The sequence below is a fragment of the Muntiacus reevesi genome, chromosome 9, assembly GCF_963930625.1.
Source record: "Muntiacus reevesi chromosome 9, mMunRee1.1, whole genome shotgun sequence".
NCBI lineage: Eukaryota > Metazoa > Chordata > Mammalia > Artiodactyla > Cervidae > Muntiacus > Muntiacus reevesi.
Window position 1 is genome coordinate 26,223,023 of NC_089257.1, and position 144,179 is coordinate 26,367,201.

The 144,179-nt window shown below is 38.9% G+C and overlaps 2 protein-coding genes across 3 annotated transcripts; one reads left to right on the plus strand and one right to left on the minus strand.

Moving 5' to 3' along the window:
- Positions 1–11,833: 11,833 nt before the first annotated feature.
- On the minus strand, positions 11,834–83,521 carry PDHX (pyruvate dehydrogenase complex component X). 2 transcript variants are annotated; one of them, XM_065943957.1, is made up of 11 exons: positions 83,321–83,520; positions 63,449–63,529; positions 47,925–48,025; positions 37,291–37,490; positions 35,698–35,796; positions 27,972–28,146; positions 26,280–26,427; positions 21,814–21,872; positions 20,339–20,497; positions 15,331–15,395; positions 11,834–12,723 (listed from the first exon to the last, which is right to left on the minus strand). In XM_065943957.1, the coding sequence occupies exons 1-11, from the start codon at positions 83,478–83,480 to the stop codon at positions 12,465–12,467; spliced, it is 1,506 nt and encodes a 501-aa protein (XP_065800029.1). In that variant the 5' UTR covers positions 83,481–83,520; the 3' UTR covers positions 11,834–12,464. The 2 variants fall into 2 exon arrangements, with proteins under 2 accessions (XP_065800029.1, XP_065800030.1); XM_065943958.1 differs by having other exon boundaries at positions 12,466–12,643; positions 83,321–83,521.
- Positions 83,522–83,529: 8 nt separating this feature from the next.
- On the plus strand, positions 83,530–109,424 carry APIP (APAF1 interacting protein). Its single transcript, XM_065943959.1, has 7 exons — positions 83,530–83,880; positions 96,318–96,418; positions 101,995–102,043; positions 103,163–103,280; positions 104,950–105,085; positions 108,182–108,349; positions 108,905–109,424. The coding sequence occupies exons 1-7, from the start codon at positions 83,545–83,547 to the stop codon at positions 109,002–109,004; spliced, it is 1,008 nt and encodes a 335-aa protein (XP_065800031.1). The 5' UTR covers positions 83,530–83,544; the 3' UTR covers positions 109,005–109,424.
- The last annotated feature ends 34,755 nt before the right edge of the window (positions 109,425–144,179 follow it).

Below are 144,179 nucleotides of genomic sequence, written 5' to 3' on the forward strand. Positions count from 1 at the left end.
GTCCAACAGCAGCCTGCCTGTCATATCAAGTTAGACATTCTCCCTTTGAAATTATACATTCATACAGCTTAAGGAAGCTTTTAGATAGCAATGTCATTACTTTAAAAAGATAAAAAAAAAAACTCAAGTAATGCCCTAATCATCTCCTATTTTTGCTTCTATCTGTAGCATAGCTCATATGCACTAATGTACTTAATGCTTGTCAGAAGACTTGGAAATTGCTCAGGAAAATGATCTGACTTCTAATGAACCCTGAAAGATCCCCACCTCCATCCCCAGGCACTGGCTTTTTAAATTCTCCATGAGAAATTCTGGGTAAAATGATTAAATAAACAATAGAATTTTATGAGTCTATGCAATTTTAGGTTTATCTGATTTCATGCATTGGCCTCTCTGCTCCACAACCCATAAATTTTTCCCCTATATATATGCTTTATGATGGATATTTCAAGAATTTAAAACTTTCACTCAAGCTAAGGTTCCTTAATTCTCATGAGTAATTTCATTGGCCAGGATGTGTTATAGGGACAAAAAAGCAGTTTCAAAATTGCTGGCTCACTCCTGTTGCCTGCAAATTAGTCTCAGTCTAGCAAAGAAAAAGGTTATAGTGTTTTGACTGTTGCCAAAGACACTTAGGATAGTATGTAATTCCCAATTCTCTCCCCAACTCTGTCCCAATTGGCCCATATTCTCTATTGCACAGTTATGAGAAGATAGGGGCTTCCCAGGCGGTGCTAATGGTGAAAGAACCCACCTGCCAGTGTAGAGAGACATGAGAGGCAGGTTCAATTCCTGGGTTGAGAAGATCCCCTGGAGCAGGAAATGGCAACCCACTCCAGTATTCTTATCTGGAAAATCTCATGGACAGAGGAGCCCAGAGGGCTACAACTCACGGGATTGCAAAGAGTCGTACATGACTGAACGTGCACACACACACAAGAAGACAGGTTCTGGGTACTGCGCAATGAATATAGGTTTAGTCTGTTTAATGCAATAGGAGTATTTCTACTAATACAATATATCAGTGAGGATTTTGCAAGCACCATTTAAAACTATCTGAAGGGTATTTTTTAGGTGACTTTCTGTTTTTCATAAAGCAAAAGACCTGTTGAAAAGATGACATCATTCCCCACCTCCTATGTTCTAATTTCAGGTTTTCATGAATTAATTTCAAAAAAAGGATGGAGGCTACTGTTCTCTTACATTTGTTGAACAGCCTACACACCAACACAAGAGCCAATTGAGCTTTGCTGCTAAGGTTTACTAAACAAAGACATGAAAACATGGGCTACAGGCGATAGAACTTACCCATGAGTCAGTAGCCAGCCAAAGATCTTAGTTCCAACTAACTAGCCCACGGCCTTTCATATCTGGTTCTGCTTTTGCAGTATTTTCCAAGAGTCTGATTTCTAGTCAGGAACTGAGAAAGTGGGGTAGAGTCTACTTCTGTAGGATCCACAGGGTGCTAGCCAAGATTCCCTGTGTTAACAGTGGTAGGAAAAGTGGCTGGGCCCCAGGATCCTAAACACAAGAACTCATTCTCCTCAGCCTCCATGCTTTCTCCTCTCTCCACCAGAAGATTCTAAAGGGACATAATACACGAGCAGAGAACAAGGCAAGGCAAAGGTAGACACGACTATTAATGGGACTCCTGCTGCAAACCCTGACCTGATGGATCCTGTAAGCACTGTAAGCACTCTTGCCAGAAAAATGGTTCTTAAATGTGGTCACACATCATAATCACCCAGGGAGGCATGGCTTCATTCTATAGTTTCAAGTCTCATCTCAGACTTATCTCCAGGGGTGGGGCCCTGGACTCTGTACTTTAAAAAGCATGGTGTACCGGCATGTCTTCTCCTGTTCCCAGCATTCTTAGTATTAGGGAACCACTGATTTGAGTTGTAAAGTGTAAGGTCAGTGGTGTGTCGAAGATGGCTTGTACCAGCTCGCCAAAGCCGACTGTTTATAATTTTTAGGCACTGTTGCAAATACTTATCAAAAGTTAGATTATGTAAGCTTACTATTAAATGTGTGTGTGCTCAGTCGTATCTGACTCTTTGCGACCCCATGGATACCATGGGACTTCTCAGACAAAAATACTGGAGTGAGTTGCCATTTCATACACCAGGGGATCTTCCCGACCCAGAGAGTGAACCCGTGTCTCTTGGGTCTCCTGCACTGGCAAGTGGACGTTTTTTTTAAACACTGAGCCACCAGCAAATTATATCAAAACCAAAGTTAATATGCAAAGTTCATTATGCCCTAGTCACTTACTACATTTAACTGTTCTCTATGTTCTTGAGGTTTTTATTTTTACATCTGTTGTCTATATACTGGTGGGAAATGCCATCAAACAGCGCAGAGCCATGCATCTCTTCCCAATGCCACAGTCAGTGACAACACATCGGTGGCTGGAGATTAGAACATTTTATCGTGGAGATCAGCAAATGCTAGAAAACTGGAAACTGATATAAAAGCTGTCTCTAGACTTAAGAAAGTGATAGAAAAATGCAAATAATTCAGATTAAACTTAAAAATGTCATGCTTGTAGCTGGTACATTGTGAAAAGCACAAAATTTGAGGAAATGTTAATAAGTATTTAACTTTCTGATTTTAGAAAACATGTTACTCTCTTTATTGACAAATTCCAAAATATGACATCTTTGTTGTTTTAACTATCATCTTAACTCTTTTTTTTTTTTTTTGGCCATGCCATGTGGCAAGTGAGATCACACACACCCCCTACAGTGGAAGCATGGAGTTTTATCCACTGGACCACCAGGGAAGTCCTTTACCTTACTCTTCCATGTTAAGAAAAACATCAATTAACATTCATGTTGGGAACCACTTACTCATCAACTGCATTCAACGAAACCATTCTTTGAGAATCAGTGAGCTATATAAAATTCACAATAAAGAGTACTGTATGTTCTGTGTGTAAACTGTATACTTTTATTGAATTCTTACTGTATTTATACATGTACTGTATTTGAAGCACAAGCTGGAATCAAGGGGAGAAAAATCAATAACCTCAGATATGCAGATGACACCACCCTTACGTCAGAAAGTGAAGAGGAACTAAAGAGCGTCTTGATGAAAGTGAAAGAGGAGAGTGAGAAAGTTGGATTAAAACTCAACATTCAAAAAATGAAGATCGCGGCATCCAGTCCCACCCATCACTTCATGGCAAATAGATGGGGAAACAATGCAAACAGTGACAGACTTTATTTTCGTGGGCTCCAAAATCACTACAGATGGTGACTGCAGCCATGATATTAAAAGACACTTGCTCCTTGGAATAAAAGCTATGACTCACCTAGACAGCACATTAAAAAGCAGAGACATTACTTTGCCGACAAAGGTCTGTCTAGTCAAAGCTATGGTTTTTCCAGTAGTCATGTATGGATGTGAGTTGGACCATAAAGAAAGTTGAGTGATAAAGAATTGATGCTTGTGAACTATGGTGTTGAGGACCCTTGAGATTCTCTTGGACTGCAAGGAGATCAAACCAGTCAATTCTAAAGGAAATCAGGCCTGAATGTTCATTGGAAGGACTGATGCTGAAGCTGAAACTCCAATACTTTGGCCACCTGATGTGAAAAACTGACTCATTAGAAAAGACCCTGATGCTGGGAAAGATTGAAGGCAGGAGAAAGGGACAACAGAGAATGAGATAGTTGGATGGCATCACTGACACGATGGACATGAATTTGAGCAAGCTCCAGGAGTTGGTGATGGACAGGGAGGCCTGGCCTGCATTCCATGGGGCTGCAAAGAGTCGGATACAACTGAGTGACTGAACTGAACTGCATTTGTATTTAATGGCATTGTATATTCTATTAAATTTGCAAATTGTATATATTATCTTTTGTGTATCAATAACATTTCTAATAGACTCACTTTTGATTATATATGTATATACATCTGTTTTCCAGAGAGCTGGCTGTTCAAACATATACCAGCGCACTGTGGCCTAGGTCAAGAGCAAAAGCAGGTTGAACGGCTTCTGTGCCTTCTCTCCTACAGGCCCACACCCTTATCTCAGCCCTTCAGTTTACCATTCCCCAGTCAAGAAGTACACAGTGAATTGTCCAAGAACACAAGTCAAAAGCAAATGAGATTCTCCCGAAGATGCAAAGCAGATAACTGAATCTGCCTAACTCAGCCCTTCCTAAGGAGGCTGTCTTCCAAGTAGAGACAGCTTTAGGCTGACCTGACCACACCTGCCATGTGGAAAAATAAGGGAGAATTCTAACTGATGGCAGGCAGTCTGAACACCATGGCCTAACAAACGTCCTTCCCCTTGAGCCCACATCAATGTCTCACTGGGAGCAGAGGACAGGTGGGTAGAGGCGTTGAAGTAGTAAATCAGGAATTTGATCTTTTTGTCAACACATTTGGTACACAGGGTCAGTGAGCATCTCCACCTTTCACCAAGCAAAGTGTACATGAACATCATGACTTCTTACACCTTTTGTCACTGCTTATGGTTTAAACATATCTTTCTAAAGGTGAAATAAAATGCAATTATCAAACCAAGCCGGCGCTAGTGGTAAAGAACCTGCCTGCCAATGCAGGAGACCTAAGAGACGTGGGGTTTCATCCCTGGGTTGGAAAGATCCTCTCGAGTAGGGAGTGGCAACCCACTCTAGTATTCTTGCTTGGAGAATCCCCATGGACAGATGACTGCAACTGGAGGGTTACAGTCCATGGGGTCACAAAGAGTTGTACACGACTAAAGCGACTTAGCATGTAGCACTCATGCATCAAAAAGATGTATAGAAATTTTAAAAATTCTGTTGCTTGGTAATCTGATTGTTTTGAAACTTCAGGCCAATGCCAACAGCCAACACTCACCACTAAGGAGTTTCCTTCAGTGCTGAGGGGAAACTGCAATGAAACGTTAAAGTTTTCTTTTAACAAAATTTGTTCCTAATCAAATCAGATTTCTGACTATACATGTTACTTGTGTCCTAGTCCATGAATCTATTCAATACACGAGTACTTTTCCATTTGTCACAATCTTATCCTCCCTCTAACTTCTTAATTTTTCTTTAAATACAAAGAAGCAAAAGTCCACCAAATATCTGTTATTTTTATGAGTACCAGGTGGCAGAAACTTCTGCTAAAGAGTCATTCAATTAAAGTGTAATTTTTTAATTATTAAAAAAACACAACTGATGCAGATAAGAGGTCTTCAGGTAAACTGCTTTTGAAAGTCTTGCGATATTGAAAATATAAAAGCACAAAAAGACCTTTCTGACCTCCTAATTAAAGATGAGTCAATGCTACCATCACAAAAATGTTCACATATTTACCTACCATAAAAGGGAAACTGGCCTCAGAACATCTTAGAGAAAACACAATGTTATGGGCTAGTCCTGACAAATGGTAATATTTTTACTTAATCGGTATGTTCTTGAAACCCAGGTACAGAACTGCTCCAACAAGATTCCCCAGGTCCTTAACAGAGGAATGTGTTTGGTAGGTAAAGGTCAGACTGACACGCTGAGGGATGGCGAGGGATGAAGAGTGGGAGAAACTCAACCAGTCTGACACCCTACAAGATATGAGCCTCATGCTATATTTTACAAATTAATAACTGCATTGGGGACGGTTAGGATGAAAGGTGGAGAGGTGATACACGTCAAGGAAAAACACATTCAAGATACACCTGCTAAACAAGCTGGGGAAAATGAAGGAGCTATTTCTACATACCAAGTTCTGGTATCTGCACAGAAAGAACATGTACTTTCAACCACAAAGACATTTATTAAGCTAAAAAAATTATTAGACATTTCTTTTTCCATAGCTTGTTATCTCATAGCAAAACTAAAGAATTTTTTTTGGTCCTCAGCTAATAACTTGCCCTCTAACTAAGAACCTGAGGTGTTTTCTGGTGGACCCTTAATTATTAATCCACATCATCTACCACCACTCATGAAACAGAACGTTAAAGGAATAGATCATTCATTACTGTTCAAACCCAGAGGATAGTAAGATTGCTGTGGCTTTGGCTACAGACTTATTTCTGTAATATTCTTACTTCTATAGTCCTGCAGCAGGTGCTACCTGGAAGTTCAACCAGTCGTTTTCACTACGTTAACAGGCGTTTTCCAAACTCATAAGTCTTTAATGTGCTAACCTCCAGGATTTACTGCTAAGTTGATATTTTTTGAGACAGGAATCTCTTAAGAGGCTCTGGGACCAAGCTGCCTGTCTTGAATCCTGTCACTGAAGTTACTCAACATGTCTTTAGTGAAATGCTGATAATATGAATATTGACCTTACGAGATTGTGATGAAACCTGAGTTAACAATATTTACATTTAAAAACTGAGAACAATGACTGAAACACAATAAGCTAGCTATTAAATAGCTCAGGGTGAGCATATGTATGGTTTGAAGAAAAGGTCTGTATCTTAACGGGAATGAAATTAACTAGGTAATTAGAAAACTATATTGAAGTATCTACTTAGAAAATGGGCTTCCCCTGTGGCTCCGCTGGTAAAGAATCTGCCTGCAATGCGGGAGGCCTGGGTTCAATCCCTGAGTTGGGAAGATCCCCTGGAGAAGGGAATGGCTATGCACTCCAGTATTCTAGCCTGGAGAATTCCACGGACTGTATTGTCCACGGAGTCACAAAGAGTCGGACACCACTGAAAGTCTTTCAGTTCACTTCGCCTAGAAAATAAGAGTCCTGTAGAGAATTTCTCAAATGATACTTTTAAAACATGGTTTATTTTTACCAGTTTTTCCATTTTTAAGGCTTTTTAGGAAGCCATTCCTCCTAATACTTTCCAAAGTTGTCATGACTCATTCCGGAAACAAGAAAATACACAAAAGACCTGTACGCACTGAATACTAAGTTTCCAGTTTTGCCCCATTCATAGGCTCATATACTCTCAGCTGAAAGGAATAATGACTCTAAGTTTTCTCTAAAAAAATGACTAAAATTGAAAAAATTTAAAAGACAAGAGTTTGCTCTCAAGAGCAGCTACATTTATAAATCCTAGCATCCATTTCCATTCTAAAGTTGCATGAAAGCATAGTATAAAGAGAATACCTTGGAACTCTTATTTTGCTTAGTATTTATTTAACAGTTGAGATAAAGTATATTCTTGCTAATTCAACAATAGATAATAATTTAATTTTGGTGTCAAAATGATATACCCACAAATAGTATGTTATTTAATAAGTGATGAAACCTAGTTAACTGTGAGAGCTGTGTAACATGGGAAGAGCTACATGGTGTTGGAAGATGAAGAGAGTTGGCCTCAGCTTTGCTAACATTCATTTTGAACTAATACATTGAAAGGACAAACTAACTTGATATTTGGCATTAGAAATACCAAACTGTAAAAGTAAAACTTGATTTTTACCTGCTCCTGTAGTTTTGCTGTCTGCTGGAGAACAACTTTTGCAAACGTAAAATGGTTATCTGAATACAGAACTATCCCAGCTGCAATAACACACCTAGAAAGTTATATACTGCAGTGTGGGGAGCTTGAATTTTGGCACTGCAAAGACCTAGGTTCAAATTCCAGCTGTGGCACTTCTGAGCTGCGTGCCACAAACAACATAATTCCCGAGTTTGTTCCCCTGGTCTGCCTTGCGATGATGGTTGTAAAGTAGCATACACCTACCTCATAAAACTGAGATTAAGCAAGATAAATAACCGTAAATGTGATTCATTTTCCCTCTTATTTCTTCATTTTATAGGTAAAGAGAATATTGAGGCACAGAAATAAGGTTTTTTTTTTAACCAAAAGCACAGTAATTTACAGATAAAGTTGAAACTAGGCTTAAAATATTCTTGATTTAAGGATGCAAATGTGGGAAATGATGTACTAAAGACCAGTAGCTCCGCTGAGAAGGATGGTAATTTAATAAGTACCACCTTCCCTGGTGGCTTAAACGGTAAAGAATCCGCCTGCAATGCAGGAGACCTGGGTTGGATCCCTGGGTTGGGAAGATCCCCTGGAGAAGGAAATGGCAACCCACTGCATTATTCTTGCCTGGAGAATCCCATGGACAGAGGAGCCTGGCAGGCTGGAGACCACAGGGTCGCAAAGCGTCCAACACGACTGAGCGACTAAGCACACACACCTTATATCTAAAATGCCATTAGAAGTGTAGAACAAGTATAATTCATGTGGCTAAAAATTTAACATGTTTATATAATACTTTATGCTTTATAAAGTGCTATGACTGATATAACTTAATCTGACCACAACAGCCTTGTCTTTTAAAGATCCATTTTTTTTTTTTTTTTAGTTATAGGAGTAGTAATTTCATAAACTAAGAAATCTCATAAAAAATAAATTACTCTAGGTGTGAATAAAGAAAAATCAGGAATAAGCAATGATTTTGCTAATAGTTTCTCAACTTTTAATAAAAACCCAAGTTTTTCTTAACTGTATATACCATACATGTGTTAAATTAGAGGTTTAAAAAGTAGCTATTGACACTTTGCTAGGAAGGAAAAGGCTGCTTGGATTCGTTGCAAAAAATATAGATAAGGAACTTCCCTGGTTGTCCAGTGGCTAAAAGTCCAAGCTCCCAGTGCAGGGTTCAAACCCTGGTCAGGGAACTAGATCCTACATGCCGCAATTAAGAGTTTGCATGCTGCGACTACAGATACTGCCTGCTGCAATGAAGATCAAAGATCCCATGCGCTGCAGCTAACACTGGCACTGACCAAAAAAAAAAAAATTGGTAAGTGATAAAATGTCAAAGTAAATTTTATATGATCAAAGAAATAAAAGATTGCTACTAATAGAGGCTAATGGTTCACACCTTAGATTTCAATTAAACAGTGTCTTCAATATTACAAGTAGCCAAACCATGCTTTCCTTAAAACCCAGCTGTTCCCTTCTCTTGAAATCAATACAGATGCTAGAAAACAAATTTTAAAAATCCACAAAGTATTTTAAATGATTTTAATAGAAGATTGCTGCACTTCCCATTTATAAAAAGTCAACATGTCTCCTGAAACATAGCATATGCTGTACGTAACTTATCAGAATCTTAACCATTTGTACACTGGTGATGATGGTCATGGAAGATTCTGTTTTGGACTGGGAAACTGTATCCTGGTTACTGCATTACTTGACAGCACACACCTACCCCACCTGTTCATAATGCTGTTACTGTTTAGTCACTAAGTCATGTCCGACTTTGCAACCCCATGGACTGCAGCACACCAGGCTTCCCTGTCTCCTAGAGCTTGCTCAAACTCACGTCCATTGAGTCAGTGATGCCATCCAACTATCTCATCCTCTGTCAGTCCCTTCTCCTCTTGCCCTCAATTCTTCCCAGCATCAGGGTCTTTCCCAATGAGTTGGCTCGTGCATCAGGTGGCCAAAGTATTGGAGCTTTAGCATCAGCTCTTACAACAAATATTCAGGGTTGATTTCCTTTAGGAAATATTCGTAACATCCCACCGCAAATGAACATGACGAATATTCTTAAGTTCTCCGTTCGTTAAAGCCCCTGACCTGGCAGAAAATCTAATCAATGGATCTTATATATTGTGGCCAAATTACCTTGAAAGTGATTCTGCACTGTTACTTCCTTTTCCAAAAGTTAACAAGTTTCCTATTAATAGCGTCACATTTAAAATAATGGCTAATTCTTACCTGCAACACACTTCATTCTTTTATTTCATCACTTCACTTGATCATGATGCAATGTGTAATGAGGACAAATTTTCCTTGAAAACTAAGAATGGTTATTTTTCTTTTTCTCCCACACTCTCAGTATAATATATTAACTCACAGCACCACCTATCTTTGAATAAAGGTTAGGAAACTAGTTTTACTTTTAGCATAATGCCCAAATATGTGGACTTTACAATTTAGTGTGAAATTAAGTCCAAAATGCCAAAAGAAAAAAAAAATCTAAAAACAGAAGCTCCATTTGACATGTACACTCAGACCAGTACATATCAATTTCTTAGCGATGTTTCAAAGGAGTCTGGCCAGCAGCATACTAAATTAGATTTCAATCTGCTACAAAATAGTCAGTGAGCAAACTGTGCCTGAAAATGTTAAGTACAAGTTGAAGTCAGGGAGAAGCAGGGCCATTTTTGACTTATCAATTCTAATATTTACTGACATTTTCATGCCCAAGTGTTAACTAGAATTTGTGTTGCCTTGTCCTTAGCAGTTTTCTCAACATTTTGGTCATTTCCCTTATTTAAATTAGAAAGGAAAAAAAAAAACCAATTCAGGTATAGTTTCATTTTCACATCCTGTAAGTACTATAAATAAACTTAAAATGTGAAAGATAGCCTGCTCTTATAGCACACAGTTCATTCTCTGTAACCATCCCAATCAAGGACACCAGACCTCTTTCTCAAATTAGTGTTATTCTCTGACCCTTCAATAAACCTAGGCAGTATAGATATATTAAGAGAAAACACTGTTAGTCAGAATGAATGAGCATCTATACCAACAGCCGAGAACTCAAGCCGTGAGAAGCAATGATTATAGGAAAAGCTTGGCTGTGATGTCCATGAAGAATTAAAATGTCTTGAATTTATGGAGCATCTCTTCTGTGGAAGGCAGGACAGCTCTGAAAGGCAGGCAGGGCCAAGTATCATCACCTACTTCACCTACCAGGAAACAGACATGACTATAGATCAGTGTAGTGACCACTTGATCAGACGTGACTACAGAAGAGCGTCAGTCCACTGGCAAAGCAGAACTCCAGGCCAAGGGTGACTTATGGCTGCTTCATGTGCCATTCCTCAGATATAAAAATTAGAAGAAAAAAAAAATTCAGTTAAAATGAACTGAAAATAATGTGACTTATGAAAGTTATTTTGAAAATAGCATTTGGTTACAATTTTTAGTATAACTGTTAATATGACAAAAGTTTTGAAGACCATTTTTAAAGAATGGCTGAGTAACTGAATTAAGCATCTTAGCAATTGATACAATGGGGCTCTAATTATTTTAGAAAGCTCTTTTGTTACAGCATAAGTAGTTCATCATGTCATAGCATACAACTTATACCACAGGTAACTGGTAGTCACTGGTAAATTAAATCCATCCAAATCCAGTTACAGTTAGTTTGTCAACTGTAGCAGAGCTGTTAAAAGAAGTTCTTCTAATCTTTACAAGAAGTAGTCAAACTTTCATATTATCAATGGAATAAAAAGGACAGTTCTCACTTGCTTGACAGGTCTTCTCTTCTACTCTTTCTGAAGTTTTACATCCACATCCATTATTTTCCTAATGTCGTATCACAGGTGACCCCAGAACAACATGAGTTTGAACTGTGCACGTCCACTTAACATATGGAATTTTTTCAGTAAGTACCTACTATAGTACTACCCAATCCCCATTTGGTTGAACCAGGGATATGAAGATCGACTGTAAACTTAAACACCGATTTTCAACTGCATGGGTCACAATTACCTACCTTGGCTTGTTCAAGGGTTAACTGTAATTTTAAATTCCTTCTCTCCTTCTGTAGGATCTTGTTGAAGCCATTCCAGGGAAATTACTAATCTATTTCAAGGTACTAAACTTCTGTGCCCTAAGTTTTAAAATACAATAGAAATTTTTATATTTTCTTATATTTTATTGCATAATATAAACTTGATTAAAATGTATTAACAACACATTGTGTTCAAATCAACACTAAATTAAAATGTTTGGCAGGAAATCACATGATTTATTTTAATATATTCCAACTCAGTACGAAGGTGAGCGAGCAGTTTATTTCTGAAGTTTTAGATATTTTAACTATAATTCATTATCAAAACAAATATTTTGGTCTCTTTCTTCATCTTTAATTTTTTAAAAAATTCTTCTTAAGTTCACAGTGTCATGGAAGTGTAAAATAAGATGGATAAAAACCACTTTAAAACATATGGCTTTATATACATAAAAAATTCAATAATGTTGCCACAACCCCTAATGCAGTGCGATTCTTATTTATTTACTAGTATCCAGAATAAACTTCTGTACATATTAAATTGTTCAAGTATATCTAGAGCAGTGCTTGTAAAAATGAGGTCCCACTGCTACAATAATGGGTATCTCTTTGAAGACCACTTCTAATTCCAACACAGTTAAGGTAGAGTTCTAAAATTTTTTGATTTTACAGTTTATCATACACCCTCAAATATCCTAAAATGCCCCACTGAGCCAAACACTAATTTAATTTACATCTCGTTTAACATCACTTTAGTACAGCACCAGTGGTTAAACTAAAAATGCATGTGACCAACCAAATGTTTTCATTCTTCTGTTAGTTACAGTTTGTTATTTACTTCCATAACATCAAACCCAAATGAAAATGAAGACAACTCAGGTCAAACTCCTTCACCTTAAATAAATACACATTTCATCCACTTCACACTTAAATACCTAATTGTTTTCCTATAGTGTATGTTTCTCAGTAACAGCAATACAATTAACTAAGCCCAAGACCAACTTCTTATCTTTGAGATCAGGCAAGTCGGAGAGGATTCTCCAGGTTCGCTTTAAAACTTTCCAGAAACCTGGTGGCCAGTTCGTCGTCTACCACCCGGCTGTCACTGGACATGGTGACCGTTATGAGCTGACGCTGCTGCAGCTGGGCATTCCCCTCTTCATCCTGAGTGAGCTTCAGCACAGGTCGGAATCTCCCTACAGCCAAAATGCAGGCCTGAGGAGGGTTGATCACGGCAGTAAATTCATCGATGCCAAACATCCCCAAGTTGGAAATACTAGGGGAAAACAAAAAGCTCTGAAGGCGGTATGTCTTTAACCAAAGAACCCTTTCCCTGAGTCATACATTTTTACTTTGCTGAAAAACTGTACCCAGTTACTCAAAGACCAAAGACAAAGAATACCATTTACCATAGTATCAAAAAGAAACCAGGTAACAACACACAAATACTGTATCTAATATAAACATATATTCAGCACTGAACTGTAAACCCCAGGCAGAGAAATATGGCAAGAAAAAGAAATAGAAAAAAAAGAAAAAGGAAATAGAAGAGTATAAGGGTTAGAAAAAAGAAATAAAACTTTGTTGGCAGATGAACTGACTGTGTACAAAGAAAATCTAAGCATCTACAGATAAACGAGTAAGATAAGTGAATTTAGCTAAACCACTAGATAAGTCAATGTAAAAATCTGTATCTATATACAAGTTGCTTTCATTAGAAAAAACTAAAATAATACCATTTATAATAGTACAAAAAAATCTAAATCTAATAAAACATATATATGATCCCTAAACAAAAAATTACAAAACAGAGCTGAAAGAAATCAAAGAACTAAGTGAACAATGGTTTACACCATGTCCATTCACTGGAAGACTCAATGCTATAAGGATGTCAATTCTCCCTAAACTTAAATCGATCAAACAATTCAGTGCTACCCCAACAAAATCCCAGCAAAATCACTGCCATGTGTGTATGAAAAAAGACAAGCTGAATTAAAAATTTATTTGGAAATATAAAGCCAGGAAAGACAATCTTGATGGTGAACAAAACTGGAAGACTTTCCGCTGTCATAGATCAAAAATTATAGTTAGCTTGTATTAAGCAAGCAAAGGACAAACAGATCAACTGAAAAGGAGATAGAATACAGAAAAGAACCAAACATGGTTACCTTCTCAATGCTATAGAGTAGTAATGGTATTAATAACTGACATTTAGTCAATTAATTATCCAGATGGGGGAAAAAAGGAGAACTTTGACCTTTACCTCCATATCACAAACAAAATCTGATTTCAGATAGATAGCAATCTACATGAGAGAAATTATAAAGCTCTGAAGATAACACAGAAGAATAAAACTTCATGACTCTAGGATAGACAATAATTTCTAGTAGGAAAAAAAAGAAAGTACTAACAACAAAGAAAAATACTGATAAATAGGATTTTATTAACTCAGAACTTCTGTTCATTAAAAAATACCATCAGAAAAGTTTCAAAGGCAAGGTAAAAAGTGGGGAAAGTATTTGAAACAATATATATCCTGAAAAGCCTGTATATCCGGAAAAAGAAACTCCTATAAAACATTTTAAAAAACAGTCAAACTTCAGCAGGTGTTTTACCTGATAAGTAACCAGATACCAAAATAGCTGACAGATAAATGAGGACAGTATTCAACATCATTAATTTTCATTTCCCTTGGGCTTCCCAGGTGGTGTCAGTGGTAAAGAACCTGCCTGCCAAAGCAGAAGATGTATGAGACACAGGTTCAATCCCTGGGTCGGGAAGATTCCCTGGAGGAGGGCATGGCAACCCACTTCAGTATTCTTGCCTGGAGAATCCCTTGGACAGAGGAGCCTGGTGGGCTACAACCCCAAGACTCACTAAAACCTAATAATACCAAGAGTTAACAAGAATACGAAGCAACAAAAATTCTCATACACTGTTGATGGAAGCAAAAAATGGTAGAACCATTTTAAAAAGCTATCTGGTAGAATCTAGTAAAGATATAAACCCAGCAATTCTACTTTCAGGTTTATAAAAAAAAATACATATATAACCACAATAAGACACTGATAAGAATGTTCATGGCATCAGCACCAGCATTTCTAAGAGCACTAAACTGTAAACAACACAAATGCCCACCAATAGTGAAATGGACACTAGCGTATTTATACAGAATACTACAAAATGCTACAGTGCAATAATAAGTAAATGACTTTCACACAACATAGTTCATCTCACAGACATTAATGCTGAATGAAAGAAGTCAGACACTGAAGAATATGTATTTATATAAAGATCAAAGTTGGCAAAACAAAAACATTGGTAATAACTTTCAGAATTGTGGTTACCCTCTAGGGGATCAGAATTAGGAGGGATAAAGGGAGGCTTATGACATGGAGGTAATGTTCATAGTCTTGCTTTGGTCAGTTACACAGATTTCTTCACTTTGTAAAACATTCCAGCTACATTCAGTGTACTTTACTGTATGTACGTTACACTTAAGCAAGAATAGAGTTGATGATAACTCAAGAGTCACAGTGTTAATATTTTACCCCGAGGGACCTAACCCCAAGGGACCTTAAAATAAATCACAAGTAGAAAAAAAAATAGTTGAGGTTTATAAACCTACTTACTATATGTCAGAACCTGAATGTCATTCTATGAACATCTGAATGGGCTAACCAGCTAACCCTAATGGCTTTCTACTAGCTTTGATACGAAAACTTAACTAGTCTGAAGAACATTTTCACATATTCTCTTGTCTAAAGTACAATATTTAGCTTAAACTTTAAAAAAAAGTTTCAGAAAATAAAACAGGTTGACAAGTACTTTATAAATCTTATGTCTGTTTCATGCTGCCAATAATTAAGAGTTTAAATTTTACCTAAAAGATCCTCCTTGATATTCTTCAGGTAACAATTTTCCATCTCTGGCTTTCTTTGATAGAGTCTGAGAAAAATATAAACAGAGCATGATAACCAATACTACATTATATAGCTAATTTTGTCACTTTAAATATTTTTATAGGGTACACTCTCATCTTTGATAGGCCTTGACTTTATAAGAGAGTATACGTACATATGCATGTACATATACATTTTAAAATTATATATGTATAATTTTCTCTAACACACTTAAAAGTGAGTAAGTTAGAGCACAGTTAATCCAAGAAGCTACAAATCTGTGAATCAAAACTCTAGAAAAATCATCTCCCTTTAAAAACTGTTCACATATTGGAATTATCTTGTATGCTATGCAGAAATGTTTCACTGTTCTTTATACATACAATGCAACTTTCTGCTTTGCCTATAAACTTTTTTCTTGTAAGACAAAGTATTAGAAGAGCCCTTTTTGTTAATCTAGTACCTTTTAAATAAAGTATTCAATGGCAACAATCTCAAAACCAGCACATCAGTTTTCATCTTTCAGCATTTGCTTCTCTTTTACCCATAACAGAATAATTTCAAATAGTTGTTAAAAAAAACAGAATTTTATATTTACTTCACAATATTATAAGCAGCTTCAGTGTTGTTACTCCTTATAACTGATTTTTTAAATGTCTGTTTAACATTATAAAGATTGCATCTGCCACAATTCAGTCATTTTCCTAGTCAGATAATTTGGTTAATTTGTTTCTTTTGAATTATTTCATATGATTTCTCAGAAGTGGAATGACAAAGCCCTAGAAAATGGACTTTTTGTTGTTGTTTTTGATCCTATAGCTAAAGCATTTCTGGAATGAGCTAGTCTATTCTACGCTGCTACAATGGATGTAAAAATGTAGTCATTTCATATCACCCTAAAGCTGATGTCTAAAAACTTACAGAGGGAAAGACAGATAATACTCTGAGAGCGAAAAGCAGTTGAATTTTCCTCTACTTGTACTTGCAATTAATCACACTTCTCTTAATTTTTATTTTTCAATGCTTCAAAAGCAAGGGGACATAGACTGAATCATTGCATGTGAATAATAAAGAATTATTTTAGAGAGTAGGGATAAATGAAGCTATTGCCATTGGGTAGATGATACAATCTAGGGCTTATTCAATATGATGTATTATATAGATAACAAAGGTATATTTACAATTACCACTGATAACTATTTAATTTTAAATCATAGATGGTTCAATTTTTGAAAAATAAAACATTCTTTAAAAATCTAAAAATGATCTCATTGTGACTTACTGCCAAATGCTTCAATTGCAGATTTGTATTATTAGCATACAGTTATTTACAAAACTATATAGATCTGGAATGAAAAATTAAGAGATGAAAATTTAGACTTGTACTTGGAATACCAAAAATAGAACAATCTTTTTTCCTGCCTTAAGCAATGTAACTTCACATGATCTGAACAACAAGCACACATCATATGAACTTTAAAAGCTTTTCTCTAAAGGCATATGATCACAGCACATCCTGATGAGCTATCAGGCTAAAAGAAACAAAAACATTTATTATTAAAAAAAAAAAAAGACTGCAGCATACATAATATACTTTAAAAAAATCTCTATAAACCCAAAACATATCAGTAGGATACTCATGTCAAGGAACTCAAGAAACAGCACGGAGTAAGGATAGATTCTGATGAGGATCACTGGTTCTAAAAGTAACTAATTCTCAATGGGATTTCCTGGTAATGTGAACTTAAAAATCAAAGCACGTGTTCCTTGAACCATCAAGTTGACGGGACATAATACAAGCTAACTAGCAACTATTTCTAAAATCACCTCCTGCGTGCATGCTAATTTGCTTCAGTCATGTCTGACTCTTTGTGACCCTATGGATTGTAGCCCACCAGGCTCTTCTGTCCAAGCGGATTCTCCTGGCAAGAACACTGGAGTGGGTTGCCATGCCCTTCTTCAGGGGATCTTCCCAACTCAGGGATCGAACCCGTGTCTGCTGCATTGCAGAAGGATTCTTTACTGCTAAGCCACCAGGGAAGCCCAAAATATATCACATGCCTTACTAATTCATTCAAAAATTTTACTGGCTACTAATGAGGTAAACTTTGCTTCTGTCTCTTAAAACTATTGTAATTAATGAAGAATAGCATGGAATTTAAGCCTTGTTACTCTATTACTTTATTTAGGAAATATAAACCTGAACTTTGCTGAGGCAGACCTTCAGTCCCACACACTGACAACCTTGCGATTCTTAAGCATCAAGAAGTACTTAGAGCAGGCATGCTTAACTTGGAATCCATGGGTAGATAGTCACAGTCTAACAAATTCCTTGAAAAACTACTTCCAACAGAATAGTTTTTATTGAAAACTCTTTTTTAAATAAATTCACTGAGCAACTAGTATCTTCTAAGCACCATCCAGAATTAGATATACGGCAATGAACAAGACAGTCAACATCAGAGTGTCCGGAACATACAGGGGTTGACAAATAAATAAACAAGGTAAATTCAAAGACTTATAAACCATACGAAGACAATAAACAGGGTAATTGTTTATTTAGGAACCTACTTTAGCTATGGAAGCCACAGAAGGCCTAAGAAAGTGGCATCTGAACTGAGAAATGCCTGGGTTTAAACAAACAACTTCTAGTGCTTTCTAGATGCAACACTGTGGGCAAATTTCTTAAAGTTTGTGCTAAATCTCAGTTTCTTCAATTTGAAGTTAAGGTTCCAACTATGATATAAAGCTATTAAGATTGAGTGAAGTGCTTAGCCTACTGTCTGGTACATTATAAGATAAGACAAGGAAGTGACAAGTCTCAGTCGTGTCCAACTCTTAGAGACCCCATGGACTATAGAGTCCATGAAATTCTCCAGGCCAGAATACCAGAGTGGGTAGCCTATTCCTTCTCCAGGGGATATTCCTGACCCAGGAATCAAACCAGGGTCTCCTGCACTGCAGGCAGATTCTTTACCAGCTGAGCTATGAGGGAAGCCCTAGTGGAGTGTTAATCACCGAACATGAAGTGGGAGAGAGGCAGGCAGAATGGGAAGCTCAGACAAGTAGCCAGAGCAAACAGACCCAGGAGCTGCTGGGAGTTACAGGAAATGCTCAAGGATCACCAGAAGCCCTGGGATATTCCCGAGGGCTGGGAGGGCCCTTCCCACTGCTGGGAGGCGTGTGACACTGCTTCCTCACCACCTCAACTTAGTTTCTTTTAGGATGCAAGGAACGGCGAATGCTAACATAGCTGCTTTAAGAATCATATTATAGGACTAAAATTGATAAACTGGTTAGAATCAAAGAAACTTCCCTGTAACAGTTAATTTTTAACTCTATAAGTGGAAGTGGAGTCGCTCAGTCGTGTCCGACTCTTTGCGACCCCATGGACTGTAGCCTACTAGGCTCCTCCGTCCATAGGATTTTCCAGGCAAGAGTACTGGAGTGGGTTGCCATTTCCTTCTCCAGGGGATCTTCCCGACCCAGGGATCGAACCCAGGTCTCCTGCATTGTAGACAGATGCTTTACCATCTGAGCCACCTATAGTTAAAGGAAATTCTAACTCTTTAATCTAATCTCATATGAACATCACAAAAACACTAAAAATTATATGTATTTCACTGCTGCTGAAAACTGTTCACGAAAAAAAGGTGTGCAGCATCTAAGTAATCTAACCTTTATTACTTTAACTTTTGAATACCACCCTTCAATTTTAAAAAGTTCCTTTTTATATATAAAAACACTCTGCAAATCTTTCCAAAGAGGAGGGAAAAAGATCAAAGTATGTAAATTCCACTAAAATCACCTTTAACTATATTTAACTCAAGATCCAAGACTATGCATTTTAAATTAGATTACCTTCCATTCATTGGGGCTTCACTGGTAGCTCAGCTGGTAAAGAATCTGCCTGCAATGCAGGAGACCCTCGTTCAAGCCCTGGGTTGGGAAGATCTGCTGGAGAAGGGATAGGCTGCCCGCTCTAGTATTCTTGGGCTTCCCTGGTGGCTCAGCTGGTAAAGAATCTGTTTGCAATGCAGGAGACCTGGGTTCCATCCCTGGGTTGGGAAGATCCCCTGGAGAAGGGAAAGGCTACCCACTCTAGTATTCTGGCCTGGAGAATTCCATGGGTTGCAAAGAGCTGGGCATGACTGAGCAACTTTCACTTTCCATTCATTTATTTATCTGGGACAAGTAGGTCTACATACAGCTCCATAAAGAAGTCTTATATTCTACTTTTTAATCCCCCTTATAACTTGTTTTACATATATATATATATAATTTATTTATTTATTCATCCGTTTATCCTTGATAAACAGAAAAAGAATCACTTATCTAAATGAATCTGAAATTTTCAAAGGTAACACCCTCAAGTCCTGGGATACTTCTGCCAAAAATTACCCTTGGAAATTAATTGAGGCTGTCAAAGCTGACCTATTGTGTATGTTCCTGCCTATTCAATGCAGTAATTTTGGTGAGAGCTGATTCTTACATATTAGAGCCCAGGGGGAAAAAAATGAAAATTTTGCTTCTGGAATACTAAGTACTTTCAGTGATCTCAACCCTAGAGAGGAAATGAATAAACTTTTAAGAATAAAGTGCTGTGAAAAGTGAGCACTTTAATAAAAATACAGTTTCAGCTTTAACTTTAAAATCTATCTAAAATGTCATATTTAGGGTCAAATTACGGACTTTGGGAAATAAAGCAGTAATCTGTAGCTTGAATGCAGCTGGCCCTAAATATGCATGTTATTTCTGAATGTTTGAATACAAAATAATCTTAAAATGGGTTGTATCTGGATCAAAACTTAAAAACATATATGCATAATTGATAATCACTTCAAAATACCAAAAATCTCTCTAGCTTTCTCTCTCTCTCACACACATACACACACACATATCTATCTCACAATGTGACCAGATCATGTCAAGTCTTTTCCAGAAAGTAAATTCCAACATTTTGCGAGTCTAGTATCGCTTAAGACCTACCTTTACAGAGTCAGCAATCTCCTGTAGACCCTTAGCAGCAGCATCTTTTATGACTGGTGTAATTAGACCTCTATCTGTTGCCACAGCCACTGAAATGTCAATACAGGGCAGTTGCTTTGGACCCTCTCCATCCCAGCTTGCATTAACACTAGGCATTTGCTAGAAGGCACAAGTAGAAAAAACATGTTATTCAAGAAGGAGCTTTAGACTAAGGTTATTAGAGAAAAATAACTAATGTTATGCATTTTTTAAAGTGAATATAGCTAGACTGAAGGAAAGAAAGAAAAATTTGATTTGAAAAAAGTGGTTTGGACTTCTATATTAAATAACTCCTATGTTTGAGAAGAATAACACTATCTTTTTTGAAGCAAGCGTAAGGAAATTCTGATGATTTATACATGTTTTGATCTCTTTATATCATGGTTAAGAAAAACCTAATTTCTAGGGAGTATTTAATATCTGTGAGCCTTCCTGCCTCATATGATGACTGACATGACTTGGAGGAGAAGAGAAGAGGGTAGAGGGGTAGTGACATTCAACTGTATTATTCCTGTGGCATAAAGAAACCTGACTTCTTAGTGGAGCCCTGGGAGATATTAGCAGACCCTTAATAAATGACTTCCTATTTAAGAGAGATTTCCTAGGATTCATTAACATACGCTACATACTATATATGGGGTTTTGCTGGTGGCTCAGGGTAAAGAATCTGCCTGCTAATGAAGGAGACATGGGTTTGATCTGTGGGTCGGGAAGATCCCCTGGAGAAGGAAATGGTAATGTAGCAACCCACTCCAGTATTCTTGCCTGGGAAATCCCATGGACAGAGGAGTCTGGCAGGCTACAGTCCATTGGGTCGCAAAGAGCCAGACATGACTTAGCAACTAAAACAGCAACATATACTATATATGAGCATGTACATATTTAATATACACACAACTACACTGAGGATGAAAAAAAACAGAAGAAATTACCAAATGCCTGGAAATAGTGTGTATTGATAATGTTGTCAACTATCACAAGAGAAAATGATGCTAAAAATGGATATCAACAACTAATTTCTTTTCAAAAATTCATTGCTTTCTGCCAAGTTTGAGCCAAGCCTCCCAGCATGTCATTTAAGGACAGCAATCCATAATTTGATTCCACCCAATCTCTCTAATTTTATTCCTGCCCACTCTCCTAAGATGAGTTTTCACTTAGGTTTCTCACAGTTATGCTACACTGATTTCCATTTCATCACTGTTCAACTACTCATTTCACTTCTCCATCTTTCAAGGCTCAACTCTTTTATTCAACAATGCCACTATGTCCAAATAATAAAGTCTCAACCCCCAGAGGATTTTAAATTCTTCAGAGATAATAATGAAATGAAAGAAGAAAATAAATCAAAACAAATCCTCACAAATGAAGAATGTCTGACCCCAAAAATTAGAAACTACTTTAGAAACCAAAATTATCTGGGCTTTACTACTTACTTTAAGTGTAACAGCTGCTGCCTTGATAATAAAATCATTTACTGATACTTTAATGTCATCTGAAAGAAAAATAAGCATATGATAGTTAATATTCAAAATAAAACTTTAAAATGAACAATTATGATTTCAAACTTAAATTATGAACTGTACTGACAAACAATGGCAAAAAAAATACTACAGGTCTTTGTTTGCTTAGTCATAAGGTTTCCTTGAGTAGAAAAATTTGTGTTATATGAGGTCTGGGATAAATAATATTAACCATGAATGTAAATGTTTACTCCTAGTCCTGATTACAATTCTTTTAAATTGCTCAGATATCATACACAAGTACTTGAAAGATACATGACAACCATAATCAGAGAAAAAAAGAATCAAGTCCTGTGTCTCTAAAAAGACAAATCGTCTGTCCACAGCGTGTACAGTCAGGAAGTTTACAAGACAATTCATTTTCTTCCAAATCCTTTTCAAATGTCTGTATCCTGTGTACTCTTTATAATATACTGATTATATTGAACAATCACCTTAAAAAAACAAGTATATATATAAACAAACACACACACACACACACACACACACACACACACACACACACACACATGGGCAGGGGGGTGGAGTTTTCAGAAATTTCTTTTTACTAACAAGGCATGCAATGAAAAAAATTTAAATTACTACATTAAATAAGAGCTGATTTTTAATTTAACCAAACAGGATATAGTAAATGCCAAAGATGAAGCAATGCTGGCATGGATCCTAATGCAATGAATGATATGAGGTCTCTCACTAGTTTTATGGTGAATTCAATTAAATCAATGTTCTTCCAGTATACATAATGATTTTAAGATAAAGCTGGGGTCCCCTCCCTTCCCAAAGGGCTGATCATAACAAAAGCATTGGGTTTATACCTCTGCTTTACCAGTGCGTATGAAAGTGTTGGAAAATGGAAACTATATTTGATTCTTTATTGCATGGGCTTCTAGAAAAAGACTTTAAGATCAATATCTAGTCATGGTATGTGGAGGATACACAAATCCAGTTACTATAGTATCATGGAATTTTACATGAACAACAGTTCATTCCAAAGGCATGCTAAGATTTCAGAAAGGGATTAGATGTATTACCATAAACTGAAGTACTGCCAAACTGTCACAGTAACTGTCAGCTGCTTTTCTAATACACAGCTCTTATAATTCAGATTTCCAGAAATACAGACATCTTTGTTTAAAACTCCTTTAGGAGCAGAAAAATAAATGGATTTCCAGTGCTGAGAGACTTTTATCAACTCACTGTGCTTATCTCTCATGTATCTCAGCATCCTTCCCACTTTACCTACTATTCATAGGTGTCCCCAGTGAAGACTTCCCAAATCACCTACCAGCTGATGATTTCCAAATCTAGGGCCCTAGTGGGCAGTCTTCACATGATTCCCCACCCTCATCACACTCCTATATTTCACCACTTTCTTCATCTTGAAACACGTTCTCTTTCTGGTATCTGTGTTACAGACTCTCCTGGTTTTATTCCACAATCTGCTCACTCTCTTTCAGTCAGATACCATTTATATGACAATGAGTCCTTCAAATTCTATCGTAAATCCTTCCGTATCTGGAGTTTCAGTCTCAAACACACACTTTCTCACATGACATTTTCACTTATATTTCTGATAGGCATCCCCAACTTAGTATGTGGAAAAGATGTTTTCCCCAAATTCCTTTCAAACATATAGAAAGGATACCATTGCTAACATTTTATTAAGAACAGAGTAGGACATAACTGAAAAATTCTTAAAGAGATGGGAATACCACACCACCTGACCTGCCTCTTGAGAAATCTATATGCAGGTCAAGAAATAACAGTTAGAACTGGACATAGAACAACAGACTGGTTCCAAATTGGGAAAGAAGTATGTCAAGGCTGTATACTGTCACCCTGCTTATTTAACTTATTTGCAGAGTACATCATGTGAAATGCCAGACTGTTTGAAACAAAATGGAATCAAGACTGCCAGGAGATGGAGGAGGAAATGGCAACCCACTCCAGTATTCTTGCCTGGAAAAGTCCATAGACAGAGGAGCCTGGCAGGCTGCAGTCCATGGGGTTACATGACTGAGCATGTATGCATGTGGGTGGAGGGAGATGGGTTGGTAGCAATAAAGTGGTAGAACTAAAAAAAAAAAAAAAAGAAAAAAAGATTGCTAGGAGAAATATCAATAACCTCAGATATGCAGATGACACCACCCTTAGAGCAGAAAGTGAAGAACTAAAGAGCCTCTTGATGAAAGTGAAAGAGGAGAGCAAAAAAGTTGGCTTAAGACTCAACATTCAGAAAACTAAGATCATGGCATCTGGTCCCATCACTTCATGGCAAATAGGTGGGGAAAAAATGGAAACAGTGAGAGACTTCATGTTTTTGGGCTCCAAAATCACTGCAAACGGTGACTGCAGCCATGAAATTAAGACGTTTGCTCCCTGGAAGAAAAGCTATGATCAACCTAATCAGCATATTAAAAAGAGACATCACTTTGCCAATAAACGTCCATCTAGTCAAAGCTATGGTTTTTCCAGTGGTCATGTATGGATGTGAGAGTTGGACTATAAAGAAAGCTGAGTGCCAAAGAATTGATGCTTCTGAACTGTGGTGATGGAGAAGACTCTTGAGAGTCCCTTGGACTGCAAGGAGATCAAACCAGTCCATCCTAAAGGAAATCAGTCCTGAATATTCATTCGAAGGACTGATGCTGAAACTGAAACTCCAATACTTTGGCCACCTGATGTGAAGAACTGATGCAATGGAAAAAGACCCTGATGCTGGGAAAGACTGAAGGCAGGAGGAGAAGAGGAAGACAGAGGATGAGATGGTTGGATGGCATCACCGACTCAATGAACATGAGTTTGAGTAAACTCCAGGAGCTGGTGATGGACAGGGAGGCCTGATGTGCTGTAGTCCATGAGGTCTCAAAGAGTCGGACCCTACTGAGCAACTGAACTGAACTGAGTCGGACATACACTGTGAGGGGATATCAAATACTCTCATTTGCATATTGTTACAAAACAAAGTGTGAAACATGTTTATAGAATGTTATAGATTGTAACTTCATATAAGAAAGAGGAGTGGAGATGCATGGATAATGTGGGCTCTTTGAAGACTCAACAGAAAATCCCTAATTGAAAGGACAAACCACATCTGGGCAATGCAGATACTATATGAATCCATACCTCCACTGAAATAGTACTGCTTCCTATCTCATGAGAGGAAGGAACTAGGAAAATTATTTCCACAAAAACCTCTACGTCATACAAAACTAAGAAAGTTTGATTTGAGACCAAGGGGAGCATCCAGGGTTAACTTTCTGACTATTGATCACTGTGTCTAAAATAGCTTTCCATTTGGTTCCTTGGACTGTTAGAATCTGTCAGGTTTGAAAGTCCACACCTAAACTGATTTACCAGTCCTGCTTTCATTTAGGATGTAGAAAGCCATAAGAGAAAGCTGTGCCCATCTGAATAGGGTGAGAGGAAAAGCAAGATAAACTACAAAATCATAACTTTCTTGAGCCCATTAGGGAACTGAGGTTATATCTAAGCTTTAGAATTATGTCTATAATTATATGTCTATAATTGTTTATATATATGTTTATAATTAGAGCTCAAAGGAGAAAAAAATATGAAGCAGAAGATACAGTTATAAATAACTGTATCTAGAAGTTTTCAAAATTAATTAAAGACACAAACCACAAAACAGATAAGCTAAGAGAAACCCAGACAGGATAAATGCAATAGGTCAAAAAAAAAAAAAAGGGAAATAAAAATCTTTAAGCATGTAACAGTCATACTGCTAAAACATCACATATATAGGATAACAAAGAAAAAGAATGGCAGCCAATATTCTGTAAGTCAGAAGATAATAGAATATCTTTAAAATTACTGAAAAAACAAAAACAAAATTTAAAAAACCATACCCGTTTATTTAAAATTCTACACCCAGCAAAAATATCTTTCAAAAATGGAGATACACCCATGAGAATGACTACTATCAAAAACACAGAAAATAACATTAGTTTATATTAAAAAGTTTATGTCTCTCAGCAACCTTAGTTTTAGTTGATTTGGGAGAGAAACAATACAAATTTAATACCATGAAAGTACATTTTAAATATGAACTAAAAATTAAAACATATAAAGAAGAGTGATATCTTAAGATATCTTTCAAATATTCTTAAATCAGTTTTGGATATTTTTATGTTCTAAAATGTTAAGAATTGCTTCTTCAGATATTCCAAAAAGTATGATGTATTCAAGACTATGGAATCAATTTATTTCTTATAGGAAAAGAGAATTCTTTTCTAATACTAAAATATGCCCAGATGATGAAACTGAAGTAAGAAGATACACAATGTACATTTTATAAACAAAGGATATCATACTAGTTTAGCACGTTTATGACATTAAATAAACTCAGTTTTACTAACCTTTGACCAGATTTTGTCTAGCTCTCAGGACAGCTCCAAGGTCACAGTCAGTAGTGGCATATGCGTGAGGTATAGTACTTTTAGATTCAGTTAATCTCTTGGCGATAACCCTTCTAATATTGCTAGCTGGGACTTCAGTGAACGTGCCCTGCAAAGAATGATAGCACGTCCATTAAATCATAAACAGAACTGAAAACAACAAGCAAATAAACTGTATAACTGAAATCCGATCTCAACGACCTAACTTAGGAAAATAAAGTGTCATACAGGAAAGCCTGTGTGCCACAACAGAGAGCCCTTGAGCTGCAATGAAGACACAGCACAGCCAAAAGTGGCTGTCAGGAATAAAGACCACACTTTCTTACAAAAGAAACATACCAAATCATAAATAATCCCCTAATGGGTGTGCTTACTGAGATATTACCTATAAGCTTGTAAGCAGCTTTTGTTAACAAACATCACTTCTTAAAGCTCAAAGCAATCAATATATCAACAAAACAACTACAGGGAATTCTTACTTATTAAAATGGCATATATGAGAAAAAGATAATCCAAAATACTAGATAATCTCCCAAATTATTTTTATTTTGGTTTGTAATTAAGAATAAAACAAATCACATGAGATCTTATTTTCAATAAACTCATAAAGTATGAATGAGATAAGAAGGTCTTCCTATAACTTTACTGTTGCTTTTCAATTCTGTTCCTTGAACCTCTAACAAAAACATGATGGGCCTTAAATTATGGCTAATTCCTTTTTTGTCCATCATTCTGGGGCAGGATTACAATCACTTAGGATAATTAAAATAAGTCAAAAGTACAGCTGATTTTTTTTTACAAATGCTTTCTAAGAGAATCAAACATTTTATGCTAGCAAAACACTTGATCAAATAAAATAAATAATGTTTATATACTGAAAGAATTTTAAAGTTTATCTGCCAAATTTGAATAACTTATTTTTTAAAGAAATAAGATCTGATTACTCATAAACTGTTGTGTATGTAGACATGAATCATTAACATACATTTCAAAAATCTGTTTCTCATGAAACTTGTACTGTTTCTAATTCTTTGACAATATTACATATGAATATATTTCTCCATCAGAAAAGGCACTGTAGGTTTATTTTTTTCAGTGCCCATTCAACTTTAAACAAACATGATTATCCTGCATTTCTTCTGATGGGAAGCAAATGACATAAAAGGTACTAACAAAGGGAGACAGAGAGGTAAAACGGAGTAATTTGAAAACAGAAAAGGGCATGTGTCCAAGAGGGAGACAACAATTAGCTATACAATTTCTACAGGTTTTCACTGTAAGACTATCAACACTGTTAGTCAAAAATAAAACATATCCACAGAAGGGAGCTGGTGTCAGCTATTGGTAACTAGTAGCACACCCAAGGAAAAAAGACATGGAAAGTATTATTATAGGGCAGATACATGGCACGTACACTGTGGAACTTGTGGCAAATTTAAACTGAATCATAATTCTATTTGGAAGTTAGCACTGTATAAACAAATTTTGTTTACTGAAATGTGCAAAACAGAGTGTTTCTGTCTTTATCACTTTGAGCTACTACTAGTAGCTCATAACAGACTAGTAAAAGAACCCATAAAACCTAAGAGTAATGGTTCTTATTTTTTCTCTCAGTTAAATCTGAAAGATAAAAATCTATTCAGATGACATTACCTCTACATTAGGTTGTCCGGGAGTGGATACAGGAGGGATCATTGGCCGGGGATAAGATGGAGTGGCTGCAGCCTGTGGGGGCAAAGGCGCTGTGGGAGTGGTTGGCAGGGGTGGGGTGGGTCTGGGTTCAGTGATCTTGCCCGTCTGTTTCAACTGGACCAGTTTGAGAGCATCCCTGGAGATAAGAAGGGAGTTAGATAACCATGATTAGCAACCAGGACTATAAGAATGTTTAGAACATGGAGGCTACATGTGAAGGGAAGATAGAGGAAATGAGTATTTTTTTCGGGAGGGAGGTGTCTTTTGGCAGATGAGCAATTGATAAAGTAAGCCATACCCTCATTCTTGGTACTTGTGAAATAATTTTCACATAGCATTCAGAGAGTGTTAAGCTTATTGTACTTATGACTTTCATTAGGATATTTACTAAAGTATTGGTGCAAATTTGACTGTTTATGGCCATGAAATCATACCACTTAAAATTATGCTCAAATGCTATCAGCACAATCTAATAAATCTAACCCATAAAAGCATTTAGAATGAAAAATAACTAAACGAGTAACAGATTTGCCTTTGTATTATTCTGCAAAACAAAGGTGTCTTTGTTTATTAAAAGGATATAATTAGACTACCATGTCAAGCTCTCAATCCATTCTAAGTTATAGTGGCATAAAGTCATGTATTTCCTTATATAAAACAGCTTTTTTGAAAATTTTAATCTGACAATTCAAAAGTACTTAAAAATGTCTTACATTAAAAATGTTTTAAACCTAATTTTTAATAAAAAAGATTTTACATAATCTAAAAATGACTTGAGGGTGATACAAATCCAAAGGCAAATTATATTTCTGAAATTTCTTAAATGCAGTTGTGTGATCTGGTATTATCACATGGTAGGAAGAGTGTTAACTCTGAGACAGCCCAATGTTGCTGTTCCTGGTGTACACATCCCACATCATCTCTCTTGAGTGTAGCTGGGCCTGTGAACATGATGGATGTCACTCCCATGATTAGGTTGCCTTTGAGGACAAAGTGATGGATTTTGTAGACATATTCATTAAGGTCCTAAATCAGTGACACTGAGTTAATCAAAAGGCAACCTATCCAAGGTTCAGACATATCAGGTAAATTCTTTAAAAGGAAGAGAAAATTCCTAAAAGAAATCTGAATGGAGAAAAATTCTTTTATTTGCCTTGGAGAAACAAACAGGCATTTAGGAACCGTCTATGGAGATGACCACATAGAAAAGATCTGAAGGAGGCCTCCAAGAGGTGAGAGCAATCCCTGGATGAGAGCTAGCAAATAAACAAGGGTAAGAGTTCTACTACCCAAGGACCTGAATTCTGCTAACAACCATGTGAGCCTGGAAGAGGGCTCCAAACTGCAGATGAGACCCTACTCCTGGCTGACACCTTGATTTCAGTCTTGTAAGACCATGGTTCAGAACCCCAGCCATGCTGGGTCAGGATTTCTGATCCACAGCACTGTCAGACAGTAAGTAGGTGTTGTTTTAAACAGCTACTAAGTTTGTTGCAATTTGTCATGCAGCAATAGAAAAGTGACACAGATAGGAATGTTCCAGCCTGGGGGACATCACAGGAGGGATCTCCCGAAGTGTACATGCACATTTTTAAGGAAGGAGAGTTCATTCTTTTTATATTAGGTCCAGAAAGGGATACATGAACTTAACATTAAGTGCAAGTAACTTACTTGCTTCAAAGTTAAAGAGTTGACATTTAAGATAAGCAGTCAGACTGATAAAGAAATTTCAAATCATCCTCGACCTTTAGGTTAGGAAAGAAGGAATAAAAGTGGAAAAATGAGCCTCCTGTGTAGGTAGTGTGGTTATGTTAATTACGTAACCCTACACCACCCATGTGAGAGGATATTACTCCCAATCTATAAATAAGTAAGTAGGTTCAAAGAGGTTATAGCACAGGGAACTCTACTGTAGCGGACTATGTGGGAGAGGAGCCTAAAAAAAACTAGATAAGTGTGTATGTCTAACTGACTGACCTTGGTGTACACTGAGACTAACACAGTACTGTAAATCCACTATGCTCCAATAAAAACTAAAACAAACAGCTTCCATTCCATTTCTAAGTCAGGACTTGTCAAGCACCTACTATTATCCTAGGTGTTGAAAATACATGGACGCGTCACACCAAGGAGCGTTATTCTATAGGAGAGTCACACATTAATCAAGTAAACAAATGAATAGATAGTAAGTGAAGAAAATAAAGCAGAGTAATGAGGTTGAAAGTCATGGGTGAGAGGAGGTGTTATTTTAAAACAGGGTGGTCAGGGAAGGCCTGAGGACATATTATTTCTGTGAAGGACATGAAGGAACAAGTCTCAAGAATAGCTGGGAAAAAGCATGTTTCAAGGCAGAGAACAGCCAAGTGCAAAGGCAGGGAAATTAGGGCTTCTCAGAACAGACAAAGCCCAGTGTAGAAGGAGTGCAACGAACACAGTAGAGAAGCTTTACAGAAGAAGCTGAAGAGGCAGGCAGCTAGGAGCTGCCAGGGCTGGGACCAAACCTTGGTATGACCAACTCCAAAGCCTCTGTATTTTCCACTACTTTTCTAGTATCTATGCAGAGTATACCAACTAAACTAAAGCAGAGTCAGAACAAATTTTTCTCATAAGAAAAGACTAGACTAGAATGAAATAAGCCTACCTCAGACTGACAGCAATTCTGGGACTAAGGAGCCTGTGGGCTACAGACCATAGGGTTGTAAAGAGTCAGACACGACTAGTGACTGAGCATGCATGTGTGCTGGAACTGAATGAAGAAATGTTTCTTATCCACCTCGTCTATATATGGAGCTAAAAGTAGGACCTCCTGACAAAGGCCCTCCATCCACCACATGAAATTAACAGGAACATAATGCTGGAGGCAATGCTGGTGCTCCCAGGTTAAGCCACACCATGGTGGTGATGACAGAAAGACTGAGTGTCCCAGGGAATGAGCTTATGTACTCTTAAGGCTTTTGACCACAAGCTTACTCCTTGTGTTTAGAAGTTAACTTTTAATTTCCCCTGAAGGTCAGTTGGTAAAGAATCTGCCTGCAATGTAGGAAACCCTGGTTCAATTCCTGGGTCAGGAAGATCCCCTGGAGAAGGGAAAGGCTACCCACTCCAGTATTCTGTCCTAGAGAATTCCAGACTGTATGGTCCATGGGGTCGCAAAGAATCAGACACGACTAAATGACTTTCACTCACTTTAACTTACTTATGATATTTATAACCAGAAGTGCCATTTTCCCAGTTAATTGTGACAGTTTATATGTGAAATAAATGACTGCCCTATATTTGCTAGGGATATATGTCATGAACCAAAACTTTGGCCACATAGATAAAAGTGTGAGCACCGATATAAAAGAAGACCTTTTACTGATTTAAAAAAAATGTCTTTAACAAAAGATATTTTGCTTTTAAGAGTTCTTACAAGTTACAGTCTAACATTACTAGTCCCTTTTCATCACCTAAGGTAATTAAATATGTCTCTCTAACAAAATCTATTATTAATCTGGGTTTTAAAGTTCAGCATCAGAATAGCATATACAAAACACACTGATTTTCTCATTCAGGGATCATTAATGCACTCTCAGGAATCAGTTAAAAACAAACAAAGCAAAAATAACTACAAAAAAACATAAATACTTGAGGAAACTAAAAAAATCTAAAATAATGCCTAAATACATCTACTTAAAAAAAAGGTTGGTCAGACTAGATAGATACACTTTTATTTCACTATCAGCATAACTATTACTACTATTTTTTCAAGAAAAGGCAGTTTAGGTTCATCTATAAGAGTCATTAATCATAAACAAGTAGCAGAAAATCAATTCTGGCCACAGGCTCCCAGTAAACTTTTGTTGCTAATTTTATACTTATAAACCTGATAAAGTATGAATGGTAATCATTGGTTAATAACAGCCAATAATTAAGTTTCTGTCATGCTGAGAATTACTTTAATGATTTCTATCCATTAAATAATCAGCCTAAGCTTGAAGAATTAGGTGGACATTAAAAAAATTAAGAGAAAAACTGATACATCACCCACTTCTGCAGAAAGGCAGAGGAAGCTTTGGACATTCACTTAGGATAGAACCTTCTCTGCTTCTCTACCAGATCCCTTAATTCTTCTGGGTGTGCTAAGAATTAGTTCTAAAAAGAAATATAACTGAAAACATACAACATGACTGTCATGCCTACTATACTGTATCTGTGACACTGACATGAATATAAGCATTAGCTGCCACTATGATTTAAGACACAGATGCACCAAAGAAGCTAGGCTGCAGGCCAAGACTAAGTGTGTTCTGCCTCCAACAGCGTCCTTGGCACTTGTTTTCTTAAAATTATGTTACATGTGTAGGCAAAGTCAAGTCTATGTGCTTTTGCACAATATATATTCTGAGCAATATGTTTGCTTAATGCAACATTAAAACAGCAACCATGACACTTTAATTTTCTTCATAAACACAACGGATCAGAAGTAACTCCTTCTTTTCTCCTCTACTTGAATTTTTAGTTGACAAAATAAGGAGAAAGGATGCCCCTCACTATTTCAACAATGTGTAATAAGATATCTGGGGGGCAGCTTATGCCAAAGCCTGCAATTTCTCAGTCTTACCAGAAGATACCCTTTCTGAAGATGACATGAAGACAAAATTTTTTCCAAAGCTCACCTCAGCGTTTAACTCAAAACACAGGCATTTTTAGTGGTATACAAGCATGCTTTAAGGATCCATTTTTCTCATAAAATCCTTTGTAATATGTCACAGTTTGAAGACTGAAGGCTTTGAGTTTCTTAGGTAGAGAGTTAAAGAATAAGGGCAAGGAAAGGATCAGGTAACAAGACAAAGATGGCAAAGATATAAAAAACGTAACTCTGCAACAGTGCTTCCTTTAGGGTACCCAATAAGATAACGCCCTTCTATCCTCCTTAGGAAATGTCAGACCTACCATGATGACTTTCAACTTGGGTTTAAAAAAGATCTTTATTCACCATTTATATATTAGGCACACACGGAGAGAAGGGAAAGAGGAAGAAAACTCTACTTCTTTATCCCACTGCTCTCACACCACTGATCTGCCCTCTAAAAGTTCACTCATCACCAACTTCAAGAGCCTTTTCTCCCTTCCTCCTTGACTTACATCCATCTCCTAGATGCCCTCCAACACAGAAATTTGTGCCTTTTAAAATGTTTCCCAGTTGATTATCTCAGTCATAACTTTATCACTTTATTATCAAACCTACATCTCTAGTCCTGAACTGTCTCTCAAGACGCATCTTCACCTCAACAACCCTGCTATCTGCAATCTGGCTTGTCAGCACTGACAATAAACTTCAAACCAAACACATTATTCATCAGTTACTCCATCAAGACAAGTGGTTCCACCAATCCCTTATTTCTATTTATGGGGCCAAGACATCGCCTGGCCCAGGATCCTAAGCACACTCCTTGAGTCGTTGCTCTCCCGCTCCATTCTCTACAGACTTCTGGATTTTCTCCTTGTAATGCTGTCTCCATCATTGACATTCTCATCTGTGTTCAGGGACTCATTCTCTCCTACCTGGACCACTTTATGAGCCTATTAACTTATCTCCTTACCTCAAGTCTTCTTCTGCTCCAGTTTATCTTTCACAAATTTGCAAAATTGATATTTCTATGGTACACCTATTATTACTTGGCATTTCATCAAGTCTTCAACATTTAATGAATTAATATAGACTCTTTATCTTCTTCAGATATACAGGTAAGTGTATCATGTTATAAAGAAAGCTGTTTTGACCCATTTTTACAGAGACTTTTTACTAAGGTATAGGTTGGTAGAAGATTAACAAAATTAACATACAAGTAGCAGATATTAAATAAGGATTGATGTGGGGAAAGACCTAGGCTTAACTACCTATCAGGATTCTTTAATTTTTAATGGTTAAGTGAAACTTGTTAGTTGTTCAACTAACGATTTACTGTTGCCTTTCAGCCAGGGGTCAGAACAGCTGATTTCCAACTCATGTATGAGTATGGCACAGACTTCACATTATGTGCTTAAGAAACCAATCAGTAAGGCTGAAGTACAGATAACAGGATATCTGAGAATTAAAGCCATACAGCTTCCATTAAAAGAAATATCCATCAATAAACCGCTTCAATGAAGAGTAAAATAATCCAATGAAAAGAAAGAAAAGTCACCTGATCAGGCAATGCCACTTAATAATTTAATAACTTTGCTCTATCCCAACTTGTAAAAATTTTAGCCAACATTACTGATCATTTCTTATCAAATATAAGATAAACTGAGAAGAGTTTATTGCTTCAAAATGCTAACTCAATTTGAAAATTTAATATTACTCTAATAGAAATGTGGCATACACTACTACAGCAATTTCACATTAGTTCATATGCCTATTTGATTAATCCTTGTCTTTCCCACTAGACTAATTTTCAATACAGCAGGTGCCGTCTAGTTCAATATATTCTTGACAGACACAAAACTTAAAATTAATCTAAAATATGATATAGTCCCAATAAAAATATCATAGTCTTCCTGCCCAACCCCGCCAGTGGGGCTAGATAAATTATTTAAAAACCATTTGGAAGAACATAAAGAAAAAAAACAAGAAAACTGGTTTATTGAAAAATAAGAGAAAGGATAGCGCTATCAGATTTTGTTTTTTTGGGTTCCAAAATCACTGCAGATGGTGATTGCAGCCATGAAATTAAAAGACGCTTACTCCTTGGAAGGAAAGTTATGACCAACCTAGACAGCATATTAAAAAGCAGAGATATTACTTTGTCAACAAAGGTCTGTCTAGTCAAGGCTATGGTTTTTCCAGTTGTCATGTATGGAAGTGAGAGTTGGACATAAAGAAAGCTGAGCACAGAAGAATTGATGTTTTTGAACTGTGGTGTTAGAGAAGAGTCCTGAGAGTCCCTTGGACAGCAAGGAGACCCAACCAGTCCATCCTAAAGGAAATCAGTCCTGGGTGTTCATTGGAAGGACTGATGTTGAAGCTGAAACTGCAATACTTTGGCCACCTGATGTGAAGAACTGACTCAATGGAAAAGATCCCGATGCTGGGAAAGATTGAAGGAGGAGGATGAGATGGTTGGATGGCATCACCGACTCAATGGACATAAGTTTGAGCAAGCTCCGGGAGTTGATGGACAGGGAAGCCTGGTGTGCTGCAGTCCTTGGGGTCACAAAGATTCAGACACAACTGAGCAACTGAACTGAACTGATCAGATTTTAAAGCTTACTGTAAAATATTTCTAATTAAGAGTGTGGTTCAAAAAAAAAAAATGGGGTACTAATTCATGGATAGACTGATCAATGGAATAGAAAAGAAAATCTAAAATGAGACGGAAATTGCTTTGATCATACACATGTGATTGCATCATTAGCTCACATGAACTTAAAACAATGCAAAGATTCACCATCCTGCTCACTAATTTTCTCAATTTATCATCATTTCTAAGGTTTTGGCTTAGCTATCAAATTAGAACTGTTCTTCAGTAATGCTGCAATTATTCAAAAAAGCAACCCTTGCATAAAATACAATTTTATGCTGACAAAAGCAATTAAAAGTACAAAAGAGTAGTGAATTTCCTTTTAAATCTTACACTGAATAAGTCCTTCTTTAAACACTTTCAAAAATAGATGATCATATAAATACTGGAACTGGGTATTACAAAAAGCACACACATACTCTTTAGTGAATATCCCTCGAGGGCCAGTGGCTGTGCCCTGGTTAGCATCCAGCGCGTGCTTTTCCAGAATATTGCGGGCAGCTGGACTTAAACGGAACCTAAGAAGAAAATACAAAATCAAAGGAACCAATTAACACTTACATTTGATTCTAAATGTCAACATCTTTGCTGATAATTAGAAAAATAAAAATGTATAATGAAGCTAAAACAACTCCTACAGACAGTGACAGTCAAATAAGCTAATATGTACTAACCTGGTTTATTTTACTAATAAGATATTTTCACACAATTTAATTACTATTCTAAAATATAAGAAACCATATTGTTCCTTCATGTACTTTTTATTATAGTAAGATATCATTTGAAGCATTTTTAGGTGTTTTTATTGAGTGGATTAAGTACAGTAACAACAGTCTGCAGCCATCACCACCATCCAGCTCCAGAACTTTATCATCCTCCCAAAATGAAACTGCACACCAATTAATAACTCCCCATTCGTTCCTCCCACCAGCCCCTGGCAACCATCACGGTACTCTCTGTCTTTACTGATTTGACTACTCTGGGTAACTTGTAAGTGAAATCATTCATTATTTGTCTTTTTGTGATTGGTTTATTTTACCTACACATCTTCAAGATTCATCCATATTATGTGTCAGCATTTCTTCCCTTGTTAATACCAACATTCCATTGTATGTATATATATGTGTGTACAATACACATATATATTGTATATCAAGCTCTAATACCTGTCAGAAACTCAAATGCAGGGTAGGTAGAAATGTGTGTTAAAATTCTAATTCCATTTTATATCAGTTATACATTTGAAATTGGAATTCACATTACAGTAATTAGGATTCCATAAATAGGAACACAATATGAAGTTTGGTACACTGAATTCCATTCTGGAATCTTAAAACCTAACTCAGGAATTCAATGCAGACAGCAAATATTTGCTTTGCTCTCCACAAGACGTATAGGGCCTTCACAGTACTTGGAATATTTGGGTATTCAGTGCTATTTGTCTGTGGAATAAACAATGATGGTAAAATAATCATTCCTAGATCTCAGTTTCCTAAGAGAAGAACGGGAAGATCAGCAACTTCTTACTTAATCTACGAAGATGTTTTAAATAGGATAATGATTAAAATATTCCAAAAGTTGCATAATCTTTAAAAAAAAATTATTCAAATAAGTGTCCCTTGTGGCTCAGATGGTAAAGAATCTGCCTGCAATGTAGGAGACCTGGGTTCAATCCCTGAGTTAAGAAGATTCCCTGGAAAAGGAAATGGCTACCCACTCTAGTATTCTTTCCTGGAGAATCCCATGGACAGAGTAGCCTGGCGGGCCACAGTCCATGGTGTCATAGAGTCGGACACAACTGGGCAACTAATACTTACCATGTTCACATTTAGATCAGAAAACAGATTTAAGAAAGTACCATTTTGGAGAAGGGAATGGCAACCCAGTCCAGTATTTTTGCCTGGAGAGTTCCATGGACAGAGGAGCATGGCAGGCTATAGTCCATGGAGTCTCTAAGAGTTGGACATGACTGAGTGAATTTCACTGTCATTTATTCAAATAAACATACTCACTGCAGTTTTCCTGGTGCGTGTTCCTTCTTGACAGGGGTAGAAATCTGTGGTTCCGGTGAGGGGGGAGGCACTGATGGTTTTGCAGCTGGTGGTGGAGGACCTATATCTTTAGGAATTTCAACATGTTTCCAATCTTCTCCTTCTTCAACTAGCAAACCAATCAGTGAACCCAACCGTATATTTTTAGATCCTTCTGCCACCTATATTTAAAAAAGAAAATAATTGCAGAGAAAGATTCATGATTTCGTGAAGTAGTTTATTATTCGGATAATTCTGTACCTGTTAGAAATCTCTCTCAAAATAAGCTAAAAGCGCTATCTGAGCTAGCCTACCTCCTCCCTTCCACTTACCATGTTCCTTGCCTATGTTCCCTCACTTACCCCTTCCTTCCCCACTCTCCTCCTTCGTTACTAATGCTAACTCCTGAAATTAAAAACAAACAAACAAACAAAAAACAGAAAATCTCTCCTCTTTCTGACAGGCTTCAACTACGTAAGAGCTACCATTACTATCTTCCTTTTGATGTCATTCAGTACAAATCTGAAATAAGAGTTATAGTTACATGTCTTAACTATTTGTCTTTCCCAATAGTTTCCACAATGGCTTAGGAATTCCGACACCTCATAAGGGATTAACTCCTTTAAATAAGTTATATGCACTAAAGTTAAAGTAAAATCTTTGCAGTAAACTTAGTCTCTGAAAAAAAGTGTCCCATTGTATGGATGGAACTGGTCATGTACTTTGGTTAACAATAAGTGTGTGTGCGCGTGTGTGTGCACGTGTGCGTGTGTGTGCGCGCGTGTGTGTGCACGTGTGCGTGTGCGCACGTATGTGTGTGTGCGTGTGTGTGCACGTGTGCGTGTGCGTGTGTACGTGTGTGTGCATGCGCACGTGTGTGTGTGTGTGCGTGCGTGCACGTGTGCGCTGAGTCTCTCAGCTGAGCCCAACTCTCCGTGACCCCAAGGACTGTAGCCCATCACGCTTCTCTGCCCATGGAATTCTCCAGGCCAGACTACTGGAGTGGGTTGCCATTCCCTTCTCCAGTGGATCTTCCCAACCCAGGGATCAAACCCAGGTCTCCTGCATTACAGGCAGATTCTTTATCATCTGAGCCACCAGGGAAGTCCATAATAAGTGTCCTTTCCACATTTCTCTTTCCCTTGTATGTATAATTACAAAAGCTAAGACATAAAAAGTAAAACCTCATGGATTTTCTGTAAGTGTATGAGAAACACAGTAATGTCTTAGCTAACCATTCTTTCATAGATAATGTCAATTAAATGCATAAATAAAGACAAGATGATTTTTTAATGCAAATATATTTTAAGCATTGTGGCAGGATTAATTTATAAAGAAAAGGTTGCTTCTTATTTAATTATTAAAAGAAGTCCAGAATAACCTTCAGATGATATTATATATTCAGTACTGGAAGAAAATGTCATTCCTTTAAAATGTTCTATTATTCTCTTTCAATTACTTTAAATAAGGTTCATTAGAGACATACTTAAACGAATAATATACTGTAGGATGTTCACTAATATAGTAATTATAAATAAAAGTGTAACAGAATGAGGTTGACATTTCTAAGTAACACTAATTTTCATGCTTATTAGTATGTGCACTATTAAAATAATAAGTTTTGAGAGTTAGGAAGCTTCCTAAACTTACTAATTACTGATGGAGCAAAATACATATAAAAAACTGGTATATAAAACTAAATAAAGATGTTTAATGAATAGCAGCTGAGGAAAAATGATAAACAATCTAAGAACAATTTGTTTGTCACGTACTAAAAAGTTTTACTTCTTTGGACTGCTCATTTTTTTAAACTATGTCAAAAAGATGAGTTAAGATTATTAATAGGTTAACATTTTTTCTTATTTTAAAAATGTCTATTTGTTTGCTTATGAACTGCTAACTCAAAATCACAAAGTAAAATGACCAATTTTCTTAAAAAATTGATAGAAGAAAGTATTAAGTGATATGAAGTCCATCTGATGTTCATTCCTATCAAAACTGAACAAGAAACAGGATCAATATCCAAGTTCAAAGAACACCACTCAAATAAAAAGCATGTTTAAAAAAAGGGAAGGTTTATCCTAGAGATATCAACAGGTTTCTGAAATCAGATATTATACTGAATCTGAAACTGACACCTCATCTTTTGCTTCATTTATTGCAATAAATCATAAAAATAATTCTGTACATACCCTACCAATTTATATCTTCAGAAGTAGGCAATAATGAGCATTTAGTATCATTTTTCTTTTCACCATATCTAAGTATTAAGTAAATTTTATTTTTAACTACTCATATTTTTCCATTAAAAAATGACATGATGGAACATGAAACACTAAATGCAATGAACAATGGTATACTACTACACAACTTGAATATATTAATAGAAGGTCAAATAAAACAATGTCTATTATAGTTCCACTTAAAGCCACACTAAAGTCATTACACAAACTTAAAGATCACTTCTCTTTTTCTATTCCCTTAGTGCAGTAAGAGATCTTTTAGAGGTGTGCTAGTTTCCTGTAGATATTTGCTGACATTGTAGTCAGCAAATGTTTAAAATTGATGAAGACTCAGTAACAAAAAAATAAATTATGCTCTTTTCAAAGCTGTGTTGAGAAACCAAATGAGTCTTTGTTACTGCTCCCTGAGTTAGGACTGTGGATGTGCTTTGCTCTATGACAGAATATGGAGCTTAATGACACCTCAGAGGCCCAGGTCTTTCCCCAGGCACTTGACTTACTTGATTAAAACTCTCTCCTACTCTTGTGTCACTGATTTCTTAATACTAAAAGAAAGAGTTTTACACTTAGTTCTGCTAAAACAGCTCAATAATGCTCAAATATTGGATCTAGAGTCTGTCATTTAAATTAATAGGCTCCCCTAATAATTTTTTACAGGTTCCTTGGGTTTCAATGCTGGCTCTGCTACTGATTAGTTATGTGACCTTGGTGAGGTTTATCTCACCCTGCCTGCTTCTTCATCTGTAAAATGGAAATAATAATAGTAACTACTTCACAAAGTTATTATATGAAGTAAATGAGTTATATATAAGACACTTAGAATAGTACTAGACATCTAGGAAATGCTACGTAGATGGGAAAGATGCTATTATTATGATTACAGTGATGTCTTTCTCCAAGTTTTTTTTTTTTTTTGTATAACATATATATATGTATTTAAATTCATACCTTATGTACATATAGATGGACATATTTATTTCTCTCCATTTTTTTTCCAACTTATTGCCCTCAAGGTCTATCTGTGTTGTTACAAATGGCAAGATTTCATTCTTTTTTAATGGCCAAATAGTATTCCATTGTGTATTTATATTCCAGTTTCTTTATCCATTCACTCATTGATGGACACTTAGGTAGTTTCTGTAACTTAGCTGCTGTAAATAATCCTGGAGGAAACATGGGAGTGCAGATATCTTTTTGAGTTAGTGTTTTCTTTTTCTTTGGGTAAATATCAGAAGTGGAATTGCTGGATCACATGATAGTTCTATTTTAAAATTTTAGGAACCTCCATACTGCTTCCCATAGTGGCTGCACCACCAACAGTTTACATTCCCACCAACAGTATACAGGAGTCTCCTTTTATCCACATCCTCACCAATACTCGTTTCTTATCCTTTTGATAACAGCTGTTCTAACAGTTGTGAGGTAATACCTCATTGTGGTTAGGTTTGCATTTCTCTGATGATTAATGATGTTGAACATCTTTTCATGTAACTGCTGGCTGTCTTCTTTGAAAAAATGTCTATTCAGATCTTCTGCCCATTTTTAAATTGGATTGCTTGCTTTTTTTTTTTTCCTATTGAGTTGTATGACTTCTTTATGTATTTTGGATATCAGCCCCTTTTCAGATACATGCCTTACATATATTCTCTCCCATTTTGTGGGCTGCCTTTGCATTTTGCTGCTGGTTTTCTTTGCTGTAGAGAGCTTTCTGTTTGATGTACCCTACTTGTTCATTTTTACTTTTGTCGCTTTCACTTTTTTGTGTCAAAAAATCATAGCTGAGACCTATGTTAAGGACCTTACCAAGTTAGGGTTAGGGTTATTTTAAAACAAAAAAAATACTCAACATGGATCAAGCAGGAACTACAGGGAAGTACCCCGCATTGCTAAAGGCTGGAAATTCATACAAAAAGGCCCAACCACGAGGCTGGCTGCACCAGAGTGTAAACAGCAGCATGTGAGACACCGAGGTGGTGTTATGTATTTCTTGATAAACATACACATACACAGAGTCTGAATTCCATCCCTAGGCCCAGACCCCTAGTATGAGTTCTCTTTATCAGAGACATCCCCACAAGCTGAAATGTATTATCTGCAAAAGTGTTAAAAGACAGCCCCTCTGGTAAGCTCACCAGTATACCCAAGGATATGGGATAATGAAGACACAAAATATCTACAGCAGTACTTGCCAGGAGAGAAATTGTCTGAGGGGGTTCATGCCATTAAAGGTGCTCATAAGTACTGCCTGTTTTGATTCTGACATTAAGAAATAATCAGTAAGTTAAGAAATTATTTAAATAGTTTTCTTCTTTAAAACAGAACAGCTTGAGAGTTGCTAAGTGAGGACTGAAGGAGCACACACAATGGTTAGTAGAAATGAGCTGAGTCACATGACTGACTTAAAAGCTGGTTTTAAACCAGTCCAGATTTTCCCATCATAGTCTGAACCATTTACAGTTTGAAATTTTTGTTCTTTAATATATATATTTAACTTATATGCATAATGAAGAGTGGTTTAAAAGGAAGATACGTAAGAAACAGTGAAGCAGAAAACAAATCAACGACAATCTAAAATGCAGAGTGGAGAAGAAACACTTAAGTCCTTGAATACCAGTTTGCCTGGCACTCAAGCTGGGCACTGTTCTTGCACAGTATTAACTCATTTAATGCTCTTAAAAACCTTTGAAGTGCTATTATTATTCCCACATATAGATAAGTAAACTGAGGCTGAGAAGGAAAGGCTAAATAACTTGCTCAAGATCCCAGGGCTAGTAAGGCAGGAGTCAGATGCAGTGTGCCAATAGAGACAACATTCAATATGATCAATGCCGTGTCTGTAAATTATATTCACATGATCAAAACGATCACATAGCACCTCAAGACAGTGCTATTTTTACAAGGAAGCTTAAAAAAGAAGAGTAGATGATAAATGATTTAGTTTTTAGCTCATGGGAAACACAGACTCATTTACTACTTTAATGTCATTTATCCATTTCAATATTAAAAAATTTAGAACTGAGACTATTTCCCATTTAGTAGACTTTGCTCTGAGCTTTGAGAGGGTATTTTCTCAATTAAAAATACAGTCAATGAAGAAGAATCAACTGAAAGGTTTCACAACTTCAAATTTCAACAGATAATTTTCAAACTACAAAAGGTAATTTTGAAGAAGATTGCAAGCAACTTAATAAAAAATAAGGGAGGGTAGGAGGGAACCTAACAGTAAAATAAAACCATGGTGAAAAATCCATTCTTTAGAAAACACCAGTGACACAGTACTGGAGGGAGATATATTGAAGACATTGACTGAATTAGAGGAACAGTACCAAAAATAATTACGATCTGTTGTTGTTTTTCTAATAGGTTTCCCAGGTGGTACGAGTGTAAAGAATCCACCTGCCAATGCAGGAGATGCAAGAGACACAGGTTCAGTCTCTGGGTGGGGAAGACCCCCTGCAGTAGGAAATGGCAACCCACTCCAGTACTCTTGCCTGGGAAATGCCAAGGACAAGAGAAGCCTGGCAGGCCACACAGTCCATGGGGCCACAGAGAGTCGGACACGACTGAGCACTACTTTTTGCAATATTCAGATAATCAATAAAGGAATTTAAAAAATCGGTTTTAATATATATAGATGTTAAAATTTAGAAAGAATTCTATTTTTGAAAATTGTTTTGAAGAGTAACAGCCTACTCCAAAATAAAAATCAATGACTGTATTGCCAGTCAATAAACTAAAATTTTAAAAAATTATGTTTAAATATATCCTAACATCTTACATCTTCTTCACCCCAAAAGCATCCTGACTTGTATGACAAATTATATAGTAACCCTAAATATATTTGGAGCCAATCTTAAACTCTTCAAAAAAAGTCATCTTAATATTCTATTTTATTGTTTTTTAATCACTAAGTCATGTTCAACTCTTCGTGACCCCATAGACTGTAGCCCTCCAGGCTCCTCTGTCCACAGGATTTCCTAGGCAAGAATACTGGAGTGGGTTGCCATTTCCTTCTCCAGGGAACCTTTCCAACCCAGGGATCGAACCTGTGTCTCCTGCATTAGCAAGCAGATTCTTTACCAATGAGCCACCAGGGAATCCCCTCATTTTATTACTTTACCATTTAAAACATCTGCTATCTAATTTGCTGAATAATAAATTTAAGACTAAACTTATGAACTGATACATGTGTAACAGTTTAAGGTTTTTACATGACAATTTACCAGTGTGATTAAATGAGAATTTAATAACTCTCCCATTAACTTAATTGGAAATAAATCATAAAATTATCTATACTGGCAGCAGTTATTCTTTATTAATATTATTGAGAGTGTCTAAGCTTTTTTCCTGGCTCTAAATGAGCCACCAGGACTTCCCTGGTGGCTCAGATGGTAAAGCATCCGCTTACAATGCGGGAAACCTGGGTTCAATCCCTGGGTTGGGAAGATCTCCTGGAGAAGGAAACGGCAACCCGTTTCCCATCAAGAATAAGAATACAGTATTCTTGCCTGAAAATCCCATGGACCAAGGAGCCTAGTAGGCTACAGTCCACGGGGTCGCAAAGAGTCGGACATGACTGAGCGACTCCACTTTTCAAGCTTTTTTCCTGGCTCTAAATGAAATATAATAATTAATATTTTATATTTAAAATGGAACTCATGTGTAACTATATGGCTGATTCATGTCAATGTATGACAAAACCCACTGAAATGTTGTGAAGTGATTGGCCTCCAACTAATAAAATAATATTTAAAAAAATAAATAAATAAATAAAATGGAACTCAGATGTAAAAATTATGAGTACTAAGAAAAGAATAAAATCGGGGTTGGGGAGAAAATAAAAAACTCTCGAAGATTATGGAAATAAATCCCTATGAAGAGCAAAACAGGTTATAATTCCTAATCTTTCAAACATGTGGGCAAACTAAAAACTGGAGTTTTATATCATCAGTTCAGTTCAGTTCAGTCGCTCGGTCATGTCTGACTCTTCACAACCCCATGAACCACAGCACGCCAGGCCTCCCTGTCCATCACCAACTCCCGGAGTCCACCCAAACCCATGTCCATTGAGTCAATGATGCCATCCAACCATCTCGTCCTCTGTTGTCCCATTCTCCTCCTGCCCCAATCTTTCCCAGCATCAGGGTCTTTTCCAATGAGTCAGCTCTTCGCATCAGGTGGCCAAAGGATTGGAGTTTTAGCTTCAACATCAGTTCCTATGCAATATTGCTCTTTACAGCATCAAATCTTGCTTTTATCACCAGTCCTATTCACAACTGGGTGTTGTTTTTGCTTTGGCTCCATCCATCCTTTTATATCATCACCTGCCTTTTAATAAGCTCAATTAACCAATTCCTTGATTCTGAAAGTAAGATTCTCTTACATGTATTCTTATAAAAATCATCTTATTATGGGTGCTAATATGAGAATTATTCCAGAATGAAAGACAAAGTTCTAACTTGCGAATGAAAGGTTAAGAATGGAGGGAGGTAAAAGGCTTTAAAAATATCAGTAATACCACCTTAACTTCCCTCCATTTGTCCCCCTATAAAATTGCACACTGTGATATGAATATACTCCCACTCCTATTATCCAAAATGCATGTGGAATAATAATAAAGCCACAGAGCTCTAAAGCACACACATACAGCCTTTGGCAAGGAAATAGCTATTTGTACAACTAAAGCTATTATCAATCATACTACCTCACACCACCTTTTCAGAGCTTTGGGGCCCAGATGAATAGGTACTCCTGACCTAAGACATCATTATTAATCTGAAATGTATTACGAAGCACCTGAGTGAAAAATGTTATCAATTCTGGAAGACTTTCATAGCCAAACAATCCAGAACTGAGCCCAAAGACATAGCTTGCCAAAAGTACACACAGCTGGGCTTATTACATGTGCTAATTTAAACAACGTTCTTCCTTTTCAAAATGCAGCGTAAATTAGTGAAAGAAACTATTTTTGGTAAGAACATTTACTTTTTTCTAGTTAAAAAGGTACAGAACTTTTAGTCTTGCATTCATATTTCCTCCTAGGAAGTATTTTCAACAATGTGTTTTAACATGGCTATCAGTAGGGAAGACGACAATTGAAAGGAATTTTGACAAATTAGAATGCAAAAAATAAAATATTAAGTATGACATCCCAAAGTACAGTCTCTGGATACAATGTACCAAAGAAGGCATTATATCCATGGTCAAAGTGGAGGTGAGCTGGTGGCTCAGAAGTGAGACCACATAAAGGGACTACTAAGAGATGTGCAGCGTGTCTGTATAAATCACGCTACAGAGGCATGAATGGATGCTTAATGTCCAGTCACAAAAACCAACACAAACTATGAGATAAATACACAGGCTGAAATGGGGTTATGGTCACCAAGACTGAACGAATAAGTGTAATAATAATGGGAACGGTGATGTTTACCAACACTTAGTGGGTGATAGGCCTTGTAATGGGAGATGGAAATGGCAACCCACTCCAGCGTTCCTGCCTGGAGAATCCCAGGGACAGAGGAGCCTAGTGGGCTGCTGTCTATGGGGTCGCATAGAGTTGGACACGACTGAAGCGACTTAGCAGCAGCAGCAGCAGCAGCAGGCCTTGTAATGAGCATATATGCATTATCTCAATCTCTACTATTACCCCATAACCTACGGTATTACAGCTACCTCCACTTTACTAGAATGCTAAAGAATTTGCCAATCATGACATAACTAACTGGCAGAATTGATCATCTATATGAATCGGGTAACAGTGTGATTCCAGAGCCTGTAATCTTAGCTTCTATATCACACTATCCATTTACTGTCCTAGAAGGTAAGAAACAAACATGCCCTATCAGTGAGTATACCATGTAACCACAGACAGGCTTTATGCATTTTATTTCACTTACTTTTCATATAAACTCTAACATTCCATTATTTTAAAAAAATGCCTGTTATAGAAAATTGACAAAAAGAATAGAGAGAAAAACAGAAAAAGAGCAGGAGAATCATTTAGTTCTACTACCCAAAGACAAACCTCAAATTTTTATAACACTTCATTCCAATCTTGTTTATATTTGTATTTTTATTTAAAGTTCTGTAAGACTGTAATCACCATCTATATATAATTATAAAAGCATTTTTCCAAAATTTTTTGAATTTTTGTTAACTTATAATGAAATCACATTTTTTCCTAGGAATTATTTTTGAATGGCTACATGGTATTTCCTTCTGTTAATTAAGTAACCTCTCTTGTATTGCTACACATTTTTGTTGAAGGGCTATACTAACTTCAGCATTTAATAAACAACTAAAGTTTTCCAAGTAACAGCTTCATATTTTTAATTAGTTATAAAGCAAAGACTGTTCAGAGAAGTTTTCAAAATTACTACAGTATATTAAAACTTAGATCTAAAAGGAAATGACTATGGACCCATAGCATATTTTCTTTTGCTCATATAACAGAAAATATGCTATCAAAAGATATGACTGTCAACAACATGCAGTGAAATATTCCACATACATATCTTTTTAGGGCTTCCCAGGTAGTTCAGTGGTAAAGAATCTACCTGCCCATGCAGGAGAGACAGGTTTGATCCCTACGTCGGGAAAAGCCCCTGGAAGAGGAAATGGCAACTCACTTCAGCATTCTTGCCTGGGAAATCCCATGGACAGAGGAACCTGGTGGATTACAGGCCATGGGGTCACAAAGAGTCAGACAAGACTTAGCACATAACCACAGATACATTTTTATGCAATTACATTTTAAACAATTGTAAAAATATATAAAGAATGAATAAAACTGTAAGGATGAGGAAGTATCAGGGAACTTATGTGTGGCTATGAAACCCACACAAAAGACTCTGCACAGGACAACTTCAAACAATCTTGTCTAGCGGAAGGAGATGAGCTGACTTTATACACTTTCCAGGCCTGGAAGTCCTGAGGATAGACGAAGATAAGATTTCTCGTTTTCATGAGACTGCAGTACAACATTTCTTAAAAAAAAAAATTTACCAATTACAAACTTGGAAACTGCAAGCTCAAGCTTTAACTATTGTTCTCTTTGTCTTTAAATTTCACCTCGAGCACTTCTCTCATCCCTCAGGTCAGAATGCTTCTCACTTTCCACTAGAGAACCCAAAATACTAAGCATCTTTATCATAGTTGAAATAGTTCTATGTTGTCTGATCATCACTGATTATTATTAGACATCACACTGAAATATTTTAAACATCTGGATTTAAAATGTATATGTAGATATAATACAACACACAACCATAACAACATAAACAAAGAGGTACAAATAAATACTAACTCAATTTCAAAGAACTTGACAGTTAAGAAACCTTCACCCTGCTGAAGACAATGAAAATAAAAACTTACCACTATTCTGGCCAAGATGCCATCGTCGCTTGCATCTAAGGTAACCACAGCTTTGTCAGTCTCTATCTCACATAAGGCATCTCCAGCACTCACGGCTTCCCCTACAAAACAAGACTGGGTTGGTTTTGTTTTTTAAATGTGAGTACTAGTTATGGGAGTTGGTGGGTGTACAGTGTTTAAAACATGATAATAAGTATCAAAATACTCAACAGCTATTTCTGGGCTGTGGACTGACAAGTAATTCTCATACTATGTGTATGTTTCTGTGTGTTTCTGTTTATGTGTATATATAGTATGATTTGTCACATTTTCCAAAAGCCCAATAATGACATAAGTTATATCTCTTATAATAAAAAAGTGATTACAGAGATTATTGAGCAAATATTAAATCACATTTTATGGAGAATAGTAGGGGATGCATATCCTCCTCTGAACAAATCAATTCCAGACCCCACAGTCCTTCCTTTTGAATATATTTTGACTATTATTCCTTAAGAAAACAGTTTTACAATTAACTGCACCTCTTTAACATCTTAAGTGAATTCAGAAACCCTGCTGGCACAAAGCAAAAATGAATAAAAACATATGAAGCATGATGAGAGAAAATCAAAGCCACAGCTAAGGTCATATAAGAAACGTTTCTGTGCCACAGAAACGGTATGGATATTCAAACATGCTGAGCAGAAACTGACCTGCTGGCTTCTGGATCTAGAAGCAGGTGGTAGAGAGGAAGGGTGATGTACAGTGGTTTTCTCTGGTGCAAAGGGAACTAAAAGCAGGGATCGATTCTCTCCTTAAGGCTAGGGCTGGATCATGGCTCTATTTGCAATAGGAGACGGATAAAACAAGGAACCCAAACTCTGACTGGAACTATGGCTTTAAATCAGAAGTGTGGGTCTGATAAGGTACTAACAAGGGAACGAAAACTACCTAAAAACCAGGAACAGAGCCAAGCCACCCTCTGGTTCCATTAGTGCATCTGCCAGTATACCGAATAACAGCAAAATCTAGCAAAATCCCTAGATTGAGGGTGGGAAGGGGAGACTCAGGGAACAGGTGGGAAGACACTGAAACTAAAACAAAAACATTCTCGTCAAAAGTAAACGGCAAAACAAAATTCCAAACCATGAAGAAATTTAATGCCAAGAAGGAAAACCACAGAAATCAGGAATCAACTCAGACATTCATTTCAGATGCAATCCGTTTAGTGCAACCCACCAAAGATTTTAAAATAAGTATCTTAAGGATGTTCAGAAACAGAAACGAAGGTATAAGATCCATCACATGAAAAAGAGATTAAAAAAGAAAATTAATGTACAGAAACAAAACATTATCAGGTTGAAAGGGAAAAAAAAAACTGAACTGGAAATTTTAGGTATGAAAAATAGAGTGAATGAAACCTTATTAAAAAAAAACAACAGTTAATGGATATATTCTACAGGTGAGGTAGTGAAAGAATGATTTAGTAAATTAAAGATAGCTTCAATAAACTACCTGGAACTTAATATGAGCAGACAAAAAGTTAAGTAGAAAAGAGCAGTTGCGGACATAAATTGAGGCTGCAATGTTTGTCCAAAGGACTTCCAAGGGAAGAGATGGAAGAGAATAGTGGAGAAACAGTAACTGAAGAGATAATTGCTGAGAATTTCCTAGAACTGAAAAGAAACATGTATCTTCAAAATGAAAGAGTACTGAATGAGTTTACAGTGTGATGATCTATGATGTATTGACTAGGAGGGGACACAGGGAGTCTTGGAACTTGCTGGAAATATTCTGCATTGTGACTAGGTGTTGGTAACCTGGATACACGTGCATATAAAAATTAACTGAGTTTACACTTTGTGCAGGTAATACCTTGATAAAGAGAATTACTGCATACACATGACTCCACATTGTAGATACACTGGATCGAAGTTGCATATAGTCAACAATAGAAACAATCTTAAACAGCTATCAGAGGGAAAAAAAAGAGATTACCTCAAGGGATGGCAGACTGAGAGCACACTTCTCAGCAGCTGCAATAGAGGTCGGAACACATTGGAGTAATATCTTCAAAAAGCTGAGGAAAAACAACTGTCTAGAATTTTATATGCAGCCAAACCACCATTCAAGAATGAAGGGAAAGTATTCTTTAGATACACAGAGTCTAAGAAAATTTACCACTTATTGATGAGCTACTACAAAATGCAGTTTATCAAAAAGAAAAGTAGACAGAGGGGATTCATGGTCTATGCAAAACAAGTTAGCACAGGAGAGGATAAAGTGTTAACTACTAATCATTTACAAGGTGATTTCTGAGGGGTTAAAAAAGTTTACAATTCAAACAGTAAAAAAATAATAAGATGGATAAGGTTATTTTTGGCTTGATAAAACATACAGAACTTTGATATAGACAGAACTTTGATATAGACAGGAGAAAAAAATACTGGATAACTACATTCCACTGGCAAAATATAATTAAATATGTATCCTAAAAACTTAATGTGTATGCCAAAAAATAAAAAAATGGAAATACAACCTACAGCATTCATAAAAGCAGGAAATATAGAAAATAACAAAATGTATTATCTAATTAAAGGCAGATGAAAAGAAAAAAGCAAAGAATAAAAACAGAAAACACAAAAATGGCAGAAGTTCAAATGTACCAGTAATTGCAATTAATATAAATGGATTAAAGCCACCTACTGAAAGTAAGAGATTATCACACAAATTAAAAAAATAAAATCTGTGTAAATGTTGCTTATAAGAAACAGACCTAAAACAAAAAATAGAATAAAAGGAGAAAGAAAAATATAAAACACAGAAACACACCCCCTTGCACACACACCAAAAATAGCTGGCATAGCAATATGAATAGGCATTCTGAATAAAAGAACATGAAGGAAAATCTAAAACGCTGAAATAACAAATATGCTCTAGAAGTTCACTGTACTAAAACTCCTTCACTGTATACCAAGATTTTCACATAGATGGTTATAATATACCTCAGTTAAAATAGTTTAGAACAAATACAAACTATTTTAATGAAATAAACTATCTGTTAGGTATTTACTGAACACCTAAATGGTGCTCTCTCTCTAACCCCAGAGAGATTTTCCTACTTAACCAATATTTATTGAAAATACATTATGGCACTGAGGATTCAACAGTGAGGGGAAAATAAAAAACAAAATGGTTAAGATTTCTGACCTCACGAAGCTTCCTTACTATCTTGTGACAAATTAAGTGGAAATTACAGTGGGATTAGGGGAAGTCAGGATGCTATGGCAACAGTCAAGAGGGGCATCTAATTCAGTTTTTGGTAGATGAGAGAAAGTTTTCTTTAAAAAAAAAAAAAAAAAAATCTGAGCCTGAAAAGATGAGGAGGCAATCCAGCAGTGGGGCAAGTGATCCCGGCAGAAGGCACAGCATACCCAAAGCCTCTGAGGCAAAAGAGAACAGGGACCTTCTAAGGATCTGGCTAACAGTACCTGAGCGAAGCAACAAGAGGTTAGGCTGGTGAAGGAAGCAGGAATCAGACCCAAAAAACAATCTTTTGTCTGTCACTCAGAGAAAGCTACTGTGCCAGATTATACAATCTCACATTATTTCTTTATCTGACACATTTCAGGGTAGTTAGGACAGGTTACATTGCAAAAGGAAAGGAATCACATCCTAATACATTTCTGTTGTAACCACGGAAAAAATAATTAAAAGAGCAACCTGCAGTTAAATCCTTCTTTGAGACACCTAGGAAAGAAATTCTTCCCATAGGAAAACTATAAAATAGTGTTTAGTCATTTCAGCTTGCCTGTTTCAAATTCCAAACACCCTTTGAAAATCGTTCACAAATTGTATCTCAGCCATAGATCAACCTAGATCATTTTTTTCCTATTCCTGAATCCCTAGAGTAGTTGTAATTAATCACAAGTTGCACTATGAAATGTTGTTCCTGCTATTAATTATTTTTTAAAAATGGGTTTTCCTCTATTTATCAAACTATGAACTTCACAATAGGAATAGGACGCACCTCAGGTGTTTCATACTCTGCCTCATTCCCTGGACTCCAGGTAGTGCCTCATACATAATGAGTGTGAGATTAAAACATTTCAGGAAAAAATTGAAGTATTATCACAATTCCTCATTTCCTTATAAGGTATACATCAATCTGTCCTTTAAACAAAGCTGAACAGTTTCTTTCAGTTCTACATTTGATTTGTAGCATGTTTCTGACATTTAAAAACTTAAGTATCCTGTCTTTTTATTTTAATTAAATGTACACCCATTCACAAAAAACAGACATACATATTAGCTCTATGAGAGTCCTAAGAGGGAGATAAAATGTAAAGAAACACAGAGAGAAGCATCTAATTATGTGGTGAACTTTCCCTAGGAACCACAGCAAAGTTTAAAACATTGTATTATTATGTAAGGCACACTACCCCTAATATCACACAACTAAGGTTCGACATACACATCAATAATCAAAGATAAAGTGAATGCCAAAGAAAAATTTTGAGCCATGAGGATTCCAAATACATTCAGTTTCAGCCTTGGTCAACAATTTAGTGCTATAACTGGGAGAGCCGGCAAGGCACAGGAGTGACACAGAGCTCTTCCAACACAGACACAGGTTTATTCCAAGCTCTGACACTTACTGGTAATTTTGACCGAGTTACTTATTAATGTCTCTCTGACTCTAAGGAAGATTTTGAATGTACAGCCATTAGGAAAAAAAAAAGTCGTGAAACTGCCAATGTTAACTCTTCACATAACCTCTTCAAAAGGCACTTCACAACATCTTTAGATTAAGAAGTTAGATACGTTATGAATGACCACTGGAACCAAGATTCATTCCAGCTCCCTACTGTGTGCGTACTGTTATCACCTCAGACAGATCGTCCAACACACAGCTAGTACATAAGGCATTCATCAGTAAGCGAGGGGTGTAAACACAACAGCGAGATGTGGCTCGTCCACCCCGAGGTCAGGTCTAGCGAGAGGCCGGTACAGAGCATCACGGCCGGCGCCAGGCGCCAGAGGCCCCTCAGCTGCCGCGAGGAGGGCTGACTGCAGAAGGAGCCGCGGCCTGGCCGTGTTCCTGCGAGTCCCTGCGCCATCGCCTCGCCGTGCGGGTCAGCAGCCGAGGTGGAGCGGGCCCGGAGCGAGAGTGCGGGCCCCAGGAGGGGCCGGAGCGGAGGCCCGCCCGGGGGCCGCTCCCCAGCACCGAAGCCAGCACGGTCATCACGCTGAGCCTGGGTCCGGTGGGCGGCTGGGGGCCGGAGCGCGCGCAGCGTCCCTCTCTCTCAGACTCGGGTGTGTGCAGACCGGCACCGGAGATCTGTATAACTAAGCACATTCCGTGACTCTGGTAAGGTAATTCTGGTCGACGAATGTCAAGAAAAGGTGTGTGCGGTGGAAGCGGGGGAGCCCGCGTGAGCCACATCTACATGAACGATAAAGAAGGCACCGCGCCTCAGTGTTAAATGGAGCCACGATGGCAGCGATGATGAGAGACAAAAATCACTGCTATCAACACAAATATTTACCAGCTGCCCCTATGGGAATGGCACTGCGCAAGTGTCATAATAAATAATAATAAACAGACCTGCTCTAAGAAGCTTCTAGTCTGACTGAGGAAGACTAGCAAGCAGGCCAGGAAGCCCCACCCAGTCAGAGCCAGGCAGCGCAGGAGGACGGAGAGGGGCCCCTCCCAGGGTGTGCCAACTCTGTCCATCACACGTGAAGAGACACCATCTGTAGGCCCCGGGACCCCGGCCATCAGCTCCCAGGCCATCCCCCGGGACCCCGGCCATCAGCTCCCAGGCCACCTGGAGTCCCACTCTGGGGCCCTGCAGGCACACGTGCTGTTTGAGAAGGCAACTGCTCGCAGCGCTAACCGCCCCTGCATCCCCGGGCTCCCGTTGTACTGCAGTGCCCGCCACACAGGTGGCCTTACACTGGACACTGCAGACACACACTTCCATCACCGCAGAAAGCCCTGCTGAATAACATCATCTGTAATTCAACTCTACAAGTCTGACATAACAGAAATATTAACAATAAATGTGAAATGCTATGCATAATGATGAAATGTGATTCAGCAATAAAAGGAATGAATTGTTCACACATGCTACAACATGGATGAACTGCAAATGCACGCTAAATCGAAGAAGCCAGTCATAAAAAAGCTTCATAAAACATGATTCTATTTACATTAAATGCCCAGAGAAGGCAAATTTTTAGAGACAAAAGCAGATCAAGATAGTGATAAGAGAAAGAAGTGACTACAATCAAGCATTAGGGAATTTTTTGGGGTGATAGAAATGTTCTAAAACTGGATTTTGATGACGGTTTCAGAACTCTATATATTCACTAAAAATCACTGAATTATGCATTTAAAGTAGCTGAAGACTACAATGTGTATATTATACCTCAAAAGCTGTTAAAATAGTAGTATATTGAAACAACAGTTATTTGTGAAACACATATTTTAAAAATTTTCCATTTTAGCATCCAAACATGTATACAAATCCCCAGAAAAAAACAGAAACCAAAGCCATCTACAATAAAAGCCAGAGACCCATTTAACTTTCCAGTAGCACCTGGTAATAACAATTCAGTGATCAACTCATCCAAGACAGTTTTATTTCTGAATTCTATACACTATATTAGTTAGGTACAGTCTAAGTTCTGCTCAAAAATTGTTTGAAATATTCAGGATTCCCAGTCACATGACAGAAGGAAAGCTCACATAAAATGACAGTTTCTGACAGATAACAAGCACCAAGGGCAGCAGCAGTACCATTGCTGATGAAGCAAGTTCTACGTGGGTTCCAGATGTGGCCAAGTATCTCACAAAAGTGTTAGTATCTCAGCCTAGTTTTGTTCCAGTGTTTCAGGATATGCTCTTAAATATCTCAAGAAAGAAAACAATGCTTTTCATACCCTTAAATATGCTCTCAAAAGAGGAGGGAACAAGATTTTCTTCCTTTGTTGTTTTAACAGATTTGACCTTCCAGTTTAGTTCTATTCAGTCGCTCAGTCATGTCCAACTCTTTGCAACCCCATGATTTGACCTTTAAATTGATGAAAAAATAATCTATATACACTTTAAATAAAAATATCTGATGCACACTTCCCCCATCAAATAACAAGCTTGTAATAAAAATGTGGAATTGGAAAAAAAAAAAAAAAATGTGGAATTGCAGTACAATTCACCTTTCAGCAGGTTTTGAAACTATACATGTTACCTAGCACTTTTGAACTGTTTTCTCTACTAAATGATGCATATTCTTTACTTAATCCTCAGACTGAAATTAAGTATTGTAATATTCATTATGAAACTACTTTTCTAACACTCAATAGACTAACAAAGATGGGAATAATTTATATGAGGTATTATTGCATGTTTCCGTGTGATGATAGTGGTTATCAGGAGGCTGTGACCACTTGGCTGTACAAGAGTGAACAGAAGTCCCTCACCCACTCCCTGTCCATGAAATGTGCACTCGGCTTGCCTTCCCAGCCCTAGAAGTGCCCACAGACACAGCCATGAAATAGAATTCTGGTGCTGAGATCACCTGGACAGTGTATGTGACTGAGCCCAGTCAAGGCCTCTGTATACTTTTAAGATTCTTGCTGGTGGTGTGGGATTCAACCCAGCCTGTGGCCTCTCATGAAAGTCCCCTTGCTTATTAAACTTGCCACGTTATCAAACTGGAGCCTCTTTCTTCCATTTCTTCTTACCCTCCATGTATGAAGCTGATTTCAGATGACACCCAGGAAACTCCTGAGGAGGTTATGAAACACTATGACTTCAAAAAAGAAAAGGAAACTAAGTTATCACAGAACTCTGAAGTCAAGGATTTATCTTAGATATCATCTAGTTCAACTCACTCCCAGATATTTCATGGCAGAGTGGGAACCCCAAAGGACAAAAGGACAAATCCAGGCCAGAGTTTTTTTTCATTGCACCCTTATTGCCTTGGTTTACCACACACACACACACACACACACACACACACACCCCAGTTCCACACACACACACACACACCCCAGTTCCACACACACACACACACACACACACACACACCCCCCCCAGTTGTGAATGACAGAGTCTCCGATTTTCAAGAAATGCCAGTTTATAATACCCAACTGCCATCCACAAAAGGTTATCAGATCATTAGCCTTAGCTTAAAAATAAACTAGATTCAAAATTAAATACATTATTCTTTTTCATGAAAAAAAAATTCAATCCTCTTAAATGTCTGAAAGTTTAAATGTGTTTTAATTAACAGTAGCCATACAATAAAGATCTCAAGATAAAAATTTTTTAAATGTAGCTAGTAAGAAAAAAGTATATAAAAAGTTTTCTTACAGAATATAAATGCTTTTAATACATAATGATAGAACCAAGTTGTGTATCAAGCACTAAACACTACATATAGTGTTATATAATCCATATATAATCCTACCCATGTGTACAATACATATGTATAATGTAAAAGCCATATATAATCCTACCCATGTGTACAATACATAAAGAACTAAATTATGCTCACACACACCAAAAAAAATTCACAAAGGTGATGAACTTAAAAAGAAGCCAGTGAATTACAGAGAACCAAGGATTTAGACTTCTATTACTTATGTGTACTGGTAAACATTTTTCCTCAGTTGGCAGAACACAGAATTTTAAAAGCAACCATCAAGGAAACAGCCTCCAAGGGCTTCAAGTACATCCTGGCTTGTCCCATATGAAAATAGCACGTGTAACCAAAATTAAAAAAGAACAGAATGATGAAACCATTGTCTCCTGGCTCTTCATCATACTCGCCATATTCTAATGGCTGTGAATAACTTATCAGCTGAAAGACCAAGAGATAAATGTGGTCCAAAGAACCCTCTTATCTATTAATACTTGCCCCTCAGATCTCAAAGTGTGAAGAAATTTAATCTTTTTATAATAATCTTAAAAGGCTGGTCTGTGTCTGAATCATTATTTAATGACACCAACACTCTGTCATGCTGAATATGGAAATAGACAAAGCTCCGTAATTCATCAGGAAAAAAGAAAGTTAAAAATAGATTCCAACTGACTGCATTATTAATAAAGGTGGAACTTTCTTAGATACTGATAATTATTTTAAAAGGTGGCAGCAACCCTGCAGAGCCAATGGCTCAAAATACTTCCTAATGAAGCACTGGTTCTTTCATTTACATGACATTTGTCTTTCTCAAATTCCAGAAAAGTCTCTCAGTTTTTTTTTGGTTATTACCTCTTCCTCATTCTCTTTTTGTCCTTGTGGAATTCTTCCTATTGGGTTAGAAGAGGATTCTCATTCTATTCTTCATGTCTCAGCTTCTCTTTTATATTTTCTACTGCTTTATCTCACTGCTGCACGCAGAATAATTTCATCAGGTTGGACTTCATGAAACCTTTGGTCAATCACATCTACACTTTAACCAAAACCTGAGTTTTACATTTCTAATTTTGGAGACAATATTTTTCATTCCTAGAAGTTCTACTTGTCCTCTTCAAATCTGTCTGAGTTGTGCTTGTCTTTTTTCATAGTTTCAATTTCTTCTCTTACATAAGTTTCATCATTTCAAACATATGTTTTGATATATGCAGTAATTCCAATTAACTGAAGTTCTTGGAGGTCTAATTCTGCTGCTTGTTATGTCTAATAACTTTTGCTCCTAAAAGGCAGCTTCCATGTCAATTACTAAACTTGGAATTGTGAATTTGTGGTTAAAGTGGGACTTTATCTGGGAATCTTGTGTGAACTGGCTTAGAGACTGTTTTCCAGAATAATGGCATCTGCTAAGTAACCCAGTAAGATTATCACCCAGGATTGCTTCACCTCTACTTGTGTGTGCCCAGAAAATGCAAATACTACAAATCTGAACCCCCAAAGCCTCATAAGAGGCCTATGAGAGAACATTTTCAACAGACTAGGCATTTTAATTCCAAGTCAAACAAATATATTTGTCTGTTAGCACATGGCTCTAAAGGGCTTCCCAGGTGGCTCGGTGGTAAGGAATTTGCCTGCAATGCGGGAGACCTGGGTTTTCTCGCTGGGTTGGGAAGATGCCCTGGAGAAGGAACTGGCACTCCAGTAGGCTTGCATGGGATATCTCACGGACAGTGGAGCCTAGTGGGCTACAGTCCATGAGGTCACAAAAGAGCCTCCTCGTGTCATACCTCCCATCTCCTATACTGGCCCAATCCACAGATCCAAACTCCTGCTGCAAGGCCCTTTCTATCATTTGTCTTATTGCCTTTCTAGCACCCCAGTCCTGCCCCTTACCCACAAAAACTGGGTACTTTTCTCTCGTACTTCCAAGCTTGCACTTCCACTTGCAGCCTTCTTCCCAACCCCAACACTTGCCATCACTGCCATGAATGGCTCATTTCCTAGAATCACAGCACAGCCCTGTCATACTCTGAACTCCTGCCCACTGCCTAAACTCTCTCTATACCACTTCATAAGCACTAGGCTGGACCATTCAATACCAGCATTTGTCTGGGTGACATCTGTGCCCACCGAATCACACAGGGACCCCAGAAGTCCTTTCAGGGCTATTCTCTGGGGTCAGTCCTCCCAGACCATGTCCTTCATTCTCAGCTCACTCTTTCCTCTTCTCTTTCCATGTTTAATGCTTGGTTTATCATTTCTCAACCTGAGGCATAATAATGGCCACAAGGAACTCATTTGGTCAATATCTCTATACATCTGTTCAACACACCCTAGTGGAAATTCAACTCCCCCAAAGTTTACTATGTTGTAGGAGTCAAGCACAGGGAGATGGCTAAAAGAAGCCATCCCTCAGTCAGTGCCTGGTACATGGCAATGACAGCAGAAAGGAAAAAGGAAAGAAACCAGCTGCCAGAAAAATAGTCTCCTTCTCCGACTTCCTCCACAGTAATTGCTCCTCTGTTCTTCTATACCATGAGCACTGCAGCATCCTCATCTCTTTGGCCTCCATATAGTCTTATTTTTTTAAGCACCATACTAAGTATTTAAAATCTGGCAAAATAATTATTTACAATAATTATTGTAATACTTAAGTTGTATGAAAACAACCTACGTGATCATCAACAGATAAATGGATAAAGATGTGAGATATATACTTCAATACATTATTTAACGGAATATTACTCAGTCATAAAAAAGATGAAATTTTGCTATTTGCAACAGCATGGATGGACCTTGAGGGTATTATGCTAAATGAAATAATTCAAAGAAAAATAAATACTGTATGAGTTCACTCATACACAGAATATAACAAACAAAACAAATAAATCAACAAATCAAAACAAACACACAGCCACAGACAACAGAATAGTGGTTACCTAGTAATCAGGGGGAAGGGGAGGGGAAGGAGGAGAGGGCAAAACGGGTAAAGAGGATCAACCACATGGTGACAGATGGAAACTTAAGTTTTCGGTGGTGAGCACACTGCAGTATATAGAGAAGAAATGCGAGTTTGTAGGCATGAAATATACAATGTTATAAATCAATGCTACTTCAGTAAACAAATTTTAAAAATTCTGGTAAAATGGCAGCTGTAAGTAAGAGATTAATACAGCTTAGGTAGTATTGTAACAAATATTCTCTTACTAACAAGATCTGAAATTCACACTGAGCTTATAAAAAGCTGAGGCAAGAGTAGTTTCTCACTCCAAGTTATATCCCAAAGGCTACAGATTGTACAACTTTAGAAAAGATTAGCACAAAAATCTCAGAAGTGATGTAGAGAGTTAATAAACCAACTTAGAAACTTTTATAACATTCAACTGACTCATGAACAACTTTACTCATCCTCCCACCAGAGGTATTTTGAAGTTAATGCCAGACATACTGTCATTTCATACATAAATATTTCAACTCGTATCTCTTAGACATAAAATTTTTTAAATGATTATTACAATATCATTAAACCTCTAAAATGATTAATGCCTTAATCTCATTAAACATGTAATTTTCAAATGTCCCCAAATGTTTTAAGTTACTTTAATCATAAATAAAATAAGGTCCCTACATTGGAACTGGATTATGTTGATATACTCCTCATGGTGCCACTGAATACATCCTCTATTATCTCCTGGAAATTGGTATTAGAACTATGAGCTTGATCACATTTGGCTCAAGTTTTTTGCAAGACAATCTTAGAGCTGGTGGGGTGTACTAGCTGGTTTTCACTCTTTTTGTGATAATAGCACACCATTGATGATCACTGACAATATCCCTTAATTCATTAGTTTGCAAAACTGTGATACAGTGGCATTCTATCATTCCTCCATCTTTTAAGAATTGGGAAATATGCCACTAATTAGAAATTTCTTTGCACCAAGTACATGGTTACTCTGAGCTACAATTCGTAGAAGAAAGGCAAGGACAATACTTGAGTCTTTCCACTTATCATCACTTTTCAAAATGAGTTACTTTACTGGCATTCCCTACAGGAGATCAACTACTAGTGTTTTTCTTTAGTATTATTGAAAGCTTTGAATTCAAATATATTTAATGTGTTTCAAAATACACCATAGACACTATTCTTACTGATCCTCAAATTGGCCCATTTTTGAGTCCTGAGTCCATTAAGATGCCCTCAGGAGTTTTTGGGGAACTTAGTTTGAAAGGTTTCCCCAGTGGCTCAGACAGTAAAGAGTCTGTCTGCAGTGTAGGAGAACCAAGTTCAATCCCTGGGTCGGGAAGATCCCCTGATGAAGGAAATAGCAACCCACTCCAGTATTCTTCCCTGGAAAATTCCATGGACAGAGGAGCCTGGTTGGCTACAGTCCATGGGGTCACAAAGAGTCAGAGACGATTGACTGACTTCACTTTCAGGAGTTTTTGATAACTGCTTTGTCTTCTAAATTGACAGTAAGTTTAAGCAGGAGACCCCAGTTCGATTCCTGGGTAGGGAAGATCCACTGGGGTGGGATAGGCTACCTACTCCAGCATTCTCGGGCTTCCCTGGTGGCTCAGCTGGTAAAGAATCTGCCTGCCATGTGGGAGACCTGGGTTCAATCCCTGGGTTGGGTAGATCCCCTGGAGAAGAGAACTCTAGTATTCTGGTCTGGAGAATTCCATGGACTGTAGAGTTCATGGGGTCGCGAAGAGTTGGACATGACTGAGCGACTTTCACTTTCATGTTCCATCTTGTACGCTGCCTGCCACAGACCTGGAAGCAGCTGTTTTCCAAGAAGATCTGGTTAACTTTAGTAGGAAATGGCATTTAGAGACTATAGTCTCACTGTTAGGGGTGCTCATTGCTAGCAGGTTTGTCGTTTTTCCAGGCCCTGACACGGAAAAGAGCTAGAAAATTAGTCATCACAGGATCTTTCCTTAACCCTACCTATCTTTCATATGTTTTCCTTTAAAACGCACCCAAAGGCTGAGTTCCCAATAGTATCAGCTTAATCACTCAACTGCTTTATCCCATAAAACACATTTAAAAAAATCTTAGAGTAGCAAAGACAACCAACATGACCACTATAATACAATTACTCTAAACAGTTTATATTTTTAGAGATGTCATTGTCTTTCAATTACAATTCAGTAGGTATATATAGTCATGTTTACTGACATTTGAAATAGCCCCTCTCTGCACGGTTATTCTATCAGTTAGTCAGTATATAATTAGGCCCTTCTGCTTCATCTGGTTTCCATGGTTAGGAGTCTTTTAAAATTATATTGTGTTAAAATTATGCAAAATATGTGTATATTCTAAAGTTAAGGAGACAAACAAGATACATTCAGAGAAATCTAGCTTCTACTTTCTCTTTCCACTCACTACACTGTTTCCTCAACTGCACTACAGATAACCACTTTTTTTGTTAATTATTTTTTTGTTTTAAAATTTCCAAATATTAGTACTCCTATCTCTGTTTTTAGTGAATGATACATATTATATCTACCAGTTTCCACCTTGCTTTTCTGCCCTGAAGATCACGCTACAATAGTAGAGAGAGATACTCTTCATTCCTTTTATAGCTATGGATATAATATATGTTATTCATCAAACTCTGTGTTGACCACAGCTGGACTGTTTCTACCTTTTGCTATTGCAAACACTGCTATAATAAATAGTCTCACATGTGTGTCTTGTCTTAGTTTTGCCTTGAGATAGGCTCCCTAGAAATAGAACTGCCTGGCCAAAGGGTAAATATAAATGAGATTTTTCTAGGTATTGACAAATTTTCTTCCCTGGCATCATCGACTTAATGGACATGAGTTTGAGCAAACTCCAGGAGCCAGAGAAGGACAGGGAAGCCTGGTGTGCCGCAGTCCATGGGGGTCGCAAAGAGTCAGACATGACTGAGCAACTGAACAAGGACTTATACCGTTTTGCATTTCCTCCAGCAGTGTTTGAGAGTGCCTGCTTCCTCCCATTCCCTTTAGTCTCATCAACAGGATAACTTATCAAACTTTTAAATTTCTATTAAAAAAAGTGATTGGTAAGAAATAATAAATCAGTGTAGTATTAGTTTGTGTATTTATTAACACAAAATATTAAGTAGCTTTTCACGTGTTTAAAGGCAATTTATAACTCTTTTTTTGAAAATCATCTACTCCTGTATCTTGTCCATTTTCTTGCTGAGCTGATAGTTTTCTTACTCTGTACTTTTTAGAATATTAATCCTCTGTGGTTAAAAACTGCAACACCCTTCTCCGATTTGTCACTTTTTTACTCTATTTATTATGTTTTCAGCTATACTAAAGTTATTATTTTCACTATCAAATTATCTGTAGCTCCTTTACTACATCTGGAGTTTGAGTTGTAGTTAGGGTAATTATCTACTTCCAGAGGAATTCACCAGCTTTTTTCCCCTAGTACTTATCTGGTTTCATTTTTGTAGATTAAGTGACTGAGTCATTCGTAATTTATCACTGACACAGCACAAGGACTAAATCTAGTATCATCTTCCTTCACTATTTAAACATTAAATAATGGTGTGCATCTGTGTCTATTTCCTCATTTTCTATTCAGTTCTAGTAGTATGTCTTTTTATGTACCAATACTACAGTTTTAATTACAAAGGCTTAATGATGTGTTTCAAAATCTAGTAGGTCTACAACTCTCCTCTGCTGCTTTTAAGTTTTTTTTAGTCATTTTACTTATGTGTTCCTTCCAATGAAGTTTATAATCAGATTGCCTAGCTACAGGAAAACACACATACACAGAGCTGTTATAAAGTAACAAACTACACAGAGCTGTTATAAAGTAACAAACTAACTTTAGGGAATTGACAATTTTATGATGCTGAAACTAAAGGAAGTGTTAGGAACTAAAACGTGCAAAAAAGCCTTAAAATAGCTGATCATTCTCTGCTTGCTTGTGAAAAGATACAGGCTAACCCCTTAAAACCTTTGCTACATTAGCACAAGAAATTTTTATTTAAATAGTAAAGGTTAACAAGCATAAGAACCGATCATTTTATGTATATCATGTACTGTGTAAACCAGAAGATTTTAGGGAAAAACAAAAATGATCAAATAACACAGGTATTAGTAATGCACACTACTCACCCTCCTTTTTCAGCCACTTCACAATGTTCCCTTCTTCCATTGTAGGAGACAGTGACGGCATTAGTATCTTAATAGGATCAGCTGAAATTGAAAAAAGGAAAGATTAAACACAAAAAGTAATACACCTCATGAGGCAACAAAACGTTCAAGTAAATTAGTATGAAATTCAATCTGAGGACAAAAATACCCCAGTCTGAAAGACACCCAACTGGTCCAACCAAGTGCTCAGTCATCTCTTCCAGAATATTTTCAATTCCTTTTTCATCGTTCCCCGAAGTCCTCTATGCACATTTTCAAGCCACGTGCTTACAAGATTAAAAAAGAAAAAAGTTGACTTATGTTTCATCTTTTTCTCCTTCCCCTTTTGTCACTACAAAAAAATATTTACAGGTAAAACAACCAAAGGAAAAGACAAATAAAAAGAAAATAAACTGGTTTCTGATAACCTAAAACACAATAATTAAGATTAGATTTACAAGAGAATAATCAAGATTAAACTTTAAGAAACTGGTTGTGTTTTTACTTTCATCTAACATTATATAATGGAAAAGGCAATGGCACCCCACTCCAGTACTCTTGCCTGGGAAATCTCATGGATGGAGGAGCCTGGTACCCCACTCCAGTACTCTTGCCTGGGAAATCCCATGGACGGAGGAGCCTGGTAAGCCATGGGGTCGCTAAGAGTCGGATTGAGCGACTTCACTTTCACGCGCTGGAGAAGGAAATGGCAACCCACTCCAGTATTCTTGCCTGGAGAATCCCAGGGACGGGAGCCTGGTGGGCTGCCGTCTATGGGGTCGCACACAGTCGGACACGACTGACGTGACTCAGCAGCAGCAGTAGCAGCAACATTATAAACTATTCAAGAATCAAGGGTTCTTGCTGCTAAGTGTGAAAAGGAGAGGTTTGCCTTGTTGCGGATGATCTGGCAAGAGAACTTATGTAGTTAAATTAGTCTGAGATTGTGTTCTATACCAGAATTCGATTAAGGATCCAAAAAGATAGACACAAGCCAGGGGGACCTCTCAATAAAGCAGAGCTACTTTTCCCTCAGGTATCAAAAAAGAAGACACTTCATATATTTGCCAGATGTGGTTCCCAAGAGTTCCACTTTCCAGGACCAGAGCACACAGTTGTTACATTACAATTTACAGGAAGTTTATATTAATAAACAGTTACCCACTCCAGTGCTTATTTAGCAGCAGCCACAGTCACAAACTACATTCCCTGAAATCTTCCACAAAACTTATTCTCTTCTTAAGATTATTCAACTCTCTGACACTCTGACATAAAGAAGCAAATCATATCACATCTAGCATATTTCAAATGTGGAAAAGAGTAGAACAGGACTTTTTCTCCCCATTGATGTTTTGGGGTTTAATACTAAATGTTAAATGAAGTTAAACATTTTCTTTGGGAAACAAATAATTTTAATGTAATTTCAAATGGGGAGTTCCTATGGCTTCACGGTAAAGGAGTTCCATCTCTGAAATATTTGAAAGGAAGTTTCTGTCCTCCCTCCAGTTTTCATTCACTCCCCTCTAAAGGACAGGGAAAAGGATCTGAACAAAGACACCTGCCTCAGTCTTTTCCTCATTATAAGACCTGCCTGCCTATTGGGAGCCTTTATTTTCCCTTCAGTTCTTCTATGCACTAGGCATAAATGGACCTGCCCTTCAAAGCAGAGAGAAAGTCCAACTCTCTCTGTCCCTGCCAGCAGACCCAGTGGGTGCTAGGAAGTTACTCAGGATGTGTAGTTTATATACACAAACTCTCTCTCTCAAACAAAAGCCCGAAGTCTACACAGGGGCTGTACTGAGGAGTCCAACAGACTTAAGTCACATTTTCCAATTGAACAAACTCATCAGCATTAAAACTGTTACTCTGATCTCCATCCGTCTGACTTTTTGCCTCTTTCTCAACTGGTACTAAACTATAAGGAAACAAATGTAGAATCATCACTCTTAATACCCCGACAATGACAGAGCCCAAACCAAATTCTAAGTCAACACACCCATTTCATCAATGAGAAAAATATAGCCCCTGGTCGAGGGATCTGAATTCTGCCTAACTCTCAAGGCTGTACTCTCCTACACTCTATTACCACTCATCAATAATTGATGATCCTTACCAATATGGACCATCAATTAATTAATCATCAGTTATTTATAGCCTATTCACTCAGAAATTCAAACATGAGTATTCTTCATGTGTCTAATCAAATAGCCTAACAATCCCTCTCTATTAAAAGTTCAAGCCTGACATTATGAGATGGAATACTTCACAATCACATACATAGCAAATTTATACATCAAATAAGAGTTTCAATACAAGGGGGCAAACTAAATGAACTGCAATGATTCTATGTCCAGATTCTGATGTATGACAAACACGAACTCGATTTTCTCAAAACAAAGTCTCTCTTCAATATTTTTATACCTTGGTTCTAGGTGCCATGACACAACTAATATTTATTTTATGATTCTCTCCTATTATAATCTCTCACCTATGAGACTATCACATTTTCCATTATTTCTGACATTAAGTACTTTATTATGAAAATTTCACATTATTTTATGAATTCCCACATCAAGAACCACAAAATTTTTCATATTTTAAAAGTAAAACATCATTCCTCATACAGCCACCCTTCATGGGTGAACTGGAATTGCTTCTCTGAATAATGACAATAAAACATAAAAATTTTGTAATAGATCATGATCCTTCTCTGAAATGAAGGTGACAAAAAAACAAAGAAATTCTGGACATTTCCATTATTCAGTACTATCTCCTGATTGATTATACCGACTTATGGAGAGTAAAATGTGCAACGTGTTTTCTGATTAATCTGACCAATCTATCCTCAGACTCTCATGCTAGAAAATCATTTTAAAAAGGAAGTATTATTAATGAAAAGGAATATTTCATTCTAGTATATCCTCATTCTCCCTGAATATTACACACATCTTTTCCAAATATATTTTTTTCAGTGGGAAGGTAATTATATAATCATAATACCAGTTTTGAATGAAGGGCTGCACATAACTAATATCTGATGGCTGCCATCAATTCTTTTGAAGATAGTATGGGCTCTTCTAGACTCCTTGAATTTTAACCTATACATAACATTGCTTAACTCCATTAGAAGCTATATATCACTTCCCTTCTCATATAAGCAGTATATTCTATCTTTCTCCTAGCAAACCGAGGAGGCCTTGAAAAGGGCACCAACCACAGTTCCTATTTATAAACGGGCACAACTACAGCAATAATAAAGGAAATGTGGTTTTTTATTCCCCTGGTCATACAGGTTATTTCAATTAGTACTCAAAAAACGCCCCATATTTTGTTAACTTTAACCCTCTTGTAGTCATTTTAGTGTTGTTTTTTATCAAGCTGAAAACTATATCTATTGGCTGATATGTCTGCCCTTCTGTAGCAGTTAAAGACAATATTTAAAATATTTTAAGGTAACTAGAGTAATGCACATTTCCAGGTTATATTTAAATATACTGATTTTAGAGTCTCATCAAGCCATCACAATTGTTTTAATCTCTTTCTGACTCAATAGAACGGCACTGTCATTTCTTAGTATATTTCACATTTTTAGAGCACATTTCTTCTTAGTATATTGCTGCTTTACCCTCTTCATCAGGCATTCGAGCCTACGAGCAATCGATCACTCACTGACACGATAGCAGTTTTTCTAAACAATTCCTAATTTCTTCAAACCTGATCTTCCAATCTTTCTAAAGCATAATTCAGTTTTCAACTTCAAATATAGTGTACTAATCTGATTTCTTATTCTCTAAAGCATGTCTTTAATTTTAAAACACTCATAGATCAGCAAAACCTATTAAAAAAAGTTTTAAATTGAAGATCTACACATCAATTCTAAAAGGTCTCTAGATTAAAAAAAAAAAGATTAATATAAGTAAACTCTTAAAATACAAAGGCAGAACAAATAGCTTGGCGGCTAATATGAAGCAGATCTAAGCTCCATTACTCTAACAATTAAGGAAATTCCACAATTTACATATGGTACTGCTTGAGGGTCATGCTCTGTTCCATTAATACAACTATAATCCAAACACAAAAATCATGAAGTGAAGATAGACAAATCGAAGAAATAAATTACCCAACACTTTATTAGCACAGCTCTCTATTCTTTACCTTAATTTGCTTATTTCCTAATAGAAAGCTTTTCATTTAATCACTTCTCTTTCTAACGCAAGAACTCATTAAATAAAATTGACCTTTAAAATTTCTGCTTAAATAAAGCAATTCTGCCACCTGCAGGCTGGATGAAAAAAGGCCATATGAAGTACAAATAATTTCAAAATCAGTACCAGGGCACAAAGTAATCTTAACACTGCAGTTTTGAATAAAGAAAGGTAAAGATGTCACATGGGTCTTTGTTCAAATGAAAAAAGGCCATATGAAGTACAAATAATTTCAAAATCAGTACCAGGGCACAAAGTAATATTAACACTGCAGTTTTGAATAAAGAAAGGTAAAGATGTCACATGGGTCTTTGTTCAAATACTTATTTTGATATAAGAATAGGTTGAAAATGTCAATGAGCAACAACAGAAAACATATGCATAATAGTTTGTGTGAATATTAGTATTTAAAGTAACAAACATACTGAAAGATGTCCCTCAAACAGTACACTTACACATGGCATAGTAAAGGGCAGGGAAGCAGTGCTGCAGGCCGTGGGGTTGCAGAGTCAGATACAACTTAGCAACTGCACGCGCGCGCGCGCACACACACACACACACACACACACACACGGCATAATCCAAGTTCTACCTGTTTAGCTTGTATGTACACAAAGACTGAAAGGACTGACTCACTCCAAAATGACGACAGTACCTGTCTTTAGTTGATGGCTTTTTTATACATGCGTTTTGTTTCTTTGTTTCTTGTTATTTTCAGACATAAACCCACAAGAACAGAGAGAAAAGAAAGAATACCAGAACACACTCTGGAAGCAGAAAAGTGAATAATGTAGATAGGAAGACAAATGATTGACTAAGAGAGTCTAAGAAAGTTGAAAGCTAAACCAGAAGTGGAAAAAACTGAGATAATCAACCTGGTTTATAAGAGAATTTCCCAAAGGTCCAAGAACTGGCAGTACTGAGGACCTTTGGAAATATTGGCCCTTTGAAGACTTCGGTGAATGCTATTTAAGTTCTGAGTAACACCACCATCCTTCACCAGAAGATTGGAGGTTGTTTCCTCTGTAGAGGTAAAAGAGAGGACCTTTGGGAGACAGGTTGAACCTACACACCTAGAGAAATACAGAAACTACAAAAGAATATTAACTGAAAAAACAGCTGATGTGCCTGACAATACCAGAAACTGTGTCAGGTAGGTATAGGATGGTGTGGGACAAACAGGCAAGTTAAAGAAAAAAGAATAGAGGCAAAGATTTGAAAAAATGCAGAAAAAGGTCAGTTCAGCTCAGTTCAGTTCAGTTGCTCAGTAGTGTCAGACTCTTTGCAACTCCATGGAATGCCGCACGCCAGGCCTCCCTGTCTATCACCAGCTCCCAGAGCTCACACAAACTCATGTCCATCAAGTCGGTGATGCCATCCAACCATCTCATCCTCTGTTGTCCCCTTCTCTTCCTGCCTTCAATCTTTTACCAGCATGAATGTCTTTTCAAATGAGTCAGTTCTTCCAATCAGGTGGCCAAAGTATTGGAGTTTCAGCTTCAGCATCAGTCCTTCCAATGAATATTTAGGCCTGACTTCCTTTAGGATTGACTGGTTGGATCTCCTTGCAGTTCAAGGGACTCTCAAGAGTCTTCTCCAACACCACAGTTCAAAAGCACCAATTCTTCAGTCTTTAGCTTTCTTTATAGTCCAACTCTCACATTCATACATGACTACTGGAAAAATCACAGCTTTAACTCGACAGACCTTTGTTGGCAAAGTAATGTCTCTGCTTTTTAATATGCTGTCTAGGTTGGTCATAGCTTTTCTTCCAAGGAAGAGGCATCTTTTAATTTCAGGGCTGCAGTCACCATCTGCAGTGATTTGGGAGCCAAAGAAACTAAAGTCTCTCACTATTTCCAATGTTTCCCCATCTATTTGTCTTGAAGTTATGGGACTGTAAGCCATGATCTTAGTTTTCTGAATATTTGGTTTTAAGCCAACTTTTTCACTCTCCTCTTTCACTTTCAAGAGGCTCTTTAGTTCCTCTTCATTTTCTGCCATAAGGGTGGTGTCATCTACATATCTGAGGTTATTGATAGTTCTCCCAGCAATCTTGATTCCAGCTTGTGCTTTATCCAGCCTGGCATTTTGCATGATGTACTCTGCATATAAGTTAAATAAGCAGGGTGACAATATACAGCCTTGATGTACTCCTTACCCGACTTGAAACCAGTCTGTTCTTCCATGTCCAGTTCTAGTTGTTGCTTCTTGACCTGCATACAGATTTCTCAGGAGGCAGGTCAGGTGGTCTAGTATTCTCATCTCTTTAAGAATTTTCCAGTTTGTTGTGATCCACTCAGTCAAAGGCTTTGGCATATCAATAAAGCAGAAGTAGATGTTTTTCTGGAACTCTTGCTTTTTCGATGACCCAACGGATGTTGGCAATTTGATCTCTAGTTCCTCTGCCTTTTCTAAATCCAGCTTGAACATCTCGAAGTTCACGATTCACGTACTGCTGAAGCCTAGTTTGGAGAATTGTGAGCATTACTTTGTTAGCATTGAAACAGCTCAATAGCTATTGAATAGCATTGCAATAACACCGACCAGGAATGCAAGAAGCTGACGTTGAACAGTTCTATGAAGATCTACAAGACCTTCTAGAATGAACACCCAAAAAAGATGTCCTTTTCATTATAGGGGACTTGAATGCAAAAGTAGGAAGTCAAGATATACCTGGAGTAACAGGCATATTTGGCCTTTGAGTACAAAATGAAGCAGCTCAAAGGCTAAGAGTTTTGCCAAGAGAACACACTGGTCATAGCAAACACCCTCTTCCAACAACACAAGAGAAGACTCTACACATGGACATCACCAGATGGTCAATACTGAAATCAGACTGATTATATTCTTTGCAGCCAAAGATGGAGAAGCTCTATATAGCTAGCAAAAACAAGACTGGGAGCTGACTGTGGCTCAGATCATGAACTCCTTATTGCCAAATTCAGACTTATATTGAAGAAAGTAGGGAAAACCACTAGACCATTCAGGCACGACCTAAATCAAATCCCTTTGATTATACAGTGGAAATGACAAATAGATTCAAGGGATTAGATCTGATAGACAGAATGCGTGAAGAACTATGGATGGAAGAATTTCATGACATTGTACAAGAGGCAGTGATCAAGACCATCCCCAAGAAAAAGAAATGCAAAAAGGCTAAATGGTTGTCTGATGAGGCCTTACAAATAGCTGAGAAAAGAAGAGAAGCTAAAGGCAAGGAGAAAAGGAAAGATAAACCCATTTAAAAGGAGAGCTCCAAAGAATAGCAAGGAGAGATAAGAAAGCCTTCCTCAGTGATCAATGCAAAGAAATAGGGAAAATAATAGAAAGGGAAAGACTAGAGATCTCTTCAAGAAAATTAGAGATACCAAGGGAAAATTTCATGCAAAGAGGGGCACAATAAAGGACAGAAATGGTATGGACTGAACAAAAGCAAAAGATATTAAGAGGTGGCAAGAATACACAGAAGAACTATACAAAAAAAGCTCTTCATGACCCAGATAACCATGATGGTGTGATCACTCACCTAGAGCCAGACATCCTGGAATGCGAAGTCAAGTGGGCCTTAGGAAGCATTACTATGAACAAAGCTAATGGAGATGATGGAATTCCAGTTGAGCTATTTCAAATCTTAAAAGATGATGCTGTGAAAGTGCTGCACTCAATATGGAAGCAAATTTGGATCACAGGGCTGGAAAAGGTCAGCTTTCATTCCAATCCCAAAGAAAGGCAATGCCAAAGAATGTTCAAACTGCAGCATGATTGCACTCATCTCACACGCTAGCTAAGTTAGAAAGGTAACAGTCATAATATGGTATGATACACAACAATTCTCAGTTAAGCATACTTGGTTGGTGTAAACACTAAATATAGATTTAATTAAGAATTGAAAAATAACTACATTGGGAGAATGGGGGAGAAAACAGGGGGATGACTGATCAGAAGTCATCCATAGATAATATATAATATAGAGAGATGAGCAAATGCCACAGGACAGTGTTGCTTCTAAGGAGGAAGATGACTAGGGAAGTAGGAAAAGATGGGTCAGAGATCCACTGTGTTGCCATAAGCTTCTTAGTACCATTTGCCTATTTAAACTATACACACGCACTATTGTATTAAAATAAGCTATTATTTAATAAAAGAGGTCTAAATGAGGTTACACATGTCAAGTCGTTACAATGGGGCCTGGCAAAAAGTTAAGTTTCAAAAAATGTTAGCCGTTAATAGGCAGCACAGTGAGGGTTAAGAGGATGACATGCAGGTGGCTAGATACATGATGATGTCCTGGGCTTCATAGGTGGTTAGTGGTAAAGAATCTGCCTGCCAATGCAGAGGCAGGAGAGCCACAGGTTCGATCTCTGGGTTGGGAGGAGGACATGGCTACCCACTCCAGTATTCTTGCCTGGAGAGTCCCATGGACAGAGGAGCCTGATGGTCTATAGTCCATAGAGTTGCAAAGAGTTGGACATGACTGAAGCGACCCCCCCCCCCCCAACATCTTACTTCACGATTCATTCAGGTAAGGAGAGACAGATTCACAGGTTCCCCTCACCTTCCCAACCTACACTTAAAGGTTTCCTTCCTACTCTTTACCTTATCCAGCCTTGTCCTCATTGCTAAAGTACATTAACTCTTGAACTCTTTAACTCTACTGCACATTTGAAACCCTAATTCTCATTAACGTCACTGGCAAATGTTGTACCTCCTGTGGGGCTGTCATAATACTGCCTACTAAAGCGAAAGGCAAATGAGGCATTCGGCAAATGCTTACAGAGCTCCTGCTGTCCTAGCCCTCAACCCATGGAAGACCAGAATCCTGACCTCAAAGGATTATAGTTTAAATGGGAAGTCAGGACAAACACACAAGTGCTAGAGGGTAGCAGATAACCGTGCTGTCGGAACGCCAAGGGGCTGAGAGACGAGACTCTAGCTGCTCAGGAAAGGAAATCTTGATTTGCGTGCTAGCACCGCTTCATCCTCGTTAGAATGGCTGTTATCAAAACACAGAAAACAAGTGTTGGCAAGATGTGGAGAAATTAAGAGCCTTTGTGCACTACCGGAGGGAAAGTAAAACAATGCAGCTTGTGTGGAAAAACAACCCAATGGTTCCTCAAAACATTAAACACTGAATGATCATTTATTAGATGAGGCAATCTCACTTCTGGCTATATACCCAAAAGAAATGAAAGCAGGAACAGGAATAGGTGTTTGCACAACCATGTTCATAGCTGCACTATTCACAGCGGCCAAAAAGTGCAAACCACCCAAGCGTCCATTGATACATGAATGGATAAACAAAATGTGGTATATACAGCCAATAAGATGTGATTTGGCCTCCAAACAGATGAAATTCAGATAGCTGCAATGACATGGATGAAACCTGAAAACATACTAAGTGAAATAAACCAGACACAAAAAGACAAATATTTTATGATTCCATTTTTAATGAGATACCTACCTAAATAGGCAAATTCAGAGAGGAGGTAGAACAGTGGTTACCAAGGGCTGGGTAGAGTGGGAATGGGGAGTTACTGTTTAATGGGTACAGAGTTTCAGTTTGAGATGATGAAAAAGTTTTGGAGACCACAGTAATGGCCATTCAACAGTGTGAATACTCTCAATGCCCTGGAAATATACATTTAAAAATAGTGAAAATAGTAAATTTTATATATATTTTTTACAATTAAAAAATAACATTTAATTTTAAAAAATCTGCCAGGCAAAGAAAACATGGTGAGGGACCAACAGAGATATTCCAGGTTAGGGAAACATCATATGCAAACCAAGAGGAAGAAAACATAGCTTAGTTTGGCTAAAGAGTAGGACATAATGAAAATGAAAAGTGAGTCAAGTTATAAGTTCAAAAAAGTATGCTGGGACTAGTACCTAATAGTACATAGCCATAGTACCTTCCAGTACACTTTAATACATGGTTAATGGGTTTGACATTATATAAATAACAATGAAAAGGCATGAAAATAAAAATTTTAAGTGAGTAAAATAAACAAACACAATAAAAAACTGAACTTGTTTGCAGTGCCATAGGCATAGCTATGTTCACAAGGATATAATGACAAAAAGGAAAAGAAAAACTGCACATGCTTTGAGATGGTCTCAACTATAAAGCTAAAATAATGGGATTTTAAATACAAAGTGAAGATACCCATGAACGTGTTACCTGTTCTCCTTTACTGAGTTAGAATACTTGTCCTGAGACTGAAAAGGCATGTAAAGGACCAGATCCTTCCGAGAAAAGTAAGGAAGGTAAGGGGAACCAGTTGCAGGGGAGGAACTATTTTCCTGGTTCATCAGAGAAGCCTTCCTCTGACAAAGTGAGCAGAACTGAATGGAAGAAGCCAAGCAAATCTCTGACGGAAGGGCCTTCTAGACAGAGGAGAGCGCAAGCGCAAGAATGAGCCGAGAGCATACTTGGTATGTTCAGAATTCACCGAGGGAGCCGTGTGCCAGCGTGAGGAGAGGCACGGCTAGAGCTGAAGTCATACAGGTGGGGGGTGTGTATCATACTGAGCCTTGGAAACCAGTCAGGACTTCAGATTTTCTTCCGAGATTAAAGAGAAGCTCTTGGAGGGTTTTCAGCAGAAGAGTAACATGACCTGGTTTATAATTTAAAAGTGACACCCTGAAAGCTGCAGGGAGAAGAGTTCGTACCGGGCCAAGGGTGTGGCGGGGACATCTTCTGGGATGCTCCTGCAATAAACTGGATTAGGGGTGGTGGTAGCCTGGGCCAGGCTAGTTGGTGGAACAAGTGGTGAGGAGTGGTCAGATTACATTTAAAAGGTAGAGCCAATGAGAATTTCTGGTAGTTCAGATGTGGCATGGGAAAGTTAGGAATCAAGGATGACTTGATTTAGGAGTACTAGTTAAAAAAAAACAAAACACAGAAATCCAAATTAGATGCCTCTGCTCCAAAAACAACATCCTTCTTCCTATAAAAAGTGCCCCAAAAGCCTACATAGCCTTGATTCCTATTCAGTTATTCAAATGTAGACAGAAAAATCCTATTAAAAATCAGGTCAGTTATGAAGAGCCTGTGCTTGCTCTTGGCAAAGCATTGGCCCAGGGAAACAGTCCAAGGAAACCTCATGTGGTTCTTCCAAGTGTAGAAACTACACTCACTCTCTTCCCCTCTTAGCATGAGACCTGCCATACACATACACGTGAGCCGTATTTGATGGCATCAGTGCTAAACCTGAGGTATAAAGTGTAATGACTAATGGGTGTAAGTCAGGTGGGCCTGCAAGGTGTCTCCCATCTGCCCTTACAGATCTACTCGTCAACCCCTCAACACTACTAAACAGGCTACACTAACAGGCTTCCTTGCTTTGGCCTCCAGTTGGGTTCCACCAACAGGAAGCATAAGGAGACTGAAAAGGAGAGAGGAGAGTGAGGTCAGGTTATTTCCTCAGCTCCCTCCTTGTGGGGTCATCTGACCTGGCTGGATCCTTTAACTGAAGGGAAGCTCCATCAGAGATCACAAAGGCTCCCCACTTCCCAGTTCACGAAGCGCTCCTTGTCCACGCCTCTTCAAGCTGAGATGATCACAGCACCTTACTCAAATAGTCCCTTAGTACTGTGCCATCTCTACACCCTAAGTTCACAAAAATGGTCACTTATTAAACTCCAGTCAAATTACCCATTTTTGGGGTGTCATCCAATTCCCTGACAGGGGGTATAAGAAGATTTAGGAGGGTGGCATTAAATAACAAGGAAAATTTCAAACCACAGGCAGGTCACTCCATTTGAACGAACAGTATGAGCTGAGAGGGGTTTTCCTGGTAGCTCAGCTGGTAAAGAATCTGCTTGCAATGCAGGAGACCCTGGTTTGATTCCTGGATTGGGAAGACCCCCTGGAGAAGGGATAGGCTACCCACTCCAGTATTCTTGGGTTTCCGTGGGGGCTCAGTCAGTAAAGAATCCACTTGCAATGTGGGGGACCTGGGTTCAATCCCTGGGTCATGAAGATGCCCAGGAGAAGGGCATGGCAACCCACTCCAGTATTCTTGCCTAACACCTTTCTTGTTCTCTGATATGGTAAATACCCTTGCAAAGTAGCACAGTTATTTTCTATAGGAAATAGCCAAAATGTTCATGGTAACAGGTCGGAGACCAGGTGGCATTATAGATAAATTACAGGGAGATCTACAAGTTCCCGGGAATCACATACAAAATTTTGCATTTTTCTGAAGAAGTGATAGAGTTTTTCAGTTTTCAAATAGATTTATGTATGCCCCTCTAAAAAAAATCAGTGCTAAGAGATTCCCAAAGAAATGCTCCTGAATTATAAATTTACCAACCATAATTCTTCCCTAGAAATGTTTTGCTAATACAAGAAAGACCGTGATTGCAGGAAAATATCCAGTAGACCATCAGCTACAGTAAATGGATTGCTTACCAAATACAAAAAATAGTTTTCGTCGTGTAGCGGTTAGCACGTTCACCTTACCAAATACAAAAAATAAAGAGGCACGATACATCCCCCTTTGTTTACAGAACCTGTTGGTTCCTCCATACACTTAGTACCCACCCAGTGATCTGAAGTATATGTCAGTATGGCTGCAGAACTATTTCCTGAGCGAAAGAAACCAAACACTTCAGAAGAGGTTTCAGCTCAGCACTGGTCTTCCTGATATTAAACTAGAAAATTTAAGTTCTACATGAATCCCAGTTAATTTTGCAATCCTGGAACAAACGCAAAAAGAAATCACCACTCCAGAGTGTAGTGGAAGAATGAACATATGACTAACAGTTTGGGGATTTACACATTTTGTCAAAAAGGCAAATGATGCTCAAGATAACAATAAGGTATATTCAAGAGTGGATCATCTTAGAAACTTACAGAGAGGACACTGACATATACTTTAACTTTTGAATGGTCCTAATATCCTTTATACACGATCTAGAAGGTTAGTATCTTACATTATTTAAAATAACTTAGAACATCACAACTGCTGCTGAAATAACATTTCACAATGTAGATATTACTCAAATGCCTCACTTATTAAAAAAAAAAAAGCAGCTGTTCGCTAAAACATAGAGAGTGAACAAACCTTCAGCACGCTGACACTGCTCTGCTGATGTCTACAGTCAAGTTATTACTTGGCACTGAAGAAGGCTGTGGTTAGGGAAAGAACTGGCTTTGGTGTCAGGCAGCCTGGGCTGAAACTAGATTTCTACCACCCAAGCACAGCACTAGCTGTCATAAGCACGGAGGGAATTCACACAAAGGGCTGAGAAAGGGGAATGGTGCATGGTAAGCTCTCAATAAATGCTACGTATTATTCCCAAACCCACTTTTCCAACTTTTTCTGGCTGGCAGAGACCTGATTCTGTTCGGCTGTAACCCTCTCTTGTGAACACGTGCCCTGAGTTGATGATCCCGCTGCTCAGTGCCTGAGTCCATGCGGACTGCTATGAGAAAATACCTGAGACTGGCGGCTTAGAGACAACATTTATTTCTCATGGTCTGGAGGCTGGAGAGTCCAAGATCATGATGCTGGCCAATTTGGTATGGTGGCTGATGAGGGCCCACTTCCTGGTTCACAGAGCACATCTTCTTGTGGTGTCTTTCCATGGTGGAAGGGGTGAGGCAGCTCTTTGGAGTCTCTTTTATAAGGGCATTAAACCCCACTCATGAGGGCTCCTCTCACTCTGACCCAGGCCCCTGCCAAAGGACCCCACCTCCTAATACCCTCTCATTGCCCATCAGGTTACAATATATGAATTTGGGGAGGACACAAATATTCAGTCTACAGTTCCCAACTTCATGATCAGTCAGTCAGTATACTCCAAGATATCCAACAAGCAAGGACCTCTGTTCTTCCTCTGTATAGTATCATGTGCATAGTTCCAAGGTAGTCATTCACTTACTAACCTTGGACAAACCACTAAACCTCACGGACTATCTCTTCACCCATAAAACACAACTAACCTTTGCAAGGTTCTTACAATTAGAAGTAACAGAGGTAAAGAATCTTTTTTTTTTGAGGCCACACTGTGTGGCCTGTAGGATCTTCATTCTCTGATCAGGGATCGAACCTGTGCTTCCTGCATTGGTGTGCAGAGCATTAACCACCAAACCACCCGGGAAATTCAAAAAGAATCTAAAATGAAGCCCGGCAAATAGGGAATGTTCAGGATGTAATGGCTCCTTGGATTATCCCACTTCCATATCGTGAATTTAAAGTTTTAAAGCAATGAGTAGTACTAAGTACTTCCTGATAATCCAAATCGTACCAGATTCTCCTGCTGCTGCTTCTAAGATCTCATTCATCCCCTTTCTGTTTTCCTTAGATGACCACAGATCTCAACTACTGAGTAGCCTATTCTGACTTGCTTAATTGATCATCCATTTTCTCTAGTCAATACTTAACCCCAAAACAATTAAAACAAAGGACTTCACCACTCTACTTTAATCAAGTGGTCAGAATAACAGACGTCATTGATTCCCAACTCACACTTCCCTTTTAAAGGAAATGTCTGAACTGCAGTCTTTGATTGAATCAACCCTGTGTTCTATACCACAACTGACCTACATTGGGTCATCAGCTTCTCTGTCCAGGGAATCTGGAATTAGATCACAAAAATGGTGGTGTGTGCTTGAACTAAACTGAAAGAGCAATGACTGTAAGGACCTGCATCGGCATTAAGGCAAGGCAAGTTGACATGATAGAGAAAGAAAAATCATGAGTAGATTGGCAAGTGTGGAGAAAACCAACGTAAATCAGAGAAAAGACAGCAGACAATGGGATCCCTACAAGAAATGGATATGGCCCAGAACACTCTGGTGTTGTACCCTTCTAAGAAATCCTATATCTTTATTTCAGCAAGTCTGTATGTTTCTGTTTCCATGGTTAAAGAACTCAAAGAACAGTAATAGTCTCATCAATATCAGTGTCGAAAGATTTAATTAGAGCCAGGCCTAAAACAGTATTTATGCTTTGATAAAAATAACTGTGAAAATTAATAAACAGAAACTTCAATTAAACAGAGTAGGGAGAGCAGAAGGGGGACCTCTCACACCCTGTAATAACTGCAAAGCCCAACAGGAAGAAGACTGATTCCTCTCCTTTCCTGGCGAGGACTCAGCCAGTGGAAAGCCGTGGACGCTTTGCTTACTGTAGCCTCCCACCTTCCTCTGCCCCTCTGTATTAAGTATTCTCCTTACCGAGCTTGTGGGGATTAGCATGTGGCTCCCCATGGTTGCACACCCCAACCTGCTCTTCTCCGCAGATCCCGAATAAACCCATCTTTGCTCAAGAAATGTCTGGAAGTCTGTTATAGGTCAACATGCCACACCATTGACTCTTTAACAAAGAAGTCCTCTCCTTCTTATAAAACCACCATCAAAAACTCAGATGCTTAGAGGAAACAGGAGAAAGTGGGTTAGCAGCACCTTTTGAGTTTCTTCAGATTCAGTCATGCTTCATTTTCATATTAAATCTATAATAAATTTCTTCCTTTATACACACACTCACACACTGCTTTCTCCCATTTTTCCTAACCTATCTCCCGTTTTCTGCTTTCCATAGAGATAAGAGTACAAGAAAAGAACAACTAGAGGTGATGACAAATTTCAAAGGACATTCAGTCTTGCTGGCTGAGAGGTAACAAAGAGAAAATGGTCAACTAGAAAGTATGTAATTTCCTACGTGAAGAGAACAGCCATTACTCAGTCTCAATCGTCTGTCACCATATAGGTCCTAACTTTAAATTTTCAAAGGAAGACAAAAATTTAGACTGTTTAGATAAACAGTTCCTAGTTTTTAAATGTTGTCAATAAATTTTCTCCTAAAATGACACAGACTGGTTCATTGGCTGCAAACATGCAATACTGTAGACCCGTTTTTTAAACACAACTTTCAAGATTTTTAGCTTCCCCAGATATGTTTATTTAACATCTATAAATGCAAGGCTTATAGTCAGATATTGGGCAAAGCACTACAAAGACTGAACCTCATTTATTTTCCTCCTCTCATGTTATTTTACATTCAACATGTTATTCCTCAGAGACAACTTAAAACCAACAATATTAACATCTTATTAATTATTAATTAATTCCAAACTAAGCCATTTTCTCTGAAAGGGCAGCAATGGAAACTCTTCAAAGTTAAATGCCTATGGTGTGATGAAAAATGGTTTACAAATGCTTTGCCACTTCTGTAAATATCACAGCTAGCCTCTGGGCCTTTATGTCTGCTACTCTTTCAGCCTGAAAGGGCTGCCACCTCCAGGAAGCCTTCTTAGGTTCTCCCTTATCATCCTGAACTTAGCCCCTCAGAGCTCACTACACACACTAATGAAACCACACTGCTGTTGTTTACCTCCCCATACTTTAAGGACAAAGCCTAGACAGAACACAGGATTCCATCTCCAGAGGCATGACTAGATGGGCCATGTGCCTGAACACACAGAACCTGTTCCTTCAGCAGGCCAACCACTTTCTTAGCAGCTACCAGGTACCTTGCAACTAGGGCTCATTTCTTCACTCAGTAATACTATGGTGAATAAGTCTCTACCCTCTCAGTACACACTGCATTGCAGTTCAGAGAATGAAACAATTAAGGATTTGTTAAACACAGAGTAAAAAATACATGGCTCCTTTTCGGTTCATTACCATTACAGTTGTGTGGCTTTGGAAGTATCACTTAAATTTCTCTGAGCCTTAGTATCTTCTGCCCAATAAAAATGCAGATAATGCCAACTTTACTAGGTGGTTGTGAGAAGTGAACAAGGAATTCTAAGAAGGGCTAAGCACATGGCATATGCTATAAGTTCATAAATATGCTGCCAACAAACACCTTTTAAAGAAACCAAAACTCCAAGTGACTTCGCAACTGACTGATTTTTAAATCCTTGACAGCTAAGTGAAAGATGAAATAATTCAGTAATTGTGTCAAATTCATAGTCTATAGACTACCAAATAGTTGTTTAGTTTTATGAAACTGTAATTTCTACCAAGCTTGAGAAAAACCAACAAACACCTCGTAATCCAAGCTCCGTAAAGCAAATAGTTCAAGGATTGTCATGTACATTTACCATGGCAAAACAAAAACCTGTATGTGAAAAGTCAGAAGACAAAATTTGGCTTAGCGTTAGGAAAAAAATCTAAGATTTCCAAATAACCTACAGCTATCCAATAACATACAATAATCAGCTTTCGTGTAGACAGACTAATGCCTGTGCCCCACCACACCCAAGATGTCCTAACCCCAGAACCTATGAATATGTTATGTTACATGGCAAGAGGGAATTAAAGTTGAAAAAGAGATTAGAACTGCTAAACAGTTGACCTTTATTCAAAAAAATTTTAATGACTTTGGCATATTTTTTTATTCATTTATTTTTTGGCCCCGTACCGCACAGCATGTGGGATCTTAGTTCCCTGACCAGGGATCAAACCCACACCCTGTGCAGTGGAAGTGTGATCTAAACTACTGGTTAGTGTGCGTGTGTGGATGCTAAGTCGCTTCAGTCATGTCCAACTCTTTGTGACCCTATGGACTGTAGTCCACCAGGCTCCTCTATCTGTGGGATTCTCCAGGCAAGAATACTGGAATGGGTTGCCATGACCTCCTCCAGAGGATCTTCCCGACCCAGGGATCGAACCTGTGTCTTCTGCAGCTCCTGCGCTACAGGTAGATTCTCTACTACTGAGCCGTGAGCGAAGTCCTTTAACCACTGGCTCACCAGGTAAACTCCTGAGGACCACCACTGAAAAACTGATCTTGAAATAGGGAAAGAACCCTAGATCACTGAGGCGGGCCCAATATAATCAACAGGGTCCTGTATATATCAAAGAGGGAGGCACCAGGAAGCTAACACAGCTTTCCTAGGATTCCTTACAGATGAAGTTCAAGCAGACAGGTAAGTTGTTCACAGTGTGTTGAGGGGTAGGTAAAATGTCATGATGTCTCAGGTAAGGACTGTCAACTTGGGTCTAAGCAAAACCCCTAAAACAGCATGCACATTTTTGAGTATGCAACACTTGTCCCCTTTCTCAGTAGAGAGAGTTTAAAATGTTCAAAGATTTTCAAAAGTATCTGTTTAATAAGAACATTCTTTCTCAGTTACTCCTAACAGTGAGCTTTTAACATTCCATGATTTTCTAAGAGAGCAAATCTCAGAGTGTAGTCCATCAAACACCAAATGTTGATATTTTGTACATGAAAATTCACCAAAGGTTGTTTGTAAAATGTAGATTGCTGAATTCCACCCCAGACAGAATCTCTGGCAGCTGCAGGAAAGTTCATTATTTAACAAATTGGGGGAAGAGAAGACAGGGAATGCTATGAAACATAAGGCTGAAGAAGTTAAATTGTTCCCTTAAACCTTAAAATCTCAGTGCACTCACCATGCCATTAACTTCATGCAATATTTTTTTCCCCCTGGGCCTCAAGTAGCTCAGAATACGATGAATTGTAATGTAGGCATTTGCCTACGCCAAATTTTTTATATTACAATTCATCATATGGAGGGACTGAATGATTGGCAGGTAAAAATGATACATCACACATATGCACTCGCCCCTCATGTAAAGGAAAATAATGGCTGGCACACTACATTGCAAACTATTAAATACTGGGAGAATCGTGTTGTGTTTAATGACAACTTTCTATAATAAATTTTGTGAAGAAAAAGGAATTTCAAGGACTGCCCAGTTCCACAAGGGTTAATTCACAACTCACGGCAGTTGCCCAGCAACAGTCAGACCTGAGAGGAATTCAAGATGAAGCACTCTGCTTTGGATAAACAGGCTCTAAGACAGTTCAAAGCACATCTCAGGAAGAATTTAAATAACCCTAGATTCTTACATCTCCCCATCCATAGAAAAACACTAAGATAATAAATATTAAACTCATTAACATGACATACCTGTTATGATCGGCAGTAATCTTTGCTAAGATATACACTTGACTGCATGCATTTCCTAGCCAAAACAAAATTCATATGCAAGCTGGCTTACCCCCCACACCCACCCCTGTAGATTAGTCGCTCAGAGCTGAGTCGCTGTCTCCCAGGCTATAAAACTCAGTAAGACCTCGAATAAAACTTAAACTCACAACTCTTACGTTGTGTGTTTAAGTCGACACCTTCCTAAGATTCCCCTCCTAAATTTTCACTCTTTCAAGCTCATGTTTTGCTTAAAACATTCTTCCGGACCTATGTCTGATGATGTCTAGACATTTACAAATGGGGTCCTTCACCAGTCCTTGCCTAGAGCAATCCCAGTGGCCTAGAAGTTCTCCTGAGACGGGCCAGGAGAATGAATAAAAGCAGCTAACGATGACGTCTGAATGTCAGCAAACTTGGGCAATTAGCCAACTCTAAAGACACCTGAAATATGACTGGGAAGGGGCCTGAGACAGGCCTCAGAAACCAAATTCCAAGGCAAGGTCACGACGAAGCCAGGCGGCCAGGGATGGAGTCAAGTTCTCCTAGCTTCCAAAAAAGCCCTTTGCAGCATGCACTAGACCACGTCAGCAGACCCTCTCCCAGAAAAAAGGATTAGGGAACGGTGAGCTCCGGGCGCCACCACACCCAGATGCAGGCCTTCGATCAAAAAGCCCCTGCCCCAGGCCCATTGCTCAGGTACAGAGAAGCTGAGCAAGCCCCGGCCACTCACCCCGCAGCCACTGCGTACTGTGAAACCATCTCCAACTAGTTCCACGGCCGACAGACCACCTAGCAGCCCCCTTAACCAGCTCTGAGCTTCTGCGACTACCAAAGCCCAGAAGGCAACGCAGCAGCCGAGGGTCACAGCCTACCCTCCAGGAGGCCGCCATCTTCCCGGCCTTCTCCTGGGCTGCCCTCGGCACAGCCTGATCGCCCAGTCATCAAGGCCCGCCCATGCCCCGCCTCCCATCCGGAGACACGCCCCCTAGAGGCCTGCGCGCCTCGGAGTCAAGTTCTAGCCCCGCCTCCAACCGGGTTGGCCTCCAGGCCAGGCGGCTGCGCGGTTGGGTCAGAGAGGCCCTCGCAGACCCGCCTTTCATCTTGTCCGCCCCGCCCCCAGGCTGCCCTCAGAGCCGCCTGATTGCAGTTCGGCCTCGTCGCGTGGGCCCAGGCGGAGCTCCAGGAGCAGAGCCGTGCGAAGGTTGCAAGGCGCGGGTACCGCTAGTCCCGGCCATGTCTGGCTCTCACGCTCCAGAGGGAGACTGTTGCTCACGGCAGTGCCGCGCGCAGGTAGGGGCGGGGCCGCCGGTGCCCTCTCTTCCCAGGAGGCGAGGCGGCGGCGGAAGCGAGGCGCCGGCCGGGTGGGGCTTTACGCCAGAGTGGACGCGACCACCGTGCGCCGCCTCTTGCCCCGCGTGTGGACCTGAGGCCGTGGCCTACGCGGCGAGATGTGCTTCCAGTGCTGGGGTTTTTCGGCGGCGAGGGCTGGGCAACAAACGTTGAAAAGGGAAAAATAACTGAGGGGGAGCATTGGGCGTCTTTAATGTTGTGTTTCAAAACCATTTAACATAAAGACAGGCCTTCGGGGAAACGCGAAGCTCTGGAGTGGAATTGGAGCTAGGACTGTGCTCTGCTGCTGTTTTCCTGCGCCCTGGCGACCATCCATCCCTTCGTTTGCCGCTCAGTAGGCAGTGGGAACACATCCGCGGAGCCATCTCTTCTGACTGTAGCCAGCAGTTTTACTCTGTGCAGTTGTTCTGTGACTACCTCGGTTTAGATTGATTATGGAATGATCTTTAAAAGGATTTTTCCTTAAGCCGAAAAGGAAAATCCACCCTTGGGCTGCGCATACCGTTTCATTCTGAAACACCCACGTGCTCAGGGTGATGATTAAGGGCTTGGCCTTGGGTATGGAGGAGATCTAGAGGAATAAACAATTACAACGTGAGAAACCTTGCTTAATTAAGAGGCAGAGAGGGAAAGCGCCCCCCGAAACTCACTTCTTTATTTCTCCTGTTATTATCTCTTGGGGCTGAAGGTCCCAATTAAAAAGTAGTAATGTGGCAGGTTTTATTGGGAAATTCTTGGCAACCACTATTCTTGTGTGAATAAGTGACATAACAGATTAGCAAAGTCTCTTATTTGTTTTCCTCTTCCCACGTACTACAGTTTGTTTATTCCTCATTTCACTGCCATTTAAAAACTCGCCCAACTGTCTGCCTCTTCAAGGGTTAGGTCAGTACCTGCTGGAGTTACTGACTTTCAACACACCCTGAAAGGAGTTGAGAGAGGAGATCAGTAATGAGATACTCTAGGAAAAACTGGCAAAGCAGGCTGTCCGACAGTTGTTTTCAAGAGAATATTTTATGAGTCTTAATTTTTTGCATTTTTCTCCTATCTAGAAAAGCACTAAAAGAATTAACGGAGACGTCTGTTCCTCGTGACTAGCATCAATCTTCTGGTGATTAACATCAACCTTTGGCCAAAATGTGGGCTTGATTCCATGTAACTCCCCTTCACTAAAATAATTTACCTACTGACCTCCCTTCTCACCACTTTGGATCAGTTCCTCAGTACTGAGAACCCGTCTCCCTGCCTATAGTCCTCATTTTGCCCCCAATTAAACTGAACTTTGGGGTTGTGCCTTTTTTTTTTTTTCCCAGTCAACATGGCTTTTTAAAAACTATCCCCTGGAGTATAAATTCCGTTAATGCAGTGACTTTGTTTTGTTCATGGCTGAATTCCCAGAAGTGCTTCATGCATGGTAGACACGCAAGGAATACTTAAAACTGGTATCACTATCCACTTAGCAACTCAGCCAACTGAAAACTTAGAATTCCTTGAAGCCTGTTTTCTTTAGGTTTTCTTAGCCAAAGCCTATCCTTTTTAACTTATTTATCTTTCAAATCCATCTCCACCATCACACTTTAAGATTTATTTTTGAAACTGTTTTGCACAGCTGTCTGGTCTGGTCTTTTGCTTCCTTGGTCCTCCTTCAACCTTTTCTCTTTACTACCCCTATAGAAATGTTTCAAAAACAAGATGTGATCCAATCATCTTCTACTTAAAACGACTCAGCAGTTATCAACCATCTGTAACATAAAGTCCAAACTCCAGTGCATGGCATGAAAGATCCTTACAGTCTTTATCCCTACCTGCCTCCATTCCACAGAACCTAATTCTGGTTGCAGGTACTTAAGTTTTCTCTGACTGAAATGCCTTTTCTCCTCTTCACATACCTGCATACTCCACCACATCATTTATTAAGACTTAGCCCAGTATCCCTTCCTCTGTGGTCTTTCCCAACTCCTGCTCCCTCCCACCAGTAGCTTCTACTCTCATAATGCCCTGGACCATCTTGTTATATATTGTTTTGTGATTTCACAACTTTTACTAGAGTTTGAGCCCTCAAGGGTAAGGATTTCATCTTACTCATTTTTATTTCTTCAGGGTCTTCAGTAAAGGTTTGTTAAGTGAACGAATGAGAATGTTATTCAATAGGTACACAAAAAAGGTACAAAGGGCAATTGCCATGACACAGAGTTTGAGGAAGAATCACTTCTGCCTGAGAAGATGAGAGAAGGAATCATAGGGGAAGTGGGTGTGAAGGCTATAAGCAAGAATTTGACAGCTAGAATTGGGATAATTGGAGACCCAGCATGAGCAATAACAGTGCAAAGAGAAAAAGATGTATTCTTGGCTGTCAAGATAATGTGTCTTAGTCATCTGTTGCTGCATAGCAGGTATTCCAAAACTTAGGCATAACACACAATCATTGTCTCACACAGTTTCTGACAATTAGGAATGCAAGAGAATTTAGCTCAGGGTTCTGGCTTAAAGTTTCTCGTGAGATGGCAGTCAAGCTGTCAACTAGAGCTTCAGGCATTCAAACCTTGACTGCAACTGGGATGTGCTTCCAAGCTCACAGAGTTACTGGCAGCCCTCTGTTCCTCCCATTTTATTGGCCGAAGCCTCAGTTCTTCCCTGTATGGTCTTCTGCCTTGGTAATACCCTATAACATGGTAGCTGGTGATCCAAAGGAGAGCACAGAAGCTGTAATCTTTAGTAACCTGATAGCGGATGTGACATACTATCACTTCTCCGTCTGTCTTAACACAGACCAGCCCCATACAATTTGGGATGGAACTCTACACCAGGATGTGGAAACCAGGAAACTGGGGTCATCATTAAGGGCCATCCTGGAGGTTGATAACTATGTAGGTGGACTAGAACTGAGAGATTCATGTAAAAAAATGAAAATATTTGAAAGTTAAATTGGAGCAAAAAAGCAGAAGGGCTTAAATAACAGACCCAGGACATGGTATCTGAGCATTAAATGATTTGAGGAAAGTTTAAGTGATCAAAGTAGTGTATTATACTAGTACTAAAAATAGAGTGAAGGGTAAGCTGGAGGGAAATGGAGAAGTGGTAGGCAAAGAGGGCAAATAAGAAAAGATAATGTTCATCCTCACCAAATATGAGTCTGTGAGAGCTTTGCACTACTATTATAAAGTAAGAAAAGCTAGGATGATGGGAAAGTGAATTCCACAAAATTAACTGCATTCAACTTAAAGGACTACCTTTTATTCTGACATTATCCATCCTACTCTTATGTTAAACATGCACTTTCTTTTTTGAAGAATGTGATAGTAGACGATTATATATAATGTTGTAACTTGGCAATCTTATGTCAGTCCCTAAAATTTAAAGAACAACGGCATCAAAAGCTACTGATCGTGAAATTCAGAAGTCTAGGAATCACTCATCCAGATTATTAATAGAAGGAACTCGATACCAGAAGGAGTCACTAACTTGCCATAGGGCACTCAGCTAGTGGATATCAGAATTAAAGCCAGGCTCCTTGTGTTATCAAGTCCAAGCTTGCTCTGTTCACCGCACGATAGGCCAATGGATCGAGAGACAAGGTGTTGAGGCAAGGAAGAAGCTTTAATTGGGGAGCCAGCAGACTGAGAAGATGGCATGCTAACACCTCAAAATAACCATCTTATTGGGGTCTGGATGCCAGTTTCTTTTATAGTTTAGAGAGAAAGAAGCAAGGAAGAACTAAAGTCGAAAGGCAAAATGGAGAGGGAGATGCAGTGGGGAAGTAAAGTGAACAGGTCTTCAGTCTTGCAAAAATCTCCAAAGAAATGTCCAGTCTTCAGAAGGAGTGTGTTATCTCTTCAATGAGATGCTTCAACAATAAGTGAACCAATACCTTCCAGATGTTCAAGCTGGATTTAGAAAAGACAGAGGAACACGAAATCAAATTGCCAACATCTGTTGAATCAAAAGGCAAGAGAGTTCCAGAAAAAACATCTATTTCTCTTTTATTGACTATGTCAAAGCATTTGACTGTGGATCACAACAAAGTGTGGAAAATTCTTCAAGAGATAGGAATAACAGACAGCCTTATCTGCACCTGAGAAATCTGTATGCAAGTCAAGAAGCAACAGTTAGAACCAGACATGGAACAGTGAACTGGCTCCAAATTGGGAAAGGAGTATGTCAAGGCTGTATATTGTCACCCTGCTTATTTAACATATTTAGAGTACATCATGCGAAATGCCGAGCTGGATAAAGCACAAGCTGGAATCAAGGTTGCCAGGAGAAATATCAATAACCTCAGATATGCATATGATACCACCCTTATGGCAGGAAGCGAAGAGGAACTAAAAAGCCTCTTGATGAAAGTGAAGGAGGAGAGTGAAAAAGTTGGCTTAAAACTCAACATTCAAAAAACGAAAATCATGACATCCGGTCCCATCACTTCATGGCAAATAGATGGGGAAACAGTGAGATCCTTTATTTTCTTTGGCTCCAAAATCACTGCAGATGTTGATTGCAGCCATGAAATTAAAAGACGTTTGCTCCTTGGGAGAACAGCTATGACCAACCTCGACAGCATATTAAAAAGCAGAGACATTAATTACTTTGCCGACAAAGATCTGTCTAGTCAAAGCTATGGTTTTTTCACTAGTCATGAATGGATGTGAGTGTTGGACCATAAAGAAGGCTGAGCACTGAAGAATTGGTGCTTTTGAACTGTGGTGCTTGAGAAGACTCTTGAGAGTCCGTTGGACTGCAAAGAGATCCAACCAGTCCATCCTAAAGGAAACCAGTCCTGATTATTCATTGGAAGGACTGATACTGAAGCTGAAACTCCAATACTTTGGCCACCTGATGTGAAGAACTGACTGATTTGAAAAGACCCTGATGCTGGGAAAGATTGAGGGCAGGAGGAGAAGGGGACTATAGAGGATGAGACAGTTGGATGGCATCACCTACTCAATGGACATGAGTTTGAGTAAGTTCCAGGAGTTGGTGATGAACAGGGACCCCTGGCGTGCTGCAGTCCATGGGGTCTCAGAGTCGGGACACAACTGAGCAACAGAACTGAAGTGATAGAGATTCAATTTATTGCTGTAGTGGATATTACCCAGCTTCTCTTTATTATTTATTTGTAAATCCAGGATTCCTGATTATTTTCATGGTTATGTGTTTTGAATTCTCTTTGGTAAACAAAGTTGTACAATTTTTTTGATTCCCTCATTAGTTGATGGGCTAAAAAGCCTTTCACAGGTTTTCATTTTACGATTGTAAGAGAGTCCCCGCCAGGAAAACCTCTGAGAAATACATGGCTCTATTATGCTTAAGTTGAAAGAAAAGGTGGAGGAGATTAGAGCCATGGCTGTCTGTGAGCAGGTATCTCAGTGACATTTGAGGCCTGATTTCCTTAAAATAAATGTTGTGGTCTGGACTTGGGTTGGAAAAGAATTTCCAGACATGAGACAGCATGAGAGGGAGATAAAGTTTATTAGAGTGGGAGATGCTATTTAGAACAGCAGGCCAGCTCAAGGGAGAACTGATGTTGAACAGGGTCCTTAGTCCACTTTTATACCCAGGGTACAAGGAGTGGGATAGGGGTCTTGCAGGTCATTTGCTGATTGGATGAAGCACGTATACTGGGTGGGGCGAAAAGTAAGGTAAATACCTTCTTCCTATGGGGTTGGAGGGGAGACAGGTTATACTGCTCAGGAGGACCTGAAATCCATTAATAGTTAAAACACATTGGAGGGAAGTGTGATAAGGGTCTGGTTTTTCTGTTCCTGCATTCCAAGACCCTCCATGGTTTTATCTGCTCTTTCATTCTTGGGTCACAACAATAACTAGATTGAAATTTTGGGGAAATGAAATATTGATTCAAAAACTGTTTAGGCCTTAGTTTTTAATATATACAAAATAACCCAGATGGATGGGGTGGGGAGGGAGGTGAGAGGGGAGTTTAGGGTGGGGAGGGGGGACACATGTACACCCATGGCTGATTCATGTCAATGTGTGGCAAAAACCACCACAATATTGTAAAATAATTAGCCTCCAATTAAATTAAAACATGTATCAGTTCAGTTCAGTTCAGTCACTCAGTTGTGTCTGACTTTGCAACCCCATGAACCGCAGCAAACCAGGCCTCCCTGTCCATCACTAACTCCCAGAGTCCACCCAAACCCATGTCCATCGAGTCGGTGATGCCATCCAACCATCTCCTCCTCTGTTGTCCCCTTCTCCTCCTGCCCTCAACCTTTCTCAGCATCACAGTCTTTTCAAATGAGTCAGCTCCTCGCATCAGGTGGCCAAAGTATTGGAGTTTAAGCTTCAACATCAGTCCCTCCAATGAACATCCAGAACTAATCTCCTTTAGGAGGGAGTGGTTGGATCTCCTTGCAGTCCAAGGAACTCTCAAGAGTCTTCTCCAACGCCACAGTTCAAAAGTATCAATTCCTCGGTGCTCAGCTTTCATTGTAGTCCAACTCTCACATCCATACATGACCACTGGAAAAACCATAGCCTTGACTAGGCGGACCTTTGTTGGCAAAGTAATGTCTCTGCTTTTTAATATACGGTCTAGTTTGGTCATAACTTTCCTTCCAAGGAGCGTCTTTTAATTTCATGGCTGCAATCACCATCTGCAGTGATTTTGGAGCCCAGAAAAATAAAGTCAGCCACTGTTTCCACTGTTTCCCCATCTATTTGCCATGAAGTGAAGAACATGTACATGTATATACAAAATACTGTTAAATGTTCCCCCCAATTGTATGGAACCTGTACTGTAAGAAATTGATTGCATGCTAACTTTAGATATAGCTTTCAAAATCCTTATTCTAAGTGGAAAAATCAGACTTAACAATAACAAACAAGTAATACTATTGGACCATCGAAAAAGCAAGAGTGTTCCAGAAAAGCATCTATTTCTGCTTTATTGACTATGCCAAAGCCTTTGACTGTGTGGATCACAATTAACTGTGGAAAATTCTGAAAGAGATCGGAATACCAGACCACCTGACCTGTCTCTTGAGAAACCTGTATGCAGGTCAGGAAGCAACAGTTAGAACTGGACACGGAACAACAGACTGGTTCCAATTAGGAAAAGGAGTATGTCAAGGCTGTATATTGTCACCTGCTTGTTTAACTTATATGCAGAGTACATCATGAGAAATGCTGGACTGGAGGAAGCACAAGCTGGAATCAAGATTGCCAGGAGAATATCATTAACCTCAAATATGCAGATAACACCACCCTTATGGCAGAAAGTGAAGAAGAACTAAAGAGCCTCTTGATGAAAGTGAAAGAGGAGAATGAAAGAGTTGGCTTAAAGTTCAACATTCAGAAAACTAAGATTATGGCATCCTATCCCATCACTTCATCGCAAATAGATGGGGAAACAGTGGAAACAGTGTCAGACTTTATTTTTGGGGGCTCCAAAATCACTTCAAATGGTGACTGCAGCCATGAAATTAAAAGATGTTTACTCCGTGGAAGGAAAGTTATGACCAACCTAGACAATATATTAAAAAGCAGAGATATTACTTTGTCAACAGAAGTCCCTCTATCAAGGCTATGGTTTTTCCAGTGGTCATGTATGGATGTGAGAGTTGGACTATAAGAAAGCTGAGCACCAAAAAATTGATGCTTTTGAACTGTGGTGTTGGAAAAGACTCTTGAGTCCCTTGGACTGCAAGGAGATCCAACCAGTCCATCCTAAAGGAGATACCTGTCCTGGGTGTCATTGGAAGGACTGATGTTGAAGCTGAAACTCCAATACTTTGGCCACGTGATGCGAAGAGCTGACTCATTTGAAAAGACCCTGATGCTGGGAAAGATTGAGGGTAGGAGGAGAAGGGGACGACAGAAGATGAGATGGCTTGATGGCATCACTCGATGGACTTGCGTTTGGGTGGACTCTGGGAGTTGGTGATGGACAGGGAGGCCTGGTGTGCTACAGTTCACGGGGTCGCAAAAAGTCGGACGACTGAGCGACTGAACTAAAGTGAATACTATTGACATTCAGGGGAAAGCTAAATACTAGCTAAATCTTTCTTATCGATTCTTATAAAGTAGGTATTCTGATTTTTACTTTTCTCACCATTCTGGGCAACTTAAATGACTGCATTTTTAGTAAATATACCTCTCTTGCTTCCTGCTGCGAAGTGATTATTTTTTTGAAATTGTAATTTTGTGGGTTTGAATGAAACTTTACTAACAACAGCTGCCTTATCATTGTTACTCCTGTAACAGGAAGCTGGCTAATGATTCTAATACCTCAGTACTGGAAAGACAAAAGAGAAACAGAAGGCCCTTAATAACAGGCTATTTCCTACAATGTTTGCAACTTGCTGTCCAAATTGATGGTTTTAAGCATTGAAAACTGCAGGAGACTTCTCATTGACTGCATTTTAGTATGTAATTAAAATATCATTTATATTCCTAAAAAAAGGAAATAGCAAGTTATACAAGGCATCAGTAATTTTGACTAGATTTAAGAAGGAAAAAATTAGAAAAACCAACATAGCTTTATTACTCACTTTAATTCAGAAATTTTTCATTTATTAGAGTGGAAAGGAAATTAGCATTGAGACACACATTGTGCTGCCTGCCTTATATCTATTATCAGTTCAATTCTGTCACTCAGTTGTGTCCGACTCTGAGACCTCATGGACTGCAGCACGCCAGGCTTCCCTGTCCATCACCAACTCCCGGAGCTTACTCAAAATCATGTCCATTGAGTCGGTGATGACATCCATCTCATCCTCTGTCACCCCCTTCTCATCACACCTTCAGTCTTTCCCAGCATCCGGGTCTTTGCCAGTGAGTCAGTTTTTCACATCAGGTGGCCAAAGTACAGCTTCAGCGTCAATCCTTCCAATGAATATTCAGGACTAATCTTTAAGATGGACTGGTTGGATCTCCTTGCAGTCCAAGAGACTCTCAAGAGTCTTCTCCAACACCACAGTTCAAAAGCATTAATTTCTTCGGTGCTCAGCTTTCTTTATAGTCTAACTCTCACATCCATACATGACTACTGGAAAAACCATAGCTTTGATAGCTTATGGTGAACGATGTTGGATTCATGATCTCCAAAGAAGATTTAGCTTTGGGACCAGGGCCCAGGCTTGATCACTCAAGAGCATTTGTGTAGCAGAGTTTTACTAAAGTATAAAAAGGGACAGAGAAAGCTTCTGACGCAGACATCAGAAGGGGGACGGAGAGTGCCCTCCTTGCTAGTGTTAGCAAGGGAATTATATACTTTAATGAGTCATTACAGTAAATCAAAAGAATGTCTCAAGGTTGTAAAGATCTTACTGGACCCACTCCCATAATTTACATTTTAAAATAACAGGATTAGCCAGAAGGTTTTCAGGAAGGAGAAACTGTCATCAAGCAGGATACATTGTGGTTATATAATCCCTAGTACAGGGAAAAAAAAAACAAAACAGCCAAAGTTTGTCATTTCCTCCTCCTTGAGAATTCCAGACCCCTCTCTCCTCAGGGACCCATGGACTTCATATCAATGTGCCTAGGAATTGACTCTCAGTTTTGACCAGATGTACCTTTGCTGGCAAAGTAATGTCTCTGCTTTTTAATATGCTGTCTAGGTTTGTCAGCTTTTCTTCCAAGGAGCAAGTGTCTGTTAATTTCATGGCTGCAGTCACCATCTGCAGTGATTGTGGAGCCCAAGAAGATAAAGTTTGTCACTGTTTCCATTGTTTCCCCATCTATTTGCCATGAAGTGATGGGACTGGATGCCATGATCTGAGTTCTCTGAGTGTTGTTTTAAGCCAACTTTATCACTCTTCTCTCTCACTTTCATCAAGAGGCTTTTAGTTCCTCCTTGCTTTCTGCCATAAGGGTAGTGTCATCTGCATATCTGATGTTATTGATAATTCTCCCAGTAATCTTGATTTCAGCTTGTGCTTCATCCAGCCCAGCATTTCACATGATGTACTCTGCATATAAGTTAAATAAGCAGGATGACGATCTACAGCCTTGACGTATTCCTTTCCTGATTCGGAACCAGTCTGTTGTTCCATGTCCAGTTCTAACTGTTGCTTCTTAACCTGCATACAGATTTCTCAAGAGGCAGGTCAGGTGGTCTGGTATTCCCATCTCTTTAAGAATTTCCCATAGTTTGTTGTGATCTGTGCAGTCAAAGGCTTTGGCATAGTCAATAAAGCAGAAGTAGATGGAACTTCTGGAACTCTCTTGCTTTTTCGATGATCCAACAGATGTTGGCAATTTGATCACTGGTTCCTCTGCCTTTTCTAAATCCAGCTTGAACATCTGGAAGTTCACGGTTCACATACTGTTGAAACCTGGTTGGGAGAATTTTGAGCATTACTTTGCTAGCATGTGAGATGAGTGCAGTTGTGTGGTGGTTTGAACATTCTTTAGCATTGTCTTTCTTTGGGATTGAATATATCCATTATATGTCATTTTAATCCTCAACATGTTCTCATTTAATGGATGAGTAAACTGAGGCCTGGGCTTCCCTGCTGGCTCAGTGGTAAAGAATCCATCTGCCAATGCAGGAGACACTGTTTGCATCTCTGGGTAGGGACGAACCCCTGGAGAAGGAAATGGCAACCTACTCCAGTATTCTTGCTTGGAGAATCCCATGGACAGAGGAGCTTAGTAGGCTACAGTGCAGGGGGGTCACAAAAGAGCCAGACACGACTGAGCAACTAAACAACAACAGCAGCAAAACCGAGGCCCGAGGTCATGTAAGCAATTAACCCCGAAGCCTGTGCTGAATCAGAACTTTAAAAAATGTCAACTTTCCCATATCCTTAATTTTATATTCTTAAGTCTGCTCCATCAAATTATCATTAGCAATACTTATCTAAAATATGTATGTATAATATTAACAGTGAATATGGGAAAATACCATAATTTCGGATACTCATATAAGAAGCTGAAAATGTTGTCGGTTCAATAATAACCCGTCTTTGGACTCAGATATTTTTTTCCCCTTTACCCAGTGCTGAGATGTCTATAGGCAGGTTTTCTGACTGATTTGTTGCACAATGCGTCTATTTCTTGTTCACTTTAATCTGGAGAGCATAGTCCCTTGGGGTCCCTTGTGTATGTAGGAATTTTCTATTGGATGCCACGCTTGGAGCACACCTTAGGTTTTTATCTTGTGCGTCTAGTGACTTTCGTAGCTATCAAAATTGAAGCACTAGGTCACCAGAGTTTTGCAAATGCCTTCAAGGAAGTTTAAGAGCCTACTTCCCTCCCAGGTAGACTCACTCATTTCTTTAACGGCCTTGTGAAACTTTATTTTCCAGCCAGCTAAGCAGTATATTTTGAAATATTATTCAAAATAATTTATTCAGCTGTTTTAGTTGTTTTCAAGGTAAGGGTTGTAAATCATTACTGCCAAAATGGAATTCATGGTATTTCTTTATTATTGTTTTTGTTTTCATTCATTTTAGCTTTACCGAAGAGGAGGGAATGCTTTATTTTCTTTTTCTAAACAAATAATCACCAGACATATATAAAAGTGGGGCTTTTATTTCAGTTAGATTTATGGTACTGATTATTTCACCATCTATATAAATGTGGAATCATCATGTTGTACATCTGAAACATAATGTTATATGCCAATTACATCTCATATATTACTTATATAACATCTTAAACAGTAAGATGTTATCCCAACATATATCTTCATAGAATGGGGCCTAGAAAATATTAATTATGATTGCTTCTGAGTGCTTTTTATGTCATTTTCTTGACTTATATTCCGTAATGAGTATACATTGATTTTGTAATAATAGAAAACAGTATAATTACTATGGGAAAAGGAGCTTTTTTTAGAAAAAGAAATAAAATTGAACCAATACAGAGAAGATGAACAAATAGCTGTCATAGTATATATCATGTACATCATGCCTTAATGAGGTGTTTTGAATAAGATGTTTTGTTTAAAGAAATCTTCTGGGTAGACTGAAGTGTGCCTCTTTCAGCACTAGATTTTATTTTATTTCAACCATTCCAGTAAGACCCTTTGTAATATAATCTGGCATTTCCCCATCTCATTGTTATAACTTGTTCCTTAGTATTGGACTGTGTGGCCCTTTAACTGAATGATTCTAGGTTGCCAAATAATATGGTAGATCTGCTTTCCAAATGTTAAAAACAAAGTATATTTTGTAATAATTTTCTCTCTCATGGTACCCTCTCTATGGTAGATTGTCTTAAACTTCCTTAAATTGTTTTTTTACTAGAGATATCTACTATATATTATAGTAAGTATATACTATATAGTATATATTATAGTAAGTATGTAATTATATGTTATATATGTTATAGTAAGAGATCAAGTAACTTACTGTAATAGTTACTTGATAAAATAATGTCTATTTAGAAATCACTATCTTCTTTTCAAGGACAAGGAACATCCAAGATACCTGATCCCAGAGCTTTGCAAGCAGTTCTACCATTTGGGTTGGGTCACTGGGACCGGAGGAGGAATTAGCTTGAAGCATGGGTAAGTTCCCCGCTGATTTTCCATATAAGTAGACCACCAAGAGCCTAACGTGTATTATGTCAAAGAACAGCTGATGATCAGTTTCTTATGGTGCTCAAGGTATTTAGTTTCTAAATAGAGAAATAGGTATTTGCATTACCAAATGGAGTAAGTGTGCTCTAGATGTTGCATATATAGTAAATACCTGTGGACTTAAGAATCACAATTTGTAATCCAAATAATTTGGTCCTCAGTCTTTGGAGTACCAAAGTTAACTAACATGGTGCTGGATATGTTCATGTCTGGAACTATAAGGGATCCCCTCTGGGTAGATAGGATTTGTTTCAAAGATTCAGATACATATTTCACAGTCACTTAGATACAGATTGTTAACCATCCAAAAATCCTAAAAGTTACATTTTGAGTAAAAGAAGACAATATGCCTTTCTAACTACATGTATCGTTATTAATGGACTTAATACCTGCAGGTCCATCTTGCTCACAGGACAAAATAAAAGGTATTTAACTTGAAGTAGAAGGAATAAATAGTATTTAATTGTTCATCAGATTTATTCAGTGTCATTCCTTTAAGAGGATGAAAAAATAAGTAACCTACTTACAATGAAAACAAAGGTTGTAGAATCTCATTCCCTTAAGTGTTTCTGGAACAGGATTAATATTTTTCCCCTTGAAATGTTTTAGGAATACTAATTGTCTGGAGGCTGAATATTAAATTGAGTAACTTGATTTATTTCTTTATCCTAATTCACTTTCTTTAACAAAATTGGACTACTACAATATTTATGTGATATTGAATATATAGAGTAACACCTCCAAGGAGGCTGCATCGTTTAGAAAAGAATGGAATGTAAAATGTAATCAGTAATGATTTTTTTTTTTTTGGCCTCACAACATGCAGTGTTTTAGTTCCCCAACTAGGAATTGAACTCTCGCCCCTTGCATTGGAAGCATGGCTTCTTAATCACTGAACCACCAGGGGAGTTTCCATAATCAGAACATTTTGGACAAAAGGGACTTTGTGGCATACCACAAGATGATGCCACTGAAACTTCATGTGCTTCAAATTACCAAGAAACTCAAGAAATATAATTAAAACTGTAGGAAACAGTAGGAGAGGCCTTACTCAGCAGCTGTCAGAGTTCATGTGTAGGGAGGCTCTTGGTCTGCAAAGGTCCTGTTGCACGTAGTGTGTGGTACCTCCACTACATGGGTCCACTTAACCATCAAGCCAGTGCTCATGTGTATTTCATAATTTCTCAATCAGTATTTCACAGGTTTTCAGAGTATTTTGCCAAAACTTTCAAGTTGACCTGTTCACAACAAAGTCCTATAACAACATTTGTTGTTACTATAGTTGTTTCATTTTTTTCATTTAGGAGTTGAGTACTAGTAATTTTGTTTTTGAGCTGTATTATTTATAATAAATCATATTCTAAACCTTGCTTTTAGTAACCTGCTTTTTAATTGCATTGACAGAAATGCTAGTTTGTACATGTACAAAAAAGGGTTTCCCAGATGGGACAGTGGTGAAGAATCCACTTGCCAATGCATGATACTCAGGTTCGATCCCTGGGTCGAGAGGATCCCCTGGAGTAGGAAATGGCAACCCACTCCAGTATTTCTTGCCTGAAAATTCCATAGACAGAAGAGCCTGGCAGACTGCAGTCCACAAATTCCATGGACAGAGGAGCCTGGCAGGCTACAGTCCGTGGGCCCACAAAGAGTTGGACGTGACTGAGCGTGCACACACATACACAGGCACTGCGGTGGTAAAAAAAAATCCACCTGCCAATTCAGGAGACACAGTGGATACGGGTTAGATCCCTGGGTCAGGAAGATCCCCACTAATAGGAAATGGCAACCCACTCCAGTATTCTTGCCTGGAAAATTCCATGGACAGAGGGGCCTGGTGGGCTACAGTCCATGGGGTCACAAAGAGTCAGACACAACTAAACACATACACACACATGTACATATGTAAAAAACAAAAATTTCTACCAAGCTGAATTAAAATAACTTTTTATAATTGACTCTTAAAAAAAAAAAAGCAAAATTAAAAATAGAATGTAGCAAGGGGCTATTGCAGATCTCAAGAGGAAATTTTTTATCATAAAGATATAAAAGACTATGTATTTAAAATGTAGAACCAGTCACTAAAATTGCGTGTGGTTATGCTAAAGCACTGAAGGGCGGATTTTAAAATGAATTGACTTTGTAGCATTGCAGTCAATTTGTAGGGAAGTTACACTGTATTTGTAAAATGCTTGTTATTAGATTGTTAATTGGTGAGGAGTGCCACCTGGAGGTCACAGGTGAAAACAGCCACGATGGTATGTCACTGCATTTAGGATCTTACTAAATTTGTGCTTTATAGAGTAAAATGGGTAATTTGTAGTAAAATGTTGAATTTTCTCCCTAATATTTAAATGACTTTGTAGACCCATATCAATAATTTTATCAATGATATTAATATTCTCACATTAGTGAAAGTTTTTTTCTGATGCTTCAGAGCGGATATATTTGGAATGAAGCACAAACCCAATAGATTATGTTTCCATAATAAGTGTGGCAATAAGCCCTTTGGAGAAAATGAAATTACTTACATTTCCAAGGTTTGGCTACTATCAGTCCAGTTTATATGCTCCTGATGTGTGGTGCCACGTGAGAAAAGACAGCTTAAGACACAGATGAGTGTTAAATCAGAAGAAATGGAGGACCAAGAAAATAACAATAGTCAAGGCTATTCCAGGATACTTAGCAGCCATTGTGTTTAGGTTGGGCTCCTACCTTTCACATTTCACATTTCCTGTTTTCACAGCATAATGTTTTTATGTGTCAGAAACATTAATCCTGTTGTAAACTACTAGAATTAAAATTAATAAACCCATATTGTAGATAAGATAATTGAAGCATAATAAGATTTAAAGGATTTTTTTAAGTAAATAAGAGTAGAAGCAGTACATGTACATGTATTATGAACTCTTGCGTTTTGTCCCTCCCGCTCACCACATAGTGAAAGAGCAGGAAGTGTGGAGAAAATAAATTCCCAAACGTGATACCTTGAAACTCAGCATGCTTTCCGTTTGTGGCTTACAGTCCCAAGAAATACTTTGCTTTTAGTCTTTAGCATGTGTCCTTCCCCAAATAAAAGCTCTATCATCTTTGTCTTTTTATCCGGATATCTCCTTCCTTGTAGGTGTAAATATATTTTTTTCTAAAATCTATTTAGTTAATCTTTTAATCAAAATTGACCAAACTCTAAACTGATGTCTCTTTTACAGAGGTAGTAATAAGAACAGATTTAGCATACCAGGGAATTCCCTGGTAGTCCAGTGGTTAGGATTCCATGCTTTCTCTACTGAGGGCTTATTGACAGCAGACTGTTGTGAACTTTATCTGGGTCTCTTCCCGGGGCTGCTAAATACTTTCCTGCATGAGAAGACCTACAAGTCCACTCATCAGCAGAGGTGATTGGACTATGTATCACACATGATTCTAGAGTCCTCTTTCATGTTCTTCATGTTACATGAGGACAGAAGATTTGGATCTCTGGTATTTATAAGGGGTCCTTTTTAACAATATGATCCCTATGCATTGCCATTGGTTCTAGAGGAATGCCACTCTATGATTTTCTTAGGCAACAAAATTATAAAGCAATAACTACTTTGTGAAAATGAATGCTTGAACAAAGCTTACTGTGTTTTGTATTTCACTCTCTTTATCAGACTTTTTGGGCTTCCCGGGTGACTCAGATGGTAAAGAGTTAGCCTGCAATGCCGAAGACCTGGGTTTGATCCCTCGGTTGAGAAGATTACCCTGGAGAAGGGAATGGCTACCCACTCCAGTATTCTTGTCTGGAAAATTACATGGACAGAGGAGCCTGGTGGACTACAGTTTCATGGGATCACAAAGAGTCAGACACGACTGAGCGACTAACATTTTCACTTTCTTATCCGGCATTTATTTTCTAGACCTTAATTTATGAGTAGACCTTAAAGGAACTTCCATACATTTTGTCAGTTCCAAGTCTATAGGTTTATTTATAACCCCAACTTCAGCAGCTTGATGCAATATAGCCAGTCATCCTCATTTTCTATGGGAAACAGTTAATATTTTTTTAACTCTTTATTTTATATTGGAGTATAGCCAATTAACAATGTTGAAATAGTTTCAGGTGGACAGCAGATAGACTCATCCATACATACACATGTATCCAGTCTCCTTCAAACTCGCCTCCCATCCAGGCTGCCACATAGCACTGAGCAGAGTTCCATGTGCTATACAGTAGGTTCTTGTTGGTTATCCATCTCAAATACAGTAGTATGCACATGTCCAAACTCCCTAACTGTCCCTTCCCCCACCCTTCCCCCCGGCACCTGTAAGTTCGTTCTGTAAGTCTGAGAGTCTCTTGTGTGTGTTCCTGCCGAGTTGCTTCAGTCCTGTCCGATCCTTTGCAGCCCTGTGGGCTGTAGCCCGCCAGGCTTCTCTATCCATGGGATTCTCTAGGTAAGAATACTGGAGTGGGTTGCCATGCCCTCCTCCAGGGGATCTTCCCTACCCAGGGATTGAACCCGTGTCTCATACATCTCCTGCATTGGCAGGTGGGTTCTTTACCACTAGCGCCGCCTGGGAAGCCCGAGGAGTCTCCTTCAGAAACAGTTAATATTGATTTAGTGCCCCTAGTCCATGCCTCAGTGGCAGAAGCTGGAGCATGCAGGTGCTGATATTTCCTTCGTTTGCATTATTAACACCCTCTAGCAGCAACTGAAACTGATACATGAGCCAGAGGATCTTTGTTGAGGGTGGAGAGAATTCAGAGAAGATTTTGAAATTAATTTCCAAATCAAATTTGAAAGCAAATTGTGGTAATGCATCCTCCCTTAGCACAAGTGCTGTATAACAGAGATCTCCAGGTGTAACCATGCCTTTTACATTTTTAACTTTCTGCAATTGTTTCCGCTTTGTTACCATGTATTTTCACAAGATAGAAGTGTTTTTCAACTAGGAAGCATACTGTTCCACCCAAAAAAGTAGCCCAGGGTTAAAGCTGTAATTCAACCAGCCATCCAGCAGAGGTCTCTGAACTTCATGTTTTGTAGTAAGAGCATTTCAAACAACAAAATTAAACCTGATTCCTTGCAAGACTTTGAGTGAGCATATTTTCCTCTGATTGGATTTTAGAAATACTGTGTTCCATGTCTAGCAAGATCAACTCTGCTTATTGATGTTTAAAGATGCTAAAGACTTGTGTTTTCAGATTTGTATTTATCCTAACTAGATGAAAGCCTGGTTACCATTAATTTTGCACCATAAAAAGAAATAAAGAACTTTACCTGAAAATGTAGAACACAGAAGCAACTATCAACATTTTACTGTGTCACCAGCGTTATAAAGACATTAAAGTAGCTTGCTATTCTTTCTATATAGCCTATTCCATTAGTTGAATAAAGCTGCTGTTTGTATGACTTGATTTATAAAGATGATTGACGATTGGACTGCAAGGATACACTTTTCTTTTTGCAAAAGCAAAACAATAGAGTTAAATAAATACCAATTTCTATATTTTGTACCACCAGCAATGAAATCTACATTGCTCCTTCAGGAGTGCAAAAGGAACGGATTCAGGTATGGTAAAGGGATCCTTCTTAAACCTAAATGTCTGCTCTTCTCTACCTGATTATTGCTTTGTGAAATGGAATTAATAGTAAAAGAAATGTTAGTTTTGAAGGGAAATTATATTGTGATAATTTAAATAACTAATCAACAAACATTTGTTAAGTAACTACTAAATTTTTTTGAGGTGGTAATGATCCTGCACGTCACCAAGTGTTCTAAATTTTCTTTCAGCCTCTAGAGGGCAAAAGTGAATAGTGTAGTCTTAAATCATAATAAAAAATGATTGTAACTGCAGCATTGTAACACCATCTTTATTCGGCTAATAGGTTAATCAGATTGGACCAAATGAACCAAATTGACTCGTATTTAATCATGGCAAAGCTCTTCCAAAGTTATAAAACTTTGTTTCAAAATTTTGAGAGGACCCCTTCTGTATTAACACTAGAGTAATGCCCAGAATAGAGTTGAAACAAGTACACCCTAAATATTTAATTCTCTCTAAGGCATAATGCTTCATTAATAAATAATTTATATTATAGTTTATAATAAACCCTGGCAAATGAAAGTTACAAGTCAGAAATATGCATGTATTACTAGGAAAAACCTGTGGATCTACATAATTCCTTAGAACTTAAAAAATAATGTGCCTCATCGAGATGAGCATTTCTGAGTACCAGGTAAGATTCTCAAGGAATACGAAAATTTTATTCTCTATTTTTCCTCTTATATTGTGAAATATGAAAAAAATATATAATGCCCATCCTAAAATAGTGATTATATAAGTCTCTGAAATATAGTTATGAAATTACATGGCAAAACTGAGAAATTAAATCAATGAAATGATAACCTCATACTTGCATATTAAATTTTCCAGATCAACTTTTTCCTTCAAATTCTAAAGGTGGATTTTTTTAACTCTTTTGAGATTATTTTGGCTAGTAGAAAACATATTTTTATTTCTCAAAATGGCTACATATTTTTGAGGGAGAAACTATAATTATATAAATATTTAAAATGAGTTACACATATATCAACACTGTATATGTACACTATTGACAAACAAGAAAGAAGATATTTCTCATTGATGTTTTATGAAGTTTTTTCTTTTCTTTTTACTTCTCTAAATAGCCTGAAGACATGTTTGTTTGTGACATCAATGAAAAGGACATAAGTGGGCCTCCGCCGTCTAAGAATCTTAAAAAAAGCCAGTGTACTCCTCTTTTCATGAATGCTTACACAATGCGAGGTTGGTGGAGAATGTACTCAACATGAAGAATATTTGCAGAGTAGGCTCCCCTAAATGGGCTTCCCTGGTTGGCTCAGTGATAAAGAATCCTCCTGCTTATGCAGGAGATACATGGGTAGGGAAGATCCCCTGGAGAGGGAATGGCAACCCACTCCAGTATTCTTCCCTGGACAATCCCATGGACCATAATCCTGGCAGGCTATAATCCATGGGACTGTAAAAGAGTCAGACATGTCTTAGTGACTAAACAATAGAACTGCCCCCTAAATAATGGCAGTTATTGTTGTAATTCAAATTTCTTAAATACCTGCTATGTGCAAGAATTCTAAACGTGTTAATTGATTCAGTCCTCACATCAACCTCTGTGGAAGGTCCATTAGTACTTCGTTTTATACATGAGAGGACAGAGGCTCTGGGAAGATTTTCCCAAAATAAACAGCTAGTGAGTATTGGGGCCAGAATTCCAATCTAGATGAGTATGACTCCACTAGATTGTCAAATTAACCAACTAACTATTATATATACAATCTAATTCCTACTCTTAGTTTAGAGTTATACCTCTGCGAACTTGTGGTAGAAATTAATCAAACTACAAAGGAGGGAAAATCGTGGTCTTTTCTTCACTTCAGTGGGAGTGGTCCTCTCTTTTTTGAAAAATTTACTGTATGACAAAGTATGACTCATTTTATTAGTAATTCCCAGAAATTGTGGTAGAAAACTAACCTAGAAAGGTTGAACCTAAAGGACAATATAAAAATAAGAAAGTATAACTGAAGTACTGACTTAGTCAGTACTGAGTACTTAGTCAGTGCAATGAAGTCATAAAGACCGCGCTTTAGTATAGCCCCTGGATGAAATCAGTATACAGTGAATAATCATGCTATGGTCTGTTCCCAGACATTACCAGCTACTATTGACAGGATGAAACTTCAGCAGCACATTCTGCCAGCCTGAAGAATCTTTTCTAGCAGAAAAGCTAAATAAACTTCCAGTTGCAAAAATAGACATTACTGAGTTTTATAGCATACAAATTCTTTTTTAGGTAAACCCATTGCATCTATATCTTAAAATCCCAATCATCCCTTATGTCACCAAGATGTGGCCTACGCTATAAAGCCTATCTTGATCAAGGGTCAGGCTGACCTGGGTTCAAATCCAAGTTTTCAGCTACCGTCTAAAGTTGGACAGTGTATTTAAATAACCACGGACAAGTTATTTAGCAATCTCTGAGCCTCAAAGCCTTGACCGTTAGATGGGAGAGATGGTTGTTGTGATGATACAAAGAGAAAACATCTTTAAAGGAGACATAGGAATCCCTAAATGAGTGGTCATAGTATTATGGTAATGGCCTCCATTATTATAATAGCTGTACTTCAGACCATCTAAAAAATGTTTTTGAGCATGTATAAAGTATTGCGCACATTGTCCACTTGCTGGATACAGTTTAATGTTTCTTCTTTTTGCTTTCTGACTCTTCTATTAGTATTTCTCTTTCCTACCTCCCTTCCTCCTCTCCTACCCACTGCCAACTTATTATTCCAGGCCAAAAAAAACCAAGTCCATAACCATATATAAATGTGTGTGTGTGTGTGTATATAAACTCTTTAAAAAGGGTAATTTAGTTTTCACTGAGCATGTGACTATATTCTTCCCCCCACCCCCACCCCAGGAGCAGGTGCTGTGATCCATACCCACTCTAAAGCTGCTGTCATGGCCACCCTTATCTTCCCAGGAAAGGAGTTTAAAATTACACATCAAGAGATGATCAAAGGAATAAAGAAATGTACCTCGGGAGGGTATTACAGGTATTTCCGCCCCCCACTTTTTTTTTGCTTAAATAATTTGAACAGTATTTCTCCTTCTTGTGATAAACGGGATCCTGATGTTTATATGTATTTAATGCGATGCTATGGATCTGTGTTAGTTAATACCCCATTAATATTATACTTCCAGATCTATTCTCGGTGACACAAATCAGATGCCTCCCTTCCTTCTCCCCATTCCCAACCCAGCCTTGGTAAATAATTGCCAACATGGATAACGAAATGTTTGTTGGAGTAAAAAGAAAAGGCCTGGGCCGAGATTTCTGTAGAGATGGAAAGACTGTTTTCCTCTATCAAAACAACCCGAGAATAAGCGCTCCTCACCTTCACTTTGTCTTCAGGAAGTTTCAGCTCTGACTCAAGTTTATGCTTCGTTTGGATTTCATGTAGTATTTCTGGAAAATTTTCATTTGAAAAAATTTTTATAATTATTTTAATTTAGATCTCTATATGCTTATAATTTTCAGTGTGGAAAGGGGCATAGATAATATAGAACAGAGGCCCTTTAGACAAAATTAGCTAAATCTACCAGCACACAAAAATGTAGCCATTATTCATCAATCTAGAATATAGTGACATGAAGTGACATGCAGCATCTTGTTCCTGGGACTCAGGGACAGGCTCAGCATTTCATCTAAATGTTTGGGCATTCTTGTTCCTGGACCTTCACCTTTCTTAATTTCCTAAAGGGGCTGAATCCACTTTTTTTTTGTTGAGTTTCACTCAAGTGTTCTTATGGCAGTATGTTACTGTTACTGCACGTAATAGACAGTACGTGTTTAAACTAGTGTGCTGAGAAGTTCATTTGACTTGATTTTAGTTCATATTTATTGTGTGCCTAAAGCATTCCTCAGCACTGGGAAACACCTACTTACAGAAGTTAAATATTTAAATTATGAAAGTGTACATACTAAAGCATAGCCGCATACTGCCTTTTCCACGTCTGGGTCTTGAAGGAGAGGCATTTGTGTGTTAGCAATTTCATCGGCATTTGATTGCTTCAGTGAAGAAATAAAAATAGGTCAGAAGAACATGTGAAACGGTGGGTAGAGGAGCAGAGCACAGCAGAGAGCCTTTGGAACTTGTGGAAAAAAGAATGACGCAAACGCAAAGATGCAATTTGTTATGCATCACAGTGTATATACTTTTTATATATTATGTTGACTGTTTCGGAACTTAAAGAGTACAAAGTTTTTTGAGATGTTTTCGCACTTCTGTTTGAGCCTGGCTGGGAAATCAGTAACGGTCACTATCACAGTTCCTGGGCAGTGGTACTTCATGAGGTTTTGGGTAGAATCCTAAGTATCTGGTCAAAAGAAGGGGCAAAAAAGGCTGGATGAAGTAGGAAAAAGGAGGGAGTTTTTACATTTTCTACTCTACTTTTAAAAAATTTTTAAGTGCATCTTAAAAATAATGATAACTTTCAAATGTCTAATTCTTATTGGGGAGGTAACCATGTTAAATGTAACTGTCCTCCCTTTTGAAGGCAAGTGCCTACGGAAGGGTGAAAAGAACGCTCTTTGGTTAGAGGACTACCCCCGGCTCTGCTCCTGTAAAGAAGTAGGTCGGACTGGATTAGCTTTCAGGTCTTCTTTTAGTGTGGAATTATTTTGCACCTGCAGCTATTTCTGACTGTTGGGTGTATGGTAGAGGAAAATATAAGTTTGTGGTTTTCATGACCAATACTAGGAAAGACTTGGGACTAGCAATTTTTCCTTCCACATTTAAGGATATTTTATAATTACCTCTGTTTTACTTGAGTGAAATAATGGGCAACCTCATTCTGTTAATGATAATGATTAGCCAAGTTCTTTATTACATGACTGCTATTTATTCTGTACCTTCCCTAAAGTAGTAATTTCTGATAGTTTATTGATAGAACTTATTTTGGTTAAATTTAGCCATTACAGAGGGGGTGAAAAAGCAGATGATACATTAACAAGGCAAGAGAAGTTCATGTTTAAAGGAAAATATTTCTGAGTTTTGATTGGTTGTAAATGACCTCAGAAATAGTTGTAACTTTACCAGTGACAAATTGTTTGCTTAAGTATTATTACAGAAACAAAAAATGAAAAATGCATATTTTGATTTCATCACATGTACTTACTAAAAATAAGGTAAAAATAAGTTCTAACATCACAGATTTGAGAACATTCTAAAAATGTTATCATACCCTTAATGGTTCTCTCCAAAGGTTTGCTATCCTAGGAATATAACCACACATGTATTTATTTATTTGCCTATCCAAGACACTTTGGGGGTCCTGCAGAGGTAGAATAAAATGATTTCGTACTGTTGGGAAATTCCTGCTTTAAGTAGTTCAGTTGTTAATCCTTCCTATGTTCAAAACATTATGATTCTCTATGCTTCACGGAAATACTTGTATGATCTTGATAATTTCTTTGTTAGGTTTTGGTATCCGGTACAAATTTCTGCCACTTCTACTTAGGATTAGAACAATGCCTGCCAGATTCCCAAGGCGTCTTTTGATATAGTTGTTCATGCAGGATACACAGACTAACATGCAACATCTTGTTCATAATTTGGAGTGGCTTCTCTGATATAAAGAGAATGTCTAACTTATTTGAAAAAGTTATGAGTTTTATATATGAATCAGTTCAGTTCAGTTCAGTTGCTCAGTCATTTCTGACTCTTTGCGACCCCATGAACTGCAGCACTCCAGGCCTCCCTATCCATCACCAGCTCCTGGAGTTTACCCAAACCCATGTCCATTGGTGATGCCATCCAACCATCTCATCCTCTGTCGTCCCCTTCTCCTCCTGCCCTCAAGCTTTCCCAGCATCAGGGTCTTTTCCAATGAGTCAGCTCTTCACATCAGGTGGCCAGAGTATTGGAGTTTCAGCTTCAACATCAGTCCTTCCAATGAACACCCAGGACTGATCTCCTTCAGGATGGACTGGTTGGATCTTCTTGCAGCCCAAGGTTCTTTCCAAGAGTCTTCTCCAACACCACAGTTCAAAAGCATCAATTCTTTGGCTCTCAGCTTTCTTTATAGTCCAGCTTTCACATCCATACATGTTTTAAAAAGGAGAACAAATGGCATGTTTTGTCTTACAGATATGATGATATGTTAGTAGTACCTATTATTGAGAATACACCTGAGGAGAAAGACCTCAAAGAGCACATGGCTGTGGCAATGAATGATTACCCAGACTCCTGCGCAGTGCTAGTCAGACGGCATGGAGTCTACGTCTGGGGAGAGACGTGGGAGAAGGCTAAAACCATGTAAGTGTAAACCGGAGAACATCAGGGCCAGACACCACACTTTAAAGAAGTATGGTTTCTTTGGTGTCACTGGTCAAATTGGTTTAATCTGAATTTAAACCAATTTGATAGTTTATCATTATTATTTCTAGATTTTTTTTTCTTTTATATATTATTTTGTTAAGAAATAATTTTCAGATCAGCTGTTATTTGGCAAGGCACTGTGCTCTTTGATATAAAGAAGGAGCAACTGCTCTTGTTCTCTCAGCTGAGGGCTAGGATGATTTGCTACATTTATTTACAAAAATGGCACATAATAAAAAATTTAAATTTAGGTAAGTAGTATATCTTAAACTCTCTTTTATTTCCTGAGAAATATATAGTATGGTGGCATGATATGGTATGATTCTTTTTTTTTAATAATGTTAGAGACAAAATAAAAAACCCTTTGCATATAATTGAGGGGGGGCGGAAATTACCAGGGACAGGGTTCACTTGATGCAGAAGAAAAATGCGATTATTAGAAGTAGAGAACTCTGACTAAACACTTTCAATGCTTTTTATTTTTCTAAACAGGTGTGAGTGTTATGACTATTTGTTTGATGTTGCCGTATCAATGAAGCAAGTAGGGCTAGACCCTGCACAGCTTCCCGCTGGGGAAAATGAAATTGTATAAGTCAAGTGGAAGTTTACTATATAGAGAAATAAAGTTTATCTTAATTATTACATAAATGACATGAGTTTTTAAATGAATTGAAAATGTCTATGAAACTATTGATTTGTCACTAAACACTGCAGATTTTCTGACACTGGGTGATATTTCCTTACATTCTTATAATTTTAAATGACAATGCAATGGAATAAAATTTTTATAATGAATGCGTTTGGGTTTTTTGGCTGTGCTGTCCTGCATATGGGGTCCTAGTTCACCAATCAGGGATCAAACCCATGCCCCCTAGAGTGGAAGCAAGGAATCTGAACTACACAAGAAGTCCCATGAATGTTTTTTATGTTCATTTCTAAACCCCTTAATGGCAAAATATTTCCCTTTGAATTAATCTTTTTTTGTATATACTCCCAGAGAATTCCTATTACTCTTTAAAGTTGTTGATGATAATAGAATCCTTTGGAAAAATTTCCACTAAATTACAGAATGAGCATTTTTTAATTTTAATATTGGTAACATAAATTTACATGAAAAGTTAAGACCAGATGTCCCACTCAATGGGTGGGATGTCAGATCACTTTTATAGATTTCCTCTATATGCTGTACAGATTTCCCTATATTGTGATGTAGAGCAGTCATGTTATATTAGTTGTAAAGTTCAAGTGATATTAACTCAAACTCTCCTGATGAAATAAACCATGACCAACCCAGAGATGTAATCAGAAAATGCTTTTTTTAATGTAGCCAAAAGCAACATCATCTTGATCATAAGGTTTTATTTGGTTAATACTTTTAATTGGGAGAGAAAATAATGCACCGTCTCCAAAATCATGTTCACCCATTCGAGTTCATTTACCCCAGTTCTTTCTCTCCAGCAAGTCTTTAGCCTCATCTAGACTTCCAGTCCCTTGATCCTACCATTTATCATTGTCCATGACTCCTTTCATATCCTCACTTCCTCATGAAGCATAGATGATGGCATTGGCACCACATTATTGGAAACATCCTAACCTGTGTATTTTGTCCCCTCCATCATACCTGTCAAAACCCTCGGTCTTTGAGACCCACTTTTTGGCACCTGTACCCAAGCAGCGAGGCCTGGTGGTACGAAGTGCATGAGTATGTTGACTAACTTCAGATTTTTGACCACATCTCTCAGGTGGGCACTTGCTGCTGCCAAACAGACTAATTCCCTGGTGGTAGTTTAGTTTCTGAGTTGTATTCGACTCTTTTGCGACCCCATGGACGGTAGCCCGTCAGACTCCTTTCTGTGGGATTTCCCAGGCAAGACTACTGGAGTGGGTTGCCATTTCCTACTCCAGGGATCGAACCCTTGTCTCCTGTCTCCTGCATTGCAGGCAGATACTTGTATCGCTAAACCACCTGGGATACCCTGTAAATCCCTAATAAGTTGACTTTCTCTGGTGACTATTTCTCACAGTGTTACTTATCTGACATCAAATACCCAACCTTCCCACATCACCTCTCAGATGATAACCTCGTCAGACTTTTAGAGATAAACAGATTCACAGAATTGACTAATCTCCCCATTTCACATTTCTGCCAGCCTTCCTGCCTGCATCCTTCTTTGCCACTTTCCTTCTACTGAATTCTAAGGTCAGTTCTTCCACTTATGCCTTGGATCCCAGCACCTGCTGACCTCAGGGCTTTGCTGCTGCGAAGATCCCCACATTTTACTCCCCTTCTTTCTTGCATTGTCAATTTTTGCCCTCTTTCATTGGTATAAAAGTGTGCTGTGATACCTTGCATCTCAAACACACAAACTTTGCCTTCAATCATTTGGCTAACTCCAGCACCTTACTGGTAACTCAGCTGGTAAAGAATCCACCTGCAATGTGTGAGACTCCAGTTCGATCCCTGGGTCAGGAAGATCCCCTGGAGAAGGGATAGGCTACCTACTGCGGTATTCTTGCCTGGAGAATCCTTAAGGACAAAGGAGCCTGGTGGGCTGCAATCCATGGGGTTGGTCACAAAGAGTTGGGACATGACTGAGCAACTAAGCACATGCACAGCACCTTTCCCATAGAACCTTTTGGAAGCGCTATCTACTCTTCTGTCAGCTTCTGTTTTCTCACCTGCTCCTTGACCCACCCACTCCAATCCAGTTGCACCACAGTCACTCAAACAGCTTTATTTACCAAGAGTAAGAAATCCCCCCAATACTCATCCTTTCGAAAGCTTCGTTTTGCTCTAAGTGAAACCTGTCTCTCCCCTGGGGATGCAATTTTCCCTGAAGCTCTCAGTGACTGTTTTCACTTCTGCTCTTACCCCAGCATTGCCCGGAGTGAATCCCTTGAACACTCAATGTCCTTCCCCTCCTCCTGTTCCATTGTACTCTGCACTCCATCAGTCACAGTTCATTCCAGCTCTCTTCTGACTCCAGACCCATACTTGTGTGCCTTAATGTGGCTGAAGGAAAACACAACCGTGCCAAGATCAAGTGGGCCCTTAATGCTGCCCATGAATTTTAATTTATTACAGTGGTCTGTCTCTTCATTCGCCTCCTCCCCTTGACAACTGTTTCTCTCTTCACACTTGAAACACCTCCCTGCATATTCGTTCTTGGTTGATGACCTTGATTGCTATTTCACCGGAAGAGAAAAAATTAGAAACTACCAGGAGAGAACTTGCTTCCCCCTGCCCGCATGTACTTGAGATGAACTGTCTGTGCCTTCCCTAAGGCCAGCCTCTTCCTTTAAGCAGTAGATCTCCCAGTTTCCAAACCAGAATTTCGTGGTGTCTCCCCAACTCAATGGTAACTCCATCCTTCCAGTAACTCAGGCAGATAATTGCGGCATCCTGCTTGAGTTTATTTGCAGGCTTATATCCAGCTAATCAGCAAATCCCATCAGCTTTACTTTGAGAACAGTCTTTACACTTCTCACTGCATTCAGTTATTAATACCTCCTGGCCCAAGCCCCAGCATTCCTCACCTGTGTGCATCGTCTCAGTTACATCCAACTCTTTGCGATCCTATGGACTGTAACCCACCAGGCTCCTCTGTCCATGGAATCTTCAGGCAAGAATACTGGAGTGCATTGCCATTTCCTTCTCCAGGGGATCTTCCCCACGCAGGGATCGAACCCGTGTCTCCTGTGTCTCCTGCATTGCAGGCAGATTCTTTACCCGCTGCTAAATTATAGCAATTGCCTCCTAACTAATTTCTTTACTTTGGACTTTGCTCCCCACCTCTTCCCTGGCCCCCACAGCATCTGCTCAATATGGGAACACCTGTGAGGTGCTCCTCAGCCCAAAACCTGGGCTTCCTGTCTCAAAATGAAGGCTCCACTCCCCTCTTTCCCCATTCAATCACCCTCTTCCTCACTCACTCTGTGGCAGCCACTCTGGCCTCCTTCTGAATCTTTAAAGTTGCCAGGCATTTTGACACGTGTTCTTCCCTCTTTAAATGCTCTTTCTCCAGCCGCCTGCATTGCTCATTCCCTCTGCTCATTCAAGGTTTCACAAGTCACCTCTGCACTGTTATTTTACTTTAATTTTCCTTCTTTCTTTAATCCCTGCCGACTCTAGCCTCAGAGCCGCTGTCCTTGCTGCACCCTCTTCCTGGGATGCCCTTCCCATGTGCAGTTCCCTGGCTATCTTCTGAAGGTCTTCCTTTCATGTGCTCCTCCTCCAGCTGCCAGCAGTGGACGACTAGGAGGGCTAGTTCTCCCAACACTATAGGGAAGATTCCATTTGCTAAGGCTGAATCTTCAGGTAGGGCTTCAACAAGGTCCTTTGTCCCAGTGTCCTTCATATCAGTTGAACAAGACTGAGTCAGGTTTAGAAGCAAAGGAAAGCTTCATTATTAATGGAATAATGGACAGGCTCCAGGTCTAGAGCCTGATTACTCTTATTTTAAATTGCAACCCTGCCCTCCAACCTGGAGCTCTCTCTCCTGCTATTCTTTGTTGTTGTTCAGTCACCAAGTCGTGCCCAACTCTTTGAGACTGAAAAAGTCCTGCTTGGGCTTCCCTGGTAGCTCAGCCGATAAAGAATCCGCCAGCAATGCAGGAGACCCCACTTCGACTCCTAGGTGGGGAAGTTCCCCTGGAGAAAGGATAGACTCTTCACTCCAGTATTCTTGGGCTTCCATGGTGGCTCAGATGATAAAGAATCCGTCTACAATGTGGGAGACATGGGTTCAATCCTTGGGTTTGGAAGAGCCCCTGGAGAAGGCCATGGCCACCCACTCCAGTATTCTTGCCTGGGGAACCCCATGTACAGAGGAGCCTGGTGGGCTACAGTCTATGGGGTCACAAAGAGTCAGACGTGGCTGAGCGACTAAGCACAGCTTATTTAGTTTTCTTTTAAGTACTCAGAATCAGCTAGCATACTATAATTTATCTTTTCCCCCCCTCATAGATTGTGGATCCCATGAGGACAAGGATTTCCCCCTATTTTGTAAACAGGTGTAACCCTAGTCCCTTGAACAGTACCTAGTGTGGAGTTGGTACTCAATATGCATCTGCTCAATGAAAGACCACTTTTGTGCCAAAACTGGTGGTCAGTTCTCTAAATTTTATGTGAATTTAAAATAACTTCACTGGTGGTGACTCCTTCCTTGAAACATTTTTCTCTAGGCTTCCATGACCCCGGGCTCATGTGATTTTCTACTTGCCTCATTGGTCACTTCTGCGGTTCTTGACTATTTCTCTTCTGTCAGATGTCTAAATGCTGGAGAACAGTCTTCTCCACCTGTACTTTTTTCTCAGGAAATCTCATTCGGCACCACCATAGCTTTGAAATATTACCTATAAGCTGATGATTCACAGTATTTCATCTCTAGCCCGAATGTCTGCCTTACATTTCAGACGTGTCTCTCCACCTCCTACACTTCACACCTTGGATGTCTAATAGGCCTCTTAAACCTTCCATGGCCCAAAGCGGTGCCACTGAATTTTATTCTATGTGAGCCATTGTCCCACCCCCACCTCCAAACAGTTTCTGGGTAGTTACACCAAAAGCTCTTTGAGACAGACCTGTCTTGTTCACTGCAACCAAGAAAAATGCCTGACCGTTGTAAGCACTTCATATATATTTGTACTCTTGGTTCTTGGTGAAGATTCTTCCACTGGGGAGAAATAGTTTTGGTCTTCTGTTTAACCTCATTTTCCTCATTCTTAAAATGGAGCTAAAGAGCGAGATGAACTACGTGAAGGAACAAACTGCAGGGCTCGACCCATAGGAAAGAGTTGGCCAAAAATTTCATTCAGGGTTTTCTGTAACATTGTATGGAAAATCTCAAATGAACTTTTTGGCCAACCCAATAAATATTTAATAAATATCAATTACCATCATTTTAAACAATATTTATTTGACTGTGTTGGATCTTAGTTGTAGCATGTGGCATCTTTGGTTGTGGCATGTGGGATCTAGTTTCCTGACCAGTATCAAACCCAGGCCCCCTACATTGGGAACACAGAGTTTTAGCCACTAGACCACAAGGAAGCCCCAAATTACCCTCCTTTCTATAAGACGCTTCATCCGTGGAAGGAAAGCTATGACAAACCTAGACAGCATATTAAAAAGCAGAGACATCACTTTGTCGACAAATGTCCATATAGTCAAAGCTATGGTTTCCCAGTAGCCGTGTACAGATGTGAGAGTTGGACCATATAGAAGGCTGAGCACCAAAGAAATGATGCTTTTGAACTGTGGTACTGGAGAAGACTCTGGAGAGTCCCTTGGACAGAAAGGAAATCAAACCAGTCAATCCTAAAGGAAATCAACCCTGAATATTCGTTGGAAGGGCTGATGCTGAAGCTGAAGCTCCAATACTTTGGCCACCTAATTCGAAGAGCTGACTCACTGGGAAAGACTCTTGCTGTGAAAGATGGAGGGCAGGAGGAGAAAAGGGCAAGAGGATGAGGCATTTGCTTGGCATCACCAACTCAATGGACATGAGTTTGAGCAAACTCTGGGAAATAGTGAAGGACAAGGAAGTCTGGCATGCTGCAGTCCGTGGAATCTCAAAGAGTCAGATATTAGCCACTTACAACAACTATAAGTCTCATTTAATTCTCCTGAGAGGATTTTGAAGTATTATTCCATTTTTTTTAATGTGGCAAAATTGAGCTCAGATAGGAATAATAAATATGTATAATTTAAGATAAAAAATATAAACTTCTTACAGCAATGCCTGTCATATACTAGGAATGCATTGAAACTATAAAGATCTTTTTCTAAACACCCCTCACTTAGTTACCCTCAAGGCAATTGTAATGAAGCAAGTCATTGGAACGGTACTGTGGTATGGCACGTCTCTGATCCTGTCCTCTCCTCCGCCAGACATGCAGAAAGATGCGTAAAACCTCATTCAGAGGTCGGGGTGGGGTGGGGGGGTTGGCACAGGCAGCTGGTGGTAGTTTGTATCTCTTAGTTAGCTGTTTTTAGTACTGTTTCTAAAGAAGAATATGATCCCTGCAAAGTGATTACAGGGGCTGAGGTCCAAAGGCGGTACATATACAGTGAAGGAAGAGCTTACTCTCAGCACCTGGCATATGGGTAACTCAGTGACTATTTGTGCAGGGGAGCAGCAGGCATTCTTCACATGCCCTTGTGACTGTTTTTCTCTCAATTATCCCCACTTCTTTAAATAAGGAGGGGAAAGGTGGGTTATGAATGAAAGATTAAACTGGTAAGAGATCTAGATCAAACACTTTTATTTCACTAAGTGCAGGACATTCCATTCACTCCCAGATTGAATAAGGGATTAACATTTTAGTCAAGAGTATATTATTTGTTTCTCAAATGATTTTAGAGCCCTATGGTTCCACCCAGCTCTCTTTTGTAAGAAGCAACTCAAAATACTATAGTTCCCTAGAGAATGACCCAAACCATCAGAATGGTAAAGTCATAACCTTAGGAAGAGTTTCATCTTCTATTTCAACTGGCTCAAATGCTTCCCTTTTGATGAAGAAAACTGCCGTGTTTCATCAGGAATTCCAGTCAGGGTAGTCAGATATGGGACTTCTAACAGTGACATCACTTTCAAGAAGCAGTAAGAATTCTCCCACCAAAGTTCTTCAAAACAGGACTATAAGAGAAAGAGAATTTGGTTTTCATCTCACTGACCTGTAACCACTGAGTAACCATGCTTCTGATGATTATTGCTGAAATAAGTATCCTTTCGTGGTTATAAGTTATAAGCAGTGTTCATCTCCTTATCTGTCAGAGTTGTCTTTAATCATGTAATTTTATTTGAAAGTATATTTTCTGAAAATTACATAAACCTGACTAAATAAAAATTGGGGGGCTTCCCAGGTGGCGCTAGTTGTAAAGAATCTGCCTGCTGATGTAGGAGACATAAGAGATGCGGGTTCCACCCCTGGGTTGGAAAGATCCCCTTGGAAGAGGGCATGGCAACCCAGTCCAGTATTCTTGCCTGGAGAATCCCATGGACAAAGGAGCCTGGCAGGCTATGTACATTTCATAGGATTGCAAAGAGTTGAACATGACAGAAGCTATGACAAAGAAAAAGTATAGTTTTCCTCCATTTGTTTTCTCCTTGTTTAAAACCCTGTAACTTTTTATTATTGAAATTTTAGAAGCCAGAGAATAAGCAAGGTGATTAAATACTGTATTGATCTCCTCTATGATTGTTCTTGAAACTTTATGATGTAGACGTAAACGTCGTGGGGATAAAATTAATTTCTTCAAGTCGTTAGAACTCTGTGCAGTCCAGGCCAGTTGTAATAATCACAGCAGTCTTTTTGGAACTCTAAAAAGTCACAGAGCTTCATTTTCTAGGAGCTCAAGCACTATGGTGCGTGCATGCTCAGTTGCTCGGTCGTGTCCTGCTCTTTGCGACCCCATAGACTGTAGCTTGCCAGGCTCCTCTATTCATGAGATTCTCCAGGGAAGAATACTGAAGAGGGTTGCCATGACCTCCTCCAGGGAATCTTCCCCACCCAGGGATGGAACTCGAGTCTCCTGCGGCTCCTGCATTGCTGGCAGATTCTTTGCCGCTGAGCCACCAGGGAAGCCCCAAGCACTGCACTAAGGAACTTTAAATATACTACATCCAATTCTTATAATAACCTTTGAAGGCATTATTACCCCCATTTAATAGATGAACAGAGTTAAATTCGGAGGTTAAATTACCCAAGTAGAAAATTTACCAAGACCTCCCAGCAAGCCCTTTGCACTTTTCTACATCAGATCAGTTTTATCTCATTGATATGATACTAATTACTTTTATGGGTGTAAAGAGAGTTTTCCTGTTTAAACATAGGTGGTTTCTGAGATAGGCATTAGGGACTTAGGAAAAGAAGCATTTTTGTCTTTACTGACCTAATAGTACCCAAAATTTCTTTGGGGACCATTTATTAATCATGCATTGGGTTTCCATTTACTATACAACTTGATGATTAAGTTTTATTCTTTAAAATATAAAGTACTCTCTTCTATTATTTTACCTATACTTTTACTAAGTATCTTTTACTTTCATACTTGATATTTTTTATTCCAGTGAGAGCTACATCTTTGCAAACAAAGCCAAGAAATTCTTGTGTTTCTGCTTTTGTTTTTTTGGTTTACTGCATAGCTGCATATAAGGTTTGAAGGTCAATGAGTAAAGTGAAACTCTGCAACAGTCAAAATTACCTTAAAAAATCCTTTAAATTATCCGTATAGTCTATATGTGTGATTTGTGCATGTAACACAGCTTCTTTCATTTTTTTCAATAATAAGTGTTTATCTATGGCCCTCAATCACACTTTTTTCCTTTCTTAAGAATATTGATCAAGCCATCACCAACCATTTATCTACTACTTGAACAATGTGTCTTAACATTACAAATGTTTCCATTGGTTTCACAAATATTCATTCTTGGCTTCAGGTTTCATTGCTTCCCTCACTTTTAATATAAGTAAAGAAAAGGGAGGATTGCCCTGGTATATGATCCTGTTAAGTCAAATTTAACATGATTGAACACCACAGTAACTGGAACTCATTAGCTAACTAAGATTTGTTCTCTTCCCTTATGCATGGTGAAACTTTCTAATTAATAAACTTTTCTTTCCCATATTCCAAATACATATTATTTTATGAAAACTGGGTGAAAACCAAAATACCTATCCCAAAGAAATACAATATATTATGGTAGCAAGTATACCCTTGAAGCAGGCAGTTGTGTTGGTGTCAAATATAAGTAGAAGCACTGATGACCATCTGTAAGCTTATCAGTTTGATGTAAATTATCTAAAAGAGGCCACAAGAAGATACTATGGACCACAGAATGCAATAGACATGCCCAGAGCACTGAATGCTCCTGCCCGAACTGGAAGCTGCTGCCTCTCAAATGATATTTCTGCAAACCTAGAATAGTAAGTAGATATCAAAAGATATTGAATGAATGACTCTGGGCCTCCCAGCAATATTAAAGTAGATGGGAATTAGAAGTAAGATGAAATGTCTGTCTCATCTCCTCCTCCCAATTCCACAAGGAAAGAATTGAGCCTGGGAAGAATAAATGTCATGTTAGTCTCTTTTTTTTAATTAATTGATTGATTATTTATTTTTTTTGGCTGTGCCGGGTCTTTACTGTTGCACGAGGGCTTTCTCTAGTTGCAGTGAGCAGAGTCTACTCTTTGCTGCTGTACGTGGGCTTCTCATTGCAGTGACTTCTATTGATGTGGAGCACGGGCTCTAGGCTGGTGGGCTCAGTAGTTTTGGCTCACGGTCTTAGCTGCCCCAACACATGTAGAATCCTCTTCAACCAGTGATCGAAGCCATGTCCCCTAGCTTGGCAGGTGGATTCTTAGCCATTGGGCCACCAGGGAAGTCCAGCCCTGTTAGCTTTTATATCATGGACATAGTTGGTCATGGTGATTAATGGAGTAGGACTGGGAAAGTCTTAAATCCCTGTCTGGAACAAAATTGAAAGGGAGAGTTATAAATAAACAAATCAGTATTATATTTTGTGCTGTGTGTTCTAAGTCACTTCATTCAAGTCCAGTTCTTTACGACCTTATGGACTGTAGCCTGCCAGGCTCCTCTGTCCATGGGATTCTCCAGGCAAGAATACTGGAGTGGGTTGCCATTTCCTTCTCCAGAGGAATCTTCCACACTCAGGAATCGAGCCCACATCTCTTATGTCTCCTACATTGGCAAGCAGGTTCATTTCCACTATCGCCACCTGGGAAGACTGTATTGTATTACATCACAAAGGAAGAGGTTTGGAAGAATAGGATTATAAAATCTTGTGGAGGCAATAAAGCTTATCTAATATTTCATTATTAAATGTCTAATTTTTATGAGCTTTCCCATTAGCAAACTATGAATCATTTTATTCATTAATAACAATTGCATAAAATCTTATAGTTAAGCAAACATTTTCACTCTTCTTGTCATCTCAGCAATCCTGTGACTGCAGCGTTTTCACCATCTGCCAAAGAATACAAGCTTCTGGCAAACCACAGCCATGTCCTGTGGATCACTATTCCTGTGCCCACACGTACTAAGACCATCAAAAATGTTTGTTTTCCTGAAGAATCCCCCCTATTGCAAATGAAAACACAGATTCCAAAAGGCTAACTTGTCCAAGCCCTGTGAGTGGTGGAGCTCGGAATTTGTCCTAGGCTTTTGGCTCTAAATTCTGTGACATTTGCCCAACCTGGATAAACAAATATCTCTCAGCAAATGTAGATATATACCTTTGATTCTTAAATTTTTTAATTGTTCAAGATAGTGTACATAGAGACATTTTCAGATTGACTTGTCTGTTTTCTTTTTTAAAAAAATTCTTTCTAAAAATTGAATAGCTATTTACAATGGCGGCTTCCCAGGTGGTGCAGTGGTAAGAAAAAATAATCTGCCTGCCCATGCAGGAGACGTGGGTTCGATTACTGAGCTGATAAGATCCCCTGGAGAAGGAAATGGCAACCCATTCCAGTATTCTTCCCTGAGAAATCCCGTGGACAGAGGAGTCTGGTGGACTACAGCTCATGGGGTCTCAAAGAGTCAGACACGACTGAGCAACTGAGCATGCAGTTATTAATATTTACAATGTTGTGTTAGTTTCAAGTGTTCAGTTTAGTTCAGTACAGTCAGTCGTGTCTGACTCTTTGCGACCCCATGGACAGCAGCATGCCAGGCCTCCCTGTCCATCATCAACTCCCAGAGTTTATTCAAATCCATGTCCATTGAGTTGGTGATGCCATCCAACCATCTCATCCTCTGTCGTCCCCTTCTCCTCCTGCCCTCAATCTTTCCCAGCATCAGGGTCTTTTCCAATGAGTCAGCTCTTCGCATGAAGTGGCCAAAGTATTGGAGTTTCAGCTTCACCATCAGTCCTTCCAATGAATATTCAAGACTGATTTCCTTTAGGATGGACTGGTTGGATCTCCTTGCAGTCCAAGGAGCCTTCTCAAGAGCCTTCTCCAACACCACATTTCAAAAGCATCAATTCTTCGGCACTCAGCTTTCTTTATAGTCCAACTCTCACATCTCATAGTTTCAAGCGTACAGCACTGTAATTCATTTATACATATATAGGATATCACTAAAACAGCAATTATGTCCCTATCTTCCTCTGCAATTCTTAAGAATGAACTTAGACAAGTTGATCAGACTGCATGTTTCTGCTCTTTTCATTTTTTTCTAGTAGTTCTTCATGGACATGAGGATCCTGATAAACTTTGTCTCACATAACCTAGATATGTGTTCATTTAAAAAATTCCCACCTTTAAGGCCTTGTATTACAGAATGTCAGAGAGAATTCTGCCCTTTCAGTTCCTTTTTTTTTTTAAGCAATTTTACAGTTAATTTAATGACATGGCATCTGTAACTAGTGAGTGATCTTATCACAAAATGGAATGACTAAACTCATTTCAATTTATATTTATCAACGTCACATCAACAATCATGTGTGCTTTTTATAGAAAATCTCTGAAAAAGACTTCTTTCCTCCATTTTCCTAAATTTCAGAACTTACCATAATTTCCTCTGCTGCCTCTTTTTACCTGGAATCCAAATTGAATTCTTACTTCAAGTGCTGATTTCCCTTCCCAGCCAAGAATGTCTATTAATACTTCGATGTGTCTTGTGAGGGTTAATACTTTTCCCCCAGGTAACTTCATAAGAATTACCATTTAGCACTTAAAATGATTCTGATTCATCAAACTTACAAGTAAGTGTGCTTTTAACCCAGGCCTTAACTCCCTCTAGCTCTACATCTTCAATTATACAGTGCCATTCACATATTCTTCAGACATTTTTCCTATTTACTTAAGAAACAAATCACTACCTATAGTTCCAACATGAAAGAAAAACTTTACCTTAAACCAAATCCATGACATATTAAAATATCTGTTGTCACTCATAATCTTTCTTAATTACATTCACATCCTAAGACTGAGGTTTCCTACTAGTTTTCTTGCTCATCTATTCCTCTTGCCCATCCCTAATGTGTGTGCGCATGCTAAGTTGCTTCAATAGTTGTGTTCAACTCTTTGTGACCCTATGGACTGTAGCCTGCCAGGTCCTCTGTCCATGGGATTCTCCAGGCAAGAATACTGGAGTGGGTTACCATGCCCTCTTCCAGGGGATCTTCCCAACCTATAGATCGAACCCGACTCTCTTGCGTCTCCTGCATTGGTTCTTTACACCCTAGCACCACCTGAGAAAAACATCCTTCTTAATAGGGGAGATTTTATTCTGTATTACTTTTCTCCCCTGATTGTTTTTTTTTCTTATTTCTCTTCCTTTTCATTCTTTGAACATATATATTTTCTTTTGTTCTTTTAAACTTCTGTCCTGACATACTTCTTTCTTGACATCTATATTCTCAGCATATGTATTAGTGTTCTTAATATTTTTACTTTGACTTTGAGAAGAATCACTTAGCTTTCTTCCATTATCTTGGCTGACATTTATTAGGGATCTTTTAACTCCTAATTTCAGCTACTCTTCCTTTTATACTCAGTACTTCTAGAGTACTCAGGTATTGGCACTCATATAGTGGTAAGCTGTCACTTGAACTGTCTGCCCAGTTTCCTTGATCCATTGGACCCAGTTTCATACCCTGGCCATTCCACGAAATTTTGGAATGACTTATCGGTCACAACGCCCTACCTGCCTTTGGCTATAAGCTTCAACACGTGACCAGGTCTGGCCAGTCATGGGCACCGTCCACCAGCCCACAGTGGTGGTTTCAGTATGAGGTTATTGACTCAAGGAATGCTGCCGGGGTGCATCTTCCCTACCTCATAGAAGAAAAGTACCTTTGATTTGAAGAGAGTGAAACCAACACACAAAGAGAAGCACTAAAAACAGATACAGAAATGGAAAGTTCTAATGGAGAACCATCTACTGAAACAGTGAGTTTCAGTACCTCATTTCAGCTGTGCCTTTGGATTCACCTCAACCTTTAAGTCGGGAGGAACGAGAAAATTTGTTTTTTCTTTAGTTTTTTAACCTGAGTTATTTTGAGATGAGTTCTTTCCAACAGAGTCTTAACTGATACAAAACCTAAGAGTAGATGCTATGCAATTGTATGAAATAAGAAGACTAACACATTAATGTGAGTGGGACCAGAGTTTTTCATGCACAGTACTTCTTACAGAACTGGTAAACAGAGAAATGATGTTGGTATAGTGCTATGACATGAAATTTGTGTTGCTTTGTACACAGCTTTTTTTTTAACCCCCAGCACATTTTTTAAAGCAACCAGGGCAAGCTCTCATAATTAATGAGAAAACTTTAGAATTATATGAAAGCTTCAAGAGTAAAGTTGAAAATGGACACATGTTCATTCTTTATTGCAAACAAAGGCAGGTGGGAGCTGATTTAGTAGCTTCATAAGCCCTTAGTGTTTCTACCTGTTAAATTGTGTTTAACACTGTTACACTGTGTTTCTACCTGTATAAAAACTGTGTTTAACACTGTTAAACAGTGTTTCTACCTGAATAAAAAATGGGTTAATGAAGAAGGCTTTAGACTGGAATGGATTTCTAAATTTGGTGAAAATAGTCTTTCAGAAGCAAATGCTTTCTAAGGCCTACATCTCAAAGAAGATAATCCTATGGGATTATAAGGAAGTAAATAGTTAACTAACAGTGATGTTTGGTGCAGATACTGGAGACAGCTAACTGCCAGCATTTTTATTAGGAGCAGTATTGCTTTTATTGGTGTTCTGGTTACATGATATGATAAATTTTAGTGGTCTGCTTCAGCCTTGTTGATTCTATATGCTTTATTATATTCAACACAGCATAAAATATGGTATTAGAACATTTATATTTCAATTATAGATACCCACACTCATTTTGAAAAGGACTGAGGACCATACAAAATTCTAAATAATAAGACGATTTGGAGGGACAGAAAGGGAAAGGAAGAAATAGAAACAGGCATTATCATCAAAGGGCAATGTTAAGGCTAAAACAGAATGAAGCTGTAAGGCTCCATGTTAATGTATGCACTTTTTGGATTTTGTGTTAAGTCAGTGGCAATTCCATAACCATTTATTACTATTCATCTCACACAACCCAGATGGCTATGTTGGTTTAGATTGAAAAATAAGAATATAGACTTAGTAGAATTAAATATTTGTGCCCACTTGATTAACTAGGGATGTGGGAGATTTTTAGATCCATAAGAACAGGATTTTTGTTTGTATTTCACTCTTGGATCTCCAGGACTTTGGTGTGTAGTGGGTATTCCATAGATATCTGCTAAGTGAAAGTAATTAAAAACAAAACATTTCCTTAGGTTCTGAATTAGTTCTTAATTTGTTTTTTTCTGTTAAGACCATCTTTATTCTAAAATTAGATATAGAAAATTAAATAAAAATATATAGCTTAATGAATTATTACAAGGTGAACACTCATGAAATCCTACCCAAGTCAAGAAATAGAACTTTACTAAGCACCTCAGATACAGTCCATGGAATTCTCCAGGCCAGAATACTGGAATGGGTAGCCTTTTCCTTCTCCAGGGGATCTTCCCAACCCAGGGATCGAACCCAGGTCTCCTTCATTGCATCCAGATTCTCAGTATTCTTGGACTTCCCTTGTGGCTCAGCTGGTAAAGAATTCACCTGCAATGAAGGAGACCTGGGAAAAGGGAACAGCCACTCATTCCAGTATTCTAGCTTGGAGAATTCCATGGACTGTATAGTCCACGGGGTAAAGAGTCAGACACGACTGAAAGAATTTCACTTCCAAGCACCTTCTGTGTCCCATCCCAGCTACAACATTTCCATCCCGCCAAATGTAGCTGTTATCCTGACTTTTACAGTAATTGCTTCTCTGCATTTTAAAATAGTATATTACCCAAGTGTACACCCTAGACCCTAAAGCGTTCCCCATTAAAAAAAGTTGTCATAGCCTTTAAATTTCCTTGAATCCAAAGGTTATTCCTTTTTCCATCTCTTATCTTTACAATTTGTCTGTTGAAGAACTCAGGCCATTTCCAAGATTGAATTTTGCTACTTTCGTACTCATGACGCATGATCCTCAGATCTCAGTATTTCTTATAATCTTATTTTTATCTTTATTTATTTGCTGATATTTTAACTCAAGCTCGTGTTTGTTTGCAATGTACATATACATTTACCATAACAGAAAAATTCAAACTGTACAAAGGACTGTCTCCATAGAGCATTTCTTCTTCCCTCTCTGCTCTCGTGGTCACCTATATCCTCTCTTTGGAGGCAGTCACTGATGCTATTTTCTTGTACAGTCCTCCACAGATAGTCTGTGCAAATGGAAGAATATATTTACATCCATCTGTATTAGACACAGGGATACAACACCTGGATCTCTTTCCATGGAAGGGTTTGTGGTCCTAGAAGTGCTGTCAGCAGATAGCCCTTAGCTGTCAGACTATCCAGAGATTGCCACCCAAAGCCTTGCCTTGCCCAGGGCAGCCCACATCCAGTGTTTGAGACAACAGGAATGTAAAGGTCTGGCCATTTCAGCCTGGTGCTGGTTACATCTGAAGGGCCAATTCTTTCTCACGGTTAGCTGAGGTCATCAGGCCTGAAATACAGCTTGGCTTCTCCCTTCATTCAACCCCGCTTCTGCCCTCTGTCTACCACAGATAAGGTCACCAACACCTCCAGTTTTCCAAGGACTGAGGAGAGTTCTCAGGATGCTGTATTTTCAGTGCTAAAACCAAGGATGAACTGGTCTCCTCAACCATGTGTGTTGTTCCCAAAGATACCACCTAATAAGCATCCTGTTCACTAAGCTTGGACTCAGAATCTGCTTCCTGGGGTACTCAGTTAGCGTGATCTGAGAAAATAGGTATAAGATGGAGTTTTAGAGCTGAATCTCTTACCACCAGGTTGGTATTGCAGACCCTATTGATCAATAGGTGGAGAAAATACCCTCTGACCCAAAGGGAAAGTTCACTGATGGTTAAGATTGTACACCAAGGAACAGAAAACCCTGGCAGACACAATACATCAGGCATTTGAAAATTATGGAGGAATGGGTCATCATGGACAGTGGGATTGGGTGACTATTGTGATTATTGCTTCAGTAAAAGATAACAAGAGCCTGACAGTGATTAACAGGCAATTGAAAGCCAACAGTGAAAGCCAGAGGGTTTCCCTGGAAGCCAGGAGATGCTCCTCTCCTGCAGTAGCAAAGCAAAGAAAGCTGAAGAACAGGTGCGGGTTTTAATGATCAGAGTATCTGAAATTCAAAGAATGTTCAATGTGACAATAAGGCCAATCTGCCATGACAAGATCAAGGGTCTTGCTAGGAAAGAGTGGGACCACGACACAGTCAATGGAGTAATCAGTATTCGTGTCCCTGAAAATCTTTAATTTCCAGATTCCCTGAATTTTCTGAGCCTGCAGGAATGATTAGGAGCTGGCACTCCTCCTTTGCCTTTCCCCACTCAAGGCAGCCACCCGCAGGATCTGTTCATGCTCCCCTTCTGGCCACGAGGCACATAAGCAGGGTTAAGTCACAGAATAACCCAGTCAGGGTTTGTGTTAGGCCAGGAGAGGAAACAGATCCCCAAGGAGCTGCAAAACCTAGCTACAGATACTTGCAGGAGCCAGGGCAATTTTGTGGGAATGAATTCCAATGGTGCCTGACAAAGAAAGCTGGTACGTAAGACTGGTTATGGGAGACTTGGTTTATTTTTGGAGGGGGAAGGGGGCTATTCAAACGCTCCACCGCTGTTGGACACAGGGTCTGAAGTGCCATTAGTAGCTGAAGACACAAAGTATCATTGCCTCCCTGTTACAGTGGGTTCAGAAGCAGCCAGGCTACAGACAGATTGTTAATCAGTTCTGACTGACTGTGGGGCCCATTGTATATTTCCAGTGTATTGTTGGAATAGACATGGTTGGGAGATGATGCAACCCTCACTTTGGATTTTTGGCCTGTGGGATAAAAATTGTCTATCAGAGTAGAGGAGACCAAGAGAAGCCTTTAAAAGTGCTAATACTTTCAATCCTGTTCCCAGCCAAGATACTAAATAAGAAACAAATGTATATCCTCAGAGAGATGACAGAAATTAATGCCACCTTTAAAGATGTGAAGGAGTTGGTAGAGATCCCCTTTTCTTCTCCACATAATTTACCCACTGGGACCCCTGTAGAAATCAGTCAGATGTCCTAGAGAATAATAGACTACCATAAACCCAACTACTGCCTCCAAAACAGATATGGTGTTTTTGCTAGAGAAGATTAACGTGGCCTCAGATACAAGTTGTGGAGCCAGTAATTTCTAGATCAGAAAAGAGGATAACAAACAGTTCACCTCCATGTGATAGAGGCAATAATTTCCCCCCAGGGCTGTGTTAGTGTTCAGTCTCAAAATAGTGTCCAAAGAGATTTGGACTTTCTGTATATCTCACAGATCATTGTATTGGCCCATTATATTGATGACATTATGCTAAGTGAGCCAGGTGAGCAAGAACTAGCTAGCATCTGCTCCAGTGGTACAAGATAAGTCTTATGAAGATTCAGGAGCTTAACACATGAGGAAAAATGTTAAATACCAGATAGTCGAAGGCATGCTAGTATATTCCATTCAAAATGAAAGACAAATTGTTACATCTTATTCATCCCACTAGAAAGAAGGAAGCCCAGTGCCTCATAGATCTCTTGGGGTTCGGAGGCAACATATTCTATGCTTGGGAATACTGCTGCAATATATACACTGGTTGTCTTGGAAGGCTGCCACCTCTGAGTGACACCCAGTGCAAGAAAGAATTTTGTAGCAGTTACAGCTTGTGGTGGAAGCAGCCTTGCTACTTGGGGGGCCATAGGACGCACAAGAGCCTGTGATATTTGAGAATCAGTTGTGGAAAAAGCTGTCATGTGTAGTTTATACCAAGTCCCAGTGGAAGAATCACTATGCAGGTCCCAGGCTTCTGCAATGAAGGATTATTTGCCTTTTGAAAAATGAATGTACACCTGAGCCTATGAAACACCAAGGATGATGGTTAATTTATGTATTAACTTGGTTAGGCTCTGGTGCTAGTCAAGCACCAGTCTAAATGTTGCTGTAAAGTTACTTTTAGATGTGATTAACATTTAAATCAGTAGACTTGCAGTAAAACAGATTACCGTCCATAAAAGGGTGGGCCTCATCCAATCAGTTGAAGGCCTTAAGGAAAAAGACTGAAGTACTTTAAAGAGAAATTCTGCTTCCAGGCAGCTTTGGATGCAACACTGACTTTATCTGGTATCTCCAGCTGACTGGCCTGCATTGCAAAGATTTTGTTTTTCAAATTTTTTAAACTTATTTTTATTATTTGGCCACATCACCCAGCATGTGGGATCTTAGTTCTCTGACCGTGGATGAAACCCACACCCCCTGCAGTGGAAGCAAACGAGTTTTAACCATTGGACCACCAGGGAAGTCCCCGCACTGCAGGTTTTGGACTTGCCAGCCCCACAACTGTGTGAACAAATTCCTTAAATAAATCTCTCTCTCCATCTCCAAATGTATGTGTGTATATATAATGTGTGTGTGTATGTATACATCTGTGTGTGAATGTGTGTGTGTATATATATACATGCACACACACATTCTATTGGTTCTCTGTCTCTGAAGAACCCTGACTAACACTCCAAGTGACCAAGCATCCAGAACATCCAACGTCATCATGAGCTAGGTTTTGTCAGACCTACCAAGTCATCACTTAGGTGGATCCACAATTCCTGAGATGGCAGTTGGAATCAAGCATGAGTTGGGCCAGAGGTCAGAAGGCAGTTGCAATAGCAGAGAGCTCAGGAGTTTACCTATTCATTGTTGCACAAGGACTTCTCCTTTATTTCCTACGTATGGTCACATGGTGACTTCCTTAATCAGCTGACAGAGAAGGAAAAGCCTGGGCTTGATTTATGGATGGTTAAGTCAGTATGTGCTTGCAAACCAGAAACTGCCACAAACTAAACTATATCCCCACCCAGGGGTGATCTAGAAAAACAGTAGTGAGGCAAAATGCTTCCAGGGAGGTAAATGTCAGGTGATGAATCTGGTCACCCACTTTGCATGGACCAAAGAAGTGGTTCGAGGTTAAAATATATATAGACTCACTGGCAATAGCAAATGACCAGGATGGCTGCTCCTGAGTCTGGAAGCAGAGAGTTTGGAAAGCTGGGGTTAAGTTGGTCTGAGGTAGAAGTATGAGGAGAGATCTATGACAGCAGCACAAAGTATGAAGATCTTTGAATCACATGTCGATGCCAACCACAGAGCACATACTATAGAACTGGCATGAGACAATGAAGTGGACAGGATGACTCAGTCAGTAGATGTCATCGAGCCTCTAAGTCTCTCTGACAGCACCTCCCACAAGTCATCTGATTAATTATTTCAGATGAAACAAACCTTCAGTAGATCACATCCATCATGACTAAGGACAGCCACCAACTCTGGCACTCACGGCCAAGTTTTACGGTAATATTTGAGGACTCACAGAAGCAGGAGCCAACCAAGAGTCAGATCTGGAGGCCCGGATAGGATGACTATTCATGGCTATGAGCTCATTGTTCTTCCATGCCTGGACTTGACCTGGCCTTGAGTCTCCTTGGGCACTCAACACAAGGATGCATTTATCCAATGAGTGTGGTGTTACCCTGAAATGACTACCAGTGGCTTCTACCAGCAATCTTTCTCCATCTGTGTCTACTTAGAAAGGACTCCACCCAGTAGCTGTATTTGGGTCCTCCCAAAGGAGCCCAAACCCACATCATTGAAAGGAACCAAGTTTCTATTCTCCTCTGCAGAATGTCTATAATCCACTACAGTAATACAGCTGTCTCCAAAGGTAAACCATGAGAGAGTCCAACTGGTGTGACTGCCCCAGAAAATTGTTCAAACCCTCAATGATTCCACCAAACTGTTACTGCCATTTCATAGCAACGACAGGAAACGGCCGAAAATATTCAATAGGTAGCTGGAGATATGCATCTAAACACCGGGAAAAGGAGTATCTGAGAATTTTTAGCAGATCAGTAAATTCTTCCATCCACTCATCCATTCATTTATTCATAGTATTTATTGAACATTTACTGTGTGTCAAGCACTCTGAAGTATGCTCAACATTTTCCAGCGAATAAGACAGATCTGGCCTCTATCATACCTATATTTAGACTCTGATGGGATCGTGCAAGTATTCATTGAAGCCATGAGTATAGATGATCCTTCCAAGGGTGTGGAGAAATGCTTGACTACAGGGCACATTCTAGAGTATAAAAGAGAGAAGAGAAACTAGCAAAGGAAGTAGAAAAAGAAGAAGTAGATAGAAAACCAGAAGAGTATAGCATTGTGTTTAAGATATGAGAATGGCAGAGGGAGAGAAAAGGTAAAATACCTCCTGCTAAAAATGTGCAGATGGTATTTAAAACATGGACTCTAGTCTCAGGAATATGTACCTTTGAGTCCTACCTCCACCATTTATTGGTGATATGACTTCGATTGAGAGGTATGAGATCAATTATGATGAGTGTCAAGTATACTGCTTAACAAACAGAAGTCTGCTTTTTTATTTTGCTTTTAGGGGACATCTTTGAATTTCACAAAAAGAAGAATTGGTGCATTCTAGGAAATTTGCCTAAAGTCCTTAAACTTCAAAATTCAGTATGCTGTCCCTCGTAAACCCTTCCAGTGTCTATGTACTTCAGTGCGTGAATCTTCCACTATGGACCCTTTTGATCAGACATAGGAAGAAGAGCAATAAAGAGGACACTTGTAATAACTATTCAGGGCCCCCATTCAGTGCTCAGATGCCTCAGGCTTTTAACTTTGGGGATGTGCTCAGTCACACAACTGGAAATTTAAGCAAAGTATATCTCACAACTCAGAACTTGTGGCTGAAATGGACTCTCAGACTCAGTGTAGCATATGACTAAATGAATAAATGAATGAATTTGAATAAATCAAGCATCAGACTCACCTCAATTTTGAAGGCTACAAGACATTTTTCTTTTCCCCTTACTTAGACATTAGAGGCGGAGAAGGCAATGGCATCCCACTCCAGTACTCTTGCCTGGAAAATCCCATGGATGGGGGAGCCTGGTAGGCTGCAGTCCATGGGGTCGCGAAGAGTCAGACACAACTGAGCGACTTCAATTTCATTTTTCACTTTCATGCATTGGAGAAGGAAATGGCAGCCCACTCCAATACTCTTGCCTGGAGAATCCCAGGGACAGGGGAGCCTGGTGGGCTGCTGTCTATGGGGTCGCACAGAGTCGGACACAATTGAAGTGACGCAGCAGCAGCAGCAGACATTGGAGGCAGGGATAGTAATAGGGAACCAAAAAGACAAATATCAGAGGCAAGTGTAGAAAGAACCAACAAACTGGGATCCAAAAGAGGAGATGGCCAAGCTTGGGGAAAGACTGAGAAATAGAAGGCATATGTCAAGGAGAAGACCTTGAAAGCAGGTGTAGAACATTAATTGGAGAAGTTTGGTAGTGAAAAGACAGAGACGGAGAATTCCGGCTGTGCTGCTGTCAAATGCAACCTGAACTTAGGTCAATTACTTAAACCAAGTTCTATTTGATGAGTTGGCTTCTCAAGTAAGCAATCTGTCTGTTTCCCAGGGCTTGGCTTTCTCATGTTCCAGAAACAGAGAGGATCATAATCTCTGCTAAGATGTCAGTGGAAAAACTCTACTTTCTAGTATGCCCAGCCTGAAGATAATGATCTTGACTAGAAGATTACAAGGCAGTTAAAAGTAGTTAAGGTGTCAAGTCAGAGTGTCCTCATTCCAGCTGGGGAAAGACCATTCTTTCAATGTGTTAGCTTAGGCAAATAAACAATCACTTTTAGTCTCTGCAGTGTCACCAGATTTCATGTCAGGTCCTACTTTGGAAAGCAGGTACAGTAGCATCTAGGTTATCGATGTGGATTTGACTCCTCAATCACTGACAGGCTGTGGCTTAACTCTAGGATAAGATCATTTTCTTGAAGAAGGGAGAGTCAGTAATGGAGGATGAAGAATGTGGTTTGTCTCCCATCCCAAATCTATTCCGGAGCATCTTCCACTACCCAGCAATTGGTCCTAACTCTGACCTTAATGAAGTGGTGGAGAATGGAAGTTCTGATGTCTGGCTGATGGGTTTTAAAACCCTTTAAGGCTTGAGATCCAAATTTTATCTACACACTAGCCTCATGGCCATACACAGAAACGTTAAGGGGTGGGGTGTCCTTTCCAGGACTGCCTTCTGAGTGCATTGATTCCTGACATAGGTCATTGGCTAGCACTGGACAAAGGAGCCTCTCAAAGGTATAAGATGGGATCTTCCTACAGATTTCCTACAGATTTAATTTTTTGCAGATTATTAAGATAATGTTTTATTTTATGGATAGTATTTTCTGCTCTGTATACAAACATGTAGGAAAAGTATGTCTTTCAGAATTCACCAGCTTTGGTTTTTGTTTGCTTGTTTTTTTTATTTTTATTTTTATTTGGAGGATAATTGCTTTACAAGGTTGTGTTGATTTCTGCCACACAGCATTGCAAATCAGCCATAGTATATATATGTGTGTGTGTGTGTGTGTGTATATATATATATATATATATATATAAAACATATATATATATATCCCCTTCCTCTTGACCCTCCCTCCCATTCCCTACCCCCCATCCTGCCTCTCTAGGTCATCCCAGAGTGCCAGGCTGAGCTCCCTGTGTGATATAGCACCTTCCTACCAGCTCTCTATCTCACACATGGTGGTGTATATATGTCAGTGCTACTTTCTTAATTCATCCCACCCTCTCCTTTCCCCTCTGTGTCCACAAGTCTGTTCTCTAGGTCTGTGTCTCCATTCCTTTCCTACAAATAGGTTCATCTGTATTGTTTTCCATTTTCTAGATTCCATACATATGCTTTAATATATTTGTTTTTCTCTTTCTGACTTACTTCGCTCTGTGTAACAGTCTCTAGGCTCATCCACCTCACTACAACTGACTCAACTTCATTCATTTTTATGGCTGAGTAATATAACATTGTATGCATATACCACAACTTGTTGGATTAAATTTAGGTAAAAACATTCTAACATTAGGTTGCTGGATGACGAGGACAGGAACTAAAACAAAGCATTGTGGCTTTATTTTTGTTTATTCATTTGTTCAACGTGTATTTGTTGAGAACCTGCTATGTGCTGGCACTGGACTAAATGCTGGACATGCAGAATGAGCAAAACCAGTCAGGTTCCTACCCTCATGGAGCTGGAAGGAATTAGTTAGATCAGAGCACAAGGAAACAGAAGAGTACAATGCTTCTAAAGAGGGCTATGGTCTGTGAGAATATATGATAAAGAAGCTTGATCTGGTTTGGTGGCCATGATGGTAGAGGGAAGGAATATCCTAAAGTTTAAAGGCCAAAAACATAGAGACCATTAATAGCTCACCACGTGTAGTAGCCTTGGCCAAGTCTTAGGTATGAGGACTCTCCTCTCTTCCTTTCAAGTTGTTCCATGTTTCTTTCTGGATAAAGAAGAAAAACTAGAAAATGTCCACATAGGTTTAGGTGATGCCGTTGGGCAAAGAAGTAATTCAATAAGAGAACGTGATTTCTTGATGTACTAAGTTCAAGGCAGACTAGGCTAGTTGCTACTTCCTAAATGAAAAGCCATCAAGCAGAATCTTAATAAGTTGACTAAATTCACTCTTTTCTAACTACAAAAGCAGGAAATTTGTATGAATCGGGTTAACTGTACAGAGACTTCAGATAAGGAACTTCAATGTGCAATATTAAGGAACACACTGACTTTAAACCACATAATGAGGAACCATGCCCATACATTATTTTTATAGGACAAGAATCAGGAAACCTCTGTGAAAACAAAAAGATATGAAAGAAAGACCCCTAGGCTGAGTGTCACCAGACTTTGATTTTAACACCAGCAAGGCCATTAACATTTCCTCTGTGACTTGGTATACATTGCTTTCTGTCTCTGAAGCTATTGTTCCTCATTTGTGAAAGTATGCGGTTTGACCTGTGATATTTAAGGTCCCATCCCTTCAAGACTCTTCTTATTCCCTGTTCCTGTAAGATGGCCAAACTCAGAATAACAAATTTCTATATTCCCCAGTTCAGCATACAACTCTATCCCATTTCTGATCCTTGTCTGCCCATCGCATGTGTTAGCTTCCCCGTGGACCCAGACCAGAATAGACAAACCTGTGTTTGTCACATGATTTGTGAGTTAAGAGCTCAGATCTGGATCTCAGTTAATTAGCACTAACCATTTACTACCCCTGTGACGTGGATAACTTATTTCAACTTTCTGAAACTCTATTTGCCCATCTGTAAAATGGGGATGACAATCATCCCCTCTCAGAGTTGTCATGTGCCTGACATAAAATAAATGGTAGTAGATAACTTTGTGGTTATGTGCTAAAATGCTAAACTCAAGACTCCTGGGTTCGAATTACATGTCCGCCACTTGCCAGCCTTGAGCACTTGGTCAGGTTACTTAAATTTCCCTGCATTTCACTTTCCAATCTGTAAAATAGATTTAGTAATTACAGTGGTGAGCATCAAACTGATAATCCAGGTATGCACATAGAACAACACATGACTCTTAGAACTCAATATGAGTTAGCAATTATTATGATTAAGTGGCAGCTAATACGTTTTCTACTAGAGCTCATACTGTATATCAAAAATGCAAATATCCAGCAGGAAATCATCTTTGAGGGCATTACCCAAAGAATCAGAAAAATAATTGACATCTCTACTAGTTAATCCAAACACAAATTAATTACTGTGCATTTTGTTTTAACCCTTGATGAAAATAGAGATAGTGTAGCTTAGCCCTTAGACACTGAATCCAAAGGAATCAGAAAGGAAATGCTTTCTGAAGTCCACCTTGGCTGCTGGCACATTTCCACCCTGCTGACCAGCGTGACCAAGAGCCGGAAGCCTAGGCCTCGCAGCGCTCAGCAGCTGGGCAAGAGGTAACCAGACAGGATTTATGCCTGTCGAGAGCGAGGTCGTGATTCAGGGGTTTGACTCTGTCAAACGGTGCTGAGAAAGACACGCTGTTTTTCCTGACAGTACAGAATCAGATTACTGCACATACAAGTGTCTCACACCTGGAAAAGATGAAATTACACTGAGCTTAATCCTCCGAAACCAGATCAACAAGAAGTCGCTTAAACATTTAGGAGAGCAGTTGTCTCCTGGCAAAGAAAACATTGCAAGGCAGTTGGGCAGTCTTCACTAATTAGAAGGGCCTGGCCTTGTCAGCTGAAAAACCTCTCTGATCCTTTATTCTCCTTATTAATTACACCTTGAGACGTCTGAACACAGTCTCTGGGCACTTAGGTCTTGTGTACTCATTCTAGTTTGTTGAGGAAATCAGTGCTTTGGTGAGGTTACATAAGTGAAGCAAAGCAGACTGATATCAGATACTTCACTAAAAACGGACAAATAAATTCATCCCTTTCAGCAAAATTAAGCTTTGCGCCAATTAAGGTCAATGAAGATTATATCCATGCCAATTGTGTCAGTGAACACATATCCAGGGTTGTAACCAAAATCTAAGCCAGACAGGAGTTTCATAACTTTTGTCCCTGGGGTTAACTAACCAGAAAGCCAGGGTTTGGAATGGTGTTTAAACCAGACTCCTAGTGAACTCTGGCGCACACCATCCCCCTCAACACCTCTAGACCCCCGGGCTCTCCCCGTGGCCCCGCCTGCAGGGCAGCTCTGTCCTCACACCAAGTGGACAGAAAACAGCCACCTCCCCGCGCTCTCTTCAACCTGCAGCTCCAGCTTATTGCAGCCGAGTTCTCCCCTCTCTTCCCTCCTGCAAGGAGATAACTGTTTGGAGTTTTAGTGAAAATTAAACTATGAAACATATATCTTAATCGATTGTCCTACATTATGCAAAACAATGTAATGATGAAGTGTGGGAGTTGATCAAACAAAATTTAAAATTTTCAGTTTAAAAACCAGAAAATATATGCAAAAAATCCCACTAAAAACAAGAAACATATAACCAAAAAAAAAAAAAAAAAAAAAAGCCAAAGACACCACAATTATACAAAAAAAGCAGGTGTTCATCTTTCCTCTCTTCCCAGCTACAGTTTCCTCTGGTGTTTTAGAATTGCTTTCAATTCTTCTGTAAGTACTTAATACATATTCAAGTCATATATATAGTCAGTATATATATACATAAAACCTTCAACACACATGCACATACAAATGGTAACAAACCTAACCCACTGCTCTGTACCTTATTTTGTTTTGTTTTTGTTTTATACTGTATGTTGGAGATTCACATCAATACATACAGGACAGCCTCGCTCTTTTCAAAGATATCAAAGAATTCTATGGTATGGATGCATCATAATGGACTTAACCAGTTCCTTAGTGAAGGATATTTAGGTTTTTTTCTCCCAATCTTTTGCTTTTATAGACAACATGGTAAGATATGTGCCATGTATGCACAACATCATATCCATGTGTAAATATACCTGCAGAAGAAATTCCTTGGAGTGAAACAGTCAGGTGAAAAAATATACACATGTGTAATTTGGGTAGATGCTGACCAACTATCATTATAGAAGTTGAGAAGTTGTGCCAATTTATCCTCCTACCAACAATGAATGAGACAGGCTACTTTCCCAAACCCTGGAAGGGCCAATGTGTTACCAAATTTTTTGATTTTTGCCAAACCAAAATGACTATTATCTCTTACTTATTTGCCTTTTTCTTATTACTGGACAGAGCACCTTTACAAATGTTTAGATGTCTTTTCCTGAAACTGTCTATTCATGTCCTTTGTCTCTTGAGGCGTTGGTCTCTTTTTTTCCTTATTTTTTTCATCGAGGTATAACTGACGCATAACATTATATTAGTTTCAGGTGTACAACATCATGACTTGATATTTGTGTATATTGCAAAATGATCACCACAATAAGTCTAGTTAACATCCATCACCACACATAGTTCTCTGATTTGTAAACACGCTTAGTACATTAAGAAAAATTGGGCTACGCAGTGCAAATATTTTACCCTAGTTTGTTGTTTGATTTTTTTACTTTGTGTCATCTTTTTCCCAAGCATATTAATTTTTTATTCTTTTGCATAATCAAATTTATCAAGTTTTTCTTTCATTTCAAATGGGTGGAAGTGGGGAGAGGCCATCAATATTTAACTGACCAAAGTCAAAACTGACCAAAAGCCAAACTCCTCCAAATAGCCTATACATCTGTGTTCTCTTTGCTTCCGTCTCAAGCCCCATCTCTGTAGACTCTCCCCACACACATAAAGTTCCAGCCAAATAAGCTAATTGCATTTCCCAAAACAAGTCTTCATATCTTTTTGGGTTATTTTTATATATACATATAGGTGATGAATAGGCTCTTCTTTCTATTTGCAAAGCGTTTCTCAATCCCGTATTTCAAATTTATCTGATGGGCAAATTCCTGTTTCATACAAAGCAATTCAGATATCATCTCCTTTGTGAAGAATTCCCTGACTGTTTCATCTTTCCTGTGTGTGATTAGTTATGTAGCATTTTCTACAAACCAGTCTGGTACTGATCGTATGGTTCAGTTCATATCCTAGACAGTTAGCGTGGGCTCTGGAACCAGGCTGTTTGGGCTGGCATCCTGGTTTGGCTACTTATTTGATGTTTGCAACTGACCTTGAGCAAATTATTTCACTTCTCTGTGCTCTAATGTCTTCATCTATAAAGTGGGGATAACAAAAACACATCATAGAATTGCTTTAAGATTTAAATAGTTGCAGCATTTGCTAAGTGTTAAATAGACCTGTGTTGAAAACAGTGTCTGACACAAAGAAAATGATTATTATATAAATGAAAATGTACTGAACCCAGTCCCAGTTTAAGCCAGTTTAAGCGTCAGAGAGGAAACCTCCAGGAAGCTATTGTGCTATCATTTATCTGCTTCCCTGTCTTTCCTAGACTGAACGTCTTGAAGGAAAGGGCCAGATATTGTTCTTTACACAACTTTGTCTCCCAAGCGCCCAATATATGGTGGCTTCATTGAATGAACAAATGAATGAATACATGTTTTCCTGTCCAAGTTTCTCACTTTAGTTGAAATATACCATCAATACGTAAAATAAATTTAAGAAAGCCCTCGAAATAAAAATAAAGATATAGAAGTTGTCCATAACACAAGCAAGTACAAAGTCCTTGTATCTGTAATTGTTAAAGAAATAGTCAAGAAGACCAGTGGAGCTGAACAACAACAACAAAAATCTTGAGGGTATTCTCTTTAAAGATTTAAATTTGAGAAAGAACAAGGATTGTTGAGACAATGGAAGGTATCCCACGCAGGGGAAATCAGCCATATACAGGGCCACTCTAGGATCCTCTTAAGTCCTAGGCAGCTCCACACATATCTTATCAAACCTTCAAAGAGACCTATGTCTACCATAACTTGGGGGGAAAAAATTGAAAGACTTTTTCCAATTTGGTTTTTGAAATTTGCTGTGAGCCGCTCCTTTGATTCCCACTTGGTTATGGTTTTCTTGGCCATAACTTCAAAATTTTGGTTATATTTTCTCAGTCATCATTGGGTACCCAGGAGAAATTTTAAGCTGTAAAATCTAATCCACAAATTATTTTTCATTGTAATGAGATATTTATGAATATCAAATTTTATTATTGAAGTTGGTATATGATATAATTTGCAGTATTGTCACTAAACATTTTAAAATTTTGATTTCACAATTTCCATATTTTGGAAGCAAAGCATTTCTTTCTTTCTTCTTTTTTTTTTCCTGGTCTCAGGTATTTCAATCAGCTCTTGAAATGTTCTTGGGCCCCAGCCTAGGCACTATGCCTATGGTGCCCAATGGGCAAAACAGCCTAGCTTGTTCAAAGGCCTGGAGGCAAGTGCAATCAAGTTTTATGCTGAATATGACGAACTTATTTCTCTACTGAAGCCAAGTATTTATGTGGAGGATTAGTTGGATACACATTTCCTAAGGGAACCAGCTTTTTTTGTAAGTAAAGTCCTGTTGCAAAAGGAACAAAAAACCTCTTTCGGCTGGGAGGTGGGGGTAAGCGGGACACATTGCTTTTCTCATAATCTGCCAGGAACACCATGCCCTCATTTCATATCAAAGTCTCTTAACACTCAGGACCAGATACAAGATCTGGAATTGAAATTATTATCTTCCATCACAGAGTCGATTCTTATGCCTTTTCTAGGACAAATTCCCATAGCTTTTCCAAGTTCTTTGGAGCAACTTAGACCCCTTTTCTCTTTTTTCACCCCCCTTGTGGCAGATGTTGTATATCACATCCCTTGGTATGGAGGAGAGGTCCCGTCCTTGAATGATGCACAGGAAAAGGTAAAAAATAGACTGAGACTAAAAGCTTCCTTGAACCTGAACCAGGCTGTGGGGAAAGAACCCTGGGATGGAATATCCAGCTGGAATGAACATCATTTTTACAGGTGGTGGTATGAATGACTCCATTATAAAGGAATCAGAGTTGGCGTTTTGCACAACTCTAGGGGCAACTTTCACGTCGGGTCAACAGTGCCACCCCCTGGAGTTGGGCAGGGGGATCTGCCCTTTGTGGGTCTGAAAACAATGGGTCATAGGCCTTTAATTTCGAGATAAACAGGAAGCAAAATGGCCCAGGAGAAGAGAGAATATTCTACCAAGTTGCATGTGTGTTTCAAACATTCCAGAGCTGCAGTTGATTTCATGCCCAACTCTTGCTACACCTAAGATTTGCATACAGTGCTGGGGAGGTTTGGGGGGAAAACCAGGATTCCACCACTGAACCCAAGCCAAACCTTCAATGACTGGAACCTGGGAAAACTGCTCTTTTCAATTTTAATCTAGTTTCCCTTTCCCAATAGCATTTAAAGGACAAATGTGTTCTGTTCTGCAGCCTTGGAGCTTACTAATCGTGGTTAAGTCATTACCTGTGAGGACTTTATAAGGGTTATTGGAAGTTTAGCTTTACAGTAAATGTACTATAATTTACACAGTAAAATGCAGTCCCTTGCTTAATTACTTACCTCACCTATTGGGAGTTTTTCTCATTTCTCAGGTCAAGGTTTTTACTGAGGGCCATAACTAGAGTTGACATTGCTATGAAACACTTTTGAAACCCTCAGAATAAGACTTCTTGACAACACCTAAGAGCAACTCGCCAAAAACAATGAATGGTGTTTCACAATCTGAGTGGGTGTACTTCATCTACCTAATATGTAAATAAAGGAGTGGTGAGTTAACAGCTCAATACTGGAGGGACTTCTCAAGGAAACTCAGCTACTAGAAATCGAGGGCAACTTGACTCAGATCCTGTGACCCTGTGGAATATGGGCTCAGCAAGTTCAGTGGGCCCAGACCAAGGAGAGGATAAAAGGCCCCTTTCTCTCTCTGGGGTTCACCCATATCCGTAGAGATGAGACACCAGGAGGTGGGTTCCAGAGCCGATTCTGAATCGTCTGTTGTTTCTATTCCCTGGGACCAATGATAAACTTCTTTCATGTCCTGTGGTTCACATCAGAGTGAAAGCCCCATAGACCAGCATGACCCAAGGGAGTAGAAGCCCCCAGGCCCAGCCAAACAAAGGAAAACAGGGACCATGGAAGAGGAAAAATAGTACTTGTAGGTACTGATGGAATCACTATAGCAATTAAAATTCAATCATCACTTGTCCACACTTATTTAAACATGGAAAGCCAGGTTCCAGCAAATTTTGCCTGACTTTTAAGCTCTTCTGGGAGCCCCCAGGGCGTGTTCTGTAGGCATCTGCACACAGTTCTGCTGTTTCCCATCCAGTCTCTCTGTTGATGTCCAGTTCCTAAGATCCCCTCCATAGATTCCACGCAAACCTGACATCTGGGCCAAGGCTGTGTCTCATGGCACTGCCAGAGCTGCTAACCCAGAAGGGGCCAAATTGTTAGTATCTTTTTACCTGGGCAGCAAAGCATCCAAGGTGTCACATGGTACCCGTGAAAACAGCTCCTTCTCCCCTCTTTTTGGGAGGGTTCAGATAAGAGACCCAAGGGATCAGACTGGGGATCAGTTCATTGGGGAACTGATACCTGAAACAGATGTACTTTTTTTCTCTCCACCTTCTCCCTTTTCCTACCCTTTAACCTCCTCCAGCCCTCCCTCACTCTATTTCAGTATATCATAATGAACCCCAATAATCTACATGTTAATGAGTCCCCAAGGAGGCCAGATACCACCTTCTGAGAAGCAACACTGTGTTTATTAAAAGGCTGTATAGCCTGGTGGCTGAAGCCATGAGTCACACTTAGATCTGAATACAGGCTCTACCACTTACTATGCCCTTAAGCAAGTGGCTTAATGGTCTTTATGGCCCAGTCTCCTCAATTACTAAATGGAGATAATAATAAGACTTAGCTCATAGGGTTGTGGTGAAAATTCCACGAGATCATTCATTTATATCTTCCTTGTATACATACTTTATTGAGGGACTATAATGTTTGAAGCAGTTTTAGATGTTGGAGATACAGCAGAGAACAAAATATCCAATCCTTTATCCTCATGGAGCTTAAATTCCATCTGGGGAAATAAACAATAAGCACAAATAATATAATGCTGGACAGAGATAAATTCTATAAAGCATAAAGCCTGATTAAGGTATGGACAGTGACAGGGAAACTATTTGATATAGGACAGTCAGGAAAAGCTTCTTTGAGGAGGTGGCATATGAGTGAAGACCTAATTATAAATTATTTAGTGTAATTCAAGTATAGAGTGTTCCATAAATGGAATCTTTAATAATATTACTTTCCAGGTTCTTATCTTCAAGATCCTCATAGAATATAAGCCTGAAAATGCAGTAGATGCGTCGTTGTATTAAAAAAATAAATACATCTATGCAACAACATTAAAAAAAAAACCCACCTCATTTCACAAACAAAACCACACGTTTTAATTATTGTATCTCATTCATTCTTAGTCTCTCATCCCTGGTTACCTTTCTTCTGGGTACCAGAGCAAGGTCCAGAACTGAGTGCTTCGACCACTGGTACATTACCCCTCAGGGCTTCCCAGGTGGCACAATGCTAAATAATCCACCTGCCAACGCAGGAGATACTGGTTCGAACCCTGGGTTGGGAAGATGCCCTGGACTAGGAAATGGCAACCCACTCCAGTATTCTTGCCTGGAAAATTCATGGGCAGAGGAGCCTGGTGGGCTATAGTCTGTGGGGTCACAAAGAGTCAGACATGACTTAGCAACTGAGCACTCATGCGCATTACCCCACAAATGTCTGTCAGCACTTGAGAGGAGTAGCAATACACTTTCTAGAATGGATCCACTGTTAGCTCTTATGGAATCTGGACTACAGATGAGGAAGGAAGTACGGAAGGGGAGTGAAACACATTTAGTAGACAGCACAGTACATCACTCAGGAGTATCATTCTATTGATGGTGTGTAAGCCAGCATGAATGGTATCCCTGAAAAATTATCTCAGACTACTTGGAAGCCATTGAAACCTGGTTTGGCTGTAGAATAGACTTTTTCAAAATGTGTTTCTGTAAACATCTGTTCTATGGAGTTTCATGTTCAAAATCTTTGGGAAACACTGCAAACTAAATTTCACTCCTGGAGATTCACAAGATATATTAATAGATTAGATCAAAGGTCTTGAGGGGTTCTTCAGTAAAGATATCTTATTATCCCTAATTGACCCCAAATTCTCTGATCACAGAACCCCTTTCTCTCTTAATACTTATTAATTTGCACTTTTAAATACTTATTTTGGGCTTCCCTGATAGCTCAGTTGGTAAAGAATCCACCTGCAATGCAGGAAAAGCCTGGTTCAGTGCCTGGGTTGGAAAGATCCACTGGAGAAGGAGGGATAGGCTACTCACTCCAGTATTGTTGGGCTTTCCTGGTGGCTCAGCTGGTGAAGAATTTGCCTGCAATGCAGGAGACCTGGGTTCGATCCCTGGGTTGAGGAGATCCATTGGAGAAGGGAACAACTACCCACTCCAGTATTCTGGCCTGGAGAATTCCATGGACTGTATAGCCCATGGGGTCACAAAGAGTCAGACACGACTGAGCAACTTTCACTTGGGCTTCCCTCGTAGCTCAGTTGGTAAACAATCTGCCTGCAATGCAGGTGACCCAGGTTTGATTCCTGGGTTGGGAAGGTCCCCTGGAGTAGGAAATAGCAACCCACTCCAGTATTGTTGCCTGGAGAATCCCATGGGCAGAGGAACCTGGCGGGCTATGGTCCATGGGGTTGCAAGAGTCAGACAGGACTTAGCGAGTAAACCACCAATACTTTTCAATCTGCACTTTTTGAAATGTTACTCCAAAGGCTAAATTTTAATCAACTCATCACAACTCAGACTTTCAGAATCTTAGAAATGGCACAGGAGTAAGCAATTGGTAAATATGGAGTGTTATTCCATATAGGTGTCATAATAGGTGAAGCTACTATCAAATGTACATTCAATTTACAGTCAAGTTTTTATGTACAAATGAGTGTTCTTACTTCAAGTATCAGAGAGGCACCAATATATTAATAGGAAGGTTTTGGAACTCTAGGTTTTTTTGGACTCATTTTCGGAATCTAAAAGTTTGGGAGTGGAAAGTAATCTTACCCTGTGTTCCAATTTGGATTCTTGAATGAGAGGGAAGGATGGAGTTATAGCCAACTTGCTGGGAATTGCCTATAACCTGCAGCTTCTTTTATGGGTGCTGGGGGGCACACCCTTGGGAGTGTGTCATGCATGTAAATATTTTCTGTCATGTCTGTTATATGATGAAATAAGGTGAAGAAATGCTGAACCAACATAAATCCCATATTTTACGTATGAGAACATGGAGGCCTGCAGGGGCAAAATAACATACCTGGATCACTCAGCTAGAAGAGAACTCAGTTGAACTAAGACCCAAGTGTCTTGTTTTCTGGCTCTGAACAGCTTGGCTTTATATGAAGCATCTGTCTCATGTCATGTTCCCTGGAAGCAGACCCTGAGATGGGAATTCTAGTAAAGAGATTCATTGGAAGAATGTTATAGCCCCCACTCGATCGAGGATACTTCTGTGTCAACCAATAAACAGATCAATTTTGAGGTAGAATATGCTTTCTCCTAAACCCAAAGAGGCCTATTCTTAATTGTATAAAACACAAAATACAAACATTTGACTTTGATTTTAGATAGGATAATCCGGCATGCCCAGATCACTGGATCCCTTAAAACTTCAGCATAGTAGGGAGTCACTGAATCTTTGCAGTGTTTATCTCGTACTTCCAACTCCTTGAAGCACATGAATGTTGTCAAGGCATCCAGAGAATATGCCACCTCTCATCACTGATATGGGCTTCCCAGGTGGCGCAGTGGTAAAGAATCTGTCTGCCAATACAGGAGACTCAGTTTCAATCCCTGAATCATGGAGATCCTCTGGAGGAGGAAACAGCAACCCACTCCAGTATTCTTGCCTGAGAATCCCATGGACAGAGGAGCCTGGCAGGCTACAGTCCATGGGGTCACAAAAGTGTTGGACATGACTGAGCAATTAACACTTTCACTTTCAACACTGATAAAATGATATCATATAGTGGATCAAGTCCCAATATTATTCTGCGTAATTGTCAGATGGTTTCAGTCTCTTTGGACTACACTCTGAACAGAGAGGAGGGACCTGGACATAGCCCTGAGTCTATAAAGCCCTGCTGTCCTTGTCATTAAGTTCTGTCCTTGCCCTTCAGCTCTCTTTGTCCTCTGGCTGCAA

What these genes read in the sequence shown, in the direction of transcription:
- PDHX (XM_065943957.1), bottom strand. Translation starts at nt 83,480, where the DNA reads ATGGCGGCCTCCTGGAGGGTAGGCTGTGACCCTCGGCTGCTGCGTTGC. An exon ending in GCATCTTGGCCAGAATAGTG is followed by an intron (nt 37,491 to 47,924) that starts GTAAGTTTTTAT and finishes TTTTAAATATAG; the next exon opens with GTGGCAGAAGGATCTAAAAA. An exon ending in CAGCAGCTGTTACACTTAAA is followed by an intron (nt 20,498 to 21,813) that starts GTAAGTAGTAAA and finishes TGTGCCTTCTAG; the next exon opens with CAAATGCCTAGTGTTAATGC.
- APIP (XM_065943959.1), top strand. Translation starts at nt 83,545, where the DNA reads ATGCCCCGCCTCCCATCCGGAGACACGCCCCCTAGAGGCCTGCGCGCC. An exon ending in CACGGCAGTGCCGCGCGCAG is followed by an intron (nt 83,881 to 96,317) that starts GTAGGGGCGGGG and finishes CTTCTTTTCAAG; the next exon opens with GACAAGGAACATCCAAGATA. An exon ending in TGCAAAAGGAACGGATTCAG is followed by an intron (nt 102,044 to 103,162) that starts GTATGGTAAAGG and finishes TTCTCTAAATAG; the next exon opens with CCTGAAGACATGTTTGTTTG.